General features: G+C 34.6%; 1 protein-coding gene across 3 annotated transcripts; it reads left to right on the top strand.

Annotated features, from left to right (window-relative positions):
- Nucleotides 1-52449: 52449 nt before the first annotated feature.
- LOC123321638 (forkhead box protein B2-like) lies at nt 52450-102689 on the top strand. 3 transcript variants are annotated; one of them, XM_044909352.1, is made up of 3 exons: nt 52450-52643; nt 87137-87221; nt 101585-102689. In XM_044909352.1, exon 3 carries the CDS (start codon nt 101587-101589, stop codon nt 102622-102624), a length of 1038 nt encoding a protein of 345 aa, XP_044765287.1. In that variant the 5' UTR covers nt 52450-52643; nt 87137-87221; nt 101585-101586; the 3' UTR covers nt 102625-102689. The 3 variants fall into 3 exon arrangements, with proteins under 3 accessions (XP_044765287.1, XP_044765289.1, XP_044765288.1); XM_044909354.1 differs by lacking the exon at nt 52450-52643 and adding an exon at nt 77019-77041; XM_044909353.1 differs by lacking the exon at nt 52450-52643 and adding an exon at nt 81704-81728.
- The last annotated feature ends 458 nt before the right edge of the window (nt 102690-103147 follow it).

Raw genomic sequence — 103147 nt, 5'->3', positions numbered from 1 at the left:
GAACACTGCATTTTTAAAATGAAGAATTATCAATAAAGAAAGAGTACAGTAGATTGAAACATAGCTTACTAAAAGAGTACAGTAACTGTACATCAAATATTGCATTTTTATGCAGAATTATCAATACAGAAACTGTGAAATTTCAGTGCAGCAATCTCGGTGCTGCATTCAGGTAGCAATTGTAGTGCAGTATCTGAACAGTTGCTGTATATTGTGTTTGTCACTGGCAATTTCAATAAAACAAATTTGCATTCGACAAGCAGTAATAAAGCAATTATAAAATGAAATAGCAGTTAGAAATTATAAAATATATCTTCTAGTCATGAGAGTGAAGATAGTTTTCGAATTTCAAGCTCTAGATTGGATTGATATTTATCGATATGGAAAATGTTTTATTCCATCGACCAATAGTCTTTTCACTTTCACGAACGAAAATTGTTTCACGGCACAACAAAAGTATGGATCGTTTTGAATTTCATGATTAAAATTTCATCGATGTCTCCCGATTCTGAGAGTGATCCATGTGAGTGACCGATATTTCTGTAAATGTTTTAGAATAATAGTTAAAATTTCACACTGGTTCTTGTACAAAGATGACTGTAAAATTTTAGCTAAATGAAAAAGGTTTTTGAATTTCCATCAGGTATAGGTGTAAATCGAATTTGTATCTACCGATTCATGCAAAAGTAATACATATGTTTTAAATAATCCTAGAATAGCAGGGAGACGTTCTTGTACGAAAATATCTCAATAGAAAAATATTTCATGAAATAGTTTTAAGAATTTCGAGCAGGAGATGAGTATTTTGGATAACATGACTCTACTTCTTCCTAATGGTTTTTCTTCGAATTATCACAGTTATAGATTGCCTAATATAATGATTTCTAGAAGAATATGTGGATAGGTAATGTGATATTTTAACGTTTTCTTTCTTCAATGATGAGGTAGTATAGGTGCCTTTATACAATGTAAAAGAATCCTCGAATATTCTCTATAGAATCAATTCTCAGTTTGAAGAGCGAAACAAAGATGGCAGCAGGTACTGGAAGCTGTAAATAAAGGTATTATTTATCATTAAGACATTGTGTATTAACCCCCAATTTAATTCCTCCTCAAAGATGATATACTTATGCAGGGCGAGTCTTTGACTCGTACGAATTTTTTAACAGTAGATTCTTGAGGTGAAAAAAAAGTCCGAAATGAATTTCAGAATATAATTTTTCATTTTTTTGATTAATCAAATCAAAATATCATTCACGTCTTCCAGTATCCTCATTATATCATAAAAATACCTGAAATTCAAAGAACTCTTTTAGAGTAATCTGATGTTCGAAAATAAAAAATTTCTGTGGAATACGAAAAATTGGGTGGAATGCAACTCTGTTTAAAAGAGAATGTAGTGTTATAGATTTAGCCAGTTATTCTGAAGGTAATTTTGTTTTTCCAGGAATGGCACAGCTCATTATGAGAACTTAAAGTGGCTATATCTTATTATCAGGGCCGAATCGAAAAAATGGTATATCAAATTTGTACGAGTCAAAGTCTCACCCTGTATTTTCAGACCTCGAAATGATCACAAATAAATAATATTCGAGTGAGATTGTTGTGAATTGTTATCATATTATTTGAAGAGCTGACAAGTATATTGTTTACAGTGCACTTAGACCTGCCTATTGTCACCCCCATCAGAGCTTTTCCCACCATTGCGCCATCTACAGCTCGCTCCCCAGTTCAGAGCTCTAATGAAATTGAGCACCTTCGAGGGCTTAATGTAGGCTAATCCCTCACTCCTTCAATTTCCTTCTACAAAGCATTCTTTTCATTCGAGAATGAAGCACCCTGTAACCTATTAGCAGGAGTTTCCTCCTCTTTCCCACAGAATCTACAATCGTCAGTTTCTGATGAACCCCCATACAAATGCTTCCTAGACCAACAATGTCCTGTAAGAAAGCTATAGTGGAAGGCGTAACTTATTTTTGCTGAAATCCAGATACTTTTGGAATCATTTTTAAAATTTCGAAGGAAATTTTGAAGTGATCAGATCCCTGAAAGATTCCGCCAGTGAATTTCTACAAGAACTCTTTATTATAGGTGCATTTCCGCATCTTAAGGTTTGGTAAGTAATCGATCAAAACTGGAGAAAATTCCAATCATAGTAAAAAAGGGAAAAATTGATAATGTGTTGGATCTCCATGTGTTTTAATCACACCGGGGTATACTCCTAATGAGACTGTCGATTTTCTCTTGAGGTATCATACCCCAGGCAACTTGTATCTGTATATTGAAATACCGCTAGATATACCGGGTGGCCCACCCCAGATGCGGCGCTCATTTTGAGGGAGTAAATGAAGATATTTTGAAAATCTTTTCTTGTGGTGTGTGTAGGATGTCCCAAAGCACAATCTAAAATTATTGTCATTTGTACAGGGTGTTCGAAAACAAAGATATAGACCAAAGTTACACTTTTTCAAATGTAATACCATATATTTGACCTCAAAAATGGAATGGCAGGCTCAAGTTATGATGAATTTCTTCAGATCACTTTATAACTTAGAAGCACCCTTTACGAGATAATGGCGAAAAATGGAAAATATGGAGTTTTTTTAAGTAGCAATTAATGAAGAAACTAGTTACGCCAGCGATACAGACAGAATTTTTTTGGGTAGACAAGTTGGCTACTCCTACATATAAAAGAAAATTTCAACTCTGGAATATACAAAGTGATCATAATTAATTCTCAAACATCAACTACAAATAATCGTCGAAAACTTTCTTATTTCAAATGACACACCTGCTATTTCTATATCTCGTTGAACGTAAAAATTAATTTCGAAACTATTTTCAAAAAATTTTCCTACAGCTGAACCTGATAGTTTTTGGGCAATTTTCGATTTTTCATTCCAAACTTTCAAAATTTTCGCCATTGTCTCGTAAATGGTCCTTCTAAGGTATAAAGTGATCTGAAGAAAATCATCATAATTTGAGCTCCCCATTCCATTTTTGAGGTCAAATAAAGAGTGTTACATATAAAAAAGTGTAACTTTGGTCTATATTTTGACTCTGTATATATGACAATGATTTCAAATTGTACTTTTGAACACCCTACACACACCACAAGAAAAGATTTTTAAAATATCTTTATTTACTCCCTCAAAATGAACCGCGTCTGGGGTGGGCCACCCGGTATAGTATAGTATAGATGATGAAGTAAACACAGTAATCTTATTTTCATAAGGCTGGTTCGTAGAGTGGTTCACAACGGTTGTGAACTGTACAGAGATAGCATAGCGCAAATGGATTTTCGCTACCCTAAAATGGAATTGCGCTTGCTCTGTACAGTTCACAACCGTTGCAAACCAATTCACGAATACACCTATAATGTCCCAGATGTGTTATATGGGTAAAAGATTGGGGGATCTAGGGGACAATCCAAAAAATCGACTCGATGTTCTTCAAAATGAGCGTACGTAATTTTGGCTACATGTGGGTTAGAGGCCGTCTGAATTTAAGGCTAAATATGTGGTTCCACCAACTGCTGGATATAACGCACGGTTGCCTGCTGTACCAAAAATACAGTACCAAAGATGCTGACTACTAAAGTGACCTACTTCCTTAAGCACTAACCCTGCAATCCTTGATTATAGCAGTGCGGTGCTCATGCTTTTCCAAAAAAATCATCTTTCTGATCATGAACAGCCATCATACATGCCGAAGCAGAATCTGGACTCATCACTGAAGATAATGTTGTTCCACTTAAGGTCCCAGTTCAGTCGCCCTCTGCACTGAGCCAGTCGATTACTTCGGTGTCTAGTTGTGAGAGGTTCGACAAGCTGAGGACGCTGTGAAGTAATTCCAAAACGTCTAATTCGGCGATGCTATTTGGCCTAATATAATCTGAAAACCATTGACCAATTCACCATTGACACATTGACCTTGTGAAGTGATCCCATAGAGCCAAAACCCTGAGGTGGTGATTTTGAATTCGGCAATTTCCTAGTACCTACTAAAGGTCGGATTCATTGCTACATGACCTAAGACAGACACGTCCCTTGCTTCTTCTCTTTCACGCACCCTCTCTTTGTTTCCGACTGAACCAATAGTGTTAAGTTCTCATTCGACCATCCTGTATAAGGATTCACATTGACCTGTATTGATTATATGCTATTGTAAATTTGTTTATTCAGATATTTCTATGGCATTGTTTTGTTATATTCGTTCCTTTTGGAAATCATAGATGTAGAAGTATATGTTATTTCAAAACTCTCGGTTATTGTTTGCTAGAATTATCTATCTATATCTAGGATTTCGTTATGAGTAGTCGATAAATAAATGTGAAATGTTTCGAATAGATATGAACATTGAATATCTAGTTGAAATAATTCACTTCGCATGCAACAAATGTATTACTCCATCATACTAACAATATTCAATTATTCTTATTCCTCCACGTGTTTTGTTATGCTATTTACTTCAAATTGCACTCATTATCTACGAGTATGTAGAAACTCAGTCCAATATATGGCAGGATAGAAAGCGATCTAAAACTTTTGCCGTATGATCGAGAACCCATTTACGAATGTTTGTCCTTGTTTCTTCGGAAACAAAGTCATTAGTAACATGTGTTCTACTGTTGGTACCAATGAAACTAAATATTATTCGTATTGCCTGGTGTTGGAAATGCACAGGCATTAAAAGGAAATCAATTTGATGACCGTTATCCGTTCATTTATATTCATTTTATTTATGCCATATGTCGACTCGCTCGTATTTCAAAACCGAAGAGATAGGGTATATCCAGGTTAATTTTTTAATACAATCCTTTTTCCTAGGAAGCTTCTAAGCTGCTCAATATCGAGTCTAACTTGAGAATCTCACAGTTTCGAAACTTCGTTTAAGATGTTAGAACCCACTGAAAGGGGTTTATTGCTAATCAGTTTTTTTACACAATTTTCGAAAGGCGTTCCTCACAAATGAATTCAAATTACATATGCATATGATTTGAAATATGTTATCTGCATAATGTTCATTCATTGGATTCACTACGGAAAAACAAATTTTTGTTAGATATAATTTGTTTCAGATAATACGTATCAAAATTATATGTTAGCTTTTTCTTGAAAAAATCAGCTTCTTTATCATCATCTATAAATAAAACATTTTCTAGTTATTCTTCCTTTTTTTAATAATTTTTAATAATTCTGAAAGACCGTCCGATGAGAGTGGGGTGTTTACGTTTACAAGGTGCCGCTAGACGGCACTCGACTCATAAACAATGATCAGGTGTTGTTTACTAGCCCAGACAAACTTCAAATATCGTCAAGAAAGTGTACATACGATGCTGATGCATTTTGTTTTATATGTGGTCAATTTATTATAATTCGTGACGTGAAATACGAATTAAAGACACCTCACGTTCTCTCTGAAGCCTATGAAGCATATTTTGACTTTCCTGTTTGGAATCAAGACTAGCCATGGGCTCCACATGTTGCTTGTTTTTATTGTAAATGCTATCGTTGAATCAGTCTCCTAAGCACAGAAGCAAACTTTTTTATGCCATATATTTTTTTTTCGTCTAATTAGGATCTAAACTATCGAAATTTTATGCTTTGCAGTCAAAGTCAAATTTGGTGTTGACCCGTGTTATCGGTCGACAATATTGGTTCACTTTGCTTTAAACTTAAGACTGCGCTCCCGCACATTTTGGTTCGATTGTCTCTAGATTGAGTTTAGCTTTCGCTGGATTGGCCGACGAGTTACAATTGAATGGCCACCAAGATCCCCAGACTTAAAGTCATTAGATAACCTTATTTGGGGACATCTCAAGGAGAAGTTCTATCGAAATAAGCCAGCTAATATGCAAGATCTGAAAGCCAAAAGTGGAATTGAATTCAATTACATACCGTCTGATGCCATTCGGAATTCTACTGAAAAAATTTCACCATCGTCTGGAAGTATGCTGTAGCTGGGGAACAATTCTAGTCCAGTCTTACTGCTCTTTTCTGTATGGATTCCAAGAGTTGGAATTAATAAGAAATGGATCACGCCTTCATAGTGTTGGAATTAATATTTGTGTGCTGAGCTGCGAATAGAAGAGCAGTTTCTTGGTCTAATATGGGTCTGAAAGTAGGAGAATCTGATCTTGTGGAGAACTACACCCTACAGATTACAGATTGTTAGGCGGTCGGACCCACCAGACCTTCTACTGCGACCAATATAGTCTATTGTGGACACAAACAAGCTCACAGTCTCAATTCCTTAGAAAATAGATGATGTCAGAGGGGAGGTATACCTCCCCCAGCGTAATTCATGAGTACCTCTAGATCCAGCCTGAGCGAACCAAAGGTTCCAAGGTCTGACTCACAGAGGATGACTTGGATGATTGACCAGCGACACACAGAGTCAGACATGGAACCTTTGGTTCGCTCAAGGGTTTCGTCCTCCTCTAGGAAAAGCCTGCACAGTATTTCATTTACTATTTTGAATTTCAGTAATTGAGCTCTAAATTTGCAATATCCCGTAAAAGCAGCCACTATAAATCACAGATTAGCTTTAGAAAACCCAAGCCCATGTTTGGTGTGTTTAGTGGGAGGCACTGAGATGGCTTTGTACGTGTAACGTACTGTAGGACCCTCTGTTACATCCACTAATTATTAAGAATAGAATAGAACAGAGTATCTTCATTCACCAATAACAATTCCTGACAAAACAATGAAGATTGGAAACGTCATACAGAAAAAAAAATAAAACAGAGGAGATCAACAACAATAACAGTGTATACTCTTGTCGTAACAACAGGCTATAGACTTCTTTTCGAAAACATTTTAAGTAAACATTTTGACATATTTTGGATGTTGGTTTGTTTTATAGTTTTGGGCACACATATACAATTTCTTTCTGTCAGCGACAATGCATGTAGCGGGTACACAAGAAATTGGTGTTATATATAAATCACTTTTCATAAATTTGTCGAAAAGGTTCTTATTTTAGAAGAGGAACTGCAGACATCTATAGATGCCAGAAACTATGAGGATATCATTTTACCTGAATATGCCACGGCAGGATTCCCGAAACCCCATTAATTAGATCGATATCTAAGGAATTAGAAATTCCGATAGTTGTTTCCGGGTTAACAAACGCTGAGGTCGCACCTTCTCCGGCCAGAGTATCCCCAAGCCTGAGTGTCCAGGTTCCCACATGAGTTGAAGTGTTCTGCCAATTGTCTGCAATTGGGAGAGGTTAGATCTGCATTCGAGTACCTGTGCCGAATTGTATTCGTTAGCTGCGAGCGATTTGATGGCACGTTGACTGTCCTTTAGGATTTTTATTGACCTTTCCGTCCTGCCCCTGTCAAGTAGGTGTTTGGCACAAAGGTTAATGGTGAAGATTATTGCCTGGAATGCTGTCGCCAGCCTGCTCAGACTAGCACTGAGCTCAATCAGCGATATTTGACTGTAGACTGTTTCTAGAGCCATCCGTAAACCAACAAGTTTCTTGTAATTAAAATTCCTTGTGGTATGAGAGCCAGAATCTCTGTTGGAAAGCAGAGCAGTGAAGGTTCTATCTGGGCTGATTTTTTTAGGTCCCTGATCAGTTCTCATGCCCAGCACCTCGCCAACCATGTACACATCTAATATACCAGCTTATTCCCCAATAGTACGAAGATTCGACAGTAGCATAAATATGATGCAGAAACTCAAGGGAGTGCTTCAGCCAAGGGGCTGAAGCACCTGATCCTCCATTATCGAATCAGAAGTCACAAATTGATTCGAGAAACAGACAAGCCTAAACCTAAAACAAAAAAATATTATTTTGTCGAATTCTAATTTGGGGAGCGGATGGGTAAGTAGCATCTCAAAAGCCATTTTAGATGCTTGATCTATATTTCATTTGACCTTGAATATACAGAGTGCGGCAGTAACTTGAGACCGAGCTTGAGATAATAAATTGTCTCAAAAACTTTGTACTATAGAAAAAAATATTTCATGTAAAAAGTGTGAGGTATGAGGAGGGCGAAAAAAGAACATATTTTCTTAACCTCCACCTTGACTTCAAGGTTATTTCAGATTTCAAACTCAACTTGATTTTTTTGAATAGAAAGGTATATTTTATTCTTCATGAAAAAGTAGTAAGTTTTGTTTGAAACTTTACTATTTCAAAAAGAAGAATAATCATGTTTTCATTGACTTCATATAATTTCGATACCTTTATCAATTCTTCAATCAATGATTCATTACATAACATCAAAGTTGATGCATCGATATTCCTACAAGCATTTCGTATGCGTTCCATCATATCTTCTGAAGTGGATGGAGCTGTCTGGTTTTGCCGCTATTTAAGTGAATCCCATAAAAGAAACAGAAGATGTTAAATCTGGCGACCTCGAAGGCCACGCAGCCACGTCTGCGGATCCTGCGGTTATTATAATCACGGTCTAATATTTCAACTCGCACCAGAACTAATACTAGATATTTCTATAGTCTAGATCCTTCTAACGACAGGTCGAAAATAATTGAGGATATTTCTACAATGCCTAAACTATTCACACATTTTTGACTTGCTTTTTTCAATTCAATTATCATTCACATTCATAACCACAATCTGGACATCTGAAGTATTTCTGATCATAGAATAGACGAGTAGATACTGCTTCGGTGATGCTGTGATGTGGAAATACCTTTTCTATGTAAGCATCGGTATGACCATTCAGGTCATTGGCCCTTCAATATAACATCAACAAAAACAAACATCAACCAAACAAATATATGGAAACCCAACTGTGCTAATCAATAATGTATACAGGGTGAGTCTTTGACTCGTACTGATAAATATCAATACGGCAGAGAAAAAATTAACAGTAGATTCTTGAGGTCAAAAGAAACACTTGTTTTTCATAACATTTTTTCCGATTCGGCCCTAATAAAAAGATATAGCCATTTTAATTTTTTCATAATGAGCTTTGGCACCCCTGGAGAAACAAATTTCTTTTCAGAATAATAAGCTTAATATATGGTTCTACACATCTGTGGATCTCTTAAACAGAGTTGCATTCAGCAAAATTACCCAATTTTCACAGAATTTTTTTTTATTTTTGAACATCAACTAACTTGAAAACGGCGCATTATGCGAGAAAAATGAAGAATACTTTTGTTTCACATTCAAATATTTATTAGATAGCGTCTAATTTAAGTTTCGAGAGTTGGGTTCTTTGAATTTTTATGGTACGTAATGGTCATAATGAGGAAACTGGAAGATGTGGGTAATATATTGTGTTCGAAAAAGGTTCCAATAAATGGAGAAGTGTATTTCGAAATTCATTTCATTCGATAAAACCGTTTCTGAGATAGAATAAAAATAAAATTTTTTATGGTTTTTCAATAACCTGTATCTCTTAAACCGAGCCGATTCGGAAAAAATAGTAAAGAAAAAAGTGTTTCTTTTCACCTCAAGAATCTACTGTTAAAATAATTGTACGAGTCAAAGGTCCACCTTGTATAGTACCATTGAGCAGTAATTGAATATTCGAAAATAGTACATAGTTGAAGTACGCAAATAAATTTGAACATAATACATTAACGCACATTATGGAAATCTCAAATTTATTCTACAACTGAAGGTGTTCTCAATGATAATTATTTTTATCAGAATTATGCATGCATATGTTATCTACTTTCAACGGTTTTCTTCAATACAGATGTTTTTTCCCAGCAGGAATAAAAAAAGATGATATTATCAGATTTTGAATGTATTGGCTCCATTCTAAAATCAGTTGTTCTCGATCAATTCTAGTGATCAATAGTTTTTCTTTCGCTTGATTTTCTACACTCGATCGCTATGCAACGCGAAACACGCAATTTGACCCAAGAAGAATGTGCTGAAGCGGTAGTTTTGCGAGAAGAAGGGTGGACATACACAAGAATTGCAGAAAGGTTTGGAGTTTCCCATACAAGTGTGTCCAGAATGTTGCAGCGATTCAGGGAGACAGGTATGAATGTCCGAAGATCAGGACAGGGTAGATCACGGGTAACAACTGCCATTCAAGAACGTTACTTGAGAGTTTCTTCGTTGAGACGACGGTTTGCAACGGCTCGCCTCCTTCAAATTCAGCTTGAGCAAACTCATGAGGTGCAAATTAGCACTCAGACAATAAGAAATCGCCTCAAAGAATATGATTTAAGGCCTCGTGTCGCGGCAAGAGGCCCAGCTCTTACCCCAGCCCATCGAAGGGCGCGTTTGGATTTTGCGAGAGAGCATATCCATTGGGAAGAGGCCGATTGGGAAAGAGTTCTCTTCACAGATGAGTCTAGATTCTGCCTCTACCATTGTGATCGACGTTTCCTTGTATACAGACGTCCACATGAAAGATATTCTCAGTGCAATTTCCTGAATACTACTGATTTCGGGGAAGGATCGATTATGGTATGGGGTGGAATATTTTTGACTGCTCGCACAGACCTAGTGGTCGTTGATAATGGAGCTATGAATGCTGTTAAGTATATAAGGAACATTCTTGAAGAGCATGTAGTGCCATTTGCCCCATACATTGGTGAAAATTTCATTTTTATGGACGATAATGCCAGACCCCATCGTGCGCACATCGTTCAGGAGTGCCTTGAAGAGGTTGAAGTCTCTCGAATGGATTGGCCAGCAAGAAGTCCAGATCTCAATCCGACTGAGCAGGTTTGGGACAACCTCAATAGAAGGCTGAGAAGTTCAGAAAATCATCCAACTACTCTTAATGATTTAGGAATCCAACTCGGAGAAATCTGAGAAGGATTAGATCAGAACATTTTAAGATCACTCATTTTGAGTATGAACCGTCGTTGCCGAGCTGTAATTAACGCAAGGGGTGGAAATACCAAGTATTAAATCACTTATCAGCATTTCAGTATTTTGAAAATTGTTCATTTCTCTTCTTTCACATAAGATTCGGCGAAATCCTGAATTTTTCTTCCATTTAATGTGTCTTGTTTCATACAAAACCTTCCCGAGAGAACATAAAAAATAAGTTATAAAGTCAATGTAGAGTTAATTTTCATTAAAATTGAGATTTTCAGAATGCGCGTTAATTTTTTTGCGCAGTGTAATTGTACGAGTCAAAGGCTCACCATGTATAGTACCATTGAGTAGTAATTGAATATTCGAAGATAGTACATAGTTGAAGTACGCAAATGAATTTGAACATAATAGATTGAGACAAATATGCACCAACAACCCAGGAATACCTTTTTAATTTGAAATCCCATGGAAAAAGCTTCAGACAAAAGTTACTACTTTTTTCATGGACAATTAGAATCTGCACTGAAAATATACTGTAACCCATCAGAAAATCAAGTGGAACTTGAAATAACATTGAAGTCAAGGTTAAAACAAAATATATTCATTTTCTTTCCCTATTGATACCTAACAACTTCCATTAGAATTTTTTTTTGTGAAGTTCATAGTTTCTGAGATAATTGATATAATTTACTGTCTCAAGTTTTAAGCCACACCCTATATAGGAAAAAACATATTCTGTGCAGTGCCCTAGACACCCGTAATTACTGAAAAAATTCAGCTATAAACCCGTTATCAACATCTTACATAGAAAGTGAACTAGAATATGTTTTTCATTCTTCCACAAAAGTTCATATAATCTCTCGATCTGCTGCATTATTAATTTTTCTCACCGAACATTTATTTGCCGGCAAATAGATCATCAATTATTTCCTGGCAAGCGAGCAAGTGAGAAGCTGTATCGTTGTCCTCTTCTATATCAGTAACTGGCTCACTTAATAACAATGGTGAAGTTGCTTTCAATCAAATGAGGTTGCCATTGCGTTCGCACCAATGTAGAATTTGAAAATAATTGTTTTCCTAATAGTTGGCTGCATTATGTACTTACAGCATTTAATGTATCGTTAAGCTATCATTAAAATACCCATTAATTTATTTGCTGGGGAGTTCAGAGTTCCGTACAAACTGTACAATGGGTATACAGTAGCAGCATAATGGAGCCCTGACAGTTATTACATTGAAACATAACTTTCATTTATATAATTAAACAGTTTTACAATGCAAAACGTAATTCAATTATACTCATCGCTTAATGAAGATTAATAATTGGGGAAAAATTTTCATGTGAAGAAGCAATGATATCTCCTCCACGATTTTCATCGTTAAAGAATCGTATAATAAATACGAAATTATGCCAATCTTGCTGGTGAAATTACATATTTCTTCCGGTTAAGTGTAAAGGCTCCATTATATCCCCATATCAATGATTTAATTATTGATTACCCTAATTGGCAGTTTTGTAGTCATAAATTCAATGGCTACTACATAACAAAGATGAGGCGTTAGAATAAAAAAGTTCGTGTTGCATTTAAAACACACGGCTCAGATTGCATGCAAATTACGTTCATTGGTTGGTTAACTTATTCCTCTATACATCTTGGTGGATGATTAATGAGATTTGTTATCGCTCAGTTTCGCAAATATAAAAGAACCTTATGAGTTACCGATGGCAAACTTCGGTACTGCTTAAATTTTCTTTGAATTTTCATTGAAATACTATGACCTAGGTTCATTTTGTATTAAATCGATCACTTCTTGATAAGAAATCATCAAATTTTTCAAATAATAGGTACCTAATACCACTTAAACAGTAATGCTCACATAAAAAGATTACATCATTAAATCAGATTGGAATGAGCAATTAGAATTTTCAGAATCAAGAAAAGTCTACCAGAGTAGCAGAAAAGACTGAAAACTAAGAAAAGATGAAAACAAAAACGAGTACTAAATGGAGAGAAGGCTATACAGCCGTGAAATAAAAAGCGAATTGAGACTCGTGACCAAAAAAAAAGGAAAGCTGTCAAAAATATGAAGAGCAGAATACTACATCACCTTGAACAAGACCTGCACAGAAAGTGTAGGAGAAAAAGAAAGAAACAATTGAACATATATGCGAAGGAAAGAGGAACAGAAAAATCCTGATATAAACTGACTAATGACAGCCAAAAAGAATATATATGTATCAGCATATGATATGTATATGTTACAGCTAAAGATAGGTGTAAGCATAAACTTAACATTAGCCGGATAAACTTAGGTTTATATTCGAGAACCGTCTAAAGTTCGATAAAATGTTCATTTGAGTAGGGGCATTTCATCATTAGCCGGTTAATGTGCACATTACCGAAACGCAACACAGGGCGTTGATGGGATATGAGATACGAGTTTGTGGCTTGAATAGGTTAATGAATAATGCCATTAACATTCCTATGAGATGTTTGAAGTTATAGCATTGTAAGAGGATGTATTGATATCTAGTTAGCCTAGACCAGTTTCATGCATAAAAAAAATATTGCGTTACCATAGCAACAACGAACAATAACTCATTAGAAGTGTCAGTGTGATGTTTGAAGTCAAAAAAGTAAACCACAGTTACGTAATAAATCAACAGAAAGAAGATGTCCACCGAAATTGTGAAAATCGAAAAATTGGAGTATCGAGCCAGCATCAAGTACATGTATTGGAAAGTGTTAAGAGGTTATCAGATTTACGAAGATATGCTTAATATACCCTTGGTGATCAATGTCCTTCGTATGCGGCCATGAGAAATTGCACTGCAAGCTTCAAAAGAGGTAAATTTTCCATTGAAGATGATGATCGATCGGGAAGGCCAGTTTCTGTGTCAGTCCCCGAAAATATCGATGCAGTTCATGACATGATTTTATCAGACCGTCGAATTGGGCTAAAACGGATAACTGAAGCACTGAATATTTCATACGAACGCGGTCATCATATAGTTCACGTCAATTTGGACATGAGAAAAATTGCTGCAATATGGATGCCCAAATCTTTGAATGTTGACCAAAAGCGTGCAAGGGTAGAAGCATCGCGTTCGATCTGGGCTCGATTTGAAAACCATGTAGACTTCTTAAACCGAATTGGATGAGACTTGGGTACATTTCTACGATCCAGAAACAAAGTAACAATCGATGGAATGGCGACACTCTGGTTCTCCAAGACCTAAGAAGTTTCGTGTCCAAAAATCTGCTGGAAAAGTTCTTGCTTCAGTTTTTTGGAATTGCCATGGGGTAATCATGATTGATTTTTGGATAAGGGTACAACAATAACTGGAGATTACTATTCGACATTACTGACCACTCTACGGAAAAAAATTAAAGAGAAAAGAGGCGGAAAGCTATCAAAAGGTGTTTTGTTTTTGCAGGACAACGCCCCTGCACACAAATCTTATGTTGCCATGCAAAAATTCGTGATATAGGGTTTGAATTACTAGAACGCCCCCCTTATTCACCAGATTTGGCTCCATCCGAACATCATCTCTTTCCTCAACTGAAAAATGGTTTAAAAGGTCGTAAATTTTCTTTCAACGAGGGGGTAATAAAAGCTGTGGAGGTCTGGTTTGCAGAGCAAGAAGAAAAAGTTTTTTTAAAGGTAAAGAGGCGTTGCAGGTTCGCTGTAATAAATGTATCCAATTAAGAGGAGAATATGTTGAGTAGTAAAATATTTTGACATTGAAATTTTGTTTGTTTCAATAGTAGGCTGAGAATTTTTCAATATATCCTTGTATAATTAGGTGAGGTAATATTTTATAACGCCGTTTATTTTTCCATTCAGGTTTGATTCCCTTGGAATTGAACCTCAGTGTTTTTTAAGCAGTTCACGCATAAACCAGTAAGATATTTTTTCCACCAGTCAATAATCAGCCTTATGGAAAAATGACTCAATAGAATATACTGAAATACGGTTTCCTAAATGAGTCTAGTCGCCAGCCTTGATGAATCACCCTGTATGATGAGCAATCATCATAAAGCTTATCATACAAATAGTCCGGGTAGCTAGAACCAATAGCTGTATTCGGGTTCGGCTTTCGGACAGTCCGAGAGTGGTTCTAGAACTGCGCAGAGGATTCGATACTAGGGCGCAACAGTTTTGCGCAGTTCTGGAACAATTCTCGGACTGTCCGAAATTCGAACCCGAATACAGCCAATATTGGTGACTCCTTCTTATATTTTTTTGAATTAGGCTTGTATTATTTGAAAAAGTTCATTTCACGGCAGCATTCTTACCACTATACCTTTGTTCATTAGAAGTAGAAGATGAGTATTAACTCCACAGCTTCCTCTCACACTCGACCGACATATTAGGTCCCTCTCGACTTTTATCATCAGGCGTTCAAATTTTTGGATTCGCTAATAAGAATGCGTTGAAACACAGTATTAAACAGAAGTTTAATTCAGCATCTTTTGTCTTTGTATGGTCATTCTCGTCTGCTTAAAATTATGCTTTTCTGCTATAAAAACCATGCATTGTAGTCTCATTATTTCCACAAGTGGGTATTAAAATTAATGAAGCCCTGAAGCCTTGCCAATACTTTTGATTCTTTCCATTAGCTTCTATATTTTTAGCCAAGAGGCTAAGGTTACACTAAACTTAAGTGCAGCCCGCTGAAGATACAGGACACTAACATTAGCATATCCCCGAAGCTAAACCTAAGTTTAGGCAGCTAATCTTCAGTTTGTGTTCACACTTATCTTTAGCCGTAACATATGTACACAAATATTCAGTAATAGGTGGTGGCTAAGAGGACTGGGGAAATAAAATCCTTTATGAGATGCCGACGTTTCGACCTTTATTTCTGGTCTTTATCGAGGCTAAAAACAGAATATACACTTTCAAAACATAGGGCGTAACACAATGCCATAAAATCCTTTACAATAAAGAACAATATAACACAACACAGAAAATAAGTCACAAACGACAAATTTCAGACAGTAGGAGATATACCTAAGAACACGTACCTATTCATATGGAGTACCATACTTATATTCTCCAGAAACATATATGAAACCATGTCGTCAAGTTTTGAAAAAATGGGCATTTGTCATTAAATAAAAATTATTAAAGAATCCCTCATTAGAGCTCCTCACCTAGTAATATCGCAATACGAACACCTAGATACCGCATTGCGCAGCTACTAAAGAGAACTTTCTGTGACCAACATCAACATGTTTTTGTTTACATTTATCCCGATCAAAAGTAATCTTTCCAGCATATTTGCCAGAAATTACACAATTTCCAGGCATGTGGACAAGGAAATTCTTGATAATCAAGTCTTAAAACGAACAAGAAACTTTCACACTAAATGCAAATAAGACAATGAATATTCAATAATTGAGGTAAACTTAAACCAAAATGGAGTAAATGAACAATAAATGTATACATAAACATATAAACATAGAGATGTTGGACATAGATTTAGGTTATCTTCCCCTTCCTCTATCTACGGTAAAATTATGTATTCACTTCTATCAACATTAGAAAATATAAATCGAACCCATAGGTTTACGAATTCCTCTATATAAAATTATTGTAAAACGCAAGGTAACCTAACCATCGATTGTAAAACCGGGCGTCAGAGACTCGCACTGTATAATAATAATAATAATAATAATAATAATAATAATAATAACTTTATTCATCCTTTGGGACATTACAATGATGTATAGGACATGTCAACAATACAATTACAAGATAATATGAAAAAAAATAATTAAACAAGTAACAGAAGAATTCGTGAATAATTGTCAGTGCTCAATTTAGCGGACACTGAAAAAACTCTTCAGTGCTATAGAAACAATTTTCAATCAAAATATTTTTAACCTCTCTCTTGAAAAGTTTATCATCCAACAATTTGATTCTATTAGGTAAATGATTGTACAAAGTTATACCCGCCAGTCTTGGCGACGACTCGTATTTGGATGTTTTATGTATAGGGACACATATGATATTTTGGTGTCTAGTTTTATAATTATGAAAATCCGAGCACATCGTCAAGCCGGCCAGGTTACAGCGAATGAACATTATACAATTTAACATGTAAACACAGGGAAACGTTAACAATTTGTTGTTCTTAAATACTTCCCTACAAGATTCACGGGGCCTCAGGCCGAACATGAGGCGAATTATCTTCTTCTGTATGATGAATACCCGTTCGCTCTCGGATGAAGAACCCCACAGAACAACATTGTAGGACAAATGGCAATAAACAAGCCCGAAATAGACGTTCTTCAACGTTTCAAGGGGAAGAGAATTCTTTACTCGATGCATGGCGTAGTAAGCTTTATTCAATTTTCCACACAAACCGTCGATTTGACAGTGCCATCTCAAGTTCCTGTCAACGGATAGTCCCAAAAATTTTACACATTCGACAGATTGCAGGTAACCAGTACTCCCATAGATGACAAATGGAGGCACCAAACCAGAATTGCGATGATGGAATTTAATAACTTGAGTTTTATTCAAGTTGATAATGAGGGCATTCGACTTGCACCATTCGGTGAAACGCTTGAGGAGCTCCTCACATAACTTCTTCAACTCTTGAGGACTACTTGCCTTTATCGCCAATGAAGCATCATCGGCAAATAGAATGATGATACATGCAATCAAAAAATCAGGCAAATCATTGATGAAGAGAAGGAACAGGAGTGGTCCTAAGACAGACCCCTGTGGGACACCCATATTGTTCTCGTATTTTCTTGAGGAAAATCCATTATGGCTGACATATATGGAGCGTTGGGATAGGAAACTCGATATCCAATCCAGGAATATGCCCCTGAAGCCAACCTGATATAGTTTATCAACTATGAACTTGTGCTGAAGGCAATCAAATGCACGCGTCAAATCAAAAAATATTCCCGCCACGTGGTCGCCTTTATCCAAAGACTCATAGACAAAATCCATGAATTCAGTACAGGCAGTCTGAGTTGATCTACCAGTTCGGAAGCCGTGTTGATGATCGGACAAGATGGAAAATTTGTTTAAGAATTGATACATTCTCTTGTGAACTATTTTTTCGAATACTTTGGACAACTGACTCAGCAATGAAATCGGGCGATAGTTAGCAATATCATCGGTAGCATCTTTTTTGTGAACCGGTATAACTTTAGCTGTTTTAAGTTGTGCAGGAAAGCATCCAGATGAAATGGAGTGATTGAACAAATGACATAAGTGTTCTGCTATAGACGGCGCAATTGATTTCAAAAGCTTTGCTGAAATGGCGTCTGGACCTGAACAACTACCACCATTCTTGAGACAATGTATGGCTGACACTACCTCATCTGGATCAATGGGAAAAAAAAAGAAATTTTGGTGTCGCAGTTTCTGAGTGGTGCAGGATTTTGAAATATGATGACCATAGAATTCATTCACAGATTTTTCATTCATCTCAGTAAAATACTTGCCGAAGCATTCAACTATCTTCTTCGGGTCGTTAATGTGATCTCCTTGGATATTTAGTGCAATCGAATGTTTCCTTCTGGTCGACCGATTCAATTCCTCATTTACAAGCTTCCAGACTGCCCTGTTAATATTTTCGGATTCCTCCAGTATATTTTTATTGTAGTCTCGTTTAGTTACCCTGAGCAATTGGGAATATTCGATCTTCGAAGCCTTATATCTCTCAGACGCCTCGGGTGTTCTCAAGTTGGTTGCGAGCCAGTGTAAACTCCTCAAATGTTGTCTAGCCTCGACAATCTGGGAATTCACCCATCTAGGTCGACTTGCTGGAGGAGAACGGACAGTTCGCAATGGACAAACCACGTCAATCGAGGATTCCAGAATATCGAGGAAATGCGAAAACTTCTCATCAACCGTATGACTCCGGTATATACTCTGGAAGTCAGTACCTGCAATCATCGTAGCGAGAGTGGCAACATTTTGTCGTGACATAATCCTGGAAACTCCAGAGCACAAGGAGTCAGACTGGATCTCACCTGGTATCGTGTAGTCAAGGACAACTGCCCTGTGATCACTTAGATGTGGTTCGCAGACAAAAACGTTAATGTTTTCAGCTAACCCGTTAGAAGCGATGTAATCAACTTTGGTTGATGTGGTAACTCCATTTTTGTTAGTGAAAACTCTGGTGGGTTTAACAGAGCCTAAAATCAAATTGTAGCGAGTGAACAGACCATCAAGTAGTTGTTTTTTGATATCTACAGTAGAAAGGTAGTCAACGTTAAGATCTCCACATAAAAAAATTATTTTAGATATTGAGGTACAGTAGTTCAGTACATATTCTAAGACATTCAAGAATTCAAAAAAGTCACCTGTTGGAGGTCTGTATACACTCAACACACAAAACGTTACCTCGCCTATCTTAGCCTTGGTCCCACACACTTCACAGACTCTTGCAACTGAAAATCGATTTACATTCAACGCTCGCACCTGAAAATCCGACCGCACATAAAAGACACATCCACCATGCTCTCCCTCGGGTCTGCAGTAATGAGAAACAATTTCATAACCTGTTAAGGCCATAGAATCGATCTTCTCGAAAGAACACCAGTGTTCAGCCACACTTACGAAGACTGGGCGAACCGAACAAAGAAACACCAAAAGACTATCCAACTTGTTAGTAATGCTTTGGATATTTAACTGCAAAATTCTTAACTTATTTCCGGGCATGCAGCTGCCCCGGAGCCCTCTGTCATCGGTGGTGCAAGGTCTGAGACAGTTGACTACTTCACCTTGGTTGACATCATGAATGGTTTCCGAAAAAATGTACCAACTGTGATACCCTCCGGCCAGAAGGATGGCTCCATGACTCGGGATTTGTGCTCAGATGGAAATGACAACTTGAACGAGGAATATACTTCGGGTTGTTTCGAGTTCAGCTTTTCAATAACAAGACAAGGAATCGTATTATTCAAGAAATTCTTGAGATCCTCTATGGATGTTTCAGGACTCAGTCTCGATACATGAATATAGGTGAGCTGTTTCTTGGGCACACTAGTCAGGGCTGTGGAAGCCGATATAGTCTCTCAGTAGCTTGAGAATCGAATTGAATCCACTAGAAAATAGAAGCTCAAAATTCAATTGAAATGTACGACACTCCTTTTATTAGCTAAATCCAATTGAAAATAATAAAACTGCAACTATACACTTCGTCAGTTTGATGAATTACCCGATCCCCGTTAAATGACGCTTGAAAACTGAAAATGACGGCTAGGCGGTAGATGATAAGTACCTACATCTTTTGTCTTCTGATTGGCCGTGAAATTCGAAATCATCCCCTTAGCTCTAACTCGATACAGGTCGCTGCTCCATGTTCCACCACCCAGAAAACTAATCCGGTTATAGCGGTTGTGTTTCAAGATGAGGTCGATTCGTTAACGAACTCATAGGAGAAGGAAACATTGAAATAATTCGACAAATCGGCCTGTTGTTTTGGGGTATCCGTCAGTAAATTCATAGAATGACTTATAATGTTGAGTAATTTGAAAATGTTTTCTAAGTATTATCCTCATTATGTATTCAATTTACAATTGATTCTACTTGGTCCTATAAGAGTGTAATTGTAATTCTTAAATTCTTTTAAGTTTTTTTTAGTCATAAGTATTCTTAGCTCTGTTTGTAGTAGACGATGGAGAAGACTAAAACTCAATATTTATCTCAGATTTCGTACTATTAGGGCCTACATAGATAGCATTTGTTCAGTGTTTCCATCTGTGAAATCGACCTTTGTGAGCCAAAACCGATTTGCTCTTCTTCCACTTGGATAGGAGGCCATCCTATTTTTGATTCGTAAACATTTTATGTTGTGGCGTAACACACACATTTCAACTTTTTTCACTTATTCCTTTTTTCAATACTTTTCTCCCTTTTTAAACCATAAACCTGGATTTGAGACTGTCATAATAATAATTTATAGCTTGCAAATAATAGAACTGTGACAACGATTTTCGTTCTTTATGAATTGATTTTTACAATAATATTCAGAATTTTTTTTTAAATTGAGTAAAAGCTTCAATACATCCAAATAAAAGCATGTATCTGCTTTAGCATTAATTCCATAACTAAAGATATGATTAGAAAAAGACCTATATTTCCAAGTGGGAAAGGTATTTTTTCCTCTATCATAATTTATGTTATTTCCACATTGAAATAATATAAAATAAATACAAATAATTACAGTTATAGATGTAATTTGATTTTCCTCCCTTATGTCGGAATGTATAGTTATGCTACCCTTAAATTGCCGAAAGTCACATACATATGGTTTACCAATACATACTGCGCGCAAATATAGGTATAGCAGATAAGTTTAGGTGGCATTTTCCTTCTGGTTCTTAATGATTGAATAGAGCTATACGTATAAAGGATGAGTCAACAGTGATCTATCGGTCGATAACTCTCAGAAATTTTGGATTAGGGAGTGATCCAAACTTTGGCGGAATCAACTCTACTTAGTGCATGAGCTAAAATCATTTTATTTTTTTTTTTGAGATTGTAGGCTGGTTCGGACACGACACAACTATGCTTCTCAAAATGAGAATATCCAATTTTCATAACATGTTCTGAATCTACATGAAATTTTGATTTTCTGACAAATTTCATGGTTATGATGGTTTCAACACTGATCATTTCTTGCAAACAGTTCAATGTAAATGAATGTATTTTTTTATTGAATTCCTGAAGCATTTCCAAGTCTACTTCAGTTTTTAGGATCACAAAACTGATGAACTTCCGGTAAATCAAACTCGCATTACCTACTTCTTTGAATTTTCAGATTACCGAGCTGACTAATAGTTTTCAACCCTCCTCTGAATCTTTTTTTTCGATTATTTTTTACGTTTCTAAATTCTTCGCTGCTTTTTCTTAGAAAAAGGTTTTCTTCATTTGTCATCTAAAAATTAACCGTTTTCGAGTAATTCAAGATCAAAGATAGATATGTTGGTCTTTATGTTTATGACCATATCAAGGTGAACCAAAATTATGAGAAAAAAAAAATAAAAAAAAAAATTTGTAAGCTACTCTCCGTAATTTAACGAATCGATGTAACCTATACATACAGTCCCTGGCCATATTATTAGACGCATTGATTCGATACCATATCTCAATTAAACACTCTCTGAAATTGGTTATTAGGTTATTGGTTTTTTAATATTGAATTATTAAATTGAATGTATATGTTATATATACTTCATCTGTAAATGGTTTTTTTATATAATATATCATAGTCAATAAAAAATATTGATTTATTGATGATTCAACATGAAATTCTAATATTTTGCTGAGCCACCTTGTGTAGCTATGAGAGCTTCATACTATCATAGCAGAATTGTTCGGTTTGCTGCATTCGAGGATGATGATTTTATATGTGGATTATCGAAATAACGTCCGAACCTGCAGCATGCAAGACGTCCACTGGAAGACATAGTACTGATTCATACTTTAGTACTTATATTACAACATCAAAAATAAATGCCAAATAGAACAATTTAATGAGAGTCGTAGATAAAACTGACATTCTGTGGAAATGAAATTCGAATATTCTGCTTTTTCCTCGGGCAATACCAGTAAATAAAAAAAAATCCTCATTGCGTCTAATAAACTGGCCAGGGACTGTATATTAGATCAAACCTAACCTAACCTAACCTAACCTATACATATATTATCTATTGATAATTTTTTTTAATGTGAACTTTAGCAAGACATTATAGGAGACCTTATTGGTTAAGAATGGATCAGACTACCCAATATTGATTTTTTTTATCTCAAAATATGAATATAGAAGAAAGTTTCTTGCGAATAAAGGTTAAGGGGTGACTCTTTTAACCCCTTCAAATCTTAGAGGAACACCACCACATATCTGCTTGATTTCATTGTCAGGTTTTGATTTTCATGAAAGAGATTAAAAACTCATTTTCGAGCGCCACCTTTAGGGGGCTGTACCTAGGCACGGGGGGTCAAAAAAGAAAAGTTTATATATAAAAGACCCATCCTATTTTTTGAGAAGGAATAACACCCTAAACATTTTCAATGTATAAACAACAAGTCTTGGTACCTACCCTCAAATCATATGGAGAAATGAAATTAATTAGGGTATTAATTTCAGAAGTAATGTGAAAGAACTCATTTTCCATTGCTCCTTTCGAAGCGATGTAACACCCTCAATAAATTATTACGAGCGTATGTTCACTCGACAAACACATTTTCTATATCACCCCAGCACTACTTAGGAGTCCTAGTAAACAAATTTTGCTCACCTGGAGTTACCTGGAATTACGAACTTCTCCAAACTTGATTTTTTTGGAAACTGTTTATTTTTGTATGACATACATATCACCTTCTACATTTCTATGGAATTGAATTTGAATCGAATTTACGGTAAATCGATCTCGCATTATTTCGGATTTACGAGTTCACTAGTAGTTTTCAAGGGACGAGTTACCCTCCTCTGCAACTTCTTTTTTTAAAGTATTTCAGACAGAATTGTCTACCTTCACTTCCAAATAGTTCTAGAGGTAATAAAATACCAAGAAATAAAAGTTGTTCCTAAATAACTCCAAAATGGTTGAAAAGTAGCCTATACATATTATCTGTTGATAATTTTTTTTCTCGAAAAATGTGAATTTTAGCAAGACATTAAAAGAGACCTTATTTGTTAAGAATGAATCAAGCTGCCCAAAATTAATTTTTTTATTGTAAAATATGAATATGGAAAAAACTTTTTTTTTTCACCACTTTCAATCATAAAGGAACACCACCAAATTGATTGATCTCATTCTTGTCAGGTTTTGATCTTCAAAGAAAAAATCTTTGGGAGCTGTAACAAAGCAAGGGGGGTTCAAAAAAGAAAAGTTAATATATAAAAGACCCATCCTATTTTTTGAGAAGGAATCACCCCCTGAATTTTTTAGCAACTATTCATATACAGCCTGTATAAACAACATGTCTTGGTATACCCCCAAATCACATGGAGAATGAAATTGATTAGGGTATTTATTTCAGAACTTATGTGAAAAAACTGATAATCCATTTTCCCTTTCGAAGGGATGTAACACCCTCAATGGCCTCAATAAATTATTTCGAGCATATGTTCATTTGACAAACACATCTCCTATCACCCCCAGCACTACTTAGGAGCTCTAGTAAACAAGAGTTATACTGGTAACCAAAAAATAGGCCCAGAAAAGGGTTAGCTGCCCCTTGAAAACTACCCTTAGTGAATCCGAAAAATCGAAAAAAGTATAAGCAAATAACGTTCGAGCATATGTTCATTTGACAAACACATCTCCTATCACCCCCAGCACTACTTAGGAGCTCTAGTAAACAAGAGTTATACTGGTAACCAAAAAATAGGCCCAGAAAAGGGTTAGCTGCCCCTTGAAAACTACCCTTAGTGAATCCGAAAAATCGAAAAAAGGATAAGCAAATAACGTTCGAGCATATGTTCATTTGACAAACACATCTCCTATCACCCCCAGCACTACTTAGGAGCTCTAGTAAACAAGAGTTATACTGGTAACCAAAAAATAGGCCCAGAAAAGGGTTAGCTGCCCCTTGAAAACTACCCTTAGTGAATCCGAAAAATCGAAAAAAGCATAAGCAAATAACGAGTCGTGTTATTCTCACCTTCTAAGTTCATGGTTGTAGCAGCCTCAATGAGCGGTTTCGAAAATACGTTCATTAGACCCCTTATTTTTTAGTTCTATCATCCCTAGAAATATTGTCGACATCTCCGATTCACTTTGTATAAAAAGAGCAATGCGTTTAGACATTCCCTGTAACAATTCGGATACATTTTAAAACGAAGCAAACTATTGTTCGAACTTCGAAGTAGTCAAACAGCCCTATATCTCGCACTGTTTACGATATCTTCAGTTATTCAAATGTAGTGGAAACTACCACTTCCCTGGCGATTATATCCAAAGTAACCTATAAATACCGAACTTTCCATAAGGAACCGAGCAGTTTCGTCGCAACAATACGATGTTTTGAATGTGACTTCGTACTCAACGGAACTGCTGCTGTATTTAATTAACCATGAAAATATGTTGAATTCACTAGACCACTAAATGTACCATAAAAATCAAATCTTGGGGTGTATATCATTTCCATACATCATAAAGGGGGAGTAGTCCGTTGTTGTTGCAACCCTCCGGGCTACACAACATCAATCCAAATAGAATTTGTGATGTCACTCATATATAAGATGTCACTTTATCGAGGTTCAATTTGAAACGTATTATTTCCTCTTGATGTTAAATATCACGCCCCAAAGGGTTTCGCAAGGGAGAAAACGATTTGTGGGATATATTGTGGTAACACATTAGTTGTGGACATGTGTAGAATTATTTTTAACTAAACACGTAGGGTCTTTCTGACACAGGTACACGAGTCTTCACTAAATTGATCCTCCTTACCGATTCTCCTCTTTCTCACCCTTATTGAGTATTGACTTTTTTCTACCTTTGCAATAGGTTCCCCCACAGGATTCAGTCGGGGGCCATACATATATGTTATTTATGATGAATTTTCCAGAGTTTTTCAGAAACGGAAAATAAGGAAAAATTTATATAGAAATAATAGTACTCTATATATTCTGTTACAAAATATATACATTTCGGAAAAAAATAGACGTTAAAATGATGTGAAAATTATTTTGCTTCAAAACTTCTCAAAAATTCCACTACCTGGAGAAAGATTAGCCTGTTCGATCCAGTTCACAATAGCAATTTAAAAAAAAAAAAAAAAACAAATTACCCCGCAGTTACTAATTTTGACTATCACTAACGATATAAAATGTAGAAAATAAAATTGCTCAGAAGGGTGGGACATTCTGAGAGTATGAAGACGATAAATAATCAATACAAATTTATCGGCAAGAAGTAATGATTTTGTCAAAAATACATATGATGCATAATCATTACACTCTGAAGCGTAAGATTCAATCGACTCCGATTGATAAGAGAGAACTAACTTAGATAAGAAAATGTATAGTGAGATTTCCCAAACGATTAATTTTTATTCTATCATAAATTTGGCATAAATATTCTAATTGACAGTTCAAACAATGTGACATGCCAATTTGGATAGCAAATCTACAGGGTAATATTTTTTCTGGAACACTATTCACTGTGTATCTCCTGAACTTTTTTTTTTGGTGAGCCACAGTTAATTTGAAAAAATGTAAGAAGAAACTTTAGTTTTTTGTATAGTTTTGTCGTATCTGCTACTGATTTCGAAAAAAATTTTTTAAATGTTTTTCCCGAAATCCTCAGCCTAATCCAAATTGTCACAAAAATTCAGTGGGTAAGCTGTTTTGAATAAATTCATTGATAGTTTTGACACATCAAATTCAACTCGGTATTTCTAATAAACAATGTGTTTTCACAACTTGTTTTGGTTCCAATCCAAAAATTCATTCTTTAACACCCTGTATCTCGAAAACGAAACGTTTGCGATCCCCTGTTTAGGATACTTCCTTTCTTAAAATTACTCAAGGAATCTCCCCTCTTCGTTTGCATCTCCCATTTAGGAACACCCTGTATAAAAATTACGCAATACATATTTTTTCTCCGCCGCAAAGACTGCAGGTTAAATTCCTTTAGCAAGTTCTCTGTAAGCATAAGAAAAAGATATACATCACTAATAAAAATTAATTATGTTACCTGCCGATATGAATATCAACAAGTGTTACGATCTGAATTGAATTAGTCAATTTGCCATCGTCAGGACAACCAAATAGAGAATATTCCACCGAAGAAGAGCAATTCCAAGCGTTGTTCCATCGGAGAAGGAGCTGTGTTGCTCTGAAGAGGCCAAAGAAGACGGAAACCATAGTCAGCATCTGCTCTTCTTCAGTGGAATGTTCTCCATTTAGTTGTCCTGACTGTGGCCAATTGGATAGTTCAATTCGTATCGTAACACATCGTAATTCTTTTTATTGTATTCATTGCCTCCTTCACTGATATACATTACATTTTTTGAAAAATTGGTATCTGGAAAATCTGTTCTTTCATGAAAGAAATCGATATTGATACAATGAAAGATGCTTGAACACAACTGAAAGTGGCCAATACATACAATGTTAGCCAAAGTTTGATATCACGTTTAATTTCACGGTACTCTTCCACAAGAACTGTTCCTAAAAGACCAAGACGATTGGCTACAATTTGGATAGAAGCCTATATGAGGTTTTCTCACCGTTGTAATGACCTCTTCATGTAAGAAATCTAAAGAAACATCAAAACACAGCGGGTGTACTGATTTCTTGTCCCAATAGACAAGAATGAAAATTTTCTTTCTCATATGTACTCGTGAGGCTATCTATTGAGATAGCCTCACGAGTACATCTGAGAAAGTAGTTTTTACATTATTGTCCATTGGGACAAGAAATCAGTACACCCGGTGAGTTTTGATGTTTCTTTAGATTTCTTGCATGAAGAGGTCATAACAACGGTGAGAAAACCTCATAATATAGGCTGCTCTATGACTAATTGGTTCATTTCCAAATATACTGAGATATTCATGAGAGGATTCAGATTTCACAAGATACACACGTTGTTCTTCAATAAATATTGAACTTGATGTATTTTATTGAAGAAAATTGGTACATGTTTTTGAATAATTATGAATTAATGGTCGTAGACAGGTAGAGGCCAGGTTGGGCGCAACCTCCCCCCCCCCAGTAGTACTGAAATAGTAACAATAAAATAAAATTGAACTCCCAGGCCCCCCCAAAAAAACGGCTACGCCAAGGATTTCATGTGAAGAGAAGATTCTTGGATATATCCTCTGCGTTTTTCTCTTGAGGAAGTCAGAACTACAGAATTTTACCGACTTTAAACTCGGAATTTTGTTAAATTCCGACTTTGAACTCGGAATTTATTTAAATTCCGACTTTGAAGTCGTAATTTTGTAAAATTCCGATTCAACTCGGAATTCAACTAAATTCTGACTTCAAAGTCGGAATTTAACGAAAAATATTTTTAAAATATTATGTGGCCCTTCTACGCCTTCATAGTATAGATCTCAAATCATTTCGTGTTTTGAAAACGGTTCTTATATCGAATTTGGTTCCGATTCTTCTCATTTTCTCTGAAAGGCCATTAACATAAAGAATGACTTTCAATAAATTTGGTTACTTCGTTTCAGAGACTGGATGTGAAAATTCTAAAAAATTTCAGAAGAAGCAGCTTATTCACCGACAGTAGCAGCATCAGTTTCTAGCAATTAGCAAACTACTTTTTCAAAGGCTGGAGTAACAATAAACCGACAAACAATTTGAATAAAAAAATTCGAAACTTATGCTAGTATTTCATTTTATACCAGAAAAAGCATCGATGTTTTCATATATCGATGTTTTATTTTACGAAGTGAATGGTCCAACCGCTTCTTTATAATTTCTCAACTGTATATTCCTTCTATTCATATCATGTGAAAACAAATTTCACGATTCATACTGTGATCCCTATACAAAAATCGATCGAACTGACACAGGAGGAATTTTTCTAGGAGAGGACAAACAAACTATCAAATCTCAATTATGTACGGAAATCAGCAAACTCTGTTAGTGAGGAACACCTACCGCCTGGGCTGCCGTTGCCGTATCTAATTCCAAACTTATGCATGCATTCTTCAGCGGCATATCCCCAACACAAACCAAGTTTGTTCTGCGGACCACCTTCCAACGAGATAAAAGGAGTTCAATATCATCAAAGAATTAAACAATTTAACGGTAGAATAAATTAAGATGGAAAAAAACAGTGTATTAAATTCGAGCCATTTCCAATACATAAAAAAGACAAACTTTTAAACGGTGTTGAGAAATCGATATTTGCTTTAATGTGCATGATGACGGAGCACTGAGTGGCACAATGAGAAAGCGTTTTCTTGGTTTAAAACATTTATTTCGCCCGATTCACGGCGCTTTTGTGAAACTGATGCCACAATGGGGGGAAAAAACTTCCACCTATATTGCGTTCGGTTTCTATGGGTTGTGTATGTGCCGCAATGCATAATTTTATGGGTTTTGTGGGAATGAAATATCGGTCCGCTTTTGAGGAAGGAAATTTTCATTGTACTGGATGCAATGCTAGATGTTACCATGATGTGGATAATTCCCTCTATCGTCCCTTCATCCTTTCAATGACAGAATTTCCTAGTCCAATGGTGGAAACTGTCCTTCATGCTAATATGAAAAAGTTGGTCAACAATTCTCTTTCAACGGCTTTGAAGCTGCAAAATTACAAGATAACATAACATAATATAACCTTTATACTTTTAATTAATGAAAATACACAAATGGAAGAAGAAAATCGTCAAAAACAGGATGAGTCTCCGATTTGTACAGGATGGGCAAAATTGGTGATACACGAACTACAAGTTTTTAACTCAACGAGACAGAGGAAAGTGAACGGGCACTTCATGTCGTCTTTTTTCGAGTAACTTATAATGCCATCAACTGCATTCCTCTATCTTCTTTTGTTTTAGAGTTATAGGCCAAAATTCAAATTAGGCCGATTTCTACTTTGGACATTATCTCCGTTTCTGTACAAGCTAGGATGTTGAAATGAAAACATTATACGGACAGTTTAATTACAGCAATCCAGTGGCGTACTATGATTTTTTCCTGTAGGTTTATTTGCTGAGCTATAACATGAAGTTGTGTTTTTCTTACGAAAACAAATAGTTTGAAATTACTTAGAAAGAATCGCAATTTTTTTACCTTTTCAGAAATATATCATACATCACCCTCAGTCTTTCTAAGACATTTTAAACTACTGTTTTCATAAGAAAAAACATCTGGATTGCCATTAAAAATGTTTTCATTTCCACATACTAACAGAAACGGAGATATCGAAATGAAATTTATTCTGGGAGGTTTCTGCATGCATTTCCTGAAACTTTTTAGGGTTTTCACTCCCAATATCTGAAACAAAATCAATTAAAAAATTAAATAAACGATTTGCTCCTGCGTAAATTCTTGCAGTGATTTGTCAGGAGCAAATCAACTAGAAAAAATTGTTGCCCGACAATGAACTAAAAATAAAGAACGTTCAAATTATAATTTTATATTGTAACGTTTCGGAGTCTATATCAGACTCCTTCATCAGACGAAAATCAATTTTCGAAAATCTTCTGAATTGTATCTTTTGTTTGACATTAATTGTCAATATCTACATAAAAACAGAGACTTCATAGAAACGTAGATTCATTTAAATTTGAAATAACAATTTCTTCTTCAGTAAATTGATCCAAATATGATCTATTCCTACCGACAATTTGTCAAATTATTATCTTGATCCAATTAAATACACGTAGACTCTTTAATCTTTCGTTTATAATGGTCTGGCTCCGTCATTAAAATTTTAGTGTTATTCCAATCCATCATGTGGTCTCCCGTATTAGAACAAATATGATCTGCGATCTGTGATCGATTGATTTCTCTATTTTTAATATTATTTTTATGTTCGCGTTTTCTTATTTCTAGAGGTCTAGACGTTTCACCTGTATAAGTTTTACCACAAATACGGGGAATGTTGTAGATACAACTTTTTGATTTTTCTTTTTCGTTCAAATGCTTAGTTTTTGTTAATATAGATCTTAAATCATTTGCATTTTAAAAACAGTTCTTATGTTGAATTTGGAACCGAACCCTCAACATAAGAAATTACGTTCAATAAATTTGGTTGTTCTTGACGGTTTGTTGGTTGTTCCTGATCATGATTATGATTTTGGTTAGTCATTTTTCTCTCTAAATTCAATATTGTTTTTTCAATGAAATTTTTCGGGTATTGATTATCCCTAAGAAAGTATTTGATGAAGTCAATTTCATTATTTCTAATTTCGGGTGTAGATGATAATGACCGAAGTTATTTTGACCTGTAACTCGAAAACAAAAGAAGATAGAGGAATGCAGTTGATGGCACTATTAGTTTCTCGAAAAGAGACGCTCGTAATGTGCATGCCATGCTTTTTCCTTCATCTCGTTGAAAAATTTGTAGTGCAGGTATCACCAATTTTGTCCACCCTGTACATATATATTCATGAGGTCCAAAGAAACACTTTGTCCCTTTACATACCATTTTTTATATACAACGATTCTATCGAATTGAATGATTTTCGCTATAAAGTTTTTTATTTATTTAATAAATCATTCTACTCATATCTTCCAGTCCCTTCATCAATACCATTGCATACCATAAAATTACCAGAAATTCAAAGAACCCAACTCTAGAAAGTAAGCTAAATGCTCACCAATGACCATTTTGAAAAAAAGAAAATCATAATATTGTTCGTATTTTCTCGTATAATGCGCCATTTTCGACTTATTCGATATTCGAAATTAAAAGAGAGAACTGGAAAAACATAAATCACTTCTGAAGTGTACCTATGCCATCTAACTCAAAATACATAAAATTTCGAATTCGATAAGTTCAACCTTTTCGCTCGTAGAATGAAAACGAGGTTCTAAGAAAACCCTTCGATTACCAATTCATCTTGTACAACAGAAGGACTATTTGTTTCTTGCAAAAAAATGTTAGGATTGCCAACTACTTACTGACCTACTTACCCCTCGTAGATGGTGCCTGACAAACTATCCAATTATACATGAAAGGTTGCCTAGCATGAAATGAAAATTGACCTGTTCGATTATTTGTCTACGAAATAGTGAATACCGAAGATATGAATTTTGTGCGTTACTTTTTTCTTACTCTATTTATATATCAAGCAGAACTAACTTTACTTAAAAGGCCCTTTGACAGTTGACAGTTGGGCAAACTATCCTCAGATATAAAAAAGTATATTATAAGTTGGTAAGTAATTGTAATTTTGATACTGGATTCAGAGAGTAACAGCTAGTTCCATAATCAAATTAAGATTGTTAGCTTGAAGCTCCCTTCAGTGTCATTTTTATAGTAGGACTAAAGGAATTGAAGGGACTTAAAGTTCAATTATGAAATGGGCCGTTATTCAAATTTTCATGACGATCATATCACTGGAATATCAAAAGAAAATATCAATGAAATTCAACAAAGTACAAGTTTTTGACTTTGTTCTGGAGAGAAAAGCTGTGAAAGAATTTAAGAAATTCCTCTATTATTGCTCATATTTGCATATTTGCCCAACGTTTCAAATATACGTATGATCATAAATCAAAAGCACTGAAATTAGTTATTACTATTAAAAAAAATATTGATGACAAATATGCCTATACCTATAAAGTAATCACTTCATCAATTCTGATCAAGCAAAGGTTTTTTCATCTACTCGAAATTTAATGAATTATGTTCCAACCTTTACGTGATCACTGTATATGCGTCTTCATGAATAGGCTCTACGCCCTACGTATCGCAGGAGGCTTATCTGTCCTGGCTTCCTCCGTAGTCTGTACGTGTACGCCTAAATGCATGAATATGCATCAAACATATGTGCCAATTACAGAAACCTTTCTATGTGTTCAGGGTTGCATGAATTTGTATTCAGTTGGAGTGAAACGCAAGATTCCAAAAAACATTTGTCCATAGCTAGAGGACTTAGAACGTCGGTTAGGGTTCGTAAGATCCCAAGTTCGATCCCGAGGCTATAGAAGAAATTTCCCAGTCAAAACGGTATGGGCCACCATTCCCTGTTGGGTAAAAGAACACCTGCATGGCAGAGTAAAAAAGCTTCCACAGAACATTACTGGTTTGCCAAACTAGCACAAGCTCCTTGAAAAACTTCGTACCACCTTGGTAAATTGGATAATGATTGTTGATGGACTCAAATCACCTCATTCTTCCTTTTGAACTTCCTGGTCTTTCCCCGTATACCGGTCATCGTAAGATTTATCCTCAGAAATGTATGCGTACATTTTATTACATCGTTAATTGTAATAAACATATCTCTCCAATATTCTCAGTTTATCAATGTGTGTCGCCTTAAAAAGAAAGGAATTATTATCTGCAAACAGGAGAGTAATTAGATACATGGTTCGCTGAGTTTTGGTGGGATTCAAATCATTGATGAATATAATGAATAGTAATGGTCCTAGCTTTGATCCCTGTGGAACCCCATACCTCATGCTCTCTGACACTGATAGTATGCCGCTCCATACAACCCGCTGTCGCCTGTTTGAGAGAAATGAAGATGGCAACCCCATTGCAGCAATACACAGAGCATAGAACCGCAGTTTACCTTCCAGTATTTCATGATCCACGATATCAAAGGCCTTTGATAAATCTCGTGAAATGATCTTAGCTGGCCATTTTTCATCTAGGGCTTCTATTATATTTCTTTCATCGCTTGTAATAGCATAGTTGTTGTCGACCTCAAAAATGGAATGGCAAGCTCAAATTATGATGATCACTTTTTACCTTAGAAGGACCATTTAATGAGATAATGGCGAAAATGGTTCATTAGTTTTGAATTAAAAATCGAAAATTGCTCAGAAACTATCAGGTTTAGATGTAGAAAAATGTTATGAAGATAGTTTCGAAATTGATTTTTAAGTTCAACGAGATATAGAAATACCGGGTGTGCCATTTGAAATAAGAAAGTTTTCGACGATTATTTGTAGTTGATGTTTGAGAATTAATTATGATCACTCTGTATATTCCAGAGATGAAATTTTCTTTTATATGTAGGAGTAGCCAACTTGTCTACTTGAAAAAAATCTGTCTGTATCGCTGGCGTGACTAGTTTCTTCATTAATTGATATTTAAAAAAACTCCATATTTTCGATTTTTCGCTATTATCTCGTATAGGGTGCTTCTGAGCCATAAAGTAATCTGAAAAAACTCATCATAAGTTAAGCTTGCCATTCCATTTTTGAGGTCAAATATAGGGTGTTACATATAAAAAAGTGTAACTTTGGTCTATATCTTTGTTTTCGAACACCCTCCATATATGAAAATAATTTTAAATTGTGCTTTGCGGCATCCTACACACACCACAAGAAAATCTTTTCAAAATATCTTCATTTAATCCCTCAAAATGAGCGCCGCGTCTGGGGTGGGACACCCGGTATATCCTTAGTTTCCTTTCCCTTAAGTTTTTTGATAATGCTGATAATTTCGAATTCCGTTGTTAGGTGAAAGTCTCTCAAGTCACAATTGTTGGGAGCAACTTGTTTCAGCAATTTTAGAGCTTTATCTTTGTTATCAGTCTGTACTCTCATATTCTCCCTCATACGCTCAGCCTTCAGAAGTATAATTATAATATCAATGAACTTGTATCTATTTTCTTGTTTCAAGACTTGTAGAAATTAATGAATAGTTGTAATTCATTTAACTTTGTTAAATGATTCTACAAAGATTCTCAAATTTTTGGTTTCAATCGACAGAAGTCGAATCATGAAAGATTTTAGAATATGAAAATTTGAATTTGGAGTACCTACCTATCATATGAAGCCTTCTATTCAGTCAACTGAATTTTATGTGAATACTTATAACGGCGGTATAACAGTTCTTCGGAAAAACATACAATTGAAAATTGTATATGAACAATCTACTTGAGCAAGAAATGAAGGGCAAAAAAGAAAAAAAAATTAAGAAATTGGTAACATATATACATATAAAAAATAATCGACGCTTCTATTGATTGATTAATTCTTTGCCTTAATTCATATTTGTTGGTCGAGTAGATTGTTCATTTACAATATTTTTATATGAGTTTTCTTCCGAATTACTGTTATACGGCCCTTTTTAGTTAGTTATTTGTGATGTTGCCTTGTTTCTACTGCGTTTCGATATTGTATCATCTATTGTAGAGCCCTGAGGACGATTTTGAATAAATGGAAACGTCGGCATTTTGTCGAATTGAGTTTCTCCGAACCCAGTCCCAAAAAGACCTTTTAAATAATTACAAAATTGCCGTACCCAAGGTCTTTAAAAACATCAAAATTCATCCAAAATATTAATCGATTCATGGGTATCTCAGTTTAAGCAATATACAATAGATATCGCCTCGTGCAATTTCACCTTATCTTAAGTAAACATTCTGTATAAAAGTTCTTTGCCGACATTTTGCGCAGATCTCCATCAAAGATGATTTCTGTGAAGTTACCCAAGAAACAAGTAAATCACAGTTTAATGTTTATTTTTCGAACGTGAATATTCATATTGATGGATCAAACATCAGGAAAACTCATGTCGATCCCTTTAAAAATCGAAATATGTTATTTCTTTACGTAACTACTCAGTTACCTCCGTTTTCTTTGAAAATAACCTTTCCAAAGGACACATTGTATATTCATAGTCGATTAGTGAGAGCAGAAGTTATTTTTCGAGCGTCTATCATTCACCTTCTTGATCATATGATTGGAAAAGCTGTACGCTTTCGTCTATGGCCCACATAAAATCCTTCCTTCGATTATATTGTTGGTTCTATCAATTTATAACCCGATAGAAAAGGCTGCAAGGAAACAATTGTTCGAAAGAAACAATGGACGGAATAATTAATAACGAGCTGAAAAATGAAATTCGTGTATGGCGAAAAGTTCCACAAAAGCGGCACAATGAAATTCATTTTAAAAGAAAATATTGTAATCAAATCGGTTCCATTTAAGTTTTGTTATTGTGTGCAACAAAGAGGGGGGTGTAGTCCGCAATAAAAGAGAATGAAGTAATGGCGGCTATCAAACATAGGGCTGAGCTAACTTACCGTATCCCTGGTTATATACAGGACTAATGCATTCTTTATGTTGCCCTAATAGAAACAGTGACGCGAACAGCAATTTAAAAGGGTGAAACATTGCCTCTATTTTCTTTTAGTATAATACATAATCAAGCTTTCCAAATTGAGCGAAATAAGGGTGATTTCGAAAGCGTGTCCATTTTACAGTTAAGAACTTATTTCGTATCAACACATTACGGCGCACAAATGGCACTCTGGATTTTTCCATTTGGTGCATTTTCAGGGCGGAAGATCTGCCTGCATCGACAACAGAATTCGGAATTTTGGTTGAAAGTTTGCCATTTACGTGAGCTTAGTTGACATTTACCAAATAGATTTTTGAACGATTTCCATATCAAAAAGGTTTTCTCATTACCTATCTACATATATTAAAAGAATGGTATGCATCCTGCAGGTATTTTTTCAAACCATTGCAACAATCTTAAAATGAATTCCATTCCTTCCCAAATTTATTCCCAATTTCATCATATACACCAGATTGAAATCTCCTAAGTCATTATGGACTGATGATTTTCTTTATTCGAATAAGAGTCACAAGATATTTTGGCAATCAGAATGGAATTCGTGTAATCTCTTCAATGAAGTTTTTTGAATTTCTTTCTCGTTTTTTCAATTTTAAATAAAAATAAATAATAAATAAGGCCTTTATTTCTTTAACAGAAATCTCAAGGGGAAGTTCACCAAAAGGTGTTCTGCCACTTAACCCTTGTTCTTACATGAAAAAAAATTCAGTGCGCAATCCATCTCAGAATAATATTGAATATAAGAACAACAATAGAGCAAAAAATAAAACAGAAAAAAAAAACATTATTCTTTTTCTTGCCTTCTCGGAGACTGAATAGAGTTATATCGAACCACTGAGCAAGTATTCTCTGATTTTATTTTTGAATTTACTATGTTTAAATTGTTTGAACTCATGAGGAATCCCGTTGTACAATTTATAGATGTTGTATTTAAAACTTCTCTGAAAGGTGGAGGTTCGATGGTGAGGAAAAGTAAGCAAACCTCTATGTCTTATGTTAACATTGTGAATATCAGTTCTGTATTGCAACCTATTGAAGAGATAAAATGGTTTTCTATTCACAATTATTTTATGGAATGTACAAAGAGCATGAAAGTTAAAGCAAAGTCTCATAGGAAGCCAACTCAACTCAACTCAACTTGTCCTCCAGCAATATCCCATAACCGATGTAAGTCCTCATTGAGTCCGATGGTTGCGTTATTCAATTCGTCAACTGAAAAATCGATGAATAGCTGAATGTCATCCGCATACATATGCACCCTGCAGTGATGAATGAACTTCGCAAATTGGCTGGTATACAATATGAAAAGCAGTGGCCCAAGAACTGAACCTTGAGGGACTCCATTTAATACGCTTCTGGCTTTTGAAATTCTAGTAATTCTAGTGTTTTCTACTGAATAACCACTGGTATATCTATGGGATATGATTCCCCAACATAAGGGTCCTGTAGCGTTCCTCGAACAACTGAAGAACAGAAGAATCAACACTTGGAAGACTGGACCTGGTCGAAAGACCCTCCCAGTCAAAAGCAAGATTTGGCTATTATTAATTTACTACTGAAGGCATTTCTAACGACGAGGGTGATCCTCCACCAAGATTAGCAGAAGATTTTTAAGCAGAGATGATATTCCTCCCAGTTATGTACCTATGATTATATTTTTTTTCTTCATTCGTCATCAAGTCTTCGATAAAGTGTTGATGAAAGCTTTATTATTCACTTTGTTTTCTCGTTTTCTGCTCTCGATATTATGTCGAAATGACTAGAGGATAAAGAAACTTTTACATCAATGGAAAAGAAGCCCTTCAGTATTAAAAGCTTATTCTGTGAACAAATTTGTCATCACTACACTACTCACGGGGAGACGGTTTTTTTTACTGAGGTTTTTCCTTAAGTCTTGTATCATACTCCAAATTGTATGGTACCCCGTTACACTAACCTTTGCTATAACTCATACATATGCTATATTGTTTGATAACCAAAAATGTATTGCTTACATTCAAAAGAATATATATATAAATATAATGAAGGTTTAATAAATAATTGATCCTTCGAAAAATATCCCTGGATGTGATCTACCTAGAAATATTTGGTGTACCTACGCTAAATCGTCTTAGGACTGTCCATGGTCGGTCTAAGAGCCTCTTTAGATGGAATGCTGCATAGTTGATAGTCCGAGATATGAGTGTGGCTCAGAAGAATGGACTCTAGACCACTTGGTAAACAGTTTCACAAAATATAAATTTCAGGGTGGTTTCGAAGGAATTCGTTCGTTGACCGATTCTTTTTGAGATGGGTTACAAATTCATAATTATTCAATGAGGAATATAAAATTCAATGTTCCTTTCGTTTTCTCCTTTCTTTTTTGTTTTCAGATTATTCACACTTCGTCAACCATCATCGTGGAAAGAAGGAATAAGTTTTTGGATTTTGTCCCATGAAGAGGATGTCCTACAACATAATAATTTTAGCTTATTCTTTATACACATACGGGCAGGCAGAAAGTTTTTTCTGAGGTTTTCATGTATCATACGAGGATAGGTATGGTACCCTGTTGACATTTTTCCTCTGCTTAAAATGAGTAGGAGTAGGAACAGACTCTAGGGTCTGTCTTTTGTTGTCATTTCTTTACACCATCATCATTGTTTTCAGATTGTAAGAGTTTGTATCACTCTATTTCAGAAGAATATATAGGTATATAAATATCTATACAGGGTGCATTCGAAGGTTAGGCTTTTTTTTTCAACAGAAGGTAGACTTGTTCGAAATGAAGCGTTTCACCAAAAATCACCTATACAAAACTTTCAAATTGACATAGTTGAAAAAGAAATTGAAAATGATTACTGAAATAGATCCTAATACGACCCAAGATCGCTTGTTAGCTGAATTATACCAAGCAGTGGGAAAAACTTATCTCCTGTGTCGACATTGTGGTTTCGTTTAGGATATTGGCTCGTTCGATATTTACGTGGTAATAAAAATGGAAACTTAGGATTGCCGAATTGCTCTCATTATTTTTCAGTAACTTACACGATTTTATCATTTCGATACCAACTGACAGAAGAGGCTTAGGACACAAGTGTGAAAAATAGAATAATACTTCAAAATCTCACCAATAAAATTCGTCAAAATTATTCACGAATTTTTTCACAATGGGCATCACAATCTTCTTGTTTGAACATTCCAGCAATCATCGTAAAAATATTATGAAATGGGGAAACATCATAGAACTTTTTCAACATAACTAACATAAGCACTTTCGAGAAACTGCCTCGGTTTTCTACATTCTTTTTCACCCCAAATTGCACGATACAACAATTATGATTCTCTCAAAAGTGACCTGATGCATCCAATCCGATAAACTTGGTACTGAACCATTCATTGTCCAGCCATATGTTTATGTTTTGTTTCGTTTTTGGGATGCCTGAGTCACCTTCCACAGTTCCGTATTTGAAATTCTATGAAATTTTGTCGAACTTTTAGAGGCTGTCTCTCAGTCATCTTGGATATTTTTTATCCAATTTATTTTTGGTTGAACGACCTATTTTGATGAGTTCTTCTGTCAAAAAAAGCCTCACCTTTGAAAACACCCTGTATAAATACATAATATTAATGGGAAAAATCTGAAGAACTTCTGTAAACAATTTTGTTCAATTTCATCACTTTATTTACTTATACACACCATTTGACAGATTATACATCGGACATAATTAAATTGATATAATATGTTACACCCTCGATTTTAATTGGCATTCTGATCATGAAAATAACAAGGGGTCAGGAGCGTATTGGGATACCTATACTTGATCATTAATTTTTTCACTTCGTAATTTCAAAAGCCTAATATAGGGTGAGTCTTTGACTCGTAGAAATATTTTAACACAACATTCTTGAGGTCGAAAGAAATTTTTTCGAATCGGCTAGGTTTAAAAAATACAGGCTCTTAAAAAACCATTAAAATATGTAATTTTTAGTTGTCATAAACGGTTTTATCGAATGAAATTGATTTCGGGACATAGTTTTTCATTTATTTAATGATTCTTTTTCGAACACAAGTTATCACCCACGTCTTCCACTTTTCTCATTATGATCATTACGTACCAAACTCTTGAAACCAAGTTGGAGGCTATCTAATGAATATATGAACGTTTTGTACAACATAAGTAAAATTCATATTTTCCCATTTAATGCGCCGTTTTCGAGTAATTTGATGTTCGAAAATTAAAAAGTATCTGTGAAATTTGAAAAATTGGGTACTTTGGCTGAATACAACTCTGAATCTGTAAACTGGTGACCTCACATCAACAATGCTAATATGGGAATGGTGGTGGAAAAGGTCAAAATATTCGGGATTTAAACTTCCAACTTAGCCAACGTTTCGTAAATTATATTTCCATCATCAGGGCACTGAAAATGAGAAAACAAACTCTGAAAAGTCTCTCCCTTCATGATAGTGAGACAAAGGTGCAAAACATCAATACAAGGATACTTGTTACTTCTTAAAAAATTGGTATAAAAAGTGATTAAAAAAGAAAATTACAAAATTACTCGAAATTACAAAATATCACAAAAATAAAAATGACAAAGTCAAAATCAAGAAGCACAGCACAGAGGAGAAGGAGAAGAGAAAGAAAACATATAAAAAACAAGAATTACCAAATATATGAATATGCATATAAATATCAATAAATAAATAAATTAATAAATTAATAAATTGAAATGTAAAAGAAATCACAGATCAATTGATACTCACAAGATGAAATTGCTTTTCCCACAGTCATTGAAAAATATCATATATAAAATTAATTAAAACAAAACAATGGTACGCTTTCATCGAGGTAAAACAATGACAACAAAGGGAGATCGGGAACATATGAAGACAAACACAGAGAAATGTGGACGGACACCGAGAAATGTTCACGTTTTCTTTCTTACTTTCTTCAATAAATTATGATATATTATAGAAAGGTGCTGTATGTCGGTTCTGGAATTGACAGAATCGTGAACCTTGATCTGGATCATCTCGTGCAACAATCGTTTGCCGAGGAAAGGATGTCTTCCCAAAAGAACAACATCATCGAAATCAAAACGGTGTCCAGTTGACTCACAGTGGTGGGCTAGTGCAGTCTTAGGGTTGGTGATGGGTAGACTAACAGAACGTTTATGCTCCTCAACTCTAATTTTTAAATATCTGCCAGTCTGGCCAACATATACTTGGGAGCAATCATTACATCTAATCATGTAAACAATGCCGGACTGTAGGGAAACCGGAGTTACGTCCTTGATACGGGTGAAAAAATTAACGCCAACAGTGTTCTTATTTCTGAAAGCTACATGCAAAACATCAGATTTCAATATATGCGCCAACCTTTCCGATAGGGACCTAACGTAAACTAGTCCGTAGAATTTTTTTTGTTGTTAAGACATCCCCAACACCATCAACCCCCTGGGAAGCAACCGGGACATTAATCGGAAAACCCTCACCGAGAATACGGTTTATAATAGAAATAGGATAATTATTTTTAAGAAGTATCGATCTTATGTATTCTAAGTTTTTCCCCCAGTATACCTCATCAGAGAGGTGTAACGCTCTATGTTTCAAATTTCGGATAATGCTGATCTTATGCACGAGCGGATGATGAGAGAAAAAATTTATATAACGTTCAGAGAAGGTTGGCTTATGGAACCAATCAACAAATTTCAGTTACCACCAGGCTATAAGTTGGTGTCCCTTGATGTGATATCCCTTTTCACCAATACCCCTACAGATTTAGCCTTGAATATAATTGAAGATGGATGGCATCTCGTTGAAAACAAGTCCTTTGATTTTGCAACCTTTAAAATAATTTACGAATTCATCATCGATAGCAGTTATTTTTCTTTTAATGACACCCTTTATTTGCAGATCTTTGGTTTTGGTATGGGGGGCTGCATTTCTTCCAAATGTGCTGAAATAGTTATGTCCCGGTTACAAAAGGTTTCCATTGCTAAATTACCTTTTCTTGTGCCACTTTTTCGTAGGTATGTAGATGACCTATTGATATCGATACCGGTCGGTAGTGACGATGAGGTTCTGCGTGTCTTTAACAGTTTCCACCCCCGTTTGCAATTTTCTCTAGAGAACGAACACAATGGCAGCATAAGCTTTTTGGACCTTAAGATTCAACGAGATGAATTGAACGTTCTAACTGTTGATTGGTTCCCTAAGCCAACCTTCTCTGAACGTTATATAAATTTTTTCTCTCATCATCCGCTCGTGCATAAGATCAGCATTATCCGAAATTTGAAACATAGAGCGTTACACCTCTCTGATGAGGTATACTGGGGGAAAAACTTAGAATACATAAGATCGATACTTCTTAAAAATAATTATCCTATTTCTATTATAAACCGTATTCTCGGTGAGGGTTTTCCGATTAATGTCCCGGTTGCTTCCCAGGGGGTTGATGGTGTTGGGGATGTCTTAACAACAAAAAAAATTCTACGGACTAGTTTACGTTAGGTCCCTATCGGAAAGGTTGGCGCATATATTGAAATCTGATGTTTTGCATGTAGCTTTCAGAAATAAGAACACTGTTGGCGTTAATTTTTTCACCCGTATCAAGGACGTAACTCCGGTTTCCCTACAGTCCGGCATTGTTTACATGATTAGATGTAATGATTGCTCCCAAGTATATGTTGGCCAGACTGGCAGATATTTAAAAATTAGAGTTGAGGAGCATAAACGTTCTGTTAGTCTACCCATCACCAACCCTAAGACTGCACTAGCCCACCACTGTGAGTCAACTGGACACCGTTTTGATTTCGATGATGTTGTTCTTTTGGGAAGACATCCTTTCCTCGGCAAACGATTGTTGCACGAGATGATCCAGATCAAGGTTCACGATTCTGTCAATTCCAGAACCGACATACAGCACCTTTCTATAATATATCATAATTTATTGAAGAAAGTAAGAAAGAAAACGTGAACATTTCTCGGTGTCCGTCCACATTTCTCTGTGTTTGTCTTCATATGTTCCCGATCTCCCTTTGTTGTCATTGTTTTACCTCGATGAAAGCGTACCATTGTTTTGTTTTAATGAATTTTATATATGATATTTTTCAATGACTGTGGGAAAAGCAATTTCATCTTGTGAGTAGCAATTGATCTGTGATTTCTTTTACATTTCAATTTATTAATTTATTAATTTATTTATTTATTGATATTTATATGCATATTCATATATTTGGTAATTCTTGTTTTTTATATGTTTTCTTTCTCTTCTCCTTCTCCTCTGTGCTGTGCTTCTTGATTTTGACTTTGTCATTTTTATTTTTGTGATATTTTGTAATTTCGAGTAATTTTGTAATTTTCTTTTTTAATCACTTTTTATACCAATTTTTTAAGAAGTAACAAGTATCCTTGTATTGATGTTTTGCACCTTTGTCTCACTATCATGAAGGGAGAGACTTTTCAGAGTTTGTTTTCTCATTTTCAGTGCCCTGATGATGGAAATATAATTTACGAAACGTTGGCTAAGTTGGAAGTTTAAATCCCGAATATTTTGACCTTTTCCACCACCATTCCCATATTAGAATACAACTCTGTTTATCAGATGTGTAGTGTCACATATTTAGCTAGTTATTCTGAAGGTAATTTTGTTTTTCCAGAGGTGGCGCAGCACATTATGAAAACATAAAATGGCTATATCTTTTTATCAGGGCCGAGTAGGAAAAAAAGTATAGAAAAAAATTGTTTGTTTTGACCTCAAGAATACACTATTAAAATATTTGCACCAGTCACAGACTGAACCCGTAGAGGCACTTGTTGGTGAAATTATATTCATTCTGAGATATTCATTCATTATATTCATTCTGAGATACACTCCATGAAACATAAGAGCTGTACTTTTCAAAATCATCATATTTTTATTTTATCCTTTGATGTTTTCGAATAAACGCCCCCAATATTTTGGGTTAATTCACAGCTGTAGGATGGAAGCATATAAGTTGCTGATTAAGCAGCGGGATGCAACAATATGATACAAATTAGTAACGTCGAAAGCTAAGGGCCAGAAATTTGCCAAATAAACATTAGGGTGTGTCGGTTCGGTCCCTCTGACTTATAAATCACGTGTGAGCGTGAAGCCACATTTATGAATGAACAATGGGGAATTGTTCAATAGTCACGGTGCAGATTTTTCGATTACGATGTGTAATGAGGGTTATTTTGTTGATTCAGTAAGAATCGACAATTCTGTTCGATTTGAAGACAAGATCTGGATGGAATGTCCGATTCATTTATCAAGAAATATCTCAAACAAGAGTTTGCACCTTTCGGCATGAGGTACAATTGTTTTGGGCTTTCTTCGCAATAAGTGATAGGCACTTATTAATTCGTTTCAGTATATCCAAAAAAAAAAATGATCATTCGGCAGAATTGCCTCAACCGTTCCTCAAAAAATGATTTCATATTTTATTGGATCAACTGGAAATAGTGAATGTTGGACCATTTTTCTGATAATCAACAATAAATGTCGAGCAATATTTCTTAGGATGATAGAACACCCATGAATTGATTACTGAATGTATTGAGAATACTACAACCCTTTAGAAGCGCCTAACGATAATCGGTTTTTAATACATAGCCTTCGAGAGGCGTATACGGCGTACCATTACCTTAATACATTTTAATATTGGCTATTTTTTAGGCATAACCAGACACCTTATTTTCGCTTATGCTTCTTTGACTTTGATTCTTCGTATTCATTATTCATTAAGGGCAGTTATCAAGGAAAAGGTTAAGCTATTCTGAACATTTTTCTTATTATCAGTTTTTTTCAGATATACAAAGGATTAAAATAATATTCTCTTCAGAAAAGGTTTTTTGTTGGTATAACAACCAAAAACTAACTATATCTATATCTATAGTAGAGTAGTACAGTGCTATAAGAGTCATAGAATACTAAGAGATATGTATTGTTTGTCCAATGAATATTTGATCGAAATCTGCAATTATCAAGGGTGCTACAACCCTCAGAGTCCGACTATTGACAATCGCTTTTTCCTAAATAACTGAAAAACGGCAAATTTATTGATAATACATAAATGTCGAAAAAATCTTCGAAGAATATAATTATGATTCACGTGTTTTCTGAAGAACAATAATATCAAAAAATATATTCAGAAAAGTTTGAAAATTACCTTAAGCGAATACGCAGAACGAAGAAGGAAAAGCTTGTAGATATCCTCAAATAATACTGAATATTTGGATGTTGGATGTTTTGGAAGTTATAAACCAAAAACCGATAATCAACCAGCCCTTCCTGATAGTACATCGAGCATATGTTCATTTGGCAAACACTGCATATATTCCTTGATTTTCTATATCCCCCTGGTACTGTTTAGAAGTACTGGACACTTTTGGTTCACTTTGCGGATGTTATACTGCGGATGTTTATACTATACAAAGACCAACACATCTATTTTTAAACATAAATTATTCGAAAGCGGTAAATTTTTTCAATTATATACAGTATGATTTACCGAGATGACATATTAGACGTTTATGGAAACTTGATCTCAATTTTGTGCTGAAAATTTGCGCATGTTGGGGTTTTCGACAATGAACTTTATCCTAAAATATTTTCAGACCTCTGCAACCGATATTTTTCTTACTTCAAATGGCAGAAGCAGTATACTTTTCCTACGCAAGATAGCGGATTTGATGGCATATTTCAACAGTGTATATCAAACCTTGGGTAAAAAACAGGATTCTTATGAAAAAATGGTGAGAACGGGAGCTCACACTGTCTGGACATTTCTCGTAAGAAGGTTTTGTCGAGAAATTTTTTACCATTCAAAAATTTGTTACCATTTAAAAAAATTTTCTATTATTTAGTATGGGCCTAAAATGTACAGGGTGTTTATGAGAAGATCATCAAGTTGGACTAATCGAATCAAAACACAAGATTTTCATTTTACAACCTATAATTTTTATTGTTTCAGTCGATTCTACGTAAGGAAAATTAGCTAAAAATGTGAATTTTCAGCGTTATCGAAGAAAAATCTGAAATACATAAAGAAAGAGCCGCATTTCGACTTTCGAAAACCATAAAAAAAACACTTCATGCCATTGCTAAAATGAATAGACTAGACTAAATCTATAGAGAGTTGGCCATTGAAAACGAAACAGCGGCTTTGTAGGTCTGCAGCACCGAAATATACAGGGTGTATCTGAATAATACCGAAAAAATGTAAGGGGTGATTCTGTGGTGAAAATTAAGGTGGGTATTTAGTATAATATTGTTTGAAAAACCTCCCCCCGGCAAAGTGACACCCTTCGAAAAATTAACAAAAAAATTGTTTTCCTTTTTATCCTGTACATTAAGTTGAAGACACGAAACTTGGTAAATATCATTTGAAATACACATGTTGAATTTATTCAATCCCTGGAAAATGCTAAGAAAGGGCCGAAATAGTGAACCTCTAGAAATATTTTTTCTCAAAACTTTTTTTTTGATGAAAAAAAACATGGCTGAAAAGCACAATTCATATACAAACATTTTTATTCTCACAAGTTTTTCCTACAACTCAAGCATTTACGAGAGAAAAATGCAATGCATTCTCAGAAAGATGAGCTAACGCGAGAGTATTTTGCCTTAATATCTAGTTTAATGTCATTTAGCTCAACATACAGGGAGAATTACAAAAAAACAATTTTTTTTTAACCTTCAGAGTGGTATTTTTTCAAGAGGAGGTTTTTCAAAAAATCTTGTATCAAATAACCAATTTTTCTGAAAAAATCACCCCTTCCATTTTTTCGGTGCCACTCGGATACACCTTGTATAAAAACGCTTCGATTTCTGGTTCCATAGAGAGAGGACAAATTGAAAACCGTCTTGCTTCAACCCTAAGTTTTACAACCCTAATCCCTATATTTTGGATAGCGAAGATGGGGGTGAGGGATATCTCATTTGAAAGGCCTATTCTGAGTTCTGCATACCTATTTGTTTTTTTTTCCTCATTCGATCCATCGTTTTTGAGATATTCAAATTTGAATTTTGAACGTAATTTGTAATTTCTCAAACATACTGTGTGAATGAATCAAATTTTTTCTAATTTATTTTATGGTTGACTGTCATACATCAGAGATCAATTTATTACTATTTGTTTCTTTTATCAACAACTAAGGTCAAAATAATTTATTCATCGGCCGAAAGAATTGAAATAATTTCTTTATTTTTCGAAAAAACAGTGGGGAAAAACAGATTTATCAACGAAACTGCAGAATAAATGAGTGAAAATGCGATTGATTTACACAGCATGCTTTTAAAGAGAAACCAACTAACTAACATGTACTTCATTTCAGATTCTATTTCTATCAGTTTTGTACTTGTTTTCCAATAATTCTTTTAATTTTATATTGAACGGAATTTTTTCTCTTGAGTCAATTACAGATAAACCATAACTGAAAAAAACGTATATGCAATTAAATGCAGCTAGGTATACCAGTACCTATGCAATGGTGAAGTTCATTCAAAGATTATTGCTTATTTCCTCCTGAAAAAAATCGATGCCTAATGAAACGGAATCGGTCCCCTATAAAAATATTTAGAGTCATAAAACTATAATGACTCACTTATCCTAGTGACCAATATACGAATTCCAAATGTGCAGAAAGCCATCAAGTCCCTTTTTGGTTACACCGAATAGATGCGTGAATTAAACGCCGATTTCGGTGTATTAAAATATCATTTCGATGGATTACGACATGCGACAGCTGGCTTTTTTCTATTTATTTCTCTATTAATTCATATCCAAATAACAACGTAATAACACGTTTTTAACTGTTTTTGTGCTAGCTTTTATTCGTTTCCGCCCCGCGTCGCTTTGATAATTCAGGAGGAAGTTGTTAGCAGAACCGTCTTAGCAATTTTCCACCCTGTATCCGGTAAAGACAATGGTTTCCTGGTTCCGTGGCAATCACACGTCTCCTCTGCCGAGCCGGTGTTTCAGCAATAATAAGTTTCGTTCGATACCTCCAATTAAAGTTGATTTGTGCTTTTATAATATTTATTAGGTCATCAGTTCCTGATGATTGTGGTTTGGTATACACATAACAAATACGTATAACTTATATTATATATATAAGACATTACTGAGTGTTTTACGAAATTATTTATTCAATTCACAAAGAAATGTTACTCGCACATGGTATGCAAAGAAAAGCTATGGAATTATTTCATGTTAAACAGATTATTTCAAATCACGCAAATTTTCAGTTATTAGTTGAATTTTTTTAAAGGTCAACTCTACCCTTTTGCCGGACTTAGATGGAGCTTGGTTACTGAGGATGATTTTGTCATTGATGGGTTTTTTATCACCTTCTTTTTATTTTAGGGGCTCTTTATTTTAGACCACAGGATCACGAACACTTCTCTCAATATTAAAATAGGGAGAAACGCTAGTAAACCAATTGTTCTACCTTATTGGTAGATTCACTCTTTGGTAGATTTTTAGGGGTTGATTCGTTAGACTTTTACGAAGAACGGATCATAGGATTGATATAAAAATTTGGGTACTTAGGTTTACGCTTCTGATCTATCCGACTAAAATATTTCCAATGTTGCGGCAATTCAGCTTGTACGGAAAATACTATAAATTTCTTTATTTTCCATCTGAGTATTTTGGTCTTCTACTTCAATATCCCTATTTCAGATACTTTCGGAAATATTAACGGTTTTCCACAATAAATTGCCAAAAATATAGAACCGATGATAAAGGCATAGAGAAGACATTTCAAATTTTAGGATGCTGAAATTTCGAAAATGGGTAGGTTTGAGATCCTGGGGATGAGTTTCGTGGATAATGTGATGAGATCGTTGGGAGAACTTTGGAAAAAAATTTATGAAACCTATCCCAACTAAAACAAATGTTCCAAATGTTACTCATTTGCTGCAAGACCTTCGAGATACCTTCAGTCGAACTTTCAATGATTTTAGAATCTCACGAAATTGACGTGGCAACAAAAGTCGTACGCTAAAGACCCTCATTTTTATAAAAATCTGACATTATTTCTGAAACCATGAGGTTTACGAGCATTATACATCGTTAGATTCGGATTTTGGTTTTCTCTGAAAATATACAGGGTGATTCATAACTATTGGGACATAGGCTAAGGGCAGATTGTTAGGACCAAAATATGGCGATAGGACCAAATATACCTCAATAAAATATTGCTGTGGAAAAAGATAAAGGGCGTTAAAGTTGAATTTTTTTTTCGTTTTTTGCTAATAATTTCACTGTATGTTTTTTCATCCGTTTTTAAGAAAAACACAATTGAACAGTTAAGAGTATCGGAAGGGGATTTGAAGTAACGATTTATTTCCTTTATTTATTTATTTCGACGATAAAGCATAATTAAAAACAATGTAACATAAAAAGAATAAACTTAAATTAAATGTTCTACGTAACCTCCTGCGACTTCTATGCTTTTTCTAATTCTTTCAATAAAGGACTTTCGAACATCGAAGAAAATATTATTCTGTCCTGTTATAAAAAATTCAACTTTAACGTCCTCTATCTTTTTTCACAGCAATATTTTATTGAGGTATATTTGGTCCTATCGCCATATTTTGGTCCAATCAATCTGCCCTTAGCCTATGTTTCAATAGTTATGAATCACCCTGTATAAAGTAGGGTATTAGGTTGAAAAAATCAATTTTTTGCTTTATTCGTATCGAGCAAAAAGACGAATAATTTTGGAACACCCTGTATAGCACAAACCCAGTTTTTTCTACTCATCCTCAGGATCTAAGTGTTCAATTTTCAAAATTTCAGCTTCCTAAAACATGATATGTATTTTCTATGTCTATTTCATTGGATCTATGTTCTGGCAATTTTTTGTGGAAAATCGTTGATATAGGGTATAATAAACATATGCCTTGATAAAAAAACACCGATTTTCCTCTATATCTCTGAAATGGTAGGTACCTAATTTCTATGATCCGTTACGAGTATCGCATAAAACTTGAAAATTACTGAAGAAAATGTTGTTGAATATTTCGAATATCTCGGACATAAACCAAGATATAGCAAAATATTTGAAACAGTTATTTTTCAGAAACGCCCTGTAACTCGAGAACGAATCAAGATATTTATGTTCTGCTTTCTGGTATCTAATTATTTCGAGAAAAGAGATCGGTGATCCTACAAGATTTTTTTTCAAAGTCTTATAGTTCTCAAGATGCCCTCATCAGCATCGAATTTGGGGTTAAATAAGACTGCCCCTTTGTAATAACCAAAAAGATATAGAACGCTGATGCAATTCAGTTCAAAGGCTGATTAGAAGAGTGATGACGTAGAAGGTGGCAAAGTTTGCAGTAGCGTGTCATAGAAAATGTGTAAAGTTATAGATAAGCGCTAGTTCAAAATAACTTCAAATTTTGTGTCAAAACGTTGTTTATCTGATGAACGAGTCACTGGAAGTGAGTCTGTGAATGAGCATTAAATTATTGAAATTTATTGCACGGCACCGTGCGCATTCGTGTGACGTGGCTTGGGGCATTACCGAAGAGATCCGAGTATTTCCTATTTCGCCATTCTTGCTATACTTCCTTGGTAATAATATTCCTACTTAACTGAACGGGGTTGTGAGCGCAAATACACAGTGAACTCTAAAAGGAGTTCTTTTAGAGTTCAATGCAAATACATTTGATTTCGACAAAAACAAATAAATATCAGGGAACCATGCACCAGATTCTCTTGCTTGCGCAACGCAATAAAACTGGTATAGAAGGAAATTTCAAGATATTGAAATTTCTGGAGTCCAGACAAGATATGAAATATGTAAATAAGAAAACTTCAAAACAAGAAATTTTTTATTTCATGACTTGTTCTCAAGACAAGACGAAAATTCTTTTTTACATCGGCAAATTCGCATCATAATTCATCAATAACTGAAAAAACCACAACAATAAATATGTAAATGAGCTCGGCAGTCAACTGTGACACGAGGTAAAATGCCATCGGTAGCATCTGTTATTGATCAAAATATTGCAAGTCGAATTACATTTAGCAAATTTACACAATTAAATGTGGTCGCCATTAAATGTGGATGCCAATGTCCTCCAACAGACGGAGTGCCAATCACTGGCGAGCAGCAACAGCAACGGCCATAAAAATCCCATAAAATTTTACGACTTTGCATGTTGCACCAGTGAGTACGTCCTTGCAAAGCACGGTTTTACTTTTCTTTGAGAGTGGCGAAGAATGACAAGTCTCGGATCGCTTCGAAGTTCGCAACGAAAGTGGAAGGTCGTAAAATTTAATGGGATTTTTATGGCCGGTTGCTCTTGTTGCTCGCCAGTGAGTACGCGCCTTTATATATAAAGGCTGAGTCTTTGACTCGTACAAATATTTTAAGAGTAAATTATTGAGGTCAGAAGAAATACTTTTTATATCCATTTTTACGATTTGGACCTGATAAGAAGATATAGCAATTTTAAGTTTTCATAATGAGTTGTGCCACTCCTGGAACAATAAAATTACCTTCAGAATAACTAGCTTTCAAACAGAGTTTCATTGAGCCAAAATACCCAATTTTCTGAATATCACAGATATTTCTTTTATTTTTGAACATCAAATTACTCGAAAACGGCGCATTATACGAGAAAATATGAAGAATGCTTTTATTTTACAAAACGTTCAAATATTCATTAGATAGCGTCCAACTTAGTTTCAAGAATTGGGTTCTTTTTGAATTCCTGGTATTTTTATGGTACGTAATGGTCATAATGGGAGAACTGGAAGACATGGGTGATATCTTGTGTTCGAAAAGATTCATCGAAATAAATGAAAAACTATATTCCGAAATACATTTCATTCCATAAATTTTTTTTTGTATCTTTCAAACCGAGCCGATTCGGAAAAAATGGTAAAGGAAAAAAGTGTTTCATTTGACCTCAAGAATCTACAGTTAAATTATTTGTACGAGTCGAAGACTCATCCTGTATATTAGCGGCACTTACCAGACGAAGAATAATTCAACTTGTAAAATTTAAGGAACAAAAGGTGTTTATGTAAATTTTTCCATGTATGTCATCGGTCTACCATACTCCATCCGACGTCCAATTTTTAGAACTCCTTCCTTTGCTCCTGGGGATTTGGTATCAGCCGTCCATACAGCATCATTTGCTTCGTATGTTGAAATACTTAAATTCACTTCAGCGCCATAGGTGAGCTTGGGAACAATAAATAAACTCTTTATACGGCCATGAGGATTTCTTTGTGTCATGCTTTCCGCCCTTCGCTATAATCACCAACAAATTATGGATACCAGCGTCCAAAGCTCATCGCATCTAAATCGCACAATTTTCGTGGAGGTTGCCATGGTTGGTCTTCAGGAACATGCAAAGTATATGGTTATGGAAATCTATTAGCAATCAACGTGGCTATTAGTTTGTTTGAAATGATGCACCCCAAGTGTACATGATGAAATTATAACAGTAATTACCCATTTTCATATATTAATCACCGAACGTAAGTTATAAACAATATTCATAATCTGTTTTTGACAGTTAGTGGGTAATTTAGTAATTCAGAACGAAACTTGTTGTGTCAACCATTTATATATACCTATAATTCATCAAACTATCCAGTAAACAACCAATTACTTACCTACATGGTGTATAATAATTTATTTACATATTTGCACCAATAAACTGGATGCACAAACTTCATAAACCATGGGTCAATTTAATGACGAAAAACGCGCAAAACAAAATGGAGATTGGGTATGAAACCCCTCCCAGCAAATTAGCTTGGCTCTGCCTACATCAGCTCGTAGCTAGGTTCCAGCAAATATTTTAGAGAGCGTTAAGGCCGGGCTTAACAAGACTTGCGCACCTACTTTAGTTCGCTCCGCTTATCTAACCAATTTCTGTTAGAGCTATATGTTACAATCTTCGAGTTTGTGCGTTAAAACAGGAGCCTGTGTGTGTCACAAGTGTGCGACGTGCTTTAAATGTGTCCTTGTTAACAACTCAGTTATATGACCAATTATTAACCATCGACCGCAACTCTGTGTAATCAGTGGACTCACCCTTGTTTATGAGATGCTTCTACCAGTTCTTTTCGCATGGAAGTTTTCTGGATGAATGTGAAAAAGTGAGTTTTCTTCAACTGTATTTTTTATCCATCTGCGGGACTATTTGTTTGTCTGATGAGCGATTACCTTCAACAGCTATTTAACTTCTTACTCAGCAGGAGAATTTGTGTGACAATTTGTTGACTTGAAGATATCAGTTGAGTTAGAACTTTTGGAGCGCACAACTCTTCATACCACCTAAACTAATCTCAAAAGGATAGTTATGATAGATCAACGCAGAAAATCTTCCTGCTCCTACCTCCATTATCTGTTTTGCAAAAAGAGTAAATCCAAATTCACACTCACACTGTTTACTGCCGACTTTTCCTCAAAATTCAATCAGCTGTACCTGAATCAAGGAGATTTTGCACAAAATTTAATTATGACTGCTGTTAAATCAGGATAAATATCTCTTGGTCCTAGATTTAACATTGCAATGAAGCAAGAACTGCATGAAAAACAGCTGATGAAGCTGCTAGAGCTTACGAAGATTAGCACAAGTCACGACCAGTCCTTCTGGATGGGAAAGAATTGAATTTGCACATCCCTGTAACGTTTTCTGACGAGTTTCGAGAAAATCGAAAATATGGTCCTCCGCCGGTCATTGTTCATCGTCCGCCGTCTAAAATTCAACCGTTCAACTACTCAACGATTGAACAGTGTGGTCGTTATCTATTTTCTATTATAAGTTTTCGTTTTGTGCTTCTAAAAGGGATGAACAACAAAATTCGATCAATTTTAGAGCGACCAGTGTGGGCTCTCTGATGAGAATTGTTTATTCAGTATACCCTGGATGCACATCTTGATCGATATTAATTGATATCATCGGCGGCGGCTAGATACGAAAGTTGGGGTACGTTAACCCCCTGTTTTTAAGTTCGGATAGGGAAAAAATATATGTATATCAAACATTCTTCGATGTTGAGGACGTCGTCGCATAGTCATTTTTTGTATACAGGGTGAAGGAAACATATGCAGTTCAAATTGTTTGAAAAAAAAATGGTTTTTTCCAAAGAATAACCTGTACTCTGAATAAACATTCTTGAATTACATTTTTTCCGTGACGGCCTTGATAAAAAGATATAGCCATTTTAAGTTTTCATAGTGAGCTGTGCCACCCCTGGAAAGACAAAATTATCTTCAGAATAACTAGCAGAATATGTGTGTGACACTATACATCTACTCAGCCAAAGTACCCCATTTTTTCAAATTACACAGGTACATTTCAATTTTTGGACATCAAATTACTCGAAAACGGCGCACTATATGAGAAAATATAAAGAAAACCTTTATTTTACAATACGTTGAAATATTCATTAGATAGTCTCAAATTTAGTTTCAAGGGTTAAGTTCTTTGAATTTTTTGTATTTTATGGTACGTGATGGTCATAACGAGAAAACTAGAAGACGTGGGTGATTTCTTGTGTTCGAAAAAGATTCATCAAATAAATGAAAAACTATATTCCGAAATTCATTTGATTCGATACACCCGTTTGTGAAATAAGTTGAACTAAAACAACATTGTTTTAATGGTTTTCCAACAGCCTGTTTTTTTTTAACCGAGCAGATTCGGAAAAAACGATAAAGGAGAGAAAAGTGTTTCTCTTGACCTCAAGTATCTACTGTTAAAATTTTTGTACGAGTCAAAGATTCACCCTGCATATAGGATTCATAGGACTCGTCTATCGGCTACATATTTTTGAAATGTTCGGGCAGAGTACAACTGAAATAATAATAATTTTAGTTGTACCCTAGTTCTGGCTTTATTGTAACCCATATACTCTATCTGAAATTTGAAAAAGCTTTTATCTTCCCAGAATACAAATTGCAGTATGGGAATTCTCATATAAATTATAAGGAATCGTGAGTTTTTGGATTTTTATATTAGACGGATGATCCCCTAGATTGCCTCTTCTTCAGATGGAGTGATGACTATAACAATAAAATCCTAAACATATAGCTGACAAATAAGTCTTGGTTCCTTAATATACTGATATTAATATCAATATATTAAGAACTCTTCAAAACCCGAAATGAAGGATATTCTTTGAAAACACGCATTTAACCAAGAAACTTATTGGACTGAACTTTTTAACTCACCCTGTATACACGAAATTCCAAGGAATATCCAAGCAACTCTCTCTGATTGCTTCGCAATTAATCTAGTTGAAATTATAGTCATATAATGCATGAAAGATCACCGAAAAATCGTTGAAAAGTGTTATTCACACAATATATTGTGTAAATAAGACTACAATATATTGTGTAAATAAGACTATGCATACATAGGGGTTATGTCATTTCTAGAAATTCTTAAAAATTCTCAGCCAAAAGCATTACTTTTTATCTTTTACAGCCTGTAACTAGAAAACTAATCACACGATTTCTTATATGCTTGTAAATTATACAGAAGTTTATAAAAATTTAACTGAATGCTCTTTTCCTGAAAATGGTGCGGGGTTCTCTATAGTGACATCAATTCATTTCAATTTCAGGCCTCCTTTATTCAGATTAAGCATCTTGAAATGAGGTCCTTAGGGTTCTTATGGGTAATCGAGAAAGCTTATTGCAGTTATTCCTCGAAAAAGCTTATTGCAGTTATTCCTCGAATTGCTCTCTTTCTGTTCAAAAATTAGTGGTAAATGCGCAGGAAAGCAGCGTCGGACGTTGATATTTTACCATTCAGGCAGTTGACCAGTGGCGTACAATTTTGGTTCGGTAGCATATCGTGATGGAAACGAAATTTAACGAGAGCGAAACGCGACACTCTTTCAACTCTGAAACTGAATATATCATGGAAAATTCAAGCATCTCCTAAAATATTTTACAGTTAATAGTTCGATTCTTATTTGTCATACCTCTTTCAGTTTTTATCACAACCATACTTTTCCAACTCTAGAATACTGACTCATGTCCCTTCATTTTCAACTAAACTGAAATGAAAAGCACTATTTCGTTAGTTAATTCATATTTTACTGCGTTTACCCTAAAAAAATTTGAGGTGACAATAAGGTTTTGTTCTTCATCCCCTCATTCGTAGTTCCCTTTTGCAAATGTCACGGACAATTTCGTTCGTCAATTCAGGAGTCCATCGGATCTGAAGCTGATAAATGATCGACGTTTCAAACGATTCAAAATCTATTAGGACTCTAGGGATAAATCATGCTGTAAAATACTTCATTTTGCAACTTGCACTGTGTACAGGGAACGTCACTTATGATATTTCAGGTTCTTCATCAACACTCTCCAGAGCCAAATCATAATGTTGAAAAAAAATTGTAGAAGAATAAATCAAAACAAAATTATCGAATCTAGTACATGACGAGTAAATAAACAAAGCATCATTATACTCACTTCTTAATTTACAGTCAAACTTTTGTAATCCAAAATCAACAAAAATAATACCTAATTCATGATATGAACTTCGTTAGTCTTCCAAATAAAGTACATTTCCTTACATTTCATCTCAAAGTCTTGCCTTTCATTTCATCAAAAGTAAAGAAAGATATCTGATTTGATAAAACCAACTTCGGGACAAATTGGAAATCAATATAGAAAGTAGCTGTCCAGTAAAAGATATATTCATACCTCTTACCTAAATGTAAAAAATTTATCATTCTATTGAAAAATATGGAGTACCTTCATCTTTATATTTTTCATTTCTGAAAAAATTTCGCGTTGAGATTTCGTAGGTGAAATGAAAATTATATACCTTGGAGTAACATTCAGGAGATACATGGTAGTCTGGCTTGAAATTGTACTGAAATATGATTTATACTTGAAAACTCTTGATTTCAATATATAAAAAAAATTCCACTGAAAATCGTCTGAAAATTGAGAGAAACACTACATTCAGTAAAAATGGGGTGAAAATACGGTAGCAATAACATCATTTGCAACAGTTGCTGCCAGATTTTCACTCATCGTTAGGGCTACACATCGTCCACATACCTATGATGTTCAATTAACAACTCCAAGAACTTTTGTTTGCCAAAATTCCTTCTTTCATCGAACTGAAAAATTGTGGAACATGATTCCAGCTTATATGCTTCCGTTGTAGTGTTTTTTCCAGCATTTCAATTTAAGAAAAACCAGGCTGCAACTTTCCTTTCCGAGTACCAAATAGGTGGATTAGGATTCCCCTTCCTCGGGAGGGTAAACATAACAAAGAATGTGATTGGTACTGAACTCATGTCATCTGACCTTACTGTTCAAATGCGCCGTGTTTTTGACTGAAATCAAAAGTCAGGATCGTACTAGAAATTTCACCGAGTCGCATTCGACTTCGGTGAAATAATTAAAAGCATCTACTCTTTACACGAAACTTATCGTTAATAAACAAAGAGTAGCGAATTAAGTATTAAATGAACGATAATGCGGTACCCTAACCGCACTGAATATCCTGCGGAAATTTCTGTACGGTGAAAATCCACCATTAGGCAGAATTTATTACTAATTGAAAAGTATCATATACTGTGATATTTATGGGCAGTAAACATACCGCGGGAAATGCGATATTTGGGCCTATTAAAGGCTAAAGTTTAATTACATCCTAACTTAAGTGAATTTGTCAACTAAGTAAATTACTCGTAAATCTGTAGGAAGATTTACGACTGGAATGACATGGTCGTAAAGTTTACAATGCATTTCCTTTTGAACAATTATGGATTTGTGAATCGTAGAATATTTCATCGGGAGCGTTAATCACTTTGTTGCTTGTAACTATTTTTCACACCCACAAAATGATCACTGCGATCGGTAGGAATAAAAACTGTATTCCTAAGTACCCAATAAATACTCGAACAAAATTCTGTATACTAGATCCAATTATCCAACTTTTCGATGACAATTTCTACAAGCGACGGTAAAATGCGGAAAAAGATTTAGAAGCTGTTGAAGCGTTTCCGGCTGCGGTCCGTGTGCATCAATTGCACTTTGTAATTGGTCCAAAGCCTGCTCGATTGGATTTAGGTCGGGCGATCTTGTAGATAGTGCTAGTTGTTGAATACCATGGTTCCTTCTACCAGTAATCACCTGGTGGTATCAATGTGGGGGTGATTTATAATGAAAAAACGAAATTTTCCCCAATGATCAGTGAAATTATGGAACTACTCAACAGATTTCTGCGATTTCTACAAGCGACGGTAAAAATCAACTCCTGCATTTCAGAAGAAACGGCTAAGAAAAGGCTCAGTTCAAGTTTATAACGAGATAATTGCTATCCAAGCATAATTAAATCAAAGGATATCCTAGGTTTGAAGCACTCAAACTGAATGGCAGATGAATTGCCAAATTGTTCATTGAACGGAAAACACCAGAATGTACACATAACTTAACCACTCCTAAAGATGAGCGGTCTTTCACATAGCGTTGAAAATATATTGTGAGTTAATAAGACTGTGTCATCGATAAACTGAAGGTATTACAACAACAGAAATTGTGATACCATAAGGCAACTGGCTACATAGGGTACTAGGATATTGTGGTATCGAAGGAAATAGAAAATCTGCTGCAAAAAGAATATCAAGCCCTTCTGTGGGCTAGGGAAAGACCAATATTCGGCAATGATCTAACAATAGGAGGAACACTTCTTTCTGTACATGCACAAGCCAGAGGAGTCGCTCTGCTCTCGTAGACCTACACCTGAAAGCTCCTGAAGCATACTTGAGCTTCGGGTTATGTTTGACAGAACACTGTCAGAGCAAATAACAGTATCACCACATTTGCAAATCAGCCGAAGGGACATGAAAGCTTTTTGGATCGGAAAAAGAAACATCACAATACGTAGTATGTAAGTGTCCAACACTGGTTGTCCTATGATGCATATACAGGGTGTTTTTTGAGGGGAGGCTTTTTTTTGACAGCTGGTAGAACTCATTTAAAGAGATCATTTCGCCTGCAGTTGCTCATATAAAATATTCAATATAAAAAAACATTCAAAAGCCTTGGGCATCAATATCTTAATACGACTCTGGATCGTAGTATCTAACTAATGTTTTCAAAAGACCCCAAAAGAAGAAATTACAGGGGTTGTTTCTTCGGAAAGTGGGGTGGTGCTCCGCCGAATATTGAGAGGAACATCTTCTAGTAATCCTGGCAAATTGTTCTGAAGAAAATGGAGAAAGTCTTCACCTGATATTCGTGGTGGTAGAAAAAATGGCTCAAGAAGCATTCTACACAGGAGTCCGATCCAGACATTCAAGGGAAACCTTCGCTGAAAATCTGTTCTTCTGATAGCGTTAGGATTTTCTGTAGACCATACAAGGGTAATGTGAAAATTACCATTTCTTGTGAAAGTGGCATCGTCAGTAAACAGAATGGATGTTTTTAGATATTGGTGATTTAAAAGCCACAGGCAGAATTCTTTTCTTCGAGGATGGTCTTCTGGTTGGAGCGCTTGAACTTTCTGTAAATGCTAGGTGTACAAAAAATTTTTGAAATGGGAGATTCGTCCAGACTGTTTCTTTCTCTTCCTTATAGGTGCATTTTCCTATAAGTACCACAGAAAGCCTCCGGGCCAGTAGGAGGAGTTCTGCTCACATTCAGGCTAGTATGTTGGGCCTCTTAGTTATAGTTTTCCTTGATTCCAGAGTGACCTGGACTGAACAAACCTTGTTGTTCTTGCCTATTTCATTAAGTTTCCTTCAATATGCGGACTACTGCGCACTTATCGCTGGCACCTCAGAGGATCTACAGATAATGTTGGACACCTGTGAACATATATACGAAGCTTTAGGCCTTAGACTCAATATCGTCAAAACCAAAATCCTAGTAAGTCCACCAGAAAGCCTTCAAACAGATATCAGCCTGGAGGATGAAACTCTAGAACAGGTCGAGCAGTTCAAATATTAGGGAAGCTTCATAAATACTAAGGCTAAGCTAGACACGGAAATACACAACCGTATCAATTCGGCATCACGGGCATTCTGGAAGCTAAAGGAAGTGTTCCAAAATCACGACCTCAATCTGAAGACCAAGACAGCTGTTTACAAAGCAGTCGTTCTCCCAACGCTTCTTTACGGAAGCGAAAGTTGGACACCCTACAGGAGACATATTAAACAGCTTGAACAAACGCAACAACGTCATCTAAGACAAATAATGCACATACGATGATTCCACAAAGTTTCGAAAGCAGAAGTCTTGTAACGCGCGAGTTGTACAACAATTGAGACTCAAGTAACGAGGGCCCGACTCAGATGGAGCGGCCACATTCTGAGGATGCAAGACACAAGACTCCCCAAAATAGCTCTGTATAACCAGGAGGCCAGTATAAGCGGTTTAAGGATATACTGCATCAATCCCTAAAATCAGTTAATGCCAATCATAACTAGGAACAACTAGCTTTAGACAGATCACAGTGGAGGTCTTTGATCCACAGTTATAATGGCGACTCGAGAAGAATACAGCGGCGGCCAGATCTGGTTGGTTACTATCCATGCCAGGAGTGTGGTAGGATCTGTAGGTCACGGTTGGGTCTCTTCAGTCACAGGAGGACACACAGTCCCAATTAGGCCTAAGAAATTATAAGTCTGTTCCCACCGATAGTTGTTTTGTTTCTTTGAGTCCTTTTGTAGATTTATTCTCGGTAACGGGATACAGCAATGAATGAATCAATGAAGTTTCCTTCGGCACTCCCATATCAGCTTTGATGACATAGGAGTACAGTGCAGAAATCGAGGGAGAGTACTAGCATTGAGTATTAAACCCACTCAATGGTACTAGCCAATTCTTCTGTGCCAGACCCTGTATAATCGTTATGAGTACATACAATTGCAATATCACTTTCGAGCAGTTTATTTTCCGATTATGAGGTGGTGGCTACTATTTCTACAGGATATAGACATTTCTGGATATTTGCCTGATGCAGCTGGTTTTATAGGCGTCGGATTACAAAAAGTAGATCAATTTGAATAGTAAAATATTGAACTAATCAAAATAATGAATGAATTATGCTGCACGTATGGGAGTTTTTTCCGAACTGAATAATGTATTATTGCGGTTATAAGACAAGCTTGAATTCGATTTGCGGATGTCGCACTAAAAGACCAAACAACATCCACAACATCGATATAATACTTGCGCTTGTAAATTATTCACCAATGTACCCCAGAGAACTGGTTTGTCGATTATTTGATCTGTGTACACCAATCCAAAAAACTGAAAGTGGAAAAGTAGTCATTTCTCAGTTGAGTGGGTTTCAAGAAAAAGACAGTACTACGTGGACTAGCAACGTGATTAAATAACACTAGTACATCCTGAGAGTTTCGATCGAACGGACGCAAAAACTGGTAGACTAATAATTCCATTTCATTGGTTTAAGTGGTCTCATTTAGTCATTTTATCGTGATGTTTGTAAAAAGTCTGTTTGTTTGCGTTTAGCCAATCCCAACATAATCGCGTGTTCAAGTTTGCATGTTGTATCTATGCGATTTGTAGAAAACACATCATGGTGTTGGAATTGAGAAGGGAAATCGATGTTAAAACAACTCCGATCCTTAACTCTGAGGGTATTATGAGTGTTTTTATTAGAGGAGCATTAAACTAACCTGAAGTATTGCTTGTAACAGTACCGGCGTAAGGAGTCTGTTTCTACATTATTCAATATCATGTATATGAGTTCTGTGATGATATAACAGTATAGTTCCAACAGTGACGCTGTTGATAACCCATTTGTTACTTGATTCCCTAAAATGACCAGAATTAAAGTGCGCTTTCGCAAAGAACTGCCGATCAGTACAAAAAATTGGTTGCAAATTACCATACCAATCATACCATCAATGTAAGAGATCCATCTTGTTGGTAGATCCAACTTTGCTGGCATTCTATGAGTCCGGTGTTCGAACAATCTAGAACGTTCCTCTCTGTGATCGCTGCCAACCGTCAAAACTGACGTTAACCTATATCATTGAGTATTTATTAACTCAAAGCCTATATACCTAAATTTGACATAATAACTCCGTTATTATCTCTGATCATTGATGTCTTTCAAGGAAGAAATGAACTTAGAGAAACGTCAGAATTTTCCCCTTTTGCTTGAGGATTTTTCAGGTTCATCTGGGTGTTTTGGAGAGTACAAGTGTCAACTGTCGGATGACGTGGATCAGGAGGTTTCAGAAGAAAAAGTTTTCGTAATTTTTTAAGGCAGCGTATTCAATTTTCAATTCTTTCTGCCAATGAGTGAGCCATTTTTGCTAAATTATTAATAAAAGAAGCAAACAGTGATCTGTATTTTCATATCTGGCGTATGGCAGTAAACGGTTTTCGTCGGAACCATAGAATAAATCAGTGGAAATTGATTGATCCAATTCCAACGAATTGATCAATTCTGTACAAAATTCAAGTTCAAATATCTCGAAAACGAGATTGGTGAAAAAAAAAATTAATCTGCTGGATTCAGAATGAGATAGAGCTTACCCCATCTTCCCTATTCAAAATAGGGTTAGGGGATTAGGGGTTAGGGTAGTAACTCTAAGCGATACGGTTCGGAATTTGATCTTAGAAGTTGTCTTTCTGGAATTGAAGATGGGCATGTCCGAGCGTATTTTATAATTTGGTTCAAGTGACCTATTGAGCTGCGGTTTCGTTTTCAAAGGCTCACTCTGCATAGTAAAGTAGATGATCAAATAACGGATAAGCGAATCGAATAATTTCGAGCTTTTGTTTCGAAAAAATATGTTATATTGTGTAATGAAAGATTAGGTTTGTTGGTAGAGTGGTTTGCAACGGTTGTGAACTGTACAGAGCAAGCGCAATTCCATTTTAGGGAAGCGAAAATCCAATTACGCTTGCTCTGTACAGTTCACAACCGTTGTGAACCACTTTACGAACAAGCCTATTATTTATGTGTTCGAATAGAAGAAATATTATATTTCAATGCACCAAAAACTCAAATATTTCCTGGGGAAACATGGGTCTGCAATGGAAACTTTTCTCACGTTTTCGTTGATAGAATTGAATAGACAATGAATATTTGGTTTAAATATTCTGAACAAAAAAATCATGTGATCCGCCTTCTGTTTCAAGGTTTTAGAGAATGAGGCTTCTTGCATTTTAACGAAATATATCTTGCCCTCTTAATTTTATTCAAAAAAGAATGAGAAAAGTTGCCATTTTTGACACCTTAGAGGGAGTTTATATTTGATTCAATGTTCTTCAAGAATTATATATGTTCTCGGACCAAGAATCGCCTTCAGCATTCTTGCCGCATCTTCAGTAAGCACGCTGTATTGTATGTATATGATAGTTTAATCAATAGTTTTGTCTTACTCAGTGAGTCTTCTTTTTCAAATACTCATGACATTTTGAATGATGACTAAGTTAATCCTAATTCAGACTTCTGAAATTCCAGAATTGTGGCATAACAGCTCATAGGCTCTAAGGGATATGGAATATAAGACGAGAACTTTATTCATGTTCATTAATTTTCTTTTAGTCTTAGTCTGAATTGAGATGAACTATAATTTTCATCATCACTACTACTTGGCTAAGCCTTTCAGAACTCCGACCATTTGGATCTTTTGTTCTACACTTGTTTCTGTACTTGGTACTTGGTACTTTACGTATTCAATCCCAAGGAGACCGCCAATGTTGTTCAGAACACCGCCTACCTCCCTAGGGGCCTTGGCAGCAACCTCGCTGAGATCCAAGACAGTTTTGGTCTTTCCAGTCCCAGGAAAGGGCTCAGGTCCAGCAGTTTTTCATTTCATTCAATAGCACACTGCTCTGGCATCCATAGAATAGTCGTCTTGTTGCCTATAGCAAGTTGCTTTACCGTGCAACGGTATTCCCCTGTCATGGGACGCCTTGGAGTACCCGAAAGATTCATAGCCGTGTGTAAAAGCATCCACACCAACAACACCGCTAGAATACAGAATAATGGCTCTACAACCGATCATTTCTCAACCAACTCTGGAATAAAACAAGGCTGCGTATTAGCGCCTTACTGTTCAATATTGTCGCCATAGCCGTCTCGATGATTGTTGACATGAGTATGCCTGTAAGAGGTGTTGGAATAAGATTCAGATTTGATGGAGGCCTGTTTAACCTCAAGCGCCTCAGAGCAAAAACCCGTTCAAAGTTTATCACGGAACTTCAATATGCAGACGACTGCGCACTTATCGCTAGCAGCTCAGAGGATCTACAGATAATGTTGGACACCTATAAACATATATACGAAGCTTTAGGCCTGAGACTCAATATTGACAAAACCAAAATCCTGGTTAGTCCACCAGAAAGCGTTCAAACAGATATCAACCTGCAGGATGAAACTCTAAAACAGGTCGAGCGGTTCGAATACTTGGGAAGCTTCATAAATACTTAGGCTAACCTGGACATTCTGGAAGCTGAAGGACAGAGTATTTCAAAATCACGACCCCAGTCTGAAGACTAAGACAGCTGTTTACAAATCAGTGGTCCTCCCAACGCTTCTTTACGGAAGCGAAAGCTGGACGCCCTACAGGCGACATATTAAACAGCTTGAACAAACGCGGCAACGTCATCTAAGAAAAATAATGGTTCTAAAAAGTTTCAAATGCAGAAGTCTTGCAGCGCGCGAGTTGTACAACAATTGAGACTCAAGTAACGAGAGCCCGACTCAGATGGAGCGGCCACATTCTGAGGATGCAAGACACAAGACTTCCCAGAATAGCTCTGTATGGCAAATTCACAGAGGGAGCTCGGAAACCAGGAGGCCAGTATAAGCGGTTTAAGGATATACTGCATCAATCCCTAAAATCAGTTGATGCCAATCATAACTGGGAACAACTAGCGTCAGATAATAGATGATAGATCACAGTGGAGGTGTTTGGTCCACAGTTTTAATGGAGACTCGAGAAGAATACAGCGGCGGCCAGATCTGGTTGGTGATTATCCATTCCCGGAGTGTGGAAGGATCTGTAAATCGCGGCTGGGTATCTTCAGTCACAGGAGGGCACACAGTCGCAAGTAGCCCTAGGAAATTAGGGTTTGATACCACCGACTTTTTTTTTTCAATCTTTTTGTAGGTTTATTCTCGGTAACGGGATACAGCAATGAATGAATGAATTCCCCTGTCAGCAAAGAGCCTAGCTGTGAATTCAAGGCCCGCAGGGTGGCTTGGCCCTCCGTTGTGATGTAGAATTGCTCTTCTTGCTTGAGGTTCGTTTCAAGACACTCGAGTACAAATGTAGACAGTCAGTGTACTACCTGTCAGACTAATCTACAAGATGAAAAAAGCAGGATATTCGACCAAGCTGTGCAAGATTATAAGAAACTATCTGAGGAATAGAAACTTTTATGTGGAGATAGATGGAGCAACCTCTCAAACCAGACAATTGGAAGCGGGAGTGCCTCAAGGGTCGGTACTCGGACCTCTGCTTTACTTAATATACGTTTATGATATCCCGAAGAATGCTAGAAATATGCTCACCTTGTACGCAGATGACACAGGAATAGCGTTCAGACATCGACGCCCAGTGATCATACACCGGAGACTGCAGGAAGCCATAGATGAATTACTCAAATGGTACATCAAATGGAAAATCCAAATCAATGGAAGAAAGACTCAAGCAATATTACTGCAAAAGAGAAGATTGAGGATGGAAGAAAACCTTGAAGTTGATGGAGAAGAGGTTGAATGGAAAAATGAAGCAACATACCTAGGAGTGACGCTTGACAGAGGACTTACATGGAAAAACCACATCAAATGTGCTGTTGATAAAACAAAAGCCGCAATGAGTAAATTTTATCCACTCATAGGCAGAAGAAGTCATATGAATAAGAACATCAAGTTGACGATGATTAAAACTATTGCGCGATCACAACTCACATATGGATCGGCGGCATGGGGCTTCGCAGCCAAGACCCACATCAAGAGAATACAGGCCACTGAGAATAAACTCCTTAGAATGGCGATGGACGTACCCTGGTTTGTTAGGAACAAACAAATCTACAAGGACTTGGAATGGGAACCAGTTACAGAATTTATGAAGAGAAAGGCGGAAAGGATATTCGACAAAGCCAAACAACATCCAAATGAGGAACTACGAAGATTAGTCGACTATGATCCAACGGAAGAAGCTAGAAGGTCAAGAACCTACCACCGAAGACCGAGAGATCAGTTAAGGATTTAAATGTAACCAAAGAAGAGCTTAACCTATAAAAGCTATAGGCAGCATACAACTATCAACACGACTATGATCGTGTGAGAGTCCAGAAACCATAAGAGTCAACTGGTTAATAGGCAAAATGCCCGGAACCTATGAAGAAGCAGTTAAGGGTTTTTAGTGGGTCTCGAGCTCAGAGAGTGAGAATCCCCACACTGTTCCCCCTCAAGAGAGGGTGTGTTCGTCTGTTTTGCAAATTTTCCCCCTGTTACACCAAAAAATAAAAATACCTGTCAGACTGTGCTCAAATACTAGGAGCATAAGTAAGGATTCTGAATTTGGTTCCACATTCCATATTTTTCAACGTTCAATTAATGTTAGAATAAAATATCACTGTTCATATCGAAAAACAATAATGATGATTAAATGAAATCAAGACAACATCAACTATGTAACTATTTGTTGCCGGTATTATGTCCCAGCCTCAATACGACACCTACAAAACACTCGGGAGCTGGAGTACCGGCTCGTCCAATCTTAGGCATTTGCAATGTAAATCATGTTTCGGTTGTCCGAATTAGTTATGACCGGGGATATTTGGCGTACAACATAATAGTCTGACGGCATCCTTTCTTCGGCAATACAAGAAACTCAAGATTTACGACTCCATAGAATTATCATTATTGACGGGGATTTCATTGGCTTCTAATGGGACCCACACACACTTCAATTACTTGGCCGACAACAGAGGTAGGATTTTTTGGGGGAACTTTGCAGAAGCGTCCGTCCATAATTAGGAATTGATTAGAATTTTTAATTGGATAAAATATCTGCCTTATTTTTATCGATAATGGGTTTGTTTCCTTTCAGGCTGACACTTCTTCACTCTTTAGCGTCATATTTCAAAAATGGTGACCTATTTTCATGTGAAAAAAAGGTTCGAATATGCTAAATAACCCAGACTATTGATTAGGATATATACCATGCTTCAGAATTCAGATATAAGTTAAAAAAAATAGAATATACTTATCCCAAGTCACCCACCGAATTGAGAGGCTTGGGACATAAGTTAATATCTATTGATTTCTCAACTATCAAATGAAATAGGTGACTTGGGACGGTGTATAGTGTTGAAAAATTAGAATTTGTGTTTGTTTAGTTGAAATTCGGCAAGGAAATTAAATGATAAACCAATATTACAGCGAAAGTAAATATATTGCAACACAAATGTAAAAAAAAATATACAAAACAAGGGAACTTTGATTTCCTTCATTCTTTGTTGATTTCTTCGTGTAAATAACGTAAATAATAATATCCTGCGAAAAATCGTCATATTTCCTGCTGCCAATGCGCCGCTTGTATGTATTCGGAATTGTCCCAAGTCAGCCTATGAAACAACAACAAAAATGAATGAGATCCGTGTTGCCGTTTCATTTGTAAACAACCTTGTTTCATGACATATCTAATATCGCAATATCCCACGTATCCAGAGAAAAAATTACCCATGCAAAAAGTGAAACACATGTACAGGACAGTAGAAAGTACAAGGGCCATAAAAAACGCGCTTTTACTCTCCTGAATTGGTTAATTTTTCCTGTCAATTCAAACGCTCTGGTCGCTGCAAACTCAACAGGAATTAATTGTACTAACAGAAAAGACCCTTCACTCATAAATGGTAAGAAACAAAGAATTGGGTAATTGTCCCAAGTTACAGGACTGTCCCAAGTCACCCCAATCTACCGTTAAGGATTCTAATGATCGTTAACCTTATATTAAGAGATGTGTCCCGAGCAACTTATAAATGGTGCCGCTTTAACATTTGAAAAATACGCGGAAAGTCTCAGATTTTCCCATCATGTCTCAAATATGTTCGATGAGCTGAAGATCTGTTTTAGGGATGGGTATGTTGATGAAATTATCTCTTGCTACTAGGTACATTGAAATCTCTTATTTAGGATGGCTATAATCCGGCTGTATAAGACGTTTTCGCATATGAAATGAAAAAAAAATATAGCATCTACCATTTCATTCACAAATCGCTGGACGTAATTTTGAATCTTTTTCTATTAGTTTAACCACTACAATTCAAAAAACGCACAATTTGGTGGACATTAAACGTTCTAAGAGGTTCATATTCAGCAACATTGCGACGTCAACGGACAAAATTTTTAAGTAAAATTTGGTCTGGATAAATCAGCCTTCAATAATTCATTAATACAATACGGCGAAGTCATTTGTATACAGAGGAACAATACAAAATCACCTTTTTTCAGATGGAACACCCTATATTTCATTCGACAATTGAATTGAGGTACAATATTCGAAATACTGTGAGTAGGTTATCTTTCTAGCTATCGAAACACCTCTTGTGACCTCTTAAAAATCATCTGTTTATAAAAAGGACTCAAAGTTAGATAATCCTAATTTTTTTGGCAAAAATTCCAATACGAAAGCTAGAAAGATAACCTGCTTGCAGTATTTCGAATATTGTACCATTTTTGCTACCAATACATCCGAAACAGGCAATCTGAGACCCATAAAACTATATATATACTTGATTTCGTCTTCTTAAGCTCTATATACAATTGTCGAATGAAATATAGCGTGTTCCATTCAAAAAAAGGGGACTTTGTGTTGCCGCACTGTACAGAAATGAGTAAATCGTATTATTAAAGACTGCTTAATGCAGAACAAATTTAACTCGAAAATTTTTTCGGTAGCGCCAATAGATTTGCGTATACGGTTTTTCGGGCTGACCCTGTACATATGTTTGAACATGTTCAAATAAATGTACAGTGTGTCCGCCAGAAAAAGAAGATTCGTGAGTTCAAAAGAAACCCTTTTTTCTCTACCATTTTTCATTTCGGCTCTGTTGAAAAGATACAGGCTGTTGAAAATCCATAAAAAATGTTATATCGCACAAACAATCTTAACGAATGAAATAATTTTCGGCATTACAGATTTTCATTGATGTGATGAATCTTCTCCGAACAGAAAATTGCACTCGCATCTTTCTGTTTCCTCATTATAACCATTACATACCCTAAAAATACCAGATATTCGTAAAACCCAACTCTCAGGGGTAAATTGAAAGAAAATTCGACTATTTTGGGAAATAAAGGTATTTGTCATATTTTCTCGTATCATGCGCTACTTTCGTGTTATTTCATATTCAGAAATAGAAAAATACCTTTGAAATTCGAATTCTTTTGCAGAATGCAAATCTGTTTGAAAGATATTGCAGATATGCAAATGAATATCACAGCTAATATGAGACTCTCAATCATAATAAATTCAGTCAATCTAGAACAATTCGATCTTTGATATATTATTGTTACTCTGCGATTTTTTCTAGTTATTTACTTATGTTGTATCATTTTTGAGTCATATCAAATATCCATATAATACAAGTGCGTATTCCCTAGTTCCAATATTCATCTCGCCAATAATCCATTAAATATGATAATTGCCCAATGCTTCCAACAGTTGTATGTAAACTTAATTCTTTTTGTTTCCTATTTCTTTTTCGTTCAACATGATTTTTCATCGATCGGCGAGTTTCACCAAAGAGAAATACTGTAAAAAATGTGTAAATATCACCAAAACCATCTCAAATATTGTTTGTCGTTAAGTTTTTGGTGCTACCTTTTTGTGTACATCCCGTTTTCTCAGTTTGTCTCGGTTAGTAATTTTATACAATCAATTTTTTTCTGTTTCCGGTATAGATTTTCACATTGGATTCGACGTAATTATTTATTCCCCCTGACTGTCATTTCTCTTCAGAGACTTCAACTCCATCTTTTTGTGTGTTTTCCACTAGCAGTTATCCCTCTTAATTCTATTTATATTGATCTTTTTGAACAGGTATTGGTCAACCGTTGGTCAGTAAGTGTGTATGGAAGAGAAAACGATATGAAACGTTTGACGGTAAACTATGGTATTCTAGTGCTACTTTCTGATGGTCAAATTCTAGTTTTTCTTCTAACTTTTCATCCAAATTTTTTGTTACCAATAGACTGTAACAATTTTTGATTGACTGCGGTGAATAGTGGCTGTAAATAAGACCATCTTGTTGTGAGTTGTTGGTATCAACCTACTACTTCATTATATTCTTCTCCTTTGATCAACCATGTGGAGACGCGGTTGGTCAAGGAGTTGAAGTGTGTATGGGCCCCTTAACTGGAGTCGTTATTACCTTGTACACTGCCAAGGTCAGCTGCGGCAATATAGAGACAGGGGGACCAGCTAACAAACTACAGATTGACGGGAATAGTTGATTCATAGTAATTGGCACTTGTACTTTGTTACGGCGCTGAGCTTTCTGTTTTATAATTGAAACTATTAATTTCTCATCGCGAAAAGCAAGAAATACAAGTTAAAGATGATTTATTTCTGGACTAGACGTTGTGATGTCGCTCTCAGATTGTGTCTTCAATTTTTTCATTGCCGAAGCTTGTTGTGGGTTTGATGTAGATCGTTAATGTTCTTTTATATTGATTAATCGATGAACGGGTTTGGTTATCTTTTGGGGATGAAAAAATCATTTGGATGGTGGATGTTATAAGCTTGGACAACAAGACTAATATCAAAAAGAGTAATAAGAATCAATTATCATCATTGTATTCATTGCCTCAATATTTTAGGCATGATCCTTTTCATTATAGAAAGAGTTTCGTGAAATATTGTAAAGAATAAAAAAGGAAATGTTAACCCAACAGTTTCTTTCTACTATATTTCAGATCATATCCATCGAGCAAATTTGTAACGCTAGACAAGAAAAAGCCAAGAATTCATGTTTTTATTCTTCCACCAAAAATATCTTCGAAACGTTATTTCACAGGTAATATTACTTAAGATATACTTGAGATGAAGACAAAGGAACTCCGAAACCTAGTCAATTAAAATGCGTGTGTTTGTTATTTTGTTTGTTTGTATGTCTTCCTATAACTCCGAAACCAGATGTCCGATTTTGATGGGAATTTCACTACAGTGAAGAAAATTTATCTGATGAGGTTCTAGGTTCTATTGTTTTTTTCTAAATAAGTCTCGCCTGAACCTGTTGATTTTAGGCTTTTATAGCCGACGCTCTGTGAACTATAAGAGATAGAGGAAAATGATCAATTCAAATTTTGTAGATCTCCGGAGGTTTTATTATAAATTAGTCCGCGCATACAACTTTCGAAGAGAACCGACGATAACCAATTTTAACATTTTTAATTAAATCCAAAAAAATGTTCCATTTGAAGATGTCGGATTTTGTTTTTCTGTGAATCTCTTCCCTATATAATGAAGAAATTACGAAAAATTTCGATTTTTGTCATAAATAAGTCGTGAAAGAAGCCGTCAATTTTAGACTTTAATGGCCGACGCTGGGTGAATTATAAGAGGAGAGGAAAATGATCAAGTACAATTTTGTAGGATTATTGAAAAATCCGCAATGGCATACATCTAACTTCCGAGGGTAACCCACGATAAGCAATTTCAATATTTTCAAATCAATCCAAAATAAGAGATTTTTTGCCAGGCATGGAATGAATTAATATGAAAATGGATGGGGCCCTTATCTGCGGCATTTATTTCTGATGAAAAGTGCTCCCTATATCATAGTTTTCTAACGAATATTTCGTGAGATATGGCAGGTTGAAGAAATACGAATTTAGGCAAGAAATATGACGACTACTTCAAGGCGAGGTTATAAAGGGGCACGATCATTTTGATTTGGACCAGGGTGGTAATAAGTGAAAAAGTCATAGGGCGTGGAGAATTGTAGAATTTTTTTTTTCAGGAAGGTTGCGCGAATCATTCGGTAACTGGAGTTTGTTTCTAGTTTTCTCTATCGTGAGGGTTCTCGTTGAATGCTTATTAATTTTTTTTGATATTCTGTATTAATAATTCTTTCTTTTCGTTTTCATTTTACATAGTGAAGTTTGTTTATTTTTCTGTGCATTTTATTCCTTGAATCATTCTTATCTAGCATTTTATGGGGTGGTCCGAAAATGATGAAACACGATACTAACCTGCTTATTTTGAATGTACATGAAATTCTTATTTCGACTTACCCCACTTGCCATAAATTATCTGTGCTTCTTTTTGACTTTTTCCTACAAATTTCATGATTATGATGGTTTCAATTAGAGATCATATCCTGAAAACCGTTCCAGATTATTGTTCACAGTTTTTCGGATCAATCTACAGTTGGTCCGAAAGACAATGCAATTTTTGTAAATGACCTATGTGAATAACTCTATTCTTCCCTGAACTTTTTTGTCCGTTTGATACCCTAGTGGGTGGTCTTCATTTTTATGGACACATTTTCAGCCTAAAATGAATTTGAAAATCATTTATTTTAGGCCTGAAATTTGATAAAATGGATTCATTAACCTTTTTAGGAGCCTATTCTCGAAAAAATTCAGTGTCTTTCTGTCCAACTGTAGATTCATATCCGGAGAACTGCAGAAAAGCCTTGAAAAGCCTTAAAGTTAAAAAAATCATATATTTATTTGGCCGACTTTCAAGATATAATCTCCAGTTGAAAAACTCCCATGAAATTTGTCGAAAAAAGTGGCCTACGTCAAACGGCATATAGATAAATGATGATAAAGTTGTTATTTATAGATCAGAATTTCATGTATATTCAGAATATGTATAAAAACTGGGTATTCTCTTTTAGAAAAGCAGGGTGATCGTATTTCGCAACTTCCGGATCACCCTATAAAGTCAAAAATAATTTTAGCTCATGCGCTAATTTGACACGAGTCCGAATATGTTTGAATCATTCCCCTAGCCTGAAACTTCTAAGAGTTTTCGACCGATTGAGGTATTTTGACACATCCTGTATATAGAACTAAGTTTCGTATGGAAATATTCCTGAGTTGACAGGAAGAGAGTAGTTGATTCATATACACAGTGACATGGAAATCGCAAGGGGTAAGAAATTTGGTTGAAAGTTTCAATTATTGAAAGTAACATTTGAATTCCATCGAGGAAGGAAAAGAAGAGAAATTTTTATATTTTCATTACGTGCTTGTTCCCAGGAACAAAAGAGCGTTTACAATTCGTCCAAATTTTAGCAATTTCTGTAAAATATTCCTAAGAATATAAAAGAAAAACGTAACTTATAAAATTTTTGGATTCATTTGTGGATTGTTTCAAATAATGAGCCTGAAAAAAATTTGCTTTTCAAACCGGAGCAAATAATCTCCCCAATATAATTTTCAGTTTGTGATTCCACATTATATCTGATGCTAAAATGTTCCACGAGGACTGTATTTTCCTTATAGTGAAATCATTACCGAATATCCTACATCAGTCATGACGGATTATGATTATCCCACTTAAGATAATGAGATGTAAGATATCACTACCCCAGGGGCAAACGCTCTTAATTCCTCATCAAATTCTTAAATTCAAACGAGCCTTCAAGAATATCCCGCAAAATTTCTTCTCCACTCAGATATCTCCATTCAGCGCAAGAATTAATGTAGTGTTTATTGTTTCAAAGTCCACACAACGTATTTAATTATTTAGCAGGTGTTAATTCTGAACAATAAGGGTGTGCAAATATAAAGGTACACGTATCTATTTATGTGGAGTGTAGAACATCTATTATAGGCTATCTATGCTTCGGATGAAGAGGTATTTGACAGTTTCAATTAGCATGATTTATTGATTCATTATTCGCATTTAGCTCTGCATTGAATTAACACCATAAAGGATATGCCATAGTTCCGTGTTTTTTATGTAGCCAGCATGGGACGACGGACCTTCTATATGCATTCGAAATTGCAGTATATACTTCTTGGTTTTGTTTCAACAGAAGGTGACGATGGTTGATACCATCATATTATTATGCAGGATAAAATGTGAAAATTTAAAACACTCAACCTACCCTTATTTAGTTTGTTGGATGATTAGTCACTGGAAGGTTGATTAACTATGTGTGTAATTACAATTGAATGAACCAATTTTCAGTCTTCAGAATTTATTTCTTAGCATTTAATTAACTTTCCATTCATCAAAAGTATAAACGCTTTTTGCTTGAGTCAAACCGCGAATTCAAAAAGGAATTTCGAATATACCGAGTACCTTCTGGTGAATCTTGTATTATTTCGAGACTGGTGATACCTACACCAGGTCATGACCGTTCAGAATATCTGAATTAAAAAAACACAAACAAAACGGTTTTTCACAAATTGATCGATTTTTTCGAGAAGTACAGATGAGATTTCAGGGTCTGCTTATTTTCTTGTAATACACTGCCGCATCCACTATCCACACGCTTGTAATTTCTTCAGAAAATAATGTCAAAGTTGTTAAGTGAAAATATTAGTAAAAATCAATTCTGGAATTGAACCCCCATGTCTAGAAAATTTTTATTAATTTCTGAAGAACTGTTATGTATTTCTGAGAACATTACACATCTACAATCTTCAGTATTAAATGTATCTCAATCAATCTTGATTTGTAAACTTGGCACTCAAAAATCCAAGGTTACATTTCAGATAATGAAGAAATGTCCATTATCTAAGAAACGGTGATATTTCAACTAGGTTCCAATATTGTAGACATCCTGTATGTCTGTATCCTAACCTAACCTTACTTAATCTAGAGGTCAGATTATATTCCGAATGTTCTAACCTAAACTTTTTTAGCGGTTTCCTGAAAAAGTTACACCCCTCCAAAGATTAACAAAAAAAAATTATTTTGTTTTTTTATTTTCCCTGCATATTAAGCCATCATATCATTTGTTCACATGTTAAAATTTTTTCAACCCTGCTCAGAAAGGGTTGAAATAGTAAACCTCTAAAATATATTTCCTCACAACTCTTTTTCGCATGAAAATCCTCCTTTCAAAAACATTGCTGGATAGCCCAATTACTATAGGTACTAACTTTTTCATTTCAATTTCAATATAAAAAAAATTTGTAAAACGTGGTGAAGTTATCGAAGCCTCACCCAGACAAATTTCAAAGAAATCAGGTCGTGATCATCATCTTGAATCTGTGAATACGAACTTAAAATACATATTATTCAAAATGTCTTTTATGGTGTACTTTTTTGTGCACTTCATATGAACAACACACAATACTTTCATTCTTAAAATACCTCTACTCAAAGTGTGAAATAAAAATCTCATCGTTACGTCTTTCTCACCTAAATATTGGTTTAATTAATATATTTCATCAATATTTTTTTATTGTTTTCCTTAATTTCAGATAATTATTTGACTCATTAGAGGAAATGTCTGTTGGTATTTACCTACTTATGTCGCATGAATTCTCAAAGATGGTATATTCTGTTTGAAATCGTACTGATATATCGATATTTTTTCATAAAAATATAAAAATCGATAACGATATTTCTGAAATATATCGAATCGGTATATATCGATGCTTTTTTCATTTCCACCATCCCTATTTTTGACGAATATTTAGCAAACACCATGTAATGGTTTACGTTAGTTCGACGGTTCGAATCATAGAGTGAAGAGTAGGTACCGTTTTGGCCTCTGTATTTATTAATTTTATTATATTTTTATATTACTAGGGAGTCGGGATATCGAATAGATGGCTTTACAAGAATCAATAAGTTTTTGAAATATATGGATTATATTTTTGAGAAGGTTGAACAGCTACATCAAATTATTTAACTTTATTTTATGTTAGTTGCGCACCTTATTGCGCATCTATTTTATGGTTTGTTTTTTGATAGATACAGGGTGATTCTTTGACTTGTAAGTATATTTAAAGAGTAGATTCTTGAGGTCGAAAGAAACACTTTTTTCACCATTTTGTCCTATTCGGTCATTTTGAGTTTTCATAATAAGCTATGACACCCCTAGAAAAACTTTATGCCCTTCAGAATAACAAGCTGCATCTGTGACACTACACATCTGTGGATCTTTAAAATTGAGTAAGATTCAGCCGGAGTATCCAATTTTCCGAATTTCCGAATTTTTATTTTTGTGTATTACTCAAAAACGGCGCATTAGAGGAGAAATACTTTTTTCCAAAATAGTCAATTATTCATTCGCGAGCGTTCAACTTACTTTCGAGAATTGGGTTCTTGGAATTTCTGTTATTTTTATTTTATGTAGGTAATCAAATCAATAAAGAATTATTTTCCGAAAATCATTTCTTTCAAATATATACCGGATGAGTCTTTGACTCGTACGAATATTTTAACAGTAGAATCTTGAGGTCAAGAGAAACACTTTTCTTTTTTAACATTTTTTCCGAATCGGCTCGGTTCAAAAGATACGATGAAAAAAACATGAAAAAATGTTATTTTCAGTTCTATTTCACAAATACTTTTATCGAATGAAATGAATTTCGGAATATAGTTTTTCATTTATCTGATCAATCTTTTTAGAACACAAGATATTACCCACGTCTTCCAGTTTTCTCATTATGACCATTACGTACCATAAAAATACCAAAAATTCAAAGAACCCAACTGAGTTGAAGATTTCAACGTTTTTTAAATAGAAGTTACAATATAAAATTATAATTTCAGTTCTTTATTTTCAGTTCATTGTCAGGCAACAATTTTTTCTAGTTGATTTGCTCCTGACAAATTAGTTCAAGAATTTACGCAGCAGCAAATCGTTTATTTCATTTTTTAATTGATTTTATTTAAGAGATTTGGAGTGAAAACCCTAAAATGTTTCAGGAAAAAAAAGAAGTATTTTTCATATTTTCTCGTATAATGCGCCATTTTCGAGTTCTTTGATGTTCAGCAATAAAAATACCTGTGAAATTCGAAAAATTGGATACTTTGTTGAGTGCAATTTTTGTTAAAAGAACCACAGATGTGTAGTGTTGCAGATTGGGCTAGTTATTCTGAAAGCAATTCTGTTTTTCAGGGGTCGGCACAGCTCATTATGAAAACTTTAAATGGCTATATCTTTTTATCGGGACCGAATCGGAGAAAATGGTATACAAAAAAGTGTTTCTTTTGACCTCAAGAATCTACTGTTAAAATATTTGTACGAGTCAAAAACTCACCCTATAAATTTTTTTCTTCGATTTTATCGTTCGTGAGATATTAGTCAAAATTACATTTTTTATGGGTTTTCAACAGTCTATATTGAAAATACAGACGGAATTGGAAGAAATAGTAACAAAAAAGAAGTGTTTTTTGATACAGGATATATGTAGAAGTAAAAGACTCTACCTGTATATATTTCATATCAGTTGCGTATCATAGTGCTTTTCGGGTTCATCGAAGACTTCAAATGAAACATACGAAGCCGCCAATGTGAGACCGGAATTTCCTTCACCATTATAGGCATCAGAACCGCCAAAGTTACATGGCAGCAGCATAAACAACATGAGGTAAACTTACTCGGAGTATAATAATGCAAGTTTACCGTTTAAATTCATATCAAGCTGAAAATCGCATAATTTGTTATTTAAAATTACTAGGAATAAGTTCGATATCGTCGAAATCTGTGTAATAACTATAGCTTTCGGCATTACCTCTCTTTATTTAACTATAACTGCCGACAATCCCCGGCCGGTGTATTACATTAAAGCGGTCGAAAATTAGATTCAATAATCATTTTTGAGCACTCGGCAAGAAATAAGCAGTTTACAGATGCCGAATGTCGGGCCTACTCTCGTATTTTGATTTTTCACTACGTGTCTGATGCCTGTTTAACCGCTTCTTGATTTACGTATGAGCTCCAAGGTTTTCGGTCCTTTTATTTTGTTCCAAGCTTATTAATATGTGATATCGGAGGCTCCAGATTTATGATACGGAGACAAGCATTAACTAGATGATGTTGGGGTACGATTCCATATAAAGAGGCATGAAATTGGTATATCATTGGAAACGAAATAAGGACATCATTAAATTTATTTTGAATATTTTATTTTAATGTTGTTAATAAAAAAATCGAGGGAATTTGCACCAATCTCTTGAGAAATGGCTTTCTGTTAAATTGGCTAGTTTTTTTTTATACTTGATTTTGAGCTACACGGTAAAAGTCTTCAAGGGCACAAAAAAACATTAGTTTCCGAGTGCTAAAGATAAAAAGTTGTACAGAATTTTCAAGAACAAAAATGTATGTGAAAATATTATATTATCTAATTTCAGTTAATGTAACTATGTTAGAGATTTAACTGAATCAAAATTTCCCTCATGGGCTTGGCCCCACAAACCATAACCCTCAAGGGTTATTACGAAGTTCAATTGATTTCTAATATTGAAATATTTTATTTATATTATTGTTGGATATACGTGTATAGAAATCCCATTGCTACTTTATTTCTGTTATTGGATTATTGTAGCTTAAGAGTAACCGTTTTCATTTCCTGAATTGGTCATCTGATTTTTCAGGTGTTAATAAAGACTTACTACCTATATATACTAAAATCTGGATGAAGTGCGCCAAAAATACTTCATTATTTCATTTTATTTACTCAAGAGTGGAAGAAATACAAACAGGTACAGTACTGAAAAGTATTCAGAGTTTGCTTGAAAGAACCATATTGAAATGAAACCATAAATAATTTTCGAACTATATAAAAATAAAAATATGACATAACCCATTATATGATCAGCAGATTAATAACAATCCAGTTATTTAAATTGATGACACATCTTTAAATGAAACAAGAAAATATTGGACAAATCTACAACAATTCAGAAAAAAATTCGATAATTTTTTCTATTGTGAAAATTTTATGGAATAAAACAGTAAAGATTTCTCAAGATTTCAAAAAGTTTGAGTTGCCATTTAAAAAACTCCATACCTCGTAGAGGCACATATGCCTCTAACAAACATCTCAATTCCACATTAAAAATAGTGTAATTTGGAATAAAATTGACTTTTTCGAGCATTTTCGGAAAAAATGCTAAATGAGGATATAGAGATTTTCAGGTCTCTTATGGCATCTACTTTCTTTATAATTTACACGTGACTCAAAGTGTAAATGAATAATGAATGAAACGATTTTTCAACAAATTTGTGACACACGACAAAAGGCTTGTAACATTTCAACTGAGTCTAGAGTCCCTTGCAAGAGTCTCGTACAATTTTGTGATAGCGGAATATTTAAATCTAATAATATTTATAATACATACTCTAGTTAATCTACAGAGCACTTATTATATAATGCCTTCTGTACACACAACTGAACTCTGATCATGAACCATTTCATGAATGAAAAAAATATGAAAGTTTCTTCTGGTTTCACATTTAGTGGCTTTTCGATAATGCAGGTCACACACGATACAGTATCTTATTCTAAGAACTTTATAACAGATGATTTTTTCACCCTCTGTTAAAAAATACTCGCCCTCAATCACCCCGTATATTAAATTGAATTTAAATTCAATAGTCCATCCTAATAAATGTTCTAAGGTTTGTTTAACGTACTTCGATACATGCCATACCATATCTAAGAACTTTTCTTCCTCAAAAATACACACACACACAACTTATGTTATGTAGTTTCCGTAATTATTTTTTAAAAGTTCAATTTATCGTTATTTCACCATCAATTTACTTTTAATAATGTAATTAGAGGTATATTATGCATTTCTAATGATAATATCAAATATGAAATTGCTTTTTAAATAAGATTCCAAGTTACACGAATCGCGGTTCAACATTCTTAACCTGTAATTATTGTCAGGGGTTGTGTTAATATTCCCCTAGCGGAATATTTAGACCCCATTGGTAAATTATAGCTTTTATTAACCGGAATCGCTAGGGAAAAAACGCCAAACATTAATAATCTTAATTTTATCAGATCCGAAGGGCCATCCCTTCGTGTAGAATTTGCATATACATAACGAAGAGCGTAATTTTGAGGAGAAAGCACTGGACTGCTCAGTGCTATTAGTCTCTGGATCTCCGCCCCTAGCTATTCGGTAGGTGAGGAGCATATTTCGCATTTTCACACACGATGTGTCTTCGAAATTGCTGTTAGGATATCCATGTTTAAAGAATTAAACATTGCTGGTGAAACTTTCTCAAATAAATATGAATTCGAATAATTCGAGAACTTCGCTATGGGTTTCACGATACATACTATACAGGGTGCAAATATTTTAACATTAGATTCTTTAGGTCAAAAGGAACAATTTTTTTATACAATTTTTTTCGATAGGGTTCTCATAAAAAGATAAAGCCATTACAAGTTTTCATAATTAGCTGTGCCACCCCTGGAAAAACAAAATTACCCCCAGAATTACTTGTTAAATCTGTGATACTATACATATGTAGATCTTTTAAATTTAAGTGTTGTATTCGGTCAAAGTACAAAATTTTTCCAAAAGGAAAAACTATATTTTGAAATTCATTTCAATCCATAAAATAAAATCGTTTCTAAGATAGAACTAAACATAACATATTATTATTTTTGTTGTTTTTCAACAACCTGTATCTTTTTAGCCGAACCGATTCGAAATAAATGGTGGAAGAAAAAGTTTCTCTTTCAACCTCAAGAATCTTCTGTTAAAATATTTGTACGATTATTGATGTTAAAAAAAAAAACATTTTTTCCTTTTCCCTTTACCGAATCGGCTCTGTTTAAAGATACAAGCTTTTGAAAAATCATATATTATTCTTAGTTCGATCTCACAAACTGTTTTATCGAATTAATTAAATTTCGAAATATAGTTTTTCACTTATTTGATTAATCTTTTTCGAACACGATATATCACGAGTTTTCTCATTATTACGTACCATATAAATACCAGAAATTCAAAAAACCCAACTCTTGAAACTAAGTGGCACGCTATCTGATGAATTTTTGAACGTTTTGTAAAATAAAATAGTATTCCTCATACTTTCTCGTATAATTCGCTGTTTTCAAGTAATTTTATGTTGATATTAGGAAAATTTAATACTTTGGCACCTCTGTTTAAAAGATCCGTAGATGTGTAGAGTCATAGACTTACCTTGTCATTCTGAAGGGAATTTTGTTTTCCCAGGGGTGGCATAGCTCGTTATGAAAACTTAAAATGGCTATATCTTTTTATCATGGCCGAATCGGAAAAAATGTTTTAGGAAAATAGTGTTTCTTTTGACATCAAGAATCTACTGTTAAAATATTTTCACTTGTCAAAGACTCACCTTGTAAAACACTAACTGAGATTGAAGAAAAGAACTATTTTTATTTTATCCATATTCATCGAATTTTCGGAAAACTTATTAAACAGCTTGATTAGTATCATTGATTGAGATGAAAATATGCATTCCTACAAAGTGAGAGCAAATCTGAAATAGGATAGGTTGATTTTTCTCAGATGTTTTCGTATGGAATGATGGCTTCAGGCCATCGCTGATCATTTACACATACATATTTTGCTGGGTTCAGTGACAACAAGAACCTCGATTGTTAGAATTCTTTTATTCACTCAACAAATAACTATGTACAATGTTCACTAGTCAAACCATATAGTATACAGACCGGAAAAATTGAGGAAATATGTTTCCAATGGATGAAATGTGATTAATTCGTTAGCACTGTTGAAACGACTGGGATGGGGAAGAATTAAATGAACTATTTTGTTCCTGCAATAAAATTCAACCGAATCTCGCATCATAATGGGAATAAACATGAAGAATTAATTATGTAGTCCCAAGTTTGCGGTACACCCATACACGCTTATTAAAGTGAGCTTGGCTGATTTAAGTAGACTTGCGCAATTTAACCTTACTCTGCTTTATAAGCATATTAATCAATTAGCAACGATGTTTTAAACAATAATTACTATCATTTATAACTGAAGCTGTTTCTCTTACATGTGTAATATTAATACGTGTGTTGTTGAGAGGAAAAAGCGCATAATTCTATAATACAACGCGTATAAAAGAATCCTGCTTCCATTTCTCAAGATTAATTGGTGGTTAATATCAATTTTGTACCGTTGCCGCGGAGCAAATGAATAGGGAAAGGAAAAAAAGGTTAATGAAGATCAAATTCTCGACTTATTCATAGCTGAATTCATCAGTTCTGAGTTTAGTGTCGAGAAGCGGTTTCGAGCATTGGTGGGAAGTGTCAGGTTGTAAGTTGTCAGCTACCGTTCTATTTCTGATTCGTCATTCTGATGATTGGAATATCACTTTCAAGAATTCCTCGTATAACTTGGACCTATAATGATTTATTTCGATGAAAAATTGAAATTGTTGAAGGATAATTGGTTGTTTTAACAAATGTCATTTCTTTACATATAATTTTTTTTCGTTAAAATCATCTTCTGTTCCAACCAAAGTAAATTGGAGTTATGATATATTCGCGAATTTTGTTGAAATTTGAATCAATTAAGCACAAAAACTTATGGATCAAATGTTATTACCACTTGCTTTATTCTACCTCCCACCAATTCACTGAAATCTCTGTTAAAACCTTCATTACAAAAATCATATAGGTACATGGTGTTTTGAAAGGCTTTTTTTGGCAAAAGGTAGAAGTAATTAAAATAAGTCATTTCAACAAAAATTTACTATATAAAATATTCAAGATGGCTGAGCTACAATCCCAACAAAATTCCATTAAATTTAAAGTACGGGACAGTGGAAGATTACTCCAGCATCAGAAAAACGAAACAAAACAAACATATAGCTGGACAATGGTGCAGTTCATTCCAGTCTATCTGATTAGTTGCATCAGGTCACTTGAAAAAATTGTTGCTTCGTGCCATTTTGGGTGAAATTGACAATTGAGAGAGTTTATTGGTGGTGCTTGTGTTGACCAGGTGCTTATAATTGTTAGCCTATTTCACCCTATTTTTACTATTATTGTTGGTCGGTTCGACCAAGAAGAAAATTGTGTTGACCATTGAGAAGAAATTTGTGAATAATTGTGACAAATTTTATTTGTGAGATTTTGAGCTGATATTCTTAATTTTTACACTTGTGTCCTAGTTTTTTCTTCTGTTAGTTAGTATCGAAATGATTTATTTCATATAATCGTAAAAGTTACTAAATAATGGGAAAAATTCGGCAATCCTAAGTTTCTCTTTTCATTCCCACGTAAAAATCGAACAGGCCAATATCCTGAACGAAATCATATGATTGAGTCAGTCATCTCGAGATAAGTTGTTTCCCATTGCTTTTTGATAATTCAGATAGGGTCGTATTAGGATCTTCAGTAATCATTCTCAATTTGTTTTATAATAGAAGTTTTAACGGCATGCGGACAACAATTTATTTCTGAAAAAAGTACCTCCCAGAGCAAGACTCGAACCTACGACCCCCTGATTGCCGGTCAGGTACTTTCCCAACTGAGCTACCTTAAGAGACGTGAGGAACCATCTGCAATGCCTGGAAATCACTATCGTCAGAAATTGAAGTTAAAAAAAGAGTTGAAACTTCCATTATATTCAAACTATCAGACCCTAAACTATCATCGTATTTTAATGTTTTTTCAACTTTGCTATTTTGAAAAATTTTCAAAGGTGATTTTTGGTGAAAGCCTTTATTTTCTACCTTCTGTTAAAAAAAGCCTCACTTTTGAATACACCCTGTATTCCATAGAGTCTATATTTGTAGTATGAGAATAGACGTATACAAGATGATGCTATTTTTGATATTCATTTGAATTAAGAACAGAATTTTCACCAACATGAGTTGTCAAACTACGGCACGTGTTTCGCTATCACAATAGCATCATCAGACGGTGAAGATCAAGTATCGGTATCAATTCAATATTCTTTTTGAATTGTGAAACTCCCTTTTGTGAACTGAGAATAATTACTATATGAATTCAGTGTTTCCGCATTCATAAAAATGACCCTATTTCCTACTAGAAAAATAATCCACTAACTCCTAAATCTTCCAGTATTCCTACCTTCAGGATATGAATAAATTCAAGCTCAGACGGAATACAGTAAATATTGCCATATAAATTAACTTCATAACATTGCGGTGCTACTTATCACTTTTACTATCAGTACGAGCAATAAAAGTGAGGACATTGTATCAAGCAAACCCACACCAAGAGAAAATCCGTGTTCGACCGTTTGTCTTCACCATATTAAGTCTTGATTCATGACATAATTATATTTATTGTTGATTGCGACAAAGTAAAATCACCGAACGAAATTAATAAGAACAAGATAAGATTGACGTAACATTTTGTTTCATTTCATATTAATAAATCTTATAATTTTCCACATATTAAGGTATGTTGAACGATATGGCAGATATTGATAATTAGTTGGGAAATCGTGTTACTGCACTGCTATAATTTTTAGAATTATTTCGTCACTAACCCCCTTCCTTCCCTTCAGATAATTTCATACATAAATATATAACAAGACATAACGTTTTAACTACAGGAATTGTGTCCAGCTGCCAGCGGCTCGGCCAATTAACCAAATTAAGAAAATTATGATGTCGATCTGATAATAATCGATTATCGTCTAAGCTGGTTTCGTACAGAATTGATTCAACTTTCCAAACAAAATGAAAATTAAAAATTTTCTGAAAAAATAACAGGTTAGCTTCCACAATTCTTTACTTTTATCTGTCTGTTGAAACACCACACAAATTTCCGAAAAAAATTCGAAAAAACAATGAAGATAATAATTAGTAGTAGTAGATTTCCTACAGTTCGGAGGGCCGTTGTCGAACACTAATGCAGTTTTCAACTAAATTCCCAAACGTCCTGCAGACGTATTTCAGCTCTTTATTAATAAATAATAATAAATAATATATATAAAATTTTTGTGAAAAAAAAAATTTTTTTTTTAGTTTCTCTGTACCTTAATCACAATCGTGTTATCGGTATTATTGTTTCTGCGATTGTCATTGCAAAGCATAAATTTCTAGATATTAAGACAAAATACCCTCGCATTAGCTCATCTTTTTCAAAATGTATTTTTTTCTCGTGAATGCTCAAGTTGTCGAAAAAACTTAAAAAAATAAAAAACTAGTATATGAATTGGGTTTTCCCAATTTTATACCAAATAACCACTTTAATTTTCACCTCAGAATCACCCCTCACAATTTTTCGGTGTTATTCAGATACACCCTGTCTATATATTCTTTCAAATGTCAGCAATTCATTTTTGAATATCAAACACTATGGCATGTGTATGAGTTTCAGCGGAGGTTACGGGTTACCAAACGATTGAACAAGTTTTCAATTTTTTTTGGATGGAAGCTTACGCAGAACATTAGTAAAACATGAAAAAATTCTAAGAAAAATGGATATGCAAGAAGCTATTCTTTCCTTATGAATCGGTCAGTTTTCTAGTTATTTTGTGATTCGAATTATTTATTCATAAAATGAGCCCAAATTAACCTCTGTTGTATTACAATATCTTACCATGTTAAGATATTATCATCATATAATAAATTATAATTATAAATAGAATTATAATTCCAAAAATATGGAATAAATTCATATCATAAATAATAATAGTCCAATTTTGTGCAATGAGTCATATAAATATATTCTATCTGGCTAATGATCTATATCAAGTTTTTTGCAAAGGCCAAAAAGTGTATATCTACTAGAATTTGGAGAATTGCAATCCCAAAAACGGCGATTCGTCAACTAAGTGGATTTTTCGTAAAAATGGTCGATCAACTATGATTCTGACTGATGGTTAATTACGCATTTTTCACCATTTTTTTGTTGAACCTCACCCATGCTTGCATAGGCAAAGCCAGGGTTTTTTATGGGGGGATTAGCAAGCTCTATGTAGGGTGATTCGTACTTGCTCGAAAAACTCAATTTCAGTACCTGGAATGGGGCGGGCACCGAGAATTCTGCCCACCCTGGCTCCTACCTATCTACGCCCATGCATTAACGTGTTTTATCATTAATTCTACAAAAAAAAGTATGACGGTCCCACATAAAAAAATGCACCATTTTCGAGTTACAAGCATTTTTATGATTGAATATCGAGATATTTTTCATAAATACCTACTGCAAGTTGTTTATTGTTGCTTTGGTTATTTAAACTGCGTTTTCTGTGATTGTTCATTTATCTTATACTCAAAAATGTTACTTCTAGCAAGAAACTAAAAGGGTAAAATAAAATAAATATGTGGAAAATGTTTGTTGAGAAACAAATTTTTGGGGTGGCTTTTTCTACACCTTGCAAGGGGAACACCAGCAAAACAAAATTTTATTGCCTTGTCGATCCCATAGAATGTCATTTCAATTCCATTTATGTCAATTTTCTAGTTTCTAAGAAAAAAATCGAAATTGCTTTTCAGGTGCCATCAAAGAAGGGACCTCTTGAAAAGTTTTGTATGAAAAACACAATTTTTTGACGAGGAATCATCCTATAAATTTTTTCACAACTATTTATTCACATCCCCCTGTATTGTATATATCGAGATCTCGATGTGGGGGTTTTCATGTTAATGAAACAATCAATGGCAAAATCGCATATACATCATTGACCATCATTAAAATCTCGGAGAACTTTGGAGGAAGGTATTTCAAACGGTGTTTCATAAAATGGCAGATATGCTTCCGCAGAATTTTCCGTTGGGCGCACTTGTATAACAAGTACTAAAACCATTATTCGCGAAGCGTTGACAAGAATTCACACTTTACGAGGTAACCGATAGAACTTTGTGTTATTAGACTTGCTAATCAACAACATGGCGATATCATTGCCACCACCAGGGTTTCGAATTGAAAGTAGGAGGTCCTAAACAACCGCTCACTATTAGAATTCCTTGCCAATGGAAAAGTCCAACGTTCCGCCAGGTATCTTCAACTGATCTTATCTTTTCCGACTTATTACAGTCATTTCATCATCCTTTCTAGTCAATTCGAAACACCGTATAATACACCAAGTTAAATCTGTAAATAAAATCACCATTAAACGGAATTTCATCAGCGGTAATCATTTCCAGGGTACATATTTTCATTAAATATCCCAAGATAAATATGAATATGAATAACTGCCGTATAACCTAGGTAATTGTGCACTAATATTACAAAAAACATAATGGAAATATAAATAATGGATTTTATATGGTTTGGTTATTTCACATTATTCAAAACATAATGGATTAAATCATCGCCCTAATTGTTTTATAAATAAGTATTCCAGGAATAAAAGAACAATACCAAGTTCGATGCACTTATGTACTCTAATACCCATGAATTTGGGATAGAAATTATATCAGGAACGCTCAAATAAAATCGAATACAAAATTAATTCAAATACAAAAATTATCGACCATAACTGAATATTTATTGATAATTGGAATTAATTCGTTGGGTTGATACGTATTACCTACTTTATTATTATTGTGATAACATACTGCAAGTGCGAAAAACTTCGTATTTTTTTAACGAACTAATTCACTAACACCTGATATAAAATCTATCAGAAATATTTTATTCTCATTAACATGGTATAGTATTCATCATTTTGAATAGTGTTTGATATGTACTATATGTATGAGTACTTTTTCATTCCACTCATTATTTTTTTTTCAGATGAATATAACACCATCCATTAGTTTCGAGGCCAGATCTGGCATTAGTATTCATGTTGACAGCAAAAGTGAATAATCGTCAGATGGTAAGATTGTCATTTTTTTTTAAATACTTTTTTACTCATAATAGTGAGTTATTATAGATTGTTCTACGTAAACTGTGTTATAATTACTTTTAATTGATTCACATACTATCCGCACATGTCTGTCATTCGGGAAAAGAAATTTTCGTATCAGAGGTGAATTTGCACTGAACTGCTATCGAAATGTTTGTGAAGCATCATTATTAGTTTCGTGAAACGATTTGGAATTTTCTTAGTTGTTTCTTAACTTTTTACTTTTTACAAAATTTTGCTCATTTGTCAGCCTTTTTCAGAGAGTATCTCGTTTCAATTTTAGAGCCCATCTTCATCCAAAGATTTTTTCCAGTTTATCAGTTCTGTTCATCCAACCATCTGTAGAGTTGTTTCATCACAGTCACATCTTATCTCGAAAAGAAATGCTCTAGAATCAATAAATAATCATGCTGAAGGATCCCTGGTCGATGGCCAATTGCATAGGCAATAAAAACATATAATAATAGATATTTCAATAAAAGGAATTATTCCAGTTCTGGAATTTCACAAAATGTATCTAAACATCGTACTTTATATTAAACTTGCCAGTAGATGAATGTTATTGGTTTTTACTGACAATTCATATTTTTTTCAATCGAGTCTTCAACCCGTAGAAATATTTTAACAGTACATTCCTGAGGTCGAAGGAAACACTTTTTTCTATACCTTTTTTTTTTCGATTCGATCCTGATAAAAAGATATAGCCATTTGAAGTTTTCATAATGAGCTGTGCCACCCCTGGAACAACAAAATTAACCTGTGACACCACACATCTGTGGACCTGCAGAGTTGCATTCGGTGAAACTACCGAATTTTTCAAATTTCACAGGTATTTTTTATTTTTGAACATCAAATTACTCGAAAACGGAGCATTATACGAGAAAATATGAAGAATTTTACAAAACGTTCAAATACTCATTTGATGGCGTCCAACTTAATTTGAGGACTAGAGTTCTTTGAATTTTTGGTATTTTTATGGTACGTAATGGTCATTATGAAAAAACTGGAATACGAGGGTGATACCTTGTATTCGAAAAAGATTCATCGAATGAATGAAAAACTATATTCCCAAATACATTTCATTCGATAAAACTGTTTGTGAGATGGAACTAAAAATAACATTTTTTTATGATTTTTCAACAGCCTTTATCTTTTGTACCGAGCCGATTCTGAAAAAATGGTAAGGATAAAATTGTTTTTTTTACCTCGAGAATCTACTGTTAAAATATTTGTACGAATCAAAGACTCATCTTGTATTGTTCGAAGTATGAAGTATATTTCCTTCGATTCTTCAAATTGTTTTATTCCAATTTAGTGGTAATTTGTATAGTCATTTTTTGGGGATTATTATTGTTTTTATTACGGGTTGAATTCACAGATATTCATCTCTCAATAATTCCCGTAGAAGTGTTTTATTCACCTCTCAACTCCAAAATTCGACAACACTACAACATAAAGCCAGAAATTTGACGGGATTCAAGATGTTTGAAGAACATTCCATAACTTGAACCGACTTTTAGTGGACATATTTCGATTTCTTGAAGGCTCAAATGAAAGTAGTAAATGTAATAATTCACCTATCAAATATAAGAACACTAAATTGAGTGTATTAGTACAGGAGGTACATTTTTGGAGAAAAAATGAAATTTTCAGAACTTAATAAAAATGCATAGTTATTGATATCCAAAAATTTGGGATAAGTTTATCGTGAAAATCCAGGAGTTACCTATAATAGAACAAGAAATTCATCCAGATTCAGAATCAGATTTCAGGGTTGAAAATAACCTATAAAAAAGTCTAAATTGGGCCCAAATATATATTTCGAATAATCCAGATCAAAAAACGCTTATAGTATAAAAAATTTCACGTTGATATCATTAGGAATGAATTTGCACAAAATTGATGACCTCCGCCTTCAGTGCGAAACGCATAGATTCAAATAAATAAATGAGCCAAATTAATCAAATTGATGAATGCGTAAGGGTTGAGAGGATAATAAACAAGTGGATTCAATTGAAGGGGTTGTTCCATTTTATCAATGGATGGGCCGTTAGTTTCGGGAAGCATTGTCTGGAAGAAAAGTATAACTTTATTGTTTTCGAAATGTTGGTTCTGGGTATAGGGTTATAAAGTACATAATTTGTTTTTTTTTTCTTTATGAATATGAACGTTAGCTGTGGAAATTTCGAAAAGGATCAAAAATAATTGTACACAGTTTTATCAACCTAAATGAAAAAAACAAAGATTTTCATTCTAGAAACATTAAAATCAACAACTGATTTAATCATTCTGCAATATGTCAAAAGGTTTCATTATTTTCATCAAATTCTAATTACTTATACAAAAAATATTCAATGGTAATCGACATTTCTGGATTTTCTTATTATTTATTATTTACTATTATCTTTTTTGTATATCTATACATACCAAAATATCGAATTCTTTCTAAGACTTATTTTGAAAAGAAATCAAATTTAAATCACTGTTCGGTGTGTCCACTAATAAATGACGAAGTCGAAGGTGAAAGTTACTAGAGGAGGGGTATCTATTTCAAAGCATTGACTACATAATGATGAGGGTAGGTAGAAAGTGTGCCGGTAACACCTAACCGTCACAACTTTTGCCCTTTGTTGACGTCAAAGGGAGTTGCGCCTATTTTAAAGCACAAACTGCCACCAGTTGAGAAAATACCACAAATTATCCACACCATAACGTGAACAAATTTATATTTACGAATTTCTTTTATAATATTTTACGGCCTGTTTTTGTCCTACATGTGTACCTTCGACGGTTGCAGATATAAAAAGAAAGCTATATTTCGGTTCATCTTTTCCCATATAATAATGAACTTTTGCAATCGATCGTGAAAAAACCTTGACCCGAATCCCTAATTTAACAGTTTTCATTCTGACAGAGTCCCAGATGATTTTTTTTATACATCTTATTTTATCTATATCTTATAATATATAATATTATTATTATTATTTTATACAGATTATTATCTATACAGATGGTTGGAATTTCGTAAAATGAGGAAATATGTAATCATATACAGGGTGAGTCTTTGGCTCGTACAAATATTTTAGCAGTAGACTCTTGAGGTCAAAAGAAACACATTTTTCTATACCATTATTTGCGATTCAGCCCTGATAAAAAGATACAGGCATTTTAAATTTTCATAATGAGCTGTTCCATGCCTGGAAAAGCAAAATTATATTAAGTACTTATAACTAACTAAATCTGTGACACTAAAGATTTGTTGATTTTTTCAAACAGAGTTGAATTCAGCCAAAGTACCCAATTTTTCAAATTTCACAGATGCTTTTTAATTTTTGAACATAAATTTACTCGAAAACGGCACATTATACGAGAAAATATGAAAAATACTTCTATTTCACAAATCGTTCAAATATTCATTAGAGAGCTTCCAATTTATTTTCAAGAGTTGAGTTCTCTGAATTTTTGGTATTTTTATGGTAAGTAATGGTCATAATGAGAAAACAGGAGGACGTGGGTTATATATTGTGTTCGAGAAAGATTCATTAAAAAAATTAAGAACTATATTCCGAAAGTCATTTCATTCGATAAAACCTTCGTGGGATAGAACTAAAAATAACTAATAATTTCATGGCTTTTCAACAGCCTCTATTTTTAAACCGAGCAGATTCGGAAAAAAAGGTAGAGGAAAATAGTAGGTATTTCTTTTGACCTCAAGAATCTACTGTTGAAATATTTGTAGCAGTCAAAGACTCACCCTGTATACACGTGACCATAAAATATCGATGCATTCGGTGTATTTCCTCGAAAATCAATAGTTTTGAAGAAAAGGAGTGAGTTGAGTTTCAATGTACGCACTATATTTTCAGACAATGTTTGGTTTTACTCACTCTTAAACCGTATATTTCATAGGGTAATGAAAAAAAACTCCGTTTTTTCTACTACAATTTTTTTGGATCACTCCAACAAAGATGCGTAATTTTCGGAGAGATTTTTCGAATCAACGGAAGGAATCTTGATCTATTTCTGACATGTTGCGACGGTGCTGTTTGTTTTAGGTGAACCTCCGTTTTTTCACGTATAAGTGATGTTGGTACCTTGAATAAATAAGGAAAATTTACGGCTAATAAAGATTCAACATCTACCCAAATAATTGCCCATTTCCCTATTTATTTCGGGTGTATATTCACAGGTTTTCAACCTATCGGTATTTTTGTACGCAATAAATCTCCTTAATAGCTGATCAAAGAGATACATTGTGATTAAGTTTTGTAAAACACGGAATACATGGTAAAAACAATGGAATAATAATTTGTTCCTTGAACTCCCACAAATTTCGCGCACATTCCCTAATTCTTTGAGCATGTCTTCTTCTTATCAGGATCAGATAGGGTTCGCTTCAGGAAGTCATCAGAGTGTAAAAAAATACTGCAAGTTTTATACATTCTTCAGTATAGTCATTGCAGATTAAATAAATAAGTTGATTCTTAAATTTGCAACCTTCGAAATAAGTCGCTTGTTGAAAAGAGCTGACATAAGACAAGATATAAAGTTTTTTCGCCAAATTGTGTTCTTGATTTACTTTTCATTTCCAATAATGAATTTAAAAGTATAGATACTTATAAACGAAAGTATACTACAATGAAATTTTGTTAAGTTGATTGCAATCAGGCAATAATAATAATTCAAGCTCGTGATTTCAGTTCACTGATTCTAAAAGTTGAGGAGATATAGGGCGAGTGTTTCACTCGTACAAATATTTTAACAGTACACTGTTTTCCTTCACCATGTTTTCCGAATCTCACAAACGGTTTTATCGAATGAAATTAATGTCGGAATATAGTTTTTTATTCATTTGATTAATCTTTTCCGAACACAAAATATCACCCAAGTCTTCCATTTTTCTCATTATGACCATTACGTACCATACCAATAGCAAGAATTCAAAAATAATCCAATTCTTGAAATTAAGTTGGACGCTATCTAATGAATATTTGAACGTTTTGTAAAAAATCGTATTCTTCATAGTTTCTCGAATCTAGCGCCGTTTCCGAGTAATGTTCAAAAATAAAAGAAAATGAAAAAGTGAAATTCGAAAAATTGAATAGATTGACCAAATGCAACTCTTTTCAAAGGATCCACAGATGTATACTGTCACGAATTTAGCTAGTTATTCTGAAGGTAATTTTGTTTTTCCAGGGGTGGCACACCTCATTATGAAAAATAAATGGCTATATCTTTTTATCCGGACCGAATCGGAAAAAAATGGTATAGAATAAAGTGTTTCTTTTGACTTCAAGGATCTACTTATAGAATATTTGTATTTGTTTGTTGTCAAAGACTCACCCTGTACAGGTGGTAAAAATTTTGCACGGAAATGATCATCAGTAATAGAAGATGGAAATCTGTGATGAAACTAACTTAGAATTAATAACATTACACCTATTTACTGGCCAAGAACCAAATTTTCATTAATAGGTACTTACAAATACCTTCTTCGTCGCCGATCATAGGGATGATTTTTCAAAAATGGGTTTCTTTCTTTCAACAAAATACCTATTTTTGTTTCCATTTCATTAACTAAAACGTGAAAAAAGTTTCCATTGTTCACATACCATATATTGCATATTCGACTTGATATTTCTTCATGAACTATGTATAAATGTTTTCGGACACTTTCTGTAACGCATCTTTAGTGAACATTTGTGAAGGCAAACAAAAATTTCATTCACTTCAACAAAATCTAAAAAAAAATCCACAAATAATTTGAAAAATCTCTCTCACAGTGAAAGAATTTTTTCAAATTATTTTCCTGTTGAAATTAATTCGTATGTTGTTCTGCTTCTTACTAAAGAAACATCAGGATATGATGAAAGATTGGATTGAACAGAGGAAATCGTAATACCAACAGATGCGTAAAATTCGCAGCGTCTGTCAATTTATTCTCAAAATTCCGGGATATTATTTATTTTTCTCTATTGTCTCTACTAACTCATGTTTCTGGAAGGATTTTTTTTCGAAATTCAGTGACACACTTCAGGAACTGATTATTGTGAATATTAGGTCCATTCAGAATGTATAATGGGGAATGAGGAAAAAATGCAAAAAGTCATTCCTTCTCCGAAAACATTACCCAATATTTCAAGAAGATACATGGGGTGAAATATGCATGCTTACACATATGCAGTGTCAAAAATGGGTACTTTTCTGGCATTTTAATTGATAAACTTGTAGGGCAAGAAATATTTCCTTAACAATTTCGATAAACATATTCATAGTCTGTCTGTTGCTCTGAAAATAATTTTATCCACTAAAATTTGAAGACCCCATATCTCAAATGGGGTGCATTTTTGACGACATGTTTCCCTACGAAATATTGATCATGTTCGAACAGCAAATTACCTCATGCATCTTTGTTGAACTGATACTAGAATAATCTTCTTCAAAAAAAAAAAATAATCCCAGAATTGTTTTGAACATATTCCAAATATCTCTTCTCGAAATTTTTTAATCAATGCAAGTTTTAAGACTGGCATAGCGTTTCATGAATTTCTTCATATGAATTCTGTATTTTTTTTTCATTATAATTCATTAGTTTTTTTTTTTTTTTAACGAGTTGAATAAACTTTGATTTGCTGGTTTTGTAAAAAAAAGGAATTCCAACAGAGTTCAGTAACGTGAAATTACAGGTATCGAGGATGATATTCCTGAACTTAACAAGAAAAACAATACAAATATTTGTTTAGTCCATCATTCTCAACAAGAGAGATAAATATGTTGTCCCTGACAACCAGTTCGTACGGGGCAAATTGAAGCAAGTTTCAACCTTTTTTTACCGACCAAAATAGCTCAGGGTTTTCGTTGATGAAACACTCTAGGCTACATTTAAACAAAATAAATATACTGCGATCCAAAGAAGCGGCGGCAAACCAAACACCTTACCTTATAATTAAAGTCCCAGTTTAAGGCGAGTAAACACCTGCTTACATATAGTTTAATATACGGTCTTCCTCGTCTTCTATTAGGTCGGCACAAGATTAGAAAACTCACGATAATTCGCTCGAATTATTCTACAACACCTTTATCCCACAAACCTACCTTTGTGCCCTTATGCCATTATGCCGCCAATTTTCTTTAATTTGATATCTATCACGCCCTCTGAAAAACAGTTAAATATGATTACCTCGGGTGGAATCCTGATATTTCAAATCAAAGGTGTGACAAATTTCACGAAATTCCTGCTGAAATTAATGCTTTATTACCCTGGGATCCAGCCTTGGGCTATCGAAACGTAGAAAGAACACAGCCGGGCTTTTTTGTACGTGGAAAGATGCCTGGCCAGCCCGAATATTCACATTCCTCGATGAAATTATAGCGAAAGTGGAATTTGTCAAGTGATGTTGCTACCAACCCTTGTATTCGAATTGACGCTTGCTACTGTCATTAAGATACGCAAGGTGTTAGTTCAGGTACATTTTTCTTTTTTCTTCGGTATAATTTGAGTTTCGATTAGTGAAGAGACGAAGTTGACATGGGCGTTTGGAAAACAGATGAAGATAGATAGATAAATCTTCTTTATTTCAAGTTTCATATGGAAAATTACATAAAAGATGAAATGACGTAAAAATGGATACTTACAATTCAGTACAAGTTGTCAGAAACAAAATAACCGTCAAGACTATTAGGTTTCCTGTTGTATCCAAATTTTCTCATTAAATTTCTTAAATTTAAATGATGCGAATATTTATTAACAACTCGTATGCACATATAATATGGCCCCTTTTCACTCAGCCTTAACCTATGATATGGAAAGAAAAGATCTTTGTTTCTCGTGAAACAGCTGTGTTGGACATCGTTTTGGAACTTATCTTTATTCTTGAATACAAACAAAAGACATTTATAATTTTACACGGCATATACAGTCATAATATTCATAATCTTAAATTTGCCCCTGTAAGAGTCCCTGAACCTCATTTTACACATGGTTCTCAGTATTCTTTTTTGCATAATAAATACTTATTGCACCCTTGCGTTGCCTACCCAGAAAACTTTCCCAAATCTGAAAACCAAAATTGTCCTGATATAAAATGTTCAGTGTATTAATATTCATATACTGAACTATGACCAATACTAGATAACTTTAAAAAGACCCTTTCAATGTTAGTATCCCAACTAAGAAATTCATCTACAGTAACAACCAAGAATTCAGTACTTGTGACAAGTTTTATGTTGTTATTTCAAAGATTAATGTTGCTTGGTGCTGATATATGATATTGCTTTGTACGAAAAAGTATTAAATTTGTTCTTGATTCATTTATTGTCAGCTTATTCATGGCAAACCAATTGTTGGTGTTCACAAAGCAGGTTATTGTTTTTTCAATTATATCCGTTGAATTGGGTCAAGAAATCAATATATTGCGTCTACAAAATCTGTGATTGAATAATTATTTATATATTATATATTGTAGCGGTCCCACAATGCTTCCCTGTGCAATAGCTACATGAATGTTACATCTAACAGATTTTTTATGATTTTCAACAATAACTTGTTGCTCTCTTCTCTAAATATATGATCGAATCCAAGCATTAGCATTACCTCTTATAGACCATATTAGTGAGGTTAGGCGGAAAATTTGAATCGCGATCCATCCGTGGATCTGGTCCCTGAATTCCCTATGCATTTCTTATGGGACTAAAAATGCCGCGTACTTATCGCCTGTTTTTGGATATTTTAGCGAATTTCTTAAGATTCATTTCTGTTGGAATGTGTTCTATGATCCTTTCTTAACAAGTTGAAAACAAAATTTCGTAAAAAAATGGTATATTTTTTTAATAATGGATCAATATAAAATTGGTCAGCAAGATCCATAGAAGTTTGTCGTAGCTTCATTTCGTTTCTAACCTCTGAAGCTAACATCATTCTAACGCGCAAGCGTAGCATGTCATTTTCTTTGTTACGGTTCATGATTGACGTATAGCAGAAATGAACTACGACATACGGATATATTCCGTATAATAATGTGTTCAATTTTGATTTTAGGACATATAAAAGTATATTGTGATGTAAAATGTACTTGGAAACAACCTCTAATAATTGCGGCACCCAATTTTGCATGTCTTTATATTAACATTTACTTCTAGCTAGCGATATTCCATCTTAAAGTCGATTCCTATGTAAAAAAATTTGAATATGGATCTCCCGCCAACTGAGTGATTCTAACCTCACTAATATGGTCTATACCATACTTATACCAAGTTTGAACAAAATGATATCATGATTTACACTGCCATATGCCTTACTCAGATCTATAAAAAGGCCAAGTGACATGTTATTATTCTCTAAGTTGTCTAAAATTGCAGATTTACAATACTACCACTATTAGTGGTTGGAATTTAATTATTAACTTATATTAACAAGTTCAATCCAAACAGGGTCACAAATTGAAACTATTGCAGCACGGACCAAATTTCAAACTGAAAAAAAAAAAGATTATAAAAACCTACCGTGATATAAAAACCGCAATGTACAGGTTATCCCAAAATGCTAGATAGGTGAAATATTTGAGAGGAGTCCTGTGGCAGAGGCATTTTTTCACTGGGAACACGGTACCATTTTAAATTTTTTTCCATCTCTTGTTCTGAGGGTGGAAAAAAAACTTCTTTAAATACGGATGGTATCTTTCATCTCATGTTATACAAAAAATAGCTTTTCAAAAATATGTATATGTCGATATATCACTGCTATACTCAAGACAAAATTACCATTTTCGACAGAATTCAATCATTGAACAAAAAAATGTCCACTCCCAATAAATCTCCATCTCTATGATACGAATTAAAACATTCCGTTCATTGGAATTCATTTGTTAGCTGAAACATCTGTAACTTCAATAAAATCATGTGATTCATATTAGACTCAATTTGAATAAATTTTGAGCGAATTTCTATAATCAATTTCGAAATAACTCATAAAAAGTTCTCAAATTGCATTTACATTTATAGATATGAGTTCTAAAATTCTGTTTGACATTTGCCTGTGTTAAAAATTCGAGTGTATTGAGCGTTGTTGATTTGATGATGCACGAATTTGATGTTCAATGCAGAAGAATATAAATGATGTTCAGAAGAAGAGGGCATTCTACCGCTCCATTTGTAACACACAATGTAATAGAACTTTGATTTCCGAGAACGAATTTCAATAACGGTTTCTGATAGTTTTACTCATTCGCATACATTTATTTGTCCAAACAATGGATTCATTAGGCTCATCGATAAAACAATATTTGAGTCTGTTTATTTTTCACTATCGAATTCTTATTCTTACTGCGATTCCTTCATTACTCGTCGAAGTGTTGTGATATATGTCTTGTCATTCGTTTTACTGAATGTTCTTTAATGAGTTGAAGCACTCAAATGAGAAGGGGTGGATTTTTAAGTATTCCTTATACGTAAGTTATTTCCTTCATATCGAATATCAGAAAATTGATTAAACCATATATCGTTGCGTTTTTTGCATATCTTAACTATTCTTCTTTGACATGAATGTAGGATACATATATGTACCATATATTACATAGGAGCATAATATGTATAGCCTAAAAATTGGGGCAGTTATCAGGTAATAATCAGGTAATTCACTAGAATTTTCCTTTCATAACTCAAGTCGAAAAAAAAAATTAAAGGTCAATTATTGCATTTTAGATGTAGCAATTGTTTGCTTCATATCGATTATACTCATTTAGTTGTTGTGTATTTCTGATCAAATATAGTACCTATATTGAATTCATGAAATTTTAGATTCAAGGTTGAACTATTTTGTGAGAATGAATTGAAAATTCAAAAAATTGTTGATTTCCTGCTTATTCTTTAGGAAACCTTCAATCAATGGGTTTCATTTATTTATTTCATACTTTATGGAGAAGTTTGGAATTATCTGAAAACTGCCATGAGAATATAATATCGATTATTGTCTATAAGATAATAAAAAATAATAAATGAAATATAAATTCAAATATGGATTTCATGTTGCAATGCTAATAGCCATATATATGATTTTTTTTTCAACTTCAACACCCTGTCTCGCGAGAGTCAAAAAAGTTGTGACATATGATATTGAAGGAAAAATTCAAACAAGCAATAGAGTAAGAGAAACTAAAAAAATAAAAACAATGTAATTTCGTTCTTGTAGTTCAAATTGGAGCACCTCACTCTAACTAACATTAATCGAATCATTTAGATTTTTCAGTGTCTTCAATAATTAATGGTAGGTCTCGAAAGTGGGAGCTATAAGTTCTCTATATAAAGGGTTTTATTGAAAAACAATAAATCTTTCAAAAGAATATATTGAGGGCGTGAGTAAATTGTGGCAATAAAAATTTCAGGAGTTGAAAAAATTGTGTGGTTTCTTCATATTATTCTTTTTTTGCGGAAGAACGGATAGAACAGAACAGACATTTCAATCTGGTTTCAACATGCTCGTGGATGTCTCAGATGACGAATATCGATATGATTTTGCACAAACTTCCCAGATATGTATATAAAAAGGCTCTTTCATTCGAGTGAACTATTCCAGGTAACCTTTTATTTCAAATTTTGGTTTATTGCAAATCGAAGCAAATCAAATAAATGTTACCATGTTTCTTTTGCTTCGGATCAACACATAACATGGCAAATTTCAGATTTCAACCTTTCTGTGTACCTGAAAATAGCAGAGAATATTTATGCGTTTTATTACATATCTTTGGTTCCCTCTCTACGAGTATAAATTTGTGAGATATAATCGAATTCAAAAGTTCTGTGTGAATTTATTTGTCCTAATTGTCTGTAAGGTGAAACGTGAACTACATAAAAAATTTCTTTAAGAAACATGTGTTTCTTTGCCTATTTGATCACATGTTTCTTTACGGTATACTGATGTTTTCAGATCAGGAATCACCTCCTGAATTTCATTCGCAGTTTTTATAGACAGCCTGTATAACACATAACTGCATTCATATGGCTGCCATTCATGGATGGAAATATTTCACAGCCTTCACACAACACAAATTATTTATAATGTTTTGGGGGTTATTTGAGCAGGCATTCACTTATTATGTATACCGAAATCGAGGTAAAATATGGCATTGTAAAGCTTATGGAACATATTCCGATCATTATAACGAAAAATATGAATATATTTTAAATTGCAGCTTTGATTTGGTTTATTGCCTCGAAATTATTTCAGTGAATTTATGAAAGTTACTACAAAAAGGGCTCAAATTTTTATTCAAGGATGAGTTGTGAATGTTTATTTATATTTTCATTGAAAAAGGGAGTTTATGAGTTTTATGACTGTTGCAGCTTTTATCTCTGTTCTTTCTCATTATCCCTGTTACGTTGATGTGACCTCCTCGTAAAGCTAGCAAAATCACCTTGAAATTTCAATTTTTTTTAGACATTATATTAGACTTCTTATCGAAAATATATTATTGAAAATGTTTCGCTCGTTTCATCTTTTAATTAGCAGAACTGCTAATCGAACGTTATAAATAATTCGCTCGCATCACTATTTCAGGAGAATTTTATACCAATTTATAATCGTAATGTTAAATTTGTTGCCTTATCATTGGAAAAATCACAGGATATGTTACCCCAATATAATAAGTTGAAAAATATAACATTAGGTTTGTTCGTAGAGTGGTTTGCAACGGTTGTGAACTGTACAGAGCAAGCGCAATTCCATTTTAGGGTAGCGAAAATCCATTTGCGCTTGCTCTGTACAGTTCACAACCGTTGTGAACCACTCTACGAACAAGCCTATTGTGAACTAGTAGAAACATAATTTCTTCAACAATCGAAGAGCAACAAGTGTCTGGTTGAAATAATAAGTAAGCCAGAAATTTTTATGTTCCTATATTCTTGAGAAACAAGGTATTATGGATTAGATCTTGCTAGCTTGACGTTTAGCTAGTTGAAGCCGGGATAAATCCAACAATTGGGAAGCAACAAATTCCTAACTGAGATAATAAGTTGGCCTACAATTGGCCACAAATTATAGTGTCTTGAGAAACAAGCGATTAGGGATTGAATCCTGCTAGTTTGACGGCCTAGAAGAACCGTGTTTTCTTCAACAATCTAGGAGCAACAAATTTCTGAAGCAATAAGGAAGTCAAAATATTATGTTTTTAGATTCTTGATGAAGAATCGATTATAGATTTGGTCCTAACTGCTTAACGTTTAGCTTGCAAATAAACTATCCTTTAATTGTGGTATGATTAGATTCTTGATGAACAATTGATGATCAAGTTGGCCAGCTAGCTCAACATTGGGGTAACAGAACCCGCGAAATTATAGTGTACTCAGATACTTGAGAAACAAGGTATTATGGATTAAATCTTGCTAGCTTGACATTTATCTAGTTGAAGCCGAGATAAATCTAACAATTGGGACGCAAAAAATTCCTTACTAAGATAATAAGTTAGCCCACAATTGGGCAGAAATTATGGTGTCTTGAGATTCTTGGGAAACAAGGTATTACGGGTTAGATCCTGCTAGCTTGACGTTTAGCTAGTTAATGCTGCGATATATGTAATAATTGGCAGGCAACAACTTCCTAACTAAGGTAATGAGCTAGCCCAATATTAGCCAGAAATGTTGATGTTATCAGATTCTTGAGAAAGAAGCGATTAGGCATTGGATCCTGCGAGCTTGACGTTGAGCTAGTAGAGCCAGTATTTCTTAAACAATAACTAATGTAATAATCTTGCCTTATATTACACAGAAATTATGGACAATTGAAGAGCAACAAATTTCTGATTAAGGTAATAGGTAAGCCACCAATGATGGTGTTCTTAGATTCTTGAGAAACAAGATAATATGGATTAGATAGTGCTAGGATGTTAAGCTAGTTAAGGCCGCGATATATCTAACAATTGGAAGGAAACATATTCCTAACTGAGGTAATAAGTTAGCCTAAAATTTGCCAGAAATTATGATGCTATCATATTCTTGAGAAACAAGCGATCAGGTATTTGTTCCTTCTAGCATTCAACAAGCTGAACCCGCGATTTCTCCAGCAATTAGACAGCAAAAAAAAATTCACTAGGGTGATGAATTAAGCCCAAACTAGTCCTAATTTGAGGCCAGGAACAAAACCCGAAATTCCAAGGTGGTTCTTGTAGCTTTACAGCGATCTTTGATGTGTAGGTTGTCCCGTTGACATTTCCTCTGTTTCTGTGTTTCTTGTCGCTACTTATCCACAGACAAAATAAAATATCGGAAACAGTCTTTGTTGAATGTGAAAACTAACATAATTTCATTGATTTTGGTAAAATTCTCATCTTCCTTCTTTTTTCCAGAAATGCCGCGGCCTCCAAGGGAAAGTTACGGAGATCACAAGCCGCCGTATTCCTACATTTCCCTCACGGCAATGGCGATATGGAGTTCACCGGAGAAGATGCTACCCCTCTCAGAAATCTACCGATTCATCACAGACCGATTTCCCTATTACCGTCGCAACACGCAACGGTGGCAGAACTCGCTGAGGCACAACCTGTCATTCAACGACTGCTTCATAAAAATACCCAGGCGGCCAGACAGACCAGGAAAGGGAGCCTTCTGGGCCCTACACCCCTCCGCCCTGGATATGTTCGAGAACGGAAGTTTCCTGAGGAGGAGAAAGAGGTTCAAATTGCCAAAAAATATCCACGAGGAACTGGAGAGCCTGTCCAAGTTAAGCAATAGTTCCTTCAGCCTGCCTGCGCATTCCCCTACTACGAATACCTCGGCACCATTACCTAACATCTCGTCGATGGTTTGTCCTGTCAGCACCGGACTGCCGTTGCCTGTGCCCCCAATTACCCCAACGTCCACAACGTTGAAATCTTTCAGCATAGACAGTATTATACAAAATGACAATAAGCATGTGTCCGCGCCAGTACCACCGCAAACTACCCCTTATTTCCCCAACAACCACGCGTCACAAACTCTACCGAGCCTACCCTGGGTGATACCCCAACCCGAAGTGACGCAACCAAACGATCTACAAAGTGACAAGAACTTGATAATGGCGCAACAAGCTGCTTTCTTCGAGTATGCCGCCGCGCTTATTTCTATGAACGCTTCATCGAGTGTCTATAAAAGTGGAGTGATAAGGCCGATGCCTGTTATGCCAAGTGCTTTGTATCCCACCCCTTCGTGTCACCCTGTATCGATGCCTGTGCAATATTCCTTTTGCTTACCTAGCAATGTACGTACTATAGATTATAAGACTGGGCAAATTTGTGATAAATCGGATTTAGACAAATCATTACCTCTACTTAACTTAATTTCTGATAAAAACAAGAATGTCAACCTAGATACGTCGTCATGTTCTTCAGAAGAAGCAATCAATATATAAACTATAATTTAAAATGTATGCAGTCGTATTAAAGATAGAGAAATATAGACAGAAGTAAATTATTATCACGCTGTTTTCTTTTAATCCTTCTTCAGTGCACCTGTCAATAAAAAAACTGAGTAGCCAGAAGATCTACCCTTGAAATACCTCATTCAAGGTAAACCATAGAATCGTCAGACCACAAAGTTGACAGATCACAATATCGATAGATCACAATATCGACAAGTCACAGAATAGGCAGATCACAAAACCGACGGATCCAATTCCTACTCTCTAGTACTTGATCAGTAACACATATTGGTGCATAAGTTGGGATACCATGCATATTGGATACCGTTACCACACCTCCATTTCAATTATATAATGAACATAAAAATCATCATGTCCAAAGTCAATACTCAATATTCAATTCCAAGCAATCAGTATACCACTTTTTATGGAGTTTTGCAACCAAGATAAGTTTATGCTGTGAGAAAACTTATAGTATATAAAAATAGAAAGTCGAAAATTCTCTAGAAAAAGA

The sequence above is a fragment of the Coccinella septempunctata genome, chromosome X, assembly GCF_907165205.1.
Source record: "Coccinella septempunctata chromosome X, icCocSept1.1, whole genome shotgun sequence".
NCBI classification, from domain to species: Eukaryota; Metazoa; Arthropoda; class Insecta; order Coleoptera; family Coccinellidae; genus Coccinella; species Coccinella septempunctata.
Note: the sequence above shows the minus strand (reverse complement) of the source record. Positions and strands in the feature narration are given on the sequence as shown.

Excerpts from the sequence above, each read along its gene's own strand:
- LOC123321638 (XM_044909352.1), top strand. The coding sequence starts at position 101,587 with ATGCCGCGGCCTCCAAGGGAAAGTTACGGAGATCACAAGCCGCCGTAT.